The following is a 144,179-nucleotide window of genomic DNA, read 5'->3' as shown; positions in this document are numbered from 1 at the left end:
AAACACTTATTTCTGATGCTATTTCGTGATCAATAAGTATGTTGGCATAGATCGGCAAGACATCCACTAAGAAAGGAGGAAAGTGCCGATAAAAAGCGTGACAGAGGATGTGATTGGGGACTGCAGCACTGAGTTATGCGGCTAAATGTCGGATGGGTTAAAATAATATTTTTTAATTCAGTTTCAAATATTAAGCACACAATTTTCAATCTTCGGAATCTTCCTAGAGTGTCGACCCTCCAACATCTTGAAGGTGAATCCGGTACCAGACGCTAGAACGTGACCCAGCTCGACCAGCGAAAGCGCGGATCTCGATATTACTGAGGATGGAAGGCAAATGGGAAGGAGCAAACGATTGTACTGAAAGACAGATGTAAATGACTTATGTGATCTGTTGCACACTTTAACTTCCTTCTCACATCAACAAACAGCACAGCTGACTGGCACTCAATTGAACAAAGATTTAAATATTTGAGCAGAAATGCATATAATGATAAACGTAATTTAAAAATTTCAAGAAAATAAATTCTGAACTCAAAGAATATTAAATGTCAACGCATAAGCGCACTTCAATCCGTTATACAGTTGATAACAAGTGCATGCCACTTCGCACAAACATTAGCAATGATTAACGCACAGACTAATTACTCACAACGGGGTTCACTTAGACCACACCCATTGCAGATTTAGTAACGTACATAACACAGGTATTACAAAGTTACTATGAATTAGTAGACACATTTGAGGCCGCTAACTCTTAATTGATGTTCATTAACATTAGCGGCAGTAGTGTCACAACTAAGGCAGTAGCCGTTTGTCGTAGGATGTCACTTAGACTTACGGGACAGTAACCAACTGAAACTTCTTATTGTTGACTTATATTTATCATTTCAAACACTGACCTACAGAATTCTCCCTGCCAAAAACAACTCAAACTTAACCTATTCATTTATTACTCACAATATACAAGCCCAACACAATCTGACTGCTATACAGTGACAACGTGGCTTCAAATAATTAACACAAAAGAATTGCCCTGAACTGGAAGAAATCGTAACAATAACCCATATTTTTTATAAGTCACTTACCCCACAGAAAATCTTCATAACATGAACTACAGCAATTACAGCAAGCAGCAACTACAGCCAGATCCATAATAGGATTCTAACTACTGTAGACTCTAACTACGCCGGCCGGTGTGGCCATGCGGTTCTAGGCGCTTGAGTCTGGAACCGCGCGACCGCTACGGTCGCAGGTTCGAATCCTGTCTCGGGCATGGATGTGTGTGATGTCCTTAGGTTAGTTAGGTTTAAGCAGTTCTAAGTTCTAGGGGACTGATGACCTCAGAAGTTAAGTCCCATAGTGCTCAGAGCCATTTGAACCATTTGAACTCAAACTACTAGGAGGCATATTGTTAGGAAAAGAAAGATTTTGTTGAAGAGCAAACAATGTATTTAGCAGATTTTACCTTATTCACGTGACATCCATTTCCAGAAATTGTATAGTTGTCAATAATTCCACTACCTAAACATTACCAGCTACATTCATCCTCATTTTACAATGCATGTCCTACCAACATTAAGCCTCCATGAAGGACACAAGTCCAAGCCATCCGCTCGCTAACTGCTAGTCCGTCCAACCACAGAGTCACTTACCGAGAGCGCAGAGCGCTGTCAGCGATATTAATAGAAGTCTTCAGCGCTGCCACAATGCAAACATATAAACAGGCTACTTACACAACTTATGCTACACGACACTACACATTGCTTATCTACGTTTCCAGTAAACAGTGGTGAATAACCCCTTTATATCGACACGGGCTTTAATCTGGCCAATACTAACAACAAAACAGAAGTATAAGGGAACAGCGTTGCTAGTAGTCAACACATTAACGCTGATTTGTCACGGGTAGAATTAGAACGACTCTCGCTGTAGGGTTTTACTGTTAACAGCTCAGGATAGTTGCTTAAGATTCCACACAGTACATAACAGAAACTTTTTGGTCGTTTCCTCCCGATGACGTGTAAAATTCATTTCAGCATCAATAAACTCACTGATCGAGTCATAAAATTACTGATATATGAAACCAGTACAGGACTTGAATCAGACTACACAAACTCAAAGATCTAAACTGATCGAAAGCACCAAACAGATAAACTACTGTCGACTCATCCGCCACCAGTTCCCATACAAAACTGAAGTGTCCCACATCACCATCCACACGTCGTTGTGGAAAACTCGCAAAGCAATCCAGAACCAGTTTCTCTAGAGGGTGATACCATAATCAACAAGGAAGACATACGCAAACGAAGTTCACAGCAAAGCCACTCTGAGCTCAAATCGTCGATGCCTGCAACAGAAAGCAAACACTAGACCACAGCTGGACGAGCATGACCGACGCTAGACGATGGTTTCACAGTTCACCAGTTTGTGGCCAAGCCATCCGACATTGAAGATGCTTGGCTCCAAGAATGGGTTTCCTCCAACCGAGACTCAAATAATCTAACCAAGGGTCCGAGCCAACGCCCTGTCGGATTTGAGCTACCAAGGAGAGCCTGGACATAACTCAATCGGTTCCGAACAGGGGATGGAAACTGTCACTAGTGGATGCATAAATGGGGCGTGGTTGATAGATCTGACTGCGACTATGGACACAACGAACAGACACAACAGCACATCGCCACTGAATGCCCTTTAAGGAAATTCCAAGGCACCTTCTAGGACCTTCATTTGCTGAAGGGAGAAGCTACCGCCTGGCTGAAAGGACTGGACATCCATCCTTGAGCAGTGCAGAAATGCAAAATACATGGTCAGCTTATGGAATTATACATCACTTGTTATTTTATTCTATGTGACTTGATATTATATACATTTGCCGTTATCAGTATTTTATTTTATAACCAGTGTGTACTCTACATATATCTTTCATCTCAAAATGTACCAGATGTAATCTGATGTTGTTTTACTGATGTAATCTGATGCTGCGTGTAAAGTCATGCGAAATAATAGTAACAATACAATCTGACAGCGGAGTGAAACAACTCAAAACACTTCCATTTCCAGGAGAATACTACTCTAAACGGCGGGTCTATGGGAATATGTCACATCAGACACCCCCGCAGTTCAAGGAAGAAAACTCCTATCGAAAGCCTAGACCACTTGTCTCAGCAGAAACTATCAACATAGATAACTTAAGTGAAAAAAAAAGAGTTCCAGAGGACTCTTCGGGTAAGATTTGAACAGTCAACAGAAGAAAAATTGGCGGAAACGACAATGAAAACTATAAAAAAATAACTAAGGGGACAAGTGGAAGTTACTAAACAAACAGCGAGGTTAAGGGCTGATACCAGGACCATACTGTTAGAGAGAGGAGAGATGGAAATTAAAACAACTGGCAGACTATTCAAAACTCTGTAAGCCTATAACAAAGTAAAGAAAAGCGTATATAAAATTGCCATAAAATTAGCACTAGAGAATAAAGGGAGCTGTAAGAAAGTTACGAAAGAGGTTTTGATTGGTGAAAATGGAAGTAACAGCGACTGATGCATAACAGATAAGGAAGAAAAACAAGAAAATATAAGGTATTTCTACAGCAAACTCTATGAAAGAACCCACGAGTCACTGTGAACATTCATACAACTAAAAATTACGAAGTCCCAGAAATCCATCCTAAAGAAATAAGGAAAGTTACAAATGAAGCGCAGGTCGACAAGACAAGTACCATGATGGTCTGGCTATTTATGTACTTTATTGGTCAAGGAACAGAAAAACATTTGGCTAAATCTTTACTGCTTGTACACAAAAAAGTATCATCCCTGCATCCTGGGACAATTCAAAGACAATTCTTCTACATAAAAAGGAAGTAATCACGATTTGAAGAATTACCGTCTCATCTGTTTACTGCCAGTGATCTCAAAGTTTTCAATAAAGTCTTGACAAATAGCATCCATGATATTTCGGAAAACGCCCAATACTTAGAACGAGCTGGATTCCGCAGTGGTTACAGCACGACTAGCTATATAGACGCCGTGTGTGAAGTAATTAGTTGGGTCAAAGAATATGAAATGCCACTATATGTAGCTTTTATAGGTTTTGAAAATTCTTTCGATTCTGTCAGCCACACTCCAGTTCTACTGTGTAGGCACTACTAACCGAACAAGCACATAAACTCATTACCTAACAACTATGACACCTCGACAGCTTATGTCAGTATAGGAAAACATACGAGGGAATTTTCCATTGGAAGACGAGAAAAGCAGGATGACTCCTTATTCGTCAAACTGCGTATAGCAGTCTTTACGCCCAAAATGTTTTGGGAAGATACCAAATTAAAACAAATGGGAAGGACTCGCTAACTTTAGATTTTCAGACGAAATGGCAGTGGCTGTGGAAATCTCTACGCTTGTCTGCACATAGCAAGGATAGCAGTGTATATGATGGTGAAATCTGATCAGCGAGTTGAGCATCACAGATATAACAAACACAGACATTCATAACAGGTTCCAGCTGAGCTGTCCTGAGAAATACTTGCGGGATAAAATCACTGTAGTCAGTAATCGAAAATTAAGTGTTTGTACAAATTTCTTCTTCAGGTCAAGAGGGAAGAGCTTTTTATATTATTATGGGACTCACTCCTAGTTAGATTTTCATCTGTTACTACTCGTAGACACTTTCTGAGGGAGGGAAATTGCTATTTGTCCTATTTGGGGTTGAAGGTGATAAGGATTCCCGATATTTCGGGCTAATGGGCCTAGAATGACCAACCAGTACCGCTCGATTGGTTCATCTCGAACCCTATATACTGTGCCCATATCGATAGTGCACACAGGCTGGTGCTGAGATTCTCGACAGTGTCTTCAAGTTTGTTGGTTTTGCCCTTAGGTACAACTAGAGGTCATCAGCATACAAGCAGCATTTCGAGTAGGACAAAGCTGATGACACATAATTCACATACAATCAAGAGGGGGACCTAATACCTAACCCGGGGGTGCCTGATACTACCTGCCTCTGATGCGACTTTATGGTGCCAGACTAGACGCAATGCTGGCTAGACGTCAGGTACAAGCGAAACCATTGAGCTGCAGTTTGCAAGAAATTTAGGCTAAGTTTGGCAAGTAAAATGTCAGAGGCTTTGCTGAAGTCTAAGAACCATATGACAGTCGCTACTTGTGCTTCCATGGCAAACGTCAAGCCTTCCTTCATTAAGGCAGATATTGTGCTGCGATATTTATGGAAACCTAATGGATAGTCGTCAACTAGGTTTTTTGTAGCTAGGTATTTTGCTAGCTGGTCGTGAACTGTGTATTCTAAGACCACAGACAGCGCAGCAAGACTGCAGTAGGTCAGTAATCAGAGGATGCTATGGTAACGTCCTTCTTATGAAATGGCTTAACTGGTCCCTGTTTCCAGATCTCAGGGAATTCACTCGTGGTTGAAGAATGGTTGACAGTAGTGGGTAAGCAATAAGCATCATCATTTGGACTGTGATGCTAACATGTCTATTAGATGCTGATCTGATAAGCATGATGGGTTTTACGACGGTATTACAAGTAACAAGGTTTAGACAGAATTTTTCGTGGCTACACTCGTTTAGTCCCATGAAGCTTAGTTGGAATAAATAGGAGGGAAGTTATACCATAAGCTGAAAAAAGTTATCTGCTCTGTTAACCCTACCAAAATACATAAAATATATCTCACAAAAATAATTGGGTACGATAATTTTCGTCAAGAAGAAACCTGGCTGTCGATGTGGATTTCCTCCTTGACCAAAATTATCGTACACAGCTATTTTTGTAAGAAATTTTTTACACACTATGGTGGGCTTGAAAGAGCAAATTATTTTGGTTCAAATTATGGTATATCTCTCCTGCCGCTTTTGTCAGCTGTGCTTCATAATGGTCACTGAAGTATGTTCCACCTAATTGAAGGCAGTTTGTTTATTGCCATACGCGTTTTGCTTCTTTCATTTGTGAATCATCTTCAGTGACCTGTAATACTTGTTTCTTTTCACACTTATAGTAAATGTAGTAAATGTGATAGTTACAATATCTTACTGCGTTACATTTTGTCATGTTGTTCTCTTGTTTTTAGGGTAGAATCCACTTTTGTAGCACAAATTTCGTGATGTGAAACTATCGTTCGGTGTTACGATTTTTGCATGCTCCAGTTAGCCGATTTCCGGCGTTCTTTCACCCTCATTTGATTCAACACATCGCATGCATCACTTGCACTTTACATTTTGTGTTCAACATGTATGTGTTTTCAGTGTGTAGTGTTGCCAACTGCCTGTGTGTTTATCTATGGTCTTTTGTTTGTGTCGTGCGTGTGGTTTGATATTTTCATTTGTTTTCTGTGTGTGCGCTTGTGTGTGTGTGTGTGTGTGTGTGTGTGTGAGTGTGTGTTTTTGTGTATTGTGTGTGCACACGGGTATCTGTTTTGTTGTGTGTTAATGTGTAGTTCTTAGTGAGAGTGTGGTTTTTATTTTTTTATTTCTTTTTTAAATTAAATGGATATTGTATGTATGTGTGTGTATGTGTGTGTTTGTGTGTGTGTGTGTGTGTGTGTGTGTGTGTGTGTGTGTGAGAGAGAGAGAGAGAGAGAGAGAGAGAGAGAGAGAAAGAAACACACACACACACACACACACACACATGCACACACAAAACAGATGAAAATGTCAAACCACACACACGACACAAACAAAAGACGAGAAATAAACACACAGAGACAGTTGGCAACACTACACACTGAAAACACACAAATGTTGAAAGCAAAATATAAAGTGCAATGATGTATGCGAAGTGTTGAATCAAACGTGGGTAAAAGAAGGCCGTAAATCGGCCAACTGGGGCATGGAGACTAATGAACACATCTTCAGGGCCACACAAATCGGCTGACAACGTTGTAAATCTTAAGTAACACTGAACGATAAATTCACATCACGAAATTTGTGCTACAGAAGTTGATTCTAAACTAAAAAACAAGAGGAAATCGTAATATAATGTAATATAATAACATACTGTAACTACCACATAGTACATTTACCATATGTATGAAAAGAAACATGTATTACAGGCCACTGAAGATGCTTCACAAATAAAAGAAGCGAAACGCGTATTGCAATAAACCAGCTGCATTCAATTAGTTGCATAGATGGAACATACCTCCACGAATTTAGAAGCAGCTAAGGAACGACGGAAAAGAGAATAAACATTGATAATGGTCATTGAGCGAAACCAGTAGTGAATTGTGCAAAATAAATGACAGCTGAAGATTTTACCATGAATTTTAACAATTATTTGCCGGTTGAATATCCCCATCCGCAAACATACTCAGTTAACTAAGGTGCAGGTTTTCTTCTTTCTTTTCCTGTCTTTTGGGGAGAATATTTGTCATACATTTGAGTAAGTTTCTTAGTAAATGCATAAAGTTTTTTGTTCATGTCCGATAAGAGAAAAGACGACGTCCCCCAAACTATTTCTTGCACCTCAGTTGCAAGTTCAGATAAACTCATGCATTTGAAGTCTCGGTACGTGGTCAGTTTTGGTTTCTTTCTGGGATATTCTAGCTAGTACGTCATGAAAATTATGTAATGTGCAGACATGCCAGGTGCAGATATTTGAGAAATATGAATTACTCTGTTTGGCGAATTCGTTGTATACATTACAGATTAAGTACTGTTTGTATGATGAGCAAGAGCAAGCTGAAGTAGCGACATGTTTGAAGACGAAGTATCTGCATCAATTTCGCACTGAGGGGAATTTTATGCAGAAAATTTGTTATAATTATATATTCGTATGTCGATTAGAGGCTTGAAAGAGAGTTTAGAAGGAGGTAAACCTATCTACTTTAGGTGTTTGTAGAGGAGAGGTTTGTAGAGGAGACATATGAGGCACTATCTCTTAAACTGGATGTGACCTCTATGAACACATATTTCGTTTGTTTGCATTCATTGTTTTTGGACTGTGTAGCACAGTAGGTGATAAATCAGACTGTATGTAAGCTAATAATCAACCCTCTCATCTGTTACATGTGTCTTGTCTCAGAAAGATGTAGCCGCCTAGATTTACCGAACTTGTGGGATTGCTTGGTTTGAACCAGGTCTCTGACGGAAGCAATACATGGACGTGTTTCTATGTCTTGATATATTTGACGGAAAATGTGGAGATGAGCTGGCAGAGACTAGACATTGGCATTTGCAACCAAGAGATTGGTGTGTTCAAGCGGCGAGTGTGCGAGGATGACGCTGCTGGACACTTGCGACTCTGGGTCAACACTGTCATGGGAAAAAAGCATAACGAAAAGCGCTGAGGTGGGGGAGGTGCAGGTTCTCGGAAGTGAAAGCGGCAGATATCTGTAGGTAGGAGGCAGGTTTTGTGACCAAGGCCAGTGGAGTCTGCAGAAATCGTTAAGGGGACACGTTCATGAAGTTGACAGAAAATGTCAATTTTCAGTTTCCTTTTTATTAGTATAACTCACGAACAGTAAGTTCCCAAAGTTTCAGTGACGGAATCGCATCTGAAGTGCCTGAAAGAATATTAAATGTGTGACGTTACCTTCCTGTCATACCAACTTTCTGAATCAACCCTTCAGTACTAGCTCGGTGAACAACGATTCCGTGGATTACCCGCAGGTAAGCTTGCGTAGGGATATGTATACAGCCGCCTAGATTTACCGAACTTGTGGGAAGCCGGCCGTTGTGGACGAGCGGTTCTACGCGCTTCAGTCTATTCTGGATATACATACTTTTTGGTTTTATAGATCATCAGTGACTTCGTTCCGTATCTGAGAAACAATGGCAAAACAGCAGCTTTGTTTATAAAGAAGCAGTTCTTGTTTTGCCAAAGTTTAAATGCTAGAGTCGTCAGAATTGCGACTTATCATGCAGTTATTGTAATTAATGGTGGGAACGCAGAGTAGATGAAAGTATTACAAATAATGGGCCTTAAGGTAGGAAATTTCATTGAAGGCCTCTTGAGACAAATAGATTTACAGCGCCTCTCTGCAGCTGAAAAGTCAGTTGAAGACATGCTAAAGGAAAGAAAGCACAAAGAAAGAAACCGGAAGAGAAGCCTTGAAGGGAAAGAGGATCCTGAGTACAAGTCTGGGGCCCTCTGAAGAGGTGACAAGAAAAACGTTAGGTGGAACTTTAAATAATTTATAGCTCCACCTAACCTTTTGTCTTATGTCACCTTCTCAGTAGGCCCCAGATTTGTACTCAGGGTCTTCTTTCCTCTCGAGGCTTCTATGTAAAAATTGAGTTTTCTGGAAATTATGTTTCTTACAGTTCATATATTTTTTCTCAGGACCTATGAAGGCCAGAATTATGAAATGTTGAAAACTTATTTATATAGATGCAGTAAATGTTGTTGCAAGGTCAAAATTTGAAATTCTGAGTGTAGGCTGATATATAGGACGAAATACTTGGAATTTTGCATTAATTTTATATTATATTCCCAGAATTATAAAATTAAAAAAGTATAAAAAATTCTCTTACTCGATATATTAAAAAAAAACCTCATGAGAGAAGCTTATTATGTGCAAAGAGATTAAACAGAGAAAATTTTATAGAAAGCTCTTGAATAATTTCTGAGAAAAGGTGCATATATTTTTTTTCGAAAATATATTTTTAAATTGCACAAAAAATTTAAATATACATTTACATCTACATTTATACTCTGCAAGCCACCCAACGATGTGTGGCGGAGGGCACTTTACGTGCCACTGTCATTGCCTCCCTTTACTGTTCCAGTCGCGTATGGTTCGCGGGAAGAACGACTGCCGGAAAGCCTCCGTGCGCGCTCGAATCTCTCTAATTTTACATTCGTGATCTCCTCGGAAGGTATAAGTAAGGGGAAGCAATATATTCGATACCTCATCCAGAAACGCACCCTCTCGAAACCTGGACAGCAAGCTACTCCCCGATGCACAGCGCCTCTCTTGCAGAGTCTGCCACTGGAGTTTGCTAAACATCTCCGTAACGCTATCACGCTTACCAAATAACCATGTGACGAAACGCGCCGCTCTTCTTTGGATCTTCTCTATCTCCTCCGTCAACCCGACCTGGTACGGATCCCACACTGATGATCAACACTCAAGTATAGGTCGAAAGAGTGTTTTGTAAGCCACCTCCTTTGTTGATGGACTACATTTTCTAAGGACTCTCCCAATGAGTCTCAACCTGGCACCCGCCTTACCAACAATTAATTTTATATGATCATTCCACTTCATATCGTTCCGTACGCATAATCCCAGATATTTTACAGAAGTAACGGCTACCAGTGTTTGCTTCGCCAGCATATAATCATACAATAAAGGATCCTTCTTTCTATGTATTCGCAATACATTACATTTGTCTATGTTAAGGGTCAGTTGCCACTCCCTGCACCAAGTGCCTATCCGCTGCAGATCTTCCTGCATTTCGCTACAATTTTCTAATGCTGCAACTTCTCTGTATACAACAGCATCATCCGCGAAAAGCCGCATGGAACTTCCGACACCATCTACTAGGTCATTTATGTATATTGTGAAAAGCAATGGCCCCATAACACTCCCCTGTGGCACGCCAGAGGTTACTTTAACGTCTGTAGACGTCTCTCCATTGAGAGGTCCAAGGAACTCAACAGTAGATATATTAATTTAATGTGAAGCATGGCACACAGTTTCGTCGCTGCATCTTCAGAATTGAGGATTTGGTGCATATTTTAAATAGTGTTTGTTTTTCACGAACGCACCCCCTCCCCCCCCCCCCCCCCGAATTGTGACAGGAAAAGAAAGTCTCTAAACAGAACTAGAGTAATCTGTGTGCAATACTACTGAGAGCAAGATAAATGGAATAGAAAGAGAATGTACTAGTTGTTGTTGTTGTTGTGGTTTTCAGTCCTGAGACTGGTTTGATGCAGCTATCCATGCTACTCTATCCTGTGCAAGCTTCTTCATCTCCCAGTACCTACTGCAACCTACATCCTTCTGAATCTGCTTAGTGTATTCATCTCTTGGTCTCCCTCTACGATTTTTACCCTCCACGCTGCCCTCCAATGCTAAATTTGTGATCCCTTGATGCCTCAAAACATGTCCTACCAACCGATCCCTTCTTCTAGTCAAGTTGTGCCACAAACTTCTCTTCTCCCCAGTCCTATTCAATACCTCCTCATTAGTTACGTGATCTACCCACCTTATCCTCAGCATTATTCTGTAGCATCACATTTCGAAAGCTTCTATTCTCTTCTTGTCCAAACTAGTTATTGTCCATGTTTCACTTCCATACATGGCTACACTCCATACAAATACTTTCAGAAACGACTTCCTGACACTTAAATCTATACTCGATGTTAACAAATTTCTCTTCTTCAGAAACGATTTCCTTGCCATTGCCAGTCTACAGTTTATATCCTCTCTACTTCGACCATCATCAGTTATGTTACTCCCTAAATAGCAAAACTCCTTTACTACTTTAAGTGTCTCATTTCCTAATCTAATTCCCTCAGCATCACCCGATTTAATTTGACTACATTCCATTATCCTTGTTTTGCTTTTGTTGATGTTCATCTTATATCCTCCTTTCAAGACACTGTCCATTCCGTTCAACTGCTCTTCCAAGTCCTTTGCTGTCTCTGACAGAATTAAAATGTCATCGGCGACACCTCAAAGTTTTTACTTCTTCTCCATGAATTTTAATACCTACTCCGAATTTTTCTTTTGTTTCCTTTACTGCTTGCTCAATATACAGATTGAATAACATTGGGGAAAAGCTACAACCCTGTCTCACTCCTTTCCCAACCACTGCTTCCCTTTCATGCCCCTCGACTCTTATAACTGCCATCTGGTTTCTGTACAAATTGTAAATAGCCTTTCGCTCCCTGTATTTTACCCCTGCCACCTTCAGAATTTGAAAGAGAGTATGCCAGTTAACATTGTCAAAAGCTTTCTCTAAGTCTACAAATGCTAGAAACGTAGGTTTGCCTTTTCTTAATCTTTCTTCTAAGATAAGTCGTAAGGTCAGTATTGCCTCACGTGTTCCAACATTTCTACGGAATCCAAACTGATCTTCCCCGAGGTCGGCTTCTACCAGTTTTTCCATTCGTCTGTAAAGAATTCGCGTTAGTATTTTGCAGCTGTGGCTTATTAAACTGATAGTTCGGTAATTTTCACATCTGTCAACATCTGCTTTCTTTGGGATTGGAATTATTATATTCTTCTTGAAGTCTGAGAGTATTTCGCCTGTCTCATACATCGTGCTCACCAGATGGTAGAGTTTTGTCATGACTGGCTCTCCCGAGGCCATCAGTAGTTCTAATGGAATGTTGTCTACTCCCGGGGCCTTGTTTCGACTCAGGTGTTTCAGTGCTCTGTCAAACTCTTCATGCAGTATCTTATCTCCCATTTCGTCTTCATCTACATCCTCTTCCATTTCCATAATATTGTCCTCAAGTACATCGCCCTTGTATAAACCCTCTATATACTCCTTCCACCTTTCTGCCTTCCCTTCTTTGCTTAGAACTGGGTTGCCCTCTGAGCTCTTGATATTCATACAAGTGGTTCTCTTCTCTCCAAAGGTCTCTTTAATTTTCCTGTAGGCAGTATCTATCTTACCTCTAGTGAGACAAGCCTCTACATCCCTACATTTGTCCTCTAGCCATCCCTGCTTAGCCATTTTGCACTTCCTGTCGATATCATTTTTGAGACGTTTGTATTCCTTTTTGCCTGCTTCATTTACTGCATTTTTATATTTTCTCCTTTCATCAATTAAATCCAATATTTCTTCTGTTACCCAAGGATTTCTATTAGCCCTCGTCTTTTTACCTACTTGATCCTCTGCTGCCTTCACTACTTCATCCCTCAGAGCTACCCATTCTTCTTCTACTGTATTTCTTTCGCCCATTCCTGCCAATTGTTCCCTTATGCTGTCCCTGAAACTCTCTACAACCTCTGGTTCTTTCAGTTTATACAGGTCCCATCTCTTTCAATTCCCACCTTTTTGCAGTTTCTTCAGTTTCAATCTGCAGTTCATAACCAAGAGATTGTGGTCAGAATCCATATCTGCCCCTGGAAATGTCTTACAATTTAAAACCTGGTTCCTAAATCTCTGTCTTACCATTATATAATCTATCTGATACCTTTTAGTATCTCCAGGATTCTTCCAGGTATACAACCTTCTTTTATGCTCTGTGCAAAATTCTACAAGGCGGCTTCCTCTTTCATTTCTTCCCCCCCCAATCCATATTCACCTACTACGTTTCGTTCTCTCCCTTTTCCTACTGACGAATTCCAGTCACCCATGACTATTAAATTTTCGTCTCCCTTCACTACCAGAATAATTTCTTTTATCTCGTCGTACATTTCATCTATTTCTTCATCATCTGCAGAGCTAGTTGGCATATAAACTTGTACTACTGTAGTAGGCATGGGCTTTGTGTCTATCTTGGCCACAATAATGCGTTCACTATGCTGTTTGTAGTAGCTAACGCGCACTCCTATTTTCTTATTGATTATTAAACCTACTCCTGCATTACCCCTATTTGATTTTGTATTTATAACCCTGTAATCACCTGACCAAAAGTATTGTTCCTCCTACCACCGAACTTCATTAATTCCCACTATATCTAACTTTAGCCCATCCATTTCCCTTTTTAAATTTTCTAACCTACCTGCCCGATTAAGGGATCTGACATTCCACGCTCCGATCCATAGAACAACAGTTTTCTTTCTCCTGATAACGACGTCCTCTTGAGTAGTCCCCGCCCGGAGATCCGAATGGGGGATTGTTTTACCTCCGGAATATTTTACCCAAGAGGACGCCATTGTCATTTAATCATACAGTAAAGCTGCATTTCCTCGGGAAAAATTACGGCTGTAGTTTCCCCTTGCTTTCAGCCGTTCGCAGTACCAGCACAGCAAGGCCGTTTTGGTTAATGTTACAAGGCCAGATCAGTCAATCATCCAGACTGTTGCCCCTGCAACTACTGAAAAGGCTGCTGCCCCTCTTCAGGAACCACATGTTTGTCTGGCCTCTCAACAGATACGCCTCCGTTGTGGTTGCACCTACGGTACGGCCATCTGTATCGCTGAGGCACGCAAGCCTCCCCACCAACGGCAAGGTCCATGGTTCAAGGGGGGAATGTACTAGTAATGGTGCTAATGATGAGGAATAACAATAATATTATTATAAAATTTTCGAGAACAAAATCTGCTGTTATGTTACTGGTTCAATAAATGTGGACAATTAGCCACACACCTGTGCAGTTTTTTACACCTATTCAGAGAACTATCAGACGTTACATGTGTGAGGAGTAATAACAAGTCTTGAGACCCTAGGCACTTGTACCACGGTATGTTGGACCCGGAATGAGGCCGCAGCGTAGATGGATTAACGTGTGATTACCAAGCCACAATAAACTTCTGAATGCTTCGTAGACCCTTTCCTCAGTATCAGTACACACACAAGGCGGCTTTGACGAGAAAAATTGTTTCGATAAATGTTTTCCCTAGCGATTATGCTCTGACAGATTTTGTGTTATCGAGGTAGCAGACAGCAGATGCTGGGCGCCCCCATTTGACATTTCTTGCCTTCCATTACATTCCTGTCGTCTGCAGCCTTCTCGCATAAGAAAGAGGTTATGTCTGCAGAAGCAAGCAAAATGCACGCGGAAATCTCCCTATAAGGCAGTAGTACGAAATAGGAGTGTCAGTTCGAAAAGCATACGTGTCCTGTTCTTTTTGGCTTCGTCCCTGCTGTCAGCTGCAGGTTGTTCCCTCCCACACTGCTCGCTATTCTTCAGCTTTCTGCTCTCCAGGTGCGGGCGACGCTAGATAGCAAATACGTAATAATAAGAAAAATTTATTTTCCTTAACATTGATGCACAGCGAATCAAAATATTTCTGTGCCCCATAATACTGACACTTCCCGTTACATAACCGCCGATTTCCTATCAGAGAGGTCACAGTTCGTAGTAATTAACGGAAAGTCATCGAGTAAAATAGAAGTGATTTCAGGCGTTGCCCAAGGTAGTGTTATAGGCCCTTTGGTGTTTCTTATCTACATTAACGATCTGGGAAACAATCTGTGCAGCCATCTTAGGTTGTTCGCAGATGACGCTGTCGTTTATCGACTAATAAAGTTATCAGAAGATCAAAACAAACTGCAAAACGACTTAGAAATAATATCTGAATGGTGCGAAAAGTGGCAGTTGACCCTAAATAACGAAAAGTGTGAGGTCATCCACATGAGTGCGAAAAGAAATTCGTTAAACTTCGGTTAAACGATAAATCAGTCTAATCTAAAAGCCGTAAATTCAGCTAAATACCTAGGTATTACGATTACGAACCTCTTAAATTGGAAAGAACACATAGAAAATGTTGTGGGGAAGGCTAACCAAAGGCCGCGTTTTATTGGCAAGACACTTAGAAAATGTAACAGACGTACTAAGGAGACTGCCTTCACTACGCTTGTCCGTCCTCTTTTAGAATACTGCTGCGCGGTGTGGGATCCTTATCAGATAGGACTGACGGAGTACATCGAAAAAGTTCAAAGAAAGGCAGCACGTTTTGTATTATCACGATATATGGGAGAGAGTGTCACAGAAATGATGCAGGATTTGGGCTGGAAATCATTAAAAGAAAGGCGTCCTAATGCGAAAATATTTTGTTGACACCGATCTACATAGGGCGGAACGATCACCACGATAAAATAAGGGAAATCAGAGCTCGTGCGGAAAGATATAGGTGTTCATTCTTTCCGCGCGCTATACGAGAGTGGAATAAATAGAAAATTGTGAAGGTGGTTCGATGAACCATCTGCCAGGCACTTAAATGTGATTTGCAGAGTATCCATGTAGGTGTAGATGTAGATGCAGAATTCCACTGCTTTCATGCGTTCGGTACATTGCTGCTTACCACGGAACCTAATCGAAAATCACGAGGGTCATTCCGAGAATAAAGCCTCGTAATTTTTGTGTTGACCGCATCACACTGAAGCAGTAATAATTCTTTTAAACCTTCCGCTGATGTGTCGTATGTTTCGTTTTTCTGCGCCACATCTACATATCCAGAAGTACTCCACAAGGTCCAGTATGGTGCGTGGCGGAGGGTATCTTGTACTATTACTAGTCATTCCGTTTCCTGTTACGCTCGCAGATGGAAAAAGGGAGGAACGACTTTTTCTGTATGCCCCCGCTGGAGCTCTAATTTCTCTTGTGCTGTCTTCGTGCTGGCTCGACTTTATGAGACTAATAAAATAACGAGTGACAGAGCACTCAAGGCTCTCGACCATTGCATCATCAAACAAGTAGTTTCCAAATTAATTTAAGTGGTCAGAAATTAATTGTACATTGCAATTAAAGTAGGACAAGTGAGGTTTGTCGCTTTACAAAATGAAAACAAGTTTGACGTACAATGGTCAAATTATTATAGGGAAAAATATACCTCGAGTATACTTCCATCCCTATTATGCCTATGCCAGAACAAGAAGAAAGGAAAAACACCTTGTGTCACATCTTTCTGATATAGAACAATTATAATTATCCGAGAACAAAGACTAATATAATATTAGTGTGTTAAAATATTAATTTTTTCCAAGACTTTGCTTTTTCCTAAACTAAAACTAAACTCCTCCCGAACAGGCCATGCAGGCCCAACGGTACCGACCGCCGCCGTGTCATCCTCAGCCCATTTTCGTCACTGGATGCGGGTATGGAGGGGCATGTGGTCAGCACACCGCTCTCCCGGCCGTATGTCAGTTTCCGACATCGGAGCCGCTACTTTTCAATCAAGTAGCTCCTCAGTTTGCCGCACAAGGGCTGAGTGCACCCCGCTTGCCAACAGTGCTCCTTAGACTGGATGGTCACCCATCCCAGTACTAGCCCAGACCGATAGCGCTTAACTTCGGTGATCTGACGGGAACCGGTGTTACCACTGCGGCAAGGCTGTTGGGTTGCTTTTTCTTAACTAAACTCAAAATAAATAGTTTTACTGTTCATTCAATGTAAATGGCCGAATAACGATACAATTTTAACTGAAATAATATTAGAAGTTGACATGTGACAATCCACAAGCGGAAATATCACTTGTTGTTATTGTGTTGTCCCTCAAGGACCACTTAGTCAGCCATAAAAGTTCACCTCTGCGTCTTATCAAAAGGTATGTTATAAAAGACAGCAGAGGGTCGATTTCAGAGATTACTCTGCAGTCATCAAGAAGTAGGAAGTATCTGAGGCTACATCCACATATCCACATATCAGCTTTCATTAATCCGTAGCCATTTATGCCGCTGCGCCATAAGAAAACTAAGCTACTTTCCTAACGTCATATTACACTGTATTATACAGTTCATATCCCCCCCCCCCCATCCCAGGTGGTAACTAACTTTATTACAGAGGCCACTAATTACTGTTGCAGCCTAGCAGATTTCAGTCACTGTCACAGCTTTGTATTCAGTCTAGATAACATAGAGCTGTTAACATTAAAGGTTATGAAAGGTAAACCATCACTTTTAATTAAAACTCTGCTCTACCATTTACAGAAGTTTTGATTGTTGTTGTTGTGGTGGTCTTCAGTCCAGAGACTGGTTTGATGCAGCTCTCCATGCTACTCTATCCTGTGCAAGCTTCTTCATCTCCCAGTACCTATTGCAGCCTACATCCTTCTGAATCTGCTTAGTGTATTCATCTCTTGGTCTCCCTCTACGATTTTTACCCTGCACGCTGCCCTCCAGTACTAAACTGGTGATCCCTTGATGCCTCAGAACATGTCCTACCAACCGATCTCTTCTTCTAGTCAAATTGTACCACAAACTCCTCTTCTGCCCAATTCTATTCAATACCCCCTCATTAGTTATGTGATCTACCCATCTAATCTTCAGCATTCTTCTGTAGCACCACATTTCAAAAGCTTCTATTCTCTTCTTATCCAAACTATTTATCGTCCACGTTTCACTCCATACAAATACATTCAGAAACGACTTCCTGACACTTAAATCTATACTCGATGTTAACAAATTTTTCTTCTTCAGAAACGCTTTCCTTGCCATTGCCAGTCTACATTTTATATCCTCTCTACTTCGACCATCATCAGTTATTTTGCTCCCCAAATAGCAAAACTCCTTTACTACTTTAAGTGTCTCATTTCTTAATCTAATTCCCTCAGCATCACCCGACTTAATTCGACTACATTCCATTATCCTCGTTTTGCTTTTGTTGATATTCATCTTATATCCTCCTTTCAAGACACTGTCCATTCCGTTCAACTGCTCTTCCAAGTCCTTTGCTCTGTCTGACAGAATTCAATGTCATCGGCGAACTTCAAAGTTCTTATTTCTTCTCCATGGATTTTAATACCTACTCCGAACTTTCCTTTTGTTTCCTTTACTGCTTGCTCAATATATAGATTGAATGGCATCGGGGAGAGGCTACAACCCTGTCTCACTCCCTTCCCAACCACTGCTTCTCTTTCATGTCCCTCGGCTCTTATCACGGCCATCTGGTTTCTGTACAAATTGTAAATAGCCTTTCACTCCCTGTATTTTACCCCTGCCACCTTTAGAATTTGAAAGAGAGTATTCCAGTCAACATTGTCAAAAGCTTGATTAGTTTGTAAAAAAGATTAAAGATGATTTTAATTCACTAGAACTTACGAGTGTAGAATAGTATGTTTTCATACTGTTGTTAAACAGAACAGTAGATGTCATTCAGCCGACAGCTACATTCTATTGTGTCTTCGTGCAGTAGTTGTATTGTTAAGCAAAGCTCTAAAGATTTAATCAGTATTACAAATCATTTAACTCCAGCAGTGGTTCACATCACTAAATGCTTGTATCCTACACAGTAATTAACATTTGGTTACTACGATCAGTTTGAACTTTTGTTATACTGAACTGCTAATTCATGTCATCAAAAGTCCCGTATTCTGTCACTCTGCGCATAAGCATTCTGTAAAGCACATTTGAGATTCTTACTCCCACATCTACTTTTTGTACCTAAGAGTTGACTGGCAGCAGTTGTTATTAGAGCAGTACCTGTAACATTTGTGTATTTATATTAATGCGCGTTTCATGGTATTCGTTGTTTTGTAAGTGTTATTGTGAGTGTGTCTAGGCCACACCGACCATTTCAGTAAAAACTAGCTGGCAGATTTTTTCGTAAGTACTTTCATTCAGACCAGGATGTGGCGCCTCAGGTTACAGTTACAGGGACACCACACGGCAATAGGATTTTTGTAGTTTTTTTGTATATTTATGGTACGTGAGGTTGACCTCAAATATATCTATCACAAAGCAGCTCTGTGCATCTCTCAGAAACTCTAAAGAATATGTACTTTGAGATTCTACAGCCATGTTTAATATGTTAAAAGGAGACACATATTTTCTGTGGTAGAGTGCTTGCTCTCTGTGTCCGGCGCATGCGTTCGACTCCAGTTGGAATGAAATTTTTAAACAAAAGTGCATGTTCTAAGAGCATTTCCGCAAAGCGTTAAAAACAAAGCACATGAGACTGGTAACTGCTGGATCGAGTCTCGTTTTTGTCATTCTTTTCCATTTTTCCATTTAGTTTGAATATCTACGTCATTTAAATACAAAATTCATCGAATATTTGCTAGTTAAAATATTTCAGATTTTTATGAAAAGTTTATGATTTTTATTTCTAATTAATATTGCATACAAAAATCCTGTTTTCATTGAAAACAAAGATTCTTAATTAAACTGGTTCGCTACCAATATCAAAGATACCGAGGTCGTGTCTCTAAGCGACGGTTTCGTCGTGGTCTCGCTAGATGGCAGCTGAGTCGTGCTATGAGGCTATAAACCGCCGTACGCGGACAGGCTAATGGTCTTTTCACCTCAAGAGAATGAGAGCTGTGAGACAGCGGGAACTAGTTGACATTTGGAACATCCTGTTACCTTGGACGGAGGTTCGGTGAAACCATTTAAGATATATGTTAGCAGTGTCACCTTAAAGAAAAGTGGAGTTTCAGTTTAAGTCTAAACCCTACATTTGTGTGAAAGTGTTATACTACTTATTGGGCCAACTAGTTTCCCTTCGAGATTACGTGCTGTTTGTGCACTGCTGAATGTACTGTCTGTCTGATCTAAAAACAATTTCAGCATGTTTCATGTGCTAATTCGGCCGTATTCTGTCTTATTGCTTGTGGAGTTTCATGCATGAAAGAAGAAAGAGTACAAACCAATAAACGATAAGATCTACAGTTCAATACGCGAAAACTGTCAGCTTCTGGTATTAATGTATGACACTGATTTACTTTGTTTTATACTTTTATGGTGTTTGAGAGCGTTTATGTTAAAGTTGTACACTGCAAATGTATACTACGTTGGCACACTCTTCACTGATCTCTTTGGTATTTAACTTTTTCTGAGTGCTGTTGAGCATTTTGATTACTCTGGTGGTTATTGACACAGTGTTTTTAAATATTTTATATCGGGAACGGTTTCTTATTTTTTATCTCTAGTATTTTGGCCAAGTATTTGTAAAATCTTTGTTATTTAAGCCAGACTGAGGAGTTAAATTTTTATTGATTAAGGTCCCTATGATTTAATATTTGTTCTAACACTTAATTTGTCTTCGAATTACATTATCAAAAATGTTTCACTGTCTTTTATCAAGTGCATTTTCTGTAGGGTTTCCTTTATTTGATAATGTTATAGGTTTTAATTGCTTATTCTGCATTAAGACATTTATTATGATGGCTTTTATGAACGTTTTATATGACTAAAGAGCGTGAGCCCCCCTGTATAACAACTTAACTGTTTGAGAAAGGAACGCCTTCGGAATACTGGACATAGAAGCTACTCTGTAACAGATGCAGGAAAACGTTGCATCCATTAAGGAATTGTTGTCTAATTACATGTTTAAAAAAAATAACGGTATTCAGTTACGATGGCCAGATTTCCAAGTTGATAGTTTGCCTTGGAGTTACTTGGCGAAATAAAATTCTGTAAAGTTGTACATCTTTATTTATATGCACTCTTGTTACCTTCCACTACAGAATTCCGTGTACTTTCTTGAGGTAATTTTAGATAACTCATTAATTACTGATTTTTATAAGAAATTGTTAATAAAGGATGTAGAATTTAAAAATCACAAATGAATTTGTTCCATCTTCTTGTATTTTACCCTTCAGCTAAATTCTCATAGAACATGCACCTTTGTTTAAGTTTCTGATTACCCCAAGATTCGAACCCTAGCCTCCATCCATCAAACAAATACTCTGCCATGTAGCCACAATGCCAGTCGGAAACACCACCACCTCGGTTTAGGATATTAAAAATGGTCAGCAAGCTTCAAAGTCTTTCCTATTTTTCAGAGTTGCATCGAACTGCTTTGCAAGATTGGTATTTGAGTACTGACTTTACGTCCATAAACATAGAGAATGTTACAAAAATCTTATTGTCGTGTGGTCGCCTTGCCAGTCATCAAGTTTCTGTGGTGGACACATTGAATACCGAGTCGTTACCTATTTACGACGACATAATACACTCCTGCTATCAGAATTTAAATATTTGGAGTTGGAAGAACATTGATTTTGCTCATACTTCTTAATTACAGACGGAGCTATTGTAGAGCACGCCAAATCATTACAACCTCCACAAATTTCACAAACCTACCTAAACCTTTCTAACTAGAGTCAAGGTAGTTAATCAATCAAAAGACAGGGAAGTTAGGACCGTTTTCAGGCCGATAAAAGATGTTTATGAATGAAAGGAAATTTGCGATTAGTGTACAAAACGAAGAAAGGAAGGTCATTACCAAGGGATTTTAGTCAATTTGTTGGTTTCTCACGTTACACAGTAGAATTACCTGTTAGTTGGTATTATTTACACACCAGTAAAGTGCAAATATACCTAGCTTTTCTCACAAATTCGTATGGTCTCCTTCACTCTTCTACTAGACCGAGTGCATGGAAGCTGGATATTCACAGAGGAGACCAACAAAACATGGTACACGTAACAGTTATTGTCTGGGAAGAAGTACTTTGAGGATAAGAAACACCTAGCACCCATGGGGGTCGCTGTGACAGAAGATGGACAGTGATAGCGAGGAGGAGGAGATGGACAAACAGAGGGAGGGAGGGGGGGGGGAGAGGAGCAGATAAATGTAAGAGGATGATGGTGAGAGGTAAAGGAGAAGCATGTGAGGTGGAGACTGAAGAGAGAGAGAGCAACGATGCAAGATGGAAGAAGATGGTGTGAGGAGGGAGGAAAAGCAGGTGATAATACTGATAAACAGGTTTCAGAGTCACTAGGGTAATCTCTAATAGTACTGATAAAGTTTCACATCTAGTGTTGGGACTGTGATGGGGGTATAGGGAAAGACAGTGACATATCTCCATAATGCCTGATGTAATTTTTATGAAACCTGTCGTATGTAGCACTTGCTGTCTGGAAAAAATTACTGCGCCTGAAAATTAGGTGGACTTATCAGCTAAGGAATGAGGAGGTTCTCTCCATAATCAGGGAGGAAAGGAATATGTGGGAAACACCGTCAAGAAGAAGGGACAGGACGATAGGACATCTGTTAAGACATCAGACATCCATGGTACTAGAGGGAGCTGTAGAGGGTGAAAACTACAAGGGAGACAGAGATTGGGATACACCCAACAAATAATTAAGAGTGTAGACGGCAAGTGCTACTCAGGGATGAAAAGGATGACATAGGAGAGGAATTCATGGTGGATCGCATCAAGCCAGTCAGAAGACTGATGACGCAAGAAAGACGACGAACTTCTTGGTAAGGATGAAGGTGCATAAAATCCACACTCAGGAACGTCTAGAGCAATTTCTACCAAACTTTATGTATAATGACATTATTTGTATAAAAATATTATGGCAATAAGAATCCCTTGCTACCCCTAGAGGTGGGTGTGGGGATGACATGTAAAAATGTTCAGAAAGGACCTGTTTTTATTTGTCCCCCGTACTTGCTTGATTTGGAATACTTTAAAAGTACGAACGTCATAGCAGCAGCTGCAGCAGAAAATGTTATAACAGCAGTAGGATTCGTTATGAATAGGAAGGAAGGGCAAATAGTGAGCTATTGCAAACAGTTCAGTGATAGGAATGTTCTCAAAACAATCGGCAGCAGACCAACACAGCACCAATAGTTCTAGTGTACATGACATCGCAAGTGGAAAATGAAGAAACAGACAATGTATATGAGGACATTGAATGGATAATTCAATTCATAGAAGGAGAGGAAACTCTAATAGTCATATGGGATTGGAATGTGGCTGTAGGGGGGGGGGGGCATAAGAAAGGTTAAGGGGAGACTATGGACTTGGTAGTAGGAATGAGAGAGGTGAATGATTGAGTTCTGCAAAACATTTCAGTTACTAATAACGAATACTCTCTTTAAGAGGAGGAGATGTACCTGGAAAAGGCTGGGAGGTATGGAAAGATTCCAGTTGGATTACATCATGGTCAGGCAGACATTCTAGAATCAGATATTAGATTTATGGCATACCCATTGGAAAATATAGACTCAGATCACAATTTGATAATGACGAGGAGTAGGCTAAAGCTTAAGAGACTAGTCAGGAAGAATAAATGCACAAAGGAGGAGGACATGGGAGTATTGAAGAATGAGGTTCTCCAAGGCTATATATAATGTGATAATGAGTAGTTCAGTAGGCATTCCAGTTGAAGAGACAGGACATATCTAAAAAGGGCAATCACAGAAGTTTGAAAAGAAAACAGATACAGGAAGGTAAGTGCAAAGAAAACATAGATAACAGAAGAAAAATTTCAGTTAATCAATGAACGAAGAAAGTACAAAATATTCTGGGAAATTTAGGAATACAGATATACAAATCATTAAGGAATGAAATGAAGTCCAGGGATGATGAAGTGAAATGGCTGCATGAAGAACGTGAAAAAATTGAAACAGAAATGATTCTCGAAATGACCGACTCAGCATATAGAAAAATCAAAATAACCTTTGGTGAAATTAAAATCAAGTGCTGTAACATTAAGCGTGCAATGAGAATTACACTTTTAAATGGAAAGGAGAGAGTGGATAACTGAAAAAAGTACATCAAAGGCCTCTATGAGGAGGAGGAAGACTCGTTTGATGATGTGACAGAAGAAGAAATAAGTCAGTATAGAAGAGATAGGGGATCCAGTATTAGAATCAAAATTTCGAAGAGTTTTTGATGACTTAGGAAGAAATTATGCAGAAGGGATAGATAAAATACAACCAGGATTTCAAAAATCATTGTACGAAGTAGCAACAAAATGACATATGTGAACTGACTGGGAAGTCGAAGAAAGGAAAAGGATAACTGATGTCAGCTGCATCGGGTTATCATGCAGACATGTCTCAAAGAACAGACACTATGCATCCATACAAAATGACTATTCACATTGGTGTCTACAACTGGTGATATACAATCACACTTTCAAAAAAAAACATCCACATAGTTCTCAAGGTAGCAAGACTGACAAATACATGAGTCATAACACAAGCAGCTTAACAACTCATGCACCCAAGCTGCTGAGAAGAATACTATACAGAAGAATGTAAAAGAAAACTGAGGTTCTGTTAAACAACGATCAGATTGGCTTTAGTAAAGGTAAGAGCACCAGAGATGCAATTCTGATGTTGCAGTTGATAATGGAAGCAAGACCGAAGAATATTGAGGTTGATAGGAACTGACACCCTGAAAAAAAAAAGTGTTTGATAATGTAAAATGGATCAAAGTATTCGAAATTCTGAGAAAAACTGTTGATAAGGTATACTGCAAGTCAGGTAATACAATAAGAACCAGGAGGGAACAATAAGAGTGGATGACCAAGAACTAACTGATTGTATTAAAAAGGGTGTAACACAGGGATGTAGTCTTTGGTTCTTTGATGTACAGATTGTGCAGTAGAGGCAAAGATGAAAATGAAAGGAAGGTTCAAGAGTGGGATTAAAATTCTAGGTGAAAGATCAGATTTGCTGATTACTTTGCTACCCGTAGCGGAAGTGAGACAGAATTACAAGATGTGTTGAATGGAATAACCTGTCTAATGAGTACAGAATATAAATTGAGGGTAAATAAAAGAAAGATGAAAGTAATGAGAAGCAGCAGAAATGAGAACAGTGAGGAACTTAACATCTGAACTGAGAATCGCAAAGTTGATATAGTTAAGGAGTTCTGCTACCTAGGCACCAAAACAACCAATGTTTCTGAGAATGTACATTTGGAACATAGCATTGTATGGTAGTGTAACATGGACTGTGGGGAATTCTGAAACAGAAGAGAATCAAAACATTTGATACATGGTGTTACTGAAGAATGTTGAAAATTATTCAGACTGATAAGGTAAGGAAAGAGGTGGTTCTCCACAGAATTGGTGAGGAAAGGAATGTATGGAAAAGATTGACAAGAAGAAAGTACAAGATTACAGGACACCTGTTAAGATATTAGAGAATAGCAATAGTACTACACTGAGCTGTAGATGGTAAAACTGTACAGGAAAACAGACTGGAATATATACAGTAAACAATTGGGGATGTAGGTTGCATCTGCTGCTCTAAGATGAGAAGGCTGGCACAGGAGAGGAATTCATGGCTGTCTGCTTCAGACCACTCAGAAGACTGATGACAAAAAAATTATGTCCCTATGGGCATTATTAAACAATAATGTTCAAGGCAACAGGAATGATCAACTGTCTGTTGCAATTCTGTTTCCTGAACTTCCTCAGTCACAACATGTTATAAGGGGTAGTATACAGTCACTTTATTTCTGTTGCTAGCTATAGGAATGTTTTATATGTAGCTCATATTTCTTAGTTAAACAAAAGACATACATGGAGTGCATTAGAATACATCACATTTTGGAGGACCCCTAAGTTTAATAGTAGGTACAAGATGTCATAAGAACCTTTAAGGTAATGAAGGTGTTTGTTTTAGTTTGCTCAATGGCATGGTTATCAGTGCCCTTGCCAATTATGAATGAATAAATTTAATGAAATGAAGTATTTCCTCTTAAGCCATCTCTTCTGTCAATATTTCCATGGACACTGACGATATTTTAACACTATTCATAAGAGATGTAAGACATTTGATGGTGGTGTGACTTACAGTGAGGAACATATTAAAAATGTGGAGATGAATGAGGTGTGTTAGTTATGCAAGGAAACAGGTCTCAATTTCTTCAACTGTGATGACAACTTTGGAGTTCCATATTATGAAGCTGATATATTCATATATTAACTGTCATAAGCATTAACTTGTAATTGCAGGAATCTCACAAGAAGAAAACTGACTTTAGTTATTTTTCTTACAATTAGTATACTGATTCATTTTTCATTTGTTTGTAAGTAAGTGCCATGTGTGTGTCCACTTCATGCAAATGATGATGATCAGACTAGAAAAGTGGACAAATTTAGTAGTGAATGAAAATATTTTACAATTTTTTCCTTGATGCTGTATTCCTCAGAAAGTAGAACAGGAATTAGTGAATTCTTGCATTCACTGTTTCTTTGCATTTAGAGTTTTTCTGTCATAGGATTTTGCACTTGCAAGTTCACATTTCTAGTCTAGTATTCATTGCCTATAGCTTTATGTACTCTACATTTAGGTAAATAGTATTTCTTTAGTGCCAGTCTGCAAAAACTTCATTTCAGGAGTATAAAGGGTTTTGTTACATAAGAAAGATTTTGTTTTGACAAAATTAGAGGGCAAGTATATTTTCAGGATGAAGAGTATAAAAACATTTGACAATGTAAATTTGTTATAAAATTTAACAATTATCACAGTAAATTACATTTACCATCTGAGAGCATATAATATAAACAAAATGGCAAGGTTAGCGCCATAAAAAATAAAGGCCAATATGAACAGTGAATAGAGGCCATCTGAGTTTTTCTACTTACAATATAAAACCATACATAATATGATATTATATTCATCCTTCCATGTGCCATAATGCTATAAAATAGATATTTACAAACATTAGTACTTTATAACAATTAACTAACCCCAACAGAAATTCAACAATGGAGGCTATTGTGCCCGATACATAAAATAATAACTGCTAACATATTACGCTATTTACACATTTATAAGGGTCTGATACATAATAATGCCCTCTTTTCATTCATGTGAAAACTTGTGTCTTTTTATCTATAGGAAACTCACACCCACACAGAGTGCACATTTTAGAAAGATGGCAAGTACACAGCTGGCAACAACTGATCCGCCTCCAATCACTTTTAATTAACTGCTGGCCTGAAGAAACTTTAATTAATACTGTGTGACGTCTGCTCTACAGACGTCTTTGGAAGCACTGACTTTTCCCACCATATGCATTTCTGCGTCATTATCACAGCGTGGAACTTCAATGAACCATCAGCAATGACTCATCTACTGCTTCTTGTAGCCATAGGAATTAACAGCTGAAACAAACGATATAATAATGTAACTCTTTTGGTCAGAAAGAGAACACAAAAATTATGGAAACATATTACAAAGTGTTCTATCAATGAGGTATTTTACTGGCGAATTACACTTACTAAGTTTAGGACAAACCTTTTTCATTTGTGAGTTGATTTAATAATAGTTAAATACTCTAACTGCTGGTTTTCTGGTAGTACTAGGCCATTAAGATAGACAGACTGTAATTTGCAACTGTTATATTCTTTGACAAAGCAAACGAAGCTGAATTGCTAAAGACGAATCATTGGAAGGATAGGATATGGATCCATTTTAGTGTGCATCACACATGGAGTAAAAGTTTCAATTACTGCTTAGAAAAAATTAAGTTTTGTAATTAATTTTTTGTTTCTAGGTACACACAGTGAAATCCCGCATCACAGTACCATAGCACACCAGCAAAGGTGCCAGAACTCAATAGCAGATTCGATTGATGAAGAGAAAGACAAGTTGCACCATTTTATTTTAGATCTTATAATGCTGAGCTATGGTACTATAGTGTGATATTTCTATGTTGACCGGAACTGTAGAAGTCTATCTACAAATTTATTACCTAACTTTATTTTTTCGAGTTGATGACTAAAAATTTATAACTTACCCTTATATGATAGCACAGAAATATGGCGGTCAATATTATGGCTTAAAATGCATTTTATAGGTCTAGCGTAATATAGTTCTTAGAAAATGAGAGATTACCTCGACCGAACTAAGAAGGTTCGTGCTCTTTTCTTTCTTCTATAAAATATGTTGTAAACTTAAGCAGGGTGGAGAAAGGTTATTTACTTTAGAAGTATCTTGCATTTTTTCAAACAAAAAATATACGGTCATAGAAACCCTAACAAAAGTGTTTCGAAAAATGCATGCTCGATACATCACCAGTAAGTTACTATACACGGGACACATTTAAAATTCTTGTAGAATAAAAGAGATAAGACAATACTGGAGCAACACTTGGCTCGAACAAAACTTCTTCGATTATTTCGTAATGTAAGGTCAACAATCAGATTTCTTTTTTTTTAAATGGCACTACAGCTGAAACTTCCTGGTAGATTAAAACTGTGTGCCAGACTGATACTCTAACTTGGAACCTTTTCCTTTTACGGGCATATATCTACAGACTGAACTATCCAAGCACAACTCATGCCCTGCCCTCACAGCTTTACTTCCACCAGTACATCCGATGCAGTGTGGAAACTTCATTCTAGTTAATAGAGCTGATTCAACCCGAGTACTGGTTCACTCAAAACTATTTAAGTGCGTCCGATTTCGATCAGTCTCACATGATTAAGGCTGCCACATCTGTATGGGAAGCAAACGTTCTTCAAACGCTTGTTATACTAGGGGAGTTAGTATTTTAATGACACACACAATCACAGTTCCTAAGTTTCATCTGCTACAATATTTCCCTCTAATTTCATTCCTGTCAGCTACATTAAGAGAGAATTAACGTCAACATAAAATTTTGTTACTGCAAAACAAATACCCAGAAGTCGAAGACCTGTATGTGACAAATTTGATACTCAGGACAAACACAGTCAAAAATTTAATTATGATAAAATCCGAAAAGACTGTTTTATTACCGATTTGTGTAACTAGCGATGATTATACAAACTCACTAAAACACTGTCCAACAATTTTGGTTTTGACTAGTGGATCAATGCTTCGTGCAAGAGTACATGTGGTAAAGATCACTTGCACAATGAACATATAGCAGCAATATTCAGAGGACGTTTACAAAGTAGGCAGTTACAGGTATCAAAGCAAGATAATGCTTTGTTATTAAGTGTAGCTCAATTGTGTATGGAATATTTCTATAATTACAATAATATTGTGCGTCACAGAAATCAAGTCACTGTTATAGCTATTTGCATTATTATTGAGATGTTAATTTTGTATAAACCCTTATTCTTAGCACTTGATACAGCTGTGAATCCAAAAGTGACATTTATTAAGTACACACATGTATACGTCTTTTACCATTAAACTACTAAGCAGTTTAGACAGTGGGAATATTTTTAGACATGAGCTATGATACAAACTGTTATTCTGCTCATACTTCCTTTAACGTTCAAGAATATAGTGTATAATTACAGTAGTGTACGAGGTGTGTGAGGAAGAATAATAAGACTGATTTTTATCGACAAAAATTTTCATTTTTTTTTTTCAAACCACAACTTTGTCTATTTTAAAATGGTTTCCTTCAGCAGGTGTACAAAGGAGGAGTCGTTGGTCCTAGTCTTGTTAGCAGTGCTGAAAGTCTTCAGGTGGTATGGCCTTTAATGTATCTGTCACATTCTTTTGAATGTTCTCCAGAGTCTCAGGACGACGACTTTTTACTGCATTTTTCAATTTTGGCAAAAAAATTGAAAAGAATCAGATCAGGTGAATGGGTGGACCGTGGAACAGGAACGCCTTTTGAGGTAAACAAATTCTGAGATGGAAGTGGCAGCGTGACATGTGGCATTGTCCTGATGGAACATCCTCTTCTTTTCAGTGTCCAGTGTCTCGATTCACCATTTTCATGAGCCTTTCAAGGAGACATCTTTGTAAACTATCGGCTGACAGTTTGTGTTTTATGCACGTTGCTCCTACTGTCAAAAATGCAAATCAGCATTGTTTTAGCATCGCACTCAAAAATCCAGGATTCATCACCTGTGACCACTCCACTGAACCATTCATGGTCACTGACAATTCTCTCAGGAAGATCAACGCACACGTTTCTTCGATTGTTGTCCTGCTCAGTTGTGAGGTTTCTCGGCATTATTTTGGGACAAACCTTTCGTATATGGAAAACTTCGCTCAAAATGTGATACTCTGTGAAAGTTTTTTAACAGGTCACCCATCATCCTTATTGTTAAACGTGGATCTGATCTCTGAAGGGCACACAGCGTTTTCGTCGGTTTTTGAATGTGAAGGTCTCCTTGAATGAGGTTCATCTTCAACGTGACCTTGGCCTTCCAAAAACGATTTGTGCCTGCAGCAAACTTGTGCTCCAGATAAGGAATGTTTCCAATAGACTTGTTTCAGCAGGCTGCGCTCTGGTGTCACACGATCCAGAGAGAATATGCGCAAATGGGGCCTCTCAAATGGACCGGCGCTGTGAGACTGTGGGCACACTCAAACCACCATCCACCTCACGCAGTGTGTGCTGTGCCCGAGCACCTGCACCACGAAGGATTTGATGAATGCCACCCCGGAAGCGCTGGACGTGGCTAGGTTCTGGTCCAAGACTTCATAAAATAAAAAACTACTTGACCCTGCTTATATATCTGTATACTTTTATTCTCTTTTTGTATTTGTTATATACTTGATATGTATGTGTTAATCATTCTGATTTTATGTACGATGCTTCTGACACGATTAAATACATAAACCTTTCCAATGGTCACACTCTAAGATTACCCAAGTTTGACACAAAATTTGATGGTTTAACTTTGCTGTAAATTCCGCTCTCATATTTTCGTAACGCACAACAAAAACAACTTTACCAAAGGCGTTCTCAAAAATCACTTAGCAATAGGAGCTAAAACTCTGACTGAACATCTGGAAGGGATGAACACAAGTAAAACAACACAGTGTTGGCAGATCGATCACAGTCTTGTTAGTCTCATTGCTCTTTCCCCCCACACACCTCCTAATCCTAACTAGTCTACCACAATACTAGATGTCAGAGACAAAGGCGTTACATCACGTCTCAAACATCAACTGTGGAATGCACAAAATTAAATTTTAATGGCGTCAAATGTGGAAAAATTTATTGTTGCTGATAATCCAGTCGTAAAAAAATTATTCTTGACAAATATCGAATGATCTATTCCCAAACGTCTGATAGCGACTTTCGCTTTCTTTTTAAATCTGTGCATTACCGGAGATTAGTATGTGGTTGTTCGACCGTTTTGTAATTGCTGCATACCTACCACTTTCTACCAATTTACACTGATTTGAGATTCTCCCTGATGAGAACTACCGCAAAATATCTCTAGAAACTGTCAGAACCGCGTTAAAGTGAAAGGAGTCGCAGGTGCAGTGGCCAGCAGCCTTACCCTCGTAGACGGGGTCGTAGTGGATGAGCAGCTTGTACCACTCGGCTCCGGTCACCCTGTCGATGTCGAGGGTGCCGCCGTAGCAGTCCGGCAGCACCTTGGGGCTGATGTAGTTGTGCAGGGAGTCGCGGTCCGTGCCGTGGAACACGATCTGCAACACAGGCGCCGCCACACGTCACAGCCTAGGCACAGTCGAGTATTACTGGTCGCCGCCAAAATATTAACATTAGGAATTACTGACAAATGCAGTGGAAGCACTCAGGTATGAGCCAATCGCTAAAGCTGGCGTAATAATTCAACACATTTGGGAAAGCGAAAAAATCCTAAGTGGATAGATTTCTATTGGAATTCGTCTACGACACAAGAAACTGGGGAGAACAATTGTGAACAACTACCGTGGCATCTGTCTCCTGCCATCAACTTACGAGGTCCTCTCTAAAACTCTAGAAGTGGAGGGATCAACAAGTTGATCAACAATTGGGAGACTATCAACGCTGAGCAGATTATGAATCTCATTTCCATCTTTTCGTTTCTGAAGCTCAACGACAGGGAATTAGCGGTGACATGCGACCACTTCAGGAAGGCGTACAACTAAATTGACCGAACCACCCTACTGCAAATCCTTGAAAAATTTGGCTTGGATATGAAGACAAAAGTGATAATTGGGACAACCTTCACCACCACCTCCAAAGTGAACTACAGAGGAAATTGGGCTACCGCCTCTGCTCTTCAATTTTATTTTAGAAAAGGTCATCCGAGGGTGGTGCAAAGAAACAACAATTCAGGGGCCTAAACTGGGTTAAGGCTAGGATTCAGGTATATTGATTTTACAATCGACTGTATGGCCTCTGCAGACCTAGTAATCTTTTAAGATGTCTTAGATACGGCAGCAAAATAACCAACTGAAGAGACAGGCGTCGTAGACTGGGATCCAAACCGTCTTTGAGAAGACGCACTTTATGACAAACATAAAAGCTATGCCCACAGAGCTGGGTGTCTGACTGGGAAAAATTAAGCAGACAGAAATATTTATTTATCTGTGTGAAGAGAGAGCCTAATGTGTCAGAGAAAGAAGTCTTCGTGTTTTGCAGTAACAAAATGGAAATTGCCTATAAGCTAACTAAAGGCATATACCGTAAGATCGATACCCTCCAACGCCAAAATTAGATACTACTGCACTCTCATTCGGCAGGAGACATTGCTGGTGGCAGAGACTCTTACAGTTAACAAGGAAAGTCAAACGGAGAAACTTGACTCCAGAGAAAGAGAGAAAGAAAGATTCCATGAAAACTCCTGGGCCTCGTCAAAGAAACCAGCGAGCGCTGAAGGCGTCACAGCCACCTATATGAGCACATGGATAGGGAAAGTCACCCGATTCGAAAAAGGATTGCCTTTTATGGCCACGTGAAACGAATCATTGGTTCAAATGGCTCTGAGCACTATGGGACTGACATCTGAGGTCATCAGTCCCCTAGAACTTAGAACTACTTAAACCTAACTAACCCAAGGACATCACACACATCCATGCCCGAGGCAGGATTCGAACCTGGGACCGTAGCGGTCGCTCCGTTCCAGAGATTTTTTTTTTTTTTTTTTTTTTTTTTTTTTTTTTTTTTTTTTTGAGGACTGCATCAGTGATTTCAAATATAAAACAACACGTTGTGCTTGTCTACTTTAAGCTCCAATTAATTTGATCGTTACTGGCTGAATATAATGCATTGAGTCTGACGAACTATAACTCATATCTCTGCTAGTACCTCGCACTTACATGCTCCGCAGAGGCCCGCGTACTTAACCGGCTGGTCTAGAGCTTCCTGTAGAAAGAATGTGGAATGTGGTGAAAATTGCCTTATCCCCAATCTACAATATATTTTCAGAATGAGTCAGTATTCAAAATCGGCCAGGTTTGTAAGTGACTGCTATTCTAGTGAGGAAACGTAATCGGAAGGACGAATTGCATGTGTGACAAGAAACTTGACCCTTTGAATACCAGTGGTTTGTGCCTGAAACTACCGTTTCTTTTACTTCTTTTACCAGTACCTTTCACGCGAAACCACCAACGCCATTGCAAGACAGAGAAATCTACTGGTACACTAACGTACTTCTACGAATGTGCTGCATTGCAGCAATCGGAGCGTTCGAACAACAGTCGGCGTGTAGAGCATGCTACGTGACTAAAGAAGGCTGACTTTATGTAGTGGTCACATTGAGGAGAGCATTGATAGCTCAACTAAATACATCTCAAGTTAGTTTTGACGTAAATTTTACTTTGTAGTACTGCTTTTATGAGTGGTTTTGAAATGAAATCACTGGAGCAGTATGTACTGTTGATATAAATTTATTACACTGTACGCCTACTTTTGCTTGTTATTTACGACTATAATTTATTTTAGGCATTATGAGTTCAAGGTAGTATTTAGAAGTGGGATTGCGTCTTGGAAAAATGCAAAATTGCTTTTAAATGTATATTGTGAAATGATGGGTGGTTGAAAACAATGTCACAGAGATTCAAAGTGAAACCAGTTTGAAAACAATTGGTTATGTATATTTTATCAATTTCTTCTCGTATGCGTTGCTTAGTATGATGATGAAGGTCAATTTTGTGGAAAAATTTATTTTATGTTTGTAAGTGGAACTCAAATGGTTAAGTGAGAAGTGTCCTGTTTAAATGAACTGATGAAAAATACGCCCCGATGATTTAATTTTCGTCACTGTCTTATCACCAGGCTATCTTTTGCGAAGTCTGAGCTGCATACAAAACGCAGAGATGTATCTGCTGCGACAAAATACTCTAGTAACTTACTATATTGCGACGTAATTGCTTGTGTATCTTCTTCTTAGTGGTGTAGGGCCACGAAATTTCTATTAGCTTTGTACCTACGAAAAGTGCAATGAATATTAGATTAGCTACGAGGCACTTCGTTTAACTAATATGAGCATTTTAATGGCAATGTTATTTCAAAGAAAACTGCATTTTAAGAAGAGAAGTGGTTGTGTTGTTTCTTGAAACTAGAGAAAGGAAGAAATTGCCCAGACGGAGTAATAATGAGAGGCGAATCTAACACTAACAAGTTAGACGTAGGATTCGCGCCAAGAAAAGTTGTGACGTTAGGGTCTTTTACAACCTCTTGTAGCGTGTCTGTAATGCAGTGTATCTGTAAAGACTTCCCATTATCCCTTGGAATGACATTTCTACCAAGCAGCTGGGCGCAGTGGTCTTTCTGGCACTCCACACTCGCAGACTCAGCGCTTATGCCGCATTATAGGAGACTCCGATGATTCATACACCGTTAAGGGTTCGCCGCGTTGCCTAACTGTTACTGTTCGGACTTCCCAGACGTAAAGACCCCAGCGAGCGCAACTTCACGGCGTAGGAAGATGACGCAAGCAGTGTTATTATGTATTATTACCCTCATACTCCGTTAGATAGTATCGCATTTTTTTCTGGACGTAGCTACATGCCCTTCAATCTTATTTCACCTTAGCGGAATCTTCTTGTACCTTGTCATATGTTCCGACGTCAAATCAATGATCGCGTTTGTGGATACTGATGTTGCATTATTTGGTTATACAGAGATACGTATTTTCATTAAAATTAATTTCAGGTATGTCCGGAGCACAGACCACTGTTGTGGACTCAATGCTGGAGCTTCCCTCGTGCTGTTTTCTCTTCGCCGCTTCCATACACTGCTTAGTGAAAACAAACCTATATGCCATTTCCGCCCCCGTTTGAGTCACGATGTGTTGCTAATACAGTGCCGCTACGTTGACACTATGCTCGCGCGCGCTGGAGCGTTAAGTCAACAAGGAAACGCCATGTCTGCAGGAAACCTCTGCAGGTACATGGCAGTAACCCCGCCTATTCCAGCGCCTGTAAACGTTATACTCCGACCATAAGATGTCTGCCTTGAAGAAGTACGGCTCGTTTTGGAGTTATTTCGGGTACAATACGTTCGAAATGTTTTATTTTCAATGTTTTCCATTCGTTCTCTTTGCTACAAAATCGATTATCTGTTGATCCAGAGTCCTTTAAGAGTTCCACCAATTTTTCTCCAAAGCAAAACGCGTTGTAGTGCTGCCATTTTCACCAACCGTGCAGTTATCTACGTCCAGCTGTATGTTAATGATCCCCTAAGAGTATAAATCAAAAATCAATATTTAGGGAACATAAAAGGACATGAGATAAATAGTCTGCACTGTCATAGCAAAAATGGCTCTGAGCACTATGGGACTTAACATCTGAGGTCATCAGTCCCCTAGAATTAGAACTACTTAAACCTAACTAACCTAAGGACATCACACACATCCAGGCCTGAGGCAGGATTCGAACCTGCGACCGTAGCAGTCGCACGGTTCGGGACTGCAGCGCCTAGAACCACGTGGCCACCTCGGTCGGCTACTGTCTAGCACAAACATCCTTAACACACTTACCAGCCGGCCGCGGTGGTCTCGCGGTTCTAGGCGCGCAGTCCGGAACCGTGCGACTGCTACGGTCGCAGGTTAGAATCCTGCCTCGGGCATGGATGTGTGTGATGTCCTTAGCTTGGTTAGGTTTGAGTAGTTCTAAGTTCTAGGGGACTGATGACCTCAGAAGTTAAGTCGCATAGTGCTCAGAGCCAGCCACACTTACCCCAGTCCACTCCACGCTGCTCCTGGCAAAATCGAAAATGCACTACAGGGCAACTAGGTACATACTGTTGACTTTATTTCTCGTTAATATTGGATAGCTGAGTTATTGCCTCGGTTGTCGTCGTATAGTGTTTCAGTCTTAGACTTCGCGAACCTGTTATTCTTCTAAATTTCTTTAAATAACATTACAATAAAAACTCAAGAAACTCCATGAGCTCTCTTAAGTATGTGTATTTAGGGCAATGCAGGAAAGAGTTTATTTGTATTTCTTCACTTTCACTGTTACCAGCAATACGGAAAAATGAGAAGAAATCTGATGCAATATGCTGTGAGATGTTCATTCAACATACTTTTGTCGGCAAGGTTGTGACGGCATTGCTCTCCTCTCAGACGTCACTTGCTCTAATAGATAGTCTGCTGTGCTGTCCTTCAATTCTAATCATCCTAATCATCCTCATCATCATGATCATCATCATCATATCTAAAGCATGTCCAAATGTAACTTGTGAGAAGTCATTATCTATAAACCAGTGAACACTTTAGTAATTCCAGTGAAAATTTACTCTGGTAGAATCTCCCAGAACTGTGACAAGTTAAAGCAACGTCGCTGAGAGGAAAAGACATATGATTTCAATTGTCTTTGCATTTTCATTTTGTCTTACCTTGATGGTATCTTGTACAGAAGAGATTTATGTTAAGTGTAATTTTGCTGGCTTAATAATTATCTATCTCACCACAACTAACTGGTTTTATTATTTCAAAAGGACAACCATCATATCTCCTTATCATTTAATTAAATTTATACTGTATCTTTTAAATGTATTTCTTTCAAAAAGTAGGGGCTCTCAGCAGATTTTTCGTAGGCGGCCGACCGAACGCTTTTCGTGACGAAACTTCCTGGCAGATTAGAACTATGTGCCGGACCGAGACTCGAACTCGTGACCTTTGCCTTTCGCGGGCAAGTGCTCTACCACCTGAGCTACCCAAGCACGACTCACGCCCCGTCCTCACAGCTTTACTTCTGCCAGTATCTCATCTCCTACCTTCCAAACCTTACAGAAGCTCTCCCGCGAACCTTGCAGAACTAGCACTCCTGAAAGAAAGGATATTGCGGAGACATGGCTTAGCCACATCCTAGGGGATGTTTCCAGAATGAGATTTTCACTCCGCTGCAGAATGAAAATCTCATTCTGGACTATTCGTGGTCTTTGGTTAACTGCCTTACAATAGAAAGTCAGAATCCCTTGAGATATTTTATGCTATCATTTCCCTTTCCGTGTGTGACATTTTATTATGAATATCGCGTGAGTCTCATCCGTTATCGCTTTCGAACTATGAAGCCGGACAGCCTCCTCACCGGCCGGCTGCAGTCCCAATTAAAATGAAACGTCCAATAATGGACCAGGAAGCGTTCCTGTTAAAGCAACAGAATTTTTAATGAGTCGCACTGCACAGCGCGATTTAAAGAGCCTGTCAATCATTAGTGCGGGCTGCCTCCACTACGCGACTGTTGAGTATGAAAAACGACGTCTCTTCTCAGCTTCTAATTAAGGTCGTCCTTTGAGAAACCTTCCCAGTGAATATCTCTTTGAGAGACATAAGGTAACCCCACAGTTCAACTGCTGCGAAAGACAGATCTACCAATTTCTACAAAGAATCCAGTAACCCTACGTACACATAAACTACGTGTGAGCCATTGGCTATGAATAGTTTAAATGGTTCAAATGGCTCTGAGCACTATGGGGCTTAACATCTGAGGTCATCTGTCCCCTAGAATTAGAACTACTTAAACCTAACTAACCTAAGGACATCACACACATCCATGCCCGTGGCAGGATTCGAACCTGGGACCGTAACAGCAGCGCGGTTCCGGACTGTGGCGCCTAGAACTGCTCGGCCACAACGGCTGGCTATGAATGGTTCCGTAGTTTCGGTGGACACTTTGATCTATCAGTAACTAAAACAATTGCGTTAAGTCGTCACCTGAACAGTTGCAGATAATGCTGACGAAGTTGACGATCAAAGTAGGCTTAATTGGAAACTGAAATTCCTGTAAGAAGTATAGCGTCCCCGGTGAAATAATACGAAAAGACTTAAAAAACGGTATTTATAAAGAAGAGGCATTTAAAACCTGAATAATATAGATTTTTTTATCATGTAGCCGTATTATAATAATTTCTCTGTGTAAGTTTCGAGTGCAAAGAAATATAACAAAATGTTCTAAAGAGACGACAAGATACGCTCTTCTATTAATTTTTTAGTCGTCTTCACTTCTTCTCTTGTCTTGGTTGCGTGTAGACGGACATCTTGCGAGTGCTGGCAAATGTAAGCATATTTGTACTAATTAAGCACATAATATATTGATTTAATATCATTGTTCACTTTTAACTTGTAAGAGGTGATACCGATTTCATGTCCACCTTCCTTTGAATTAACCTGCGATCGAGTAATTTACAGTTCAACAATCGCAGCGGCCGATGCAGCCAGCGACGCCATTACGTGGCGATATTAACTTATAAAAAATTAGCGGAAGCGAAAAACTCGCCCGCTATTAACATAATATACACTTTTCTCCACAGCCGCCCGACGTTGCAGAAAATACGTAGCTTTAAGATTCTTATTTTCAGTACAACAGCCGAGAGCCAGAGCCAGGACTCCGACTACAATGCAATGGTTAACGGAGGTAAGAAAAAGTACTCTCGCGCGTGTGTGGGCCGTATGCAATTAATAACTAAAGATTTTTTGCTTTAAAGTGAAGTGACTAGCCGAGGTATTAATATGAAAAGTTTATTCCATTGTTCAACTTATATGCCCATGTTTTAAGATTCTGCGAGTCTAACATTCATTAACGTAACAAATAATTTAAGATTAATGTTGTTAAAAAGGAGAACTTCACGAAAGCATTTAATTGTAAATCAAAATTGAATGACATATTTTGATTAAGGCCCCCCACGTAAGTCGGCAACAATCAAAATAATAATATATTAAATTAGGACCGCCGACGGACGCGAGATAAGCTATAAAAGTACTTTCTGCATCCTGCTCATTTGAGAAGAGTCATGGTCTGTTTCAGCAATGTGAAATTTTGATTGATGAAAATGTTGCTTACTTTCTCACCCTCTTTCAAGATTGGCCCCATTGCAGTTGAAGCAGTTTCGGATGCTTAGGCCTAATAATCGCAATGTGGAGTTTTTTCGGCGTTTGCAAGCTTTATGAAGAACATTGCGGATTACGCTCCAGGTGTGTGAATTCACTGCCCCATTCGTTTCTCACGTTTTATTCTAAGGAGAGAATTGTGTAACATGAAGAGGGTGGAAGGCGTTCTGAAATGTTACTGACACTCTTTGGTGTTGAAGGTGTCGCTGAAATTTTGTAAACTTAACAAAATCCTGTACTACCGGTGCTACAACCATACAGGCTACAGAAGTTGACCCAGCAAGAAAAATAGTAAGTGCACCATTTTACGTCTACGGAATCGGCAGCCTACACGACTACTATTTCTGACAAGAAAGAATCGGGTTATTCACGTTCCGGGTCTGAAGACAGTCACTTGGCCCCTGCTAGCTTTTGTTTCCCTCAGTGTCGACCTGAAATCTTCCGTCAGCCATCAATATCTCAGCCCAGTGATGAACAGCATGAAGTCAGGCTAAAAAAGGCAAAGATTTCGCGGCACCAAAAGCCTCACTTACATTCAGTACGTTGAAAAACATCTACTGTTACATATGAAAACGATTATCCACGTAACCTTTACATAATTAGAAACAAAAACATCGAAGAACGTCAAACACCTATGAGCTAAACTTAAATGCAAAAATCAGTGAAACAAATGTTTAGAAAACAAATTGAGTATTTTCATGAGGTTCGAGACCAGGAGAACTAATAATGAAATTTAACAAGCACAGTTGCAACGCAACCGGATTACTCGCTAAATATACTCACCCTACTGCGCAGTTTCTCCCTGAGGAACGGCTTGAAGAGCGCGAAGACCATGTTGAAGATGTAGGGCTGGTTGACCACGTGGAAGCCCTTGACTCGTATGGGCACCGCGTCCTGTCAACAGAGGGCAACGTGTCACCCCACCCGCCAGTCATCGAGACTCCAGCACGGGGTCACCGAACGCGCGTCACAGTGGTGTCGGCCGTTTGCATACAATAACGTCATCTGCATAGCCACTTGCCTGGGAATGCAGGCTCAACTGGGACTGCACGTACATAAGACCACAGCCGCCTGATAACTCTCCCTTACATGAGATCGACGAAAGAAGGAAGCACAAAAATGTCGAGGGAGATTCGGGAATACAGAAATACAAGTCATTTAGGAAGGAAATAAACAGAAAGTGCAGGGAACCTAAGACAAAATGGCCACATGAAAAAGTGAGGAAATCGAGTAAGAAGTGACTGCTGGTACGTCTGACTCAGCATATAGGAAAGTGAAAACAGCCTTCCGTGAAATTAAAAGCAATGGCGGTAACATTAAGAGTGCAACGGGAATTCCACTGCTGAATGCAGAGGAGAGAGCGGATAAGTGGAAAGCGTACACTGAAGGCCTCTACGAGCAGGAGAACTTGGCTTATGACATGATGGAAGAATAAACGGAAGCCGATAGGGGAGAGAAGGGATCCAGCATTAGAATCGGAATTTAGAAGAGCCTTTGACGATTTATGATGAAGTAAGGCAGAAGGATAGATAACGTTTCATCGGAATTTCTAAAATCTTTGGGAAGATGTGTCAACGAAACTATTATTTATGTTGGTGTGTAGAACGTATGAGACTGGCGATATACCATCAGATTTTGGGGAAAGTATCGTACACACTATTCCGAAGGTAGCAAAAGCCGACAAGTGCGAGAATTATCGCACAATCAGATTAACAGCTCACGCATCTAAACAACATGACAAGAATGATATACAGAAGACTGGAAAAGAAAAATGAGTATCTGTAAGATGACGATCATTTTGGCTTTATGACAGGTAAAGGCGCCAGAGAGGCAGTTCTCACGGTGCACTTGATAGTGGAAGCAAGACAGAAGAAAAATAAAGACACGTTCAAAGGATTTGTCGACCTGGAAAAAGCGTTCGACAATGTAAAATGGTGCAAGATGTTCGAAATTCTGAGAAAAACAGCAGTAAGCTGTAGGAAAAGATGGGTAATCAATATATATTATAAAAGTATACAATGTGCGTGCCGCTAAAACTCAGAAACGAATCCCGATACGATCAAGGGAGTTATATGGTGCGGCAGCCCTCTATTCCCCATCCATGAAGCAGGCTTTTCACGATATGAGGGCTGGGAAGTTTCGCCCTCTAGAACATTCGACAATGATCCGGGATGTTCAGGAATGTTTGGAAACTCTCTTGAATATTTAGGAAGATTCCAGAATGTTCCGGAACATCCCACATCATTGTGGAACATTCCAGAACGCTCTCGAATGTTGTGGAATGTTCATGAACAACGTGGACCATTCGAAGCGTTTTTGGTATGTTCTGGAAATCGCCACTATGGGGCTACCTATTGGTAGCAGTATATAAAGTAAGACCCGTCGTGGGTTCGAATGTCAGTTTCTTATCAGTGATGAAAGGAGCAACAGAAAAAGTAGTGCAGTATGAGAATAAAAACAAACGGTGAAGTGTGAGTAGTCGAAGTTATACACTGCCTGAATATAAATTGGAAATAAAGTGTGGAAAGTGCGTAAAGCGTACTTAGTGTATTTGTTAATAACAAGCTGACCTAAAAGAGGAGGAATCTCGACAGTTCTGAAGCAAAATGGCGAGAAGAAACAGCGAAAAAAGCAAAACACATGGTATCCACATATGCCGCTCAGTGTACCTATAAAATTATATCGTTGTATGAATTTCAGAACATATGACGTCATATAGATTAATCACTAGGCTAGATGCTGTGTGGTACAGGCGTGGAAGAGCAGCTGTAAATAAATACCTTGGCAACGCCGGGTTTCTCCGAAAGTATACGATATGTACAAGAACCAAAAGAAAACAATGAGACTGGAAGACCAAGAACGAATTGCTCTGCTTAAAAAGGGTGTAAAGTGATGTCTTTTGCCCCCTACTTTTCAATTTACTCATCGAAGAAGCAATGACGGAAATAAAAAGAAAGGTTCAACAGTGGAATTACAATTCAATGTGAAAGGATATCAAGCAAGAAAGAAAGAAAGAAAGATAGGAAAGACACACACACACACACACACACACACACACACACACACACACACACACACAAGTACATATTTCTTCTGATTCTGTTCAACACTGGCTGTTGTCTGGGCTGCATCACTCAAAAAACACACATCACCTACCTGTAATCTGTGAAGATACTCTGTATGATTACGCCTTTGTTACCAATCGACAATATGGTACAGTATTTGACTACTTTCTGAAATCATCCCTATTCGAAGTTTATACCAGTAATACTAAACAAATTTCTGATGCTACTACTGTATCCACTGTTGCTATGAACCAACAGTTGCAGATTGTCCTTCGAACGGAATACAAAACAAATTTTAAACAATGTAGATACTGTCTCAGTAATTCTGCACATAACAGTAGCGAAAAATGTATTATGGGTCAGAAGTTCGGAAAATGAGAAAGAGAGGTAAAGATCATCTGTTATCCAAGAAGGGAACATAATGGAAGCGATTGAAAAGGAAGAGAATAATATTTTATGACCGCTTAGAATGAAACGATAACTGTGCCAAAGGAGGAACTGGTGTTATATACCTAGACAGGAAAAAGAGAATGAAGTCACCTAAAAGATGGATGACTTGTGAAGGAAGCTTTGAACTGCATGGAGCTCAAAGAGGGGAAACAGGCGGGAGAACGGTTTATTGTTATTACCGAGATGAAGGAAGAATTTGTTACAGAATTATTACAACAACAACAACAACAACAAACTAGTACCACCACCACCACCACCACCACCACCACCACCACCACCACCAGACTAATCTTTGCTGGTGAATTTTCACCAAGATAACGATCTATGCAGTGCCACTGGTTGGTGTCACCATCACAAAATTCTGTTCATGAAACATATTTGGACAGTTTAAGTTTATCATGCATTAATAAGGAGAAGTGAGAATGAATGAAAGAAAGAAAGAAGCAAGAAAGAGAAAGAAAGAATAGACAAAGAAGGAAAGAAAGAAGCGAGAAAGAAAGGAAGAAAGAAGGAAGTGAGAAAGAAAGAAGGAAGTGAGAAAGAAAGAAGGAAGTGAGAAAGAAAGAAGGAAGTGAGAAAGAAAGAAGGAAGTGAGAAAGAAAGAAGGAAGTGAGAAAGAAAGAAGGAAGTGAGAAAGAAAGAAGGAAGTGAGAAAGAAAGAAAGAAGTGAGAAAGAAAGAAAGAAAGAAAGAAAGAAAGAAGTGAGAAAGAAAGAAGTGAGAAAGAAAGAAAGAAAGAAAGAAAGAAAGAAGTGAGAAAGAAAGAAAGAAGTGAGAAAGAAAGAAAGAAAGAAAGAAAGAAGTGAGAAAGAAAGAAAGAAAGAAAGAAAGAAAGAAGTGAGAAAGAAGTGAGAAAGAAAGAAAGAAAGAAAGAAGTGAGAAAGAAAGAAAGAAAGAAAGAAGCGAGAAAGAAAGAAAGAAAGAAAGAAGCGAGAAAGAAAGAAAGAAAGAAAGAAGCGAGAAAGAAAGAAAGAAAGAAAGAAGCGAGAAAGAAAGAAAGAAAGAAAGAAGCGAGAAAGAAAGAAAGAAAGAAGCGAGAAAGAAAGAAAGAAAGAAAGAAGCGAGAAAGAAAGAAAGAAAGAAAGAAAGAAAGAAAGAAGCGAGAAAGACAGGAAGAAAGAAAGAAAGAAGCGAGAAAGACAGGAAGAAAGAAAGAAAGAAGCGAGAAAGACAGGAAGAAAGAAAGAAGCGAGAAAGACAGGAAGAAAGAAAGAAGCGAGAAAGGAAGAATGAAAGAAGCGAGAAAGGAAGAATGAAAGAAGCGAGAAAGGAAGAATGAAAGAAGCGAGAAAGGAAGAATGAAAGAAGCGAGAAAGGAAGAATGAAAGAAGCGAGAAAGGAAGAATGAAAGAAAATAAGCTAGCAAGGGAAGAAAATAAGCCAGGAAAAACCAAACAAGGTTAGACTTCACGTACAATAGGAGAGTTCATTTGTTACACAGCCCAAGGTCAGGCGGGAAATACGTGGAAGAAAATCGGCCACGTCCTTTCGAAAGAACTACCCCATTATTTGCCATAAGCAATGTAGGGAAAGCACAGTAAAACTGAAACTGGAAAGTGAACTGCCGTCCTTTCGTATAAGAGTGTAGTCCTACGGCGCCCACTCATTCGGTAATTAAAGCAGTTGAGCGCCAAGTCTTGAGACGTAGCAGGCTCGGTTGTTACTGACCTGCAGCCAGTCTATGATGCGCTTGGCGAAAGACGGCGTGAACTGCGAGACCTGCTGCAGCGAGAGGCCGTCCATGTCGAAGATGACGACGCCGCCGGCGACCTGCGTCTCTGGCTCCCAGAGTGCCGCCTCCAGGTACAGCACGGCGCCCTTGAACACCTCCTCCAGGCTCACCTTCTTGTGCTTCCACTTCTCTGAAACCACCAACAGGCACGCGGTCAGCGGCCGGTGGCAGGGTACTCAAGCTGAGTGCTTCGTGGTCCGCTTTTGTTTTGTTAGGGAAATAGGGAGGGCTGAGCAAACTATACTTGCGTTTGACATTCCTGATAATCCACAATGCTGCATACAGTGTCCAGTTAGTTCGAACAGTCACGTGATATTTGACTCGTGCGGTGCGAATAGAAGGGGTTCGCCGGAAACTACGAACTAGTCACAACAATAAGCTATGGCTCTGCTTAAAATTTGACAGTTTCGTGGAACACTAGAGAAAATAGCATTAAATGATACCACTGCGCGAACTCCTGTTGTATTTAAACAAAATTACGAGTTCTCATACGGTAATGGTATGTGTGGATGAATACGCATTTATGCCCATTTTTAAGCAAAAGAAACAGGCAAAGACGAAAATGTCCACCAAAAAATGTTACTTAACTGAACTCTCTATAATATTTTATTTGTTAACGAGATACAGTAATGATTTACCAAATAGGTTGCAGACGAGCAATTCAATACCTGTTCACGTATCAGAATAACAGACATAAACATTACCACATTTTAATCAGTTTCAGAGCTGAAACATTCATATGAAACAATCAAGACAGTCAATCAAGAATTAAATGCCGAACACACAAAATTGATCGTAATAGAGTGACTGTAATTTTTATCGCGAAAATGAATTATAGCTCCAAGACTCAATAGATCGCGCGACGAGCGAAAGCTCGAGAACAGGAGAGAATCATGATTGCAATTTTTTTATTTATTATTTCCCATTGTAGCGTATAACCTATGCCCCAGAAATAATTTCGGTCCGTGTTTCAGTTATTTTTATCATTAAAAACCATAGCGCGCTAAAATCGCTAAGACAAGTCGTGATAGTATCAACAAAAGTCACTAGAGCAAAGGCCATTCGTAAGATCGACCGGAACCCGAGATTTCCCGAACTGTTACGTAACATGTACGAACAGCTCGAGTCGTGTTCAAACACAGCCCTAGAAATACGCACCTGTTTTATGCTAGCAAGCCGTTTTAGGTAATGCTAGCAAGCCGTTTTAGGTACTACTCGCAAACATAATGCATGTAATACAGGAATGTACAAGTACTTAATGAAGCAAAACGTTCGTCTCAGCTTTATCAAACTGCGTTTCTAAGAAGTTCCTCCACTGTCAATAAACTTAGATATACCTGGTATTTCCTTATGTTTTCGACCTAACACACACTCTATTGAAGGATAGTTCGAAAAAGCGTATAATGTTATCCTCGGTGACCTGTCAGGCGGTCTCCAAACAAAGCAACTGTTGAGCATTTGTTAACATAGACTGTAAGTGGCCGTTGAAACAAATCTCAGTGGGTAAGTAACATAGGAGCAGAAACGTGACAGTGAACTAATATTTCAGGGAAACATATCATTAAAAATATAGAAAAATTAACTGTACAACTAAGAATTTCAGTTTGGGTGGTAGTAATGTCTTTTATACCAATCGCAGAAATAGCTGACAAACTGAACGTCCTATCAAAGAAGAAAAGGCCTGATCGACTAACGAGTGAAGACATAATACAAACTCGACAGATTTAAGCCACTGACCGTAGAACAAATTACAAAAAAGAATTTCAACACTTCTTTAACTTGGACTTCTAAGAAAAAGAAAAATTAAAGACAACGATAACAGTGAGTGGTTGTAGATGCCAGAGACACATTGTGTGCAATAATTAAGACAATCAAGTCACGACGCTGACAAGATCGAAATTATAATTCATTCAACATGGGCATTAATTTATTACAATGATTTTTTACTATCAACAACAGTCTTGATCACAATTTATTTATTACGGTGACCGGTTTCGACCACTACTGTGGTCATATTCAGAGCAACGAGTAAGAACCTCCTTCAGCTGGGGAATCACTACGCAGTGTAATAAATAAATTGTGATCAAGACTGTTTTTGATAGTAAATATTTGTAACACGTTGATCACTGCTCAATCCCATAATGTATTCAAAAGTAATATTACAATGATACCTAACGTACTGTCTACTGATAAATTTTCTTGAGTTTATACTGAATGGTTAGGCAGAACTAGCCTGTAATTTTCAGTGTCTCATTTTTGAGAACGTGCAAGACTTTCGTTCACGTATTAGTCGCCTTTTCAGGCTGGAAAATATCTGTACGCCTGCGACAGCATGCGTTAGCTAATTTGTTCCGAAAAGCTGCGCATATAAACGGGACTTTCCCGGATCTTATCCCTTGGGTTCTATTGGTGATATAACGGTAGGGTGAAGTGCCTTCGATATCCCTTGGGGTAGGTCTATTTCTGTTCGTATCAGAAGAATCGGCTTTGTGTCATTACCCTGCAGCACAGGTAAACTATGAGTGTTAAAAACTTCTCCCATCTTAGGCAAATGGAGCAAATTGGTTTTTGCCTTATATGTGTATTATGGCGCGCCTTAAGGAACTTACGGAGACACCATTTAGTTCATGGGCGATTACTGAAAAAACCGAGCCCCACATTCCTAAGGGCTAAGCACAGCAAATCACTGTATTTTTTACGATATTTTTCAAAAATCCCTATCTCGAATAACTTTGCATATTTTTTGGGTTCTTTTTAGTTTCCGAGATACAAATGTTCAAACTTACCCTGCCTGCACACATCAAATACGCACGGAATATCCGATGTGAGGCAAAAACGTAGTCCATAAAGTGACGTAACACGAAGAAACATGCTGTAAAGTGTCTCCGTGATCATCAAAGGGTTTTTGAAACCCCTATGTTGTAGTAATAAAACTCATGCAGTATTTTTATGCACGTAAAATGCGATCCGTAATTTTACGTTATTTCATTTTAACATAAGTAAACCATTAAAATTTTACTGACCCATAGAGTTCTTCTCACATGAGTTATATGCTCTGCTATTGCAAGGAAAATGCACAAAAAAGGCTAATACGCTCGTGTTTGAAAAGACAGACTGAAAAGTGGGACACCAGTTTCCTTAATCAACCTTCCTCTACACCTTTCAAAGTTCTCCCAAAGGTTTTGGCATGCCAACATGTTCATACATTTTTTTTTTATTTTGTGAGAGAAGGATACAGTGGCAGTGGGAAAGACACGGAAAAGTAACAAATACTGGCAGATGGCAGACGGTGGTTGTGGTATAAAAAGAGCGAAGGAGACAATGGTAGTGTGAGAAAAGAGAGAGACACACAGCGACAGTTGAACATCGATGACATTTACAGAACAGTGCTAGGAGAAGAGTCGAGGAGACAGTGCCAGCGGGAGAGAAACAAGGAGAAACAAAGTGGAAATGGGTGAGAGGCATTGATAGTGGAAGAGTCTGACAACGACAAAGAGGGACGGAGAGGGAGGGGGGGAGAGAGGGAGAGAGAGAAGGGGGGGGGGCAAGTGGGACTGAATGTGCACGAGCGACCTACAGCGATGAACTAGTGTGTGTGAGCGAGCTACTATTAGAGAATGAGACGCGACTTACGAGTTAAAAAGAGAGCAAATGTGTTCGCAAGCCAGATTTTTTTAGGAAAATTTCTAAAGCTTCTGAGAAAGGCAGAATGAGGCAGCCGGTACCTCACTTTTCAGTCTGAATCTTTTAAAACAGAAGCAAATTTGTCTTTCTTTGTCAGATAGGAGTATTTTTTCGCTGTAAGAGGATACTAAAACCGGCATCCGAAGGTTACCCGATGAGGGGAGTAAGAAAACAACCTACAAGAAAAAACTTTCGTTACTGTTAGACCCAATATGTATTATGTTACTATATATATATATAACTCATTCTTTGCGCTGGTTGTTAGAAATGTCAAGCGATATGTTCTTAAGACAGACTGTCAAATGGAACATTTGGACCGTCGTACACGATACGGCATCCCAGGAGCCTAGTGCACATCTTTTACAGCTGCGAAATTCTATGTAGGAGCCTACTGAACTATAGTAAACTGAGTACATTGTCAGACTATCTACAGTGTCTGTCCATGTCATTGGATAACTTTCAATACCGTACGTCGCTTGAAAAGTATGTTGGCTCCCTCTTGTGTAGAAAGCACGTAATTTCGAATATTAGTGACATATCATCCAGGAGATACGAAATGTCACATTCAAACAGCATCTTGTAGTGTGTGTGTGTGTGTGTGTGTGTGTGTGTGTGTGTGTGTGTGTACTTCTGAAAGCAGTCAGTTCATAGTCATTCAGCGTGTGCGTTCTTAAGACACAGCACTGATATTGTAGCCATAGCGGTGACCCATGGCAAAACCGAGGCAGAAAACTGAACGAAAATCTTAACAAAGTCCAACTATTGCCTTTTAAACAGCGGTTTCACTTCGCCAGTGTACATCATCTCACACCGCAACAGCACGAGGGCTACAGCTGTTCTCGAAGGACAGTGAAAACAACATATGTACGTATGTTATTTCAAAGTGATGTCCTACACAACAGCGATCACCGAAATTAACGTGTAAGCGTTACTGCCGTGTTGACATTTTAACGGAGATACTCTCAATAATGACTGAAGCCATGAGAAATCTGTGTTTGAAAATGTACATTGGAGAAACAGCGTTGAAAAGACAGATGGATTTCGTATTAAATTATTAATAAGTAATCGATAGTGTAACAGAGTATCCGACTCTGGGAGCTAGTGTCCCTGTGTCAGAGTACGGGTTTGGAATTCTTCAAGCATAACAAATTAATTTTGTTTCAAGCTTAACGTCAGTACCACATACTTATTGTACCAGTCATTTCTCCATTTTTGTGTTTCTGTCGTTAACGCTTCATTGTATCGGTAGTGGACACCACTTCGTGTATAAGACTGTGGCGCTGCAGGACTATAATTCGCACGTACCACGACTACAGAAGTGAGAAATCCCACATTGTAGGTACGTTTGAAAAGTAGAACACCTTAAACTTTGAAATGGAATTTAGTTATCTAAACGCTTCTTTCTTAGGGCATTAAAATAATTTTGTGGCAGTTTGCATTAGAAAGGTTTATTTCCTATTAGAATTAACTTTATGAAGACGCAGTTGTGGACATTCCCCATAAATTCCATAATGGATGGAGGCAAATTCAGTGTTTAAAACGACACAGTCGAGTAGCGTTAACACTTAATTCTGTACTCATGTTTTATTAAATTCCTGAACACATGACGTATTATCCAGTTCATCCATATCAGCGTGATACTAGTACATATTTTCTTCCTTTTTTTCACTTGCCTCAGTTTCGGAGAGCTTTTTGTATGTGATAACGTCCAAGTCGCGTGATTCTGTTCACACTTTTAACTTCACGTCGCCGTATAACTGCCTAGTGGTGTCCTATCACGTGTCTAACGAACGCATGTTTGTTTGTCATAACCAATAAGATCAAGCCAGTGAAGCTTTGCGGTCTTCACACCAATTTCGAGTTAAAGTCAGGTTTACCAGACTCACAGAATCAAATATAAGATCCTCTTGAGATTTGAACTTTCTCAACAGTTCATAGCAGTTTTTTTCAACAGATGGAACAATTGTAACGTAGTTTCTTATATAACCACAATCAGTTATAGCTATGGAGGTAAAAAATAGAGGGGAGGTGACATTAAGTCAAAACTTAAGCAGATTCCGCCATCTTAACTAGCACAAAACATCAGGTTCACCGCGATGACACTTCCCCATGACGTCACTGACTGTGTTATACTACTAGAGCATTCAAGAAAGGAGATCGTTCGAAATTGCCTTCCTGATTCTATGTTATTCATGTAAGCTCTATAACTGCGTGCACACGACAGAAATAATGAACAAGAAGCATTCGTAAACAGTAGTCTTTTAATGTTTTGGTCTACATGAACCGACGCCCACTCCGGTGTCAAAACAACGTTCAGCGTTTAGTCTGTAGTGCCACCTCACTTCTTTTTTTTACCTCCAAGATTATAACACAATGTTATCGTTGACCTGAGATACTCACTGCCCAACTCAATGACGAGAATACGACGGCCATGTTGGTCCCTCCTGGGCAGCACCTGCATGATGTCATGGTCGAACAGGTTCTTCTCCTTCGAAGGTATCAAGCCGTTGTATAGCTCTGCGTTTTTCACCTTGAACTCGTAGTACCGCTTCACCTGAAAGTAGAAATAACCTCTCAGAAGGCCTGTCGATGCACCAAACATTACACGATGCTTTTCATTAGCCACTTTCTTTTATTTATCAAAGAAGTAAGTGTTTCTAGTCCAACCTAACAACGGAGAGAAGTACCGTCGGCGGCTGACACACGTCAGACAAAGTAACTGTGTCTGCAGCTGGCTGTTCCACTGATCGTATTACTGGCCAACATATGACCCAGAAGAGAGTAATCGTCGTGCACAGTAGAAGCAGTCATTAGTGCACAGTGTGTGACAACTTTAATAAAAACCGTAAGAGACTTTGCATTCAAGTGGCGTCAAATAGGAAAATAACATGAGCTCTTGTGTCAGGCGAGTAAATAAAAAGCTCCCCGACTGGTCATGTAAAATATCGCTGACGTCAGACATAAGGGTCATGAACGAGATACTGCTTAAAAACTGATAATGAGGGTTTCCTTGCACGTCTTCCAGTGACCTTCGTAATATTCATGCTGTTAGTTTAAATTAGTATTTTCATAGACTATACTCTCCAGTTACAAGCGCGTGCCCGTTTTCAAGTCCATACATGGATGTGGAGGACGTCGTCCTCTTGAGCATATGGTCGTGGAAAACAGCCTGATAATATCGGAGTAGAGTAAGGAACATAGAATCTAACAAAATTTGCACATCACCAAAGCAGCAATATGGAGCTACGTCCACAGAACGACAAAATCTCAACGAAGATCGCGCTGAAGTTTGTAGGCGTCTGTGGCAGATCCATTTTGTCCGGCTAAACTACTACTGTTTATGCTGTGGCTTTTCTGCTCCACCCTGTTACAGTATTTCGATCATTTGCTGTAAAAAATATAATTCGAGAAAAAAAAAAGTTTTATTTTTCACCATTGTCTCATTTCACACTTACTGATGTAATGTTTGTACTTGATGGAACAAAATAATTCATTTTCTCTGTACACTAGCAAAAATTGAAACAGAGGCCATTAGATTTTATTATTGACAACGTTTCAACCAAAAAGCACCGCATGTTTAACATCTTACTGCAGTGCCGTTTCTGCACTACTGCTAATCATCATAACAGACTAAAGGCGTTAAGGTACTTTCAGCGTAGTTGATTTAATAGCGACGTTTCACTCTAGATATCACAGGAAACTTGCGTCTAACTCAACCAAGCATGGACAGGTATTTCAAATTTTTCCAGCTTTCCTTGTACATTGGAACCATTCTCTTGAGCTAATTTAATCAATAGCTGCGCTCTTTAACGCAACTGATGTTATCTGGAGCAAGGCAGTTTGAATGTACAAACTCCCGCTGCTCGTCATTGGTTGATTGTCGTTTCATGACTATAGCTCCATCTAACGGTACCTTCCCTTCCACATCACTATTTTTTTCTTAAATCTTTTAATTATAGCCTTCGTAAGACAAGAGCAGTGTATCATAAAGCTCAAGACTAGCAAATTTATGCTGTTAAATTCTTCTAAAATGCAGGAGCGGATAGATACGAAAATAACGGCACAATCAATGCATCACATGCGTTAAAAGTACGAGTGCTTTATCGAAGTCAGTTTCATTTTAGAAGAAGCAGTGACATTCAAGCAGCAATTTTAGGACTGTGCCTAAGAATAGAGGTAGATTTATGAAAAACAACGATACAGAGAATGAATTTGTAGGTTTTGAGAAGAACGGAATTTCGCGCTTTACATTCTTAGGCAGCGTAGCGCTGTAGAGATCGATCGATTACCATTATGTGGAGTAGCTTGGAATAGTCAGAAATTACTGAATATTACAAGAGGGGACGGAAAAGGTCAGGTATCATCACTGATATTTGAATCGTCTATTGAAGAGACAGCCAGGGGAGTACAGACCCATCAATGTCTAAGGTTGTCAGTGAGAATATAGGATGATATGGCCCGCTGATGACGCAGCAGTGGTCACAAAGTGGACAGAAATGGAGTCGGGTCCCTGCTAAAACAGAACATTATCTATCTGTCGGATGTACTATGCACAAACTGAAAGACAACTGGGATCGTGACCTGCTCATCATATGGACATGGTGGGTGGCTAAATGGTGACTTTGGAAAAGAAATGGATGAATTCTTATGCGTTAAAGGTAGAAAGTATACAGAGAGAAAATTCAGGCAAGGGATAGTAGCATGAATTGCACAGAATGAATTGAGGACGAGGTCTTTCGCGTAGTCTAAAACATTCTCGGACAACCTGCCGCGCCAGTCGGTCAGTCCATCCGCATAGTATCCGACCGCTGCGCAGAACACTAACGGCATATTAAAAATCGAGAAGTAGGGAAATTCGCAGCTGCTGAGCACAGCCTCACAAAATACTGTTTGACGAACGAATGTTTTGTCTCAGGCTGCTACATACCGGGATTCCATAATTAAAAAGGCTGTAGAAATAAGAATGTGAGAGAGAATGTTCGACCGTGACAGCTGATATAATCTTGGTGGTGCATGGAGGCGAGCTCTCGATGCAGAAAAGAGCCAGAGATACTCATCGCCGTGTTTACGCTACGATGGGAGCGGGGCTGCTACTGGCACAGACGTTGATACAACCTGCGACAGCATTATGCAATACCGACCAATCGGAAGCCTTCTTTGGCCTGTATAAGGCCACTAGAGCAGCAGTTCTTACAGTCAGTCGCTACTGTCGAAGACGATGGGGGGAAAGCTCGAGGTTTTACTCTGAACTGACGCGGCGAGAAGTCAGAGAATGTTTTGTACGGAACGAAGTGCTTTCTGTAAAAACCAACAGCTGCTATCATCATATGATGTTGGATATGTAGATGTTAGAGACAGAGTTGGCAATGAAGCAACGAGTGAACGAGAAGGAATGTCTGCAGGATAATGATAAATAGAGCATTGAGAATGTTGGGTGCATATTAATACGTGAGCTCCTACTGAAAAATGTATTTTTATGGATGATGAAAGAATCGCAGTGGCATACCTAGCTATGACTATGTAAGACAGATCGTCTGTGATCCAGGACGCAACAACGAAATAATAGCGATAGGCGCCAAGTGATTGTACTGTAGAACTGCGCAAGGTGATCGTGCCTTTAAATAACGCTCAGCAGTCACTCACAGCCGTAAGATCCCCCCGGATTCGAGAATTTCCTTATCTGTAGATAATTTCTTATCAGTTTGTAAAAGGAAGGGAGGATGGAAGTAAGCTTAGGGCTTAACGTCTCAACAACTGTGTCTCCACAAACAGAACGTAAGTGCGCATAGAAAACATTGGAATAGATCTATTACTTTTCAAAGACACCATACTAGGATTTGTCTCAATAGGCTTAGAAAAAGAAAGGGCAGCTGTATCGGGGCGGCCGGACGAATACTAACCCCGCTCCCTCTGAATTGCCGATACCACTACTCTTACAGTGTCATTTGTTTTAGGAACTTCCAACGAAAAAAAAGCGACTGTCACGTCAACAAATAGAACTGTGCTGCGGCACTTTTTAAGGAGTTACATCATCAGAGAATTTGTAGTGTCAATGTGTTACTTGTTACGAAGACATGGCGATAATTCTTCTCCTTTCAAAATGCTATGCCTTGTCTCTACACTCCAGATTCCTCTCCTTAGCTGTCTAATTAGGGGTCTAAAGAGTTTTGTCTCACGCTAGATAATAGGTTTCAGTAATTCTTTCTTCACTCTTAAAACCACATTAGTCTTTCTTTCAGCCCAGCTACTTCTTGCAATTCTCCTCGGGAACCACCTTTCGCAGTTTCGAGGCGAGTTTTCTCCTTTTCAAGCGTCCAGGTTTCACATCCATACGGCAGGGCACTCCACACGACGGTCTTTACAAATCTTTCTTGTTGAGGAAGCTGATGTACTTGTTAAGAGCTAGATTCATTTTCAACAGACAAGAGCTCTTAGCCAGTCCCATTCTTCCCTTTTTTCTTCCTTAGACGCGTATTATTTTCCTTCACAATGCTACCGGGATGGTTAAATCCGGTTACTTCCTGCCTTATTTCTATGTCAGTCTTTCCTTCACCTCCTTTCTTGTCTGTAACCATGACTACAGCCTTCACGGTATTTATTTTTAGTTGTAGTTTTGTTATCTCTTGACCTTAATTATTTTATTTCCTTCTCTGGCTTTGTGACTATTACAACGTCATCGACAAATCAGTTGGGGATTTCAAAAATCATACCATTAATTTTGATCCCAGTCGTTTTTTCGTCATTGTTGTTATTGCCTCCTCTATGAGCAAATTAAATAAGTAACGTGTCACACTTCCCTTCTGATTTTTGCTTCTTTCTTGCTACCATTAATATCCAATTCTGTAATGTCGTATATAATCAAAATTAGTTTCCTACTCTTCCAGAGAAGTCGTACTTCGCGCCCTGCTTCAAGTAATAATTTGTAATCAACCGTATCAAATGCCTTTTCTAAGTAAATAAAAGTTTTATTATGTTGTTCCGTGTATTGCTAATTTTCTTTCCAAAACGTGACCTAGTTTCAGTCTTGCTTCCCTCGGTCATTTCCCTCATATGAAGCCAAACTGATGTTTGGGTGAATTCTAATACATTTGTTGTAATGCTTTGTTTAATTATTGACAGCAGTACTTCTGACTCATGCGCCAAACAGGATAGTTTTGTGGAGTTCTATGCATTTGCCCTCTTGGGGTTGATATACGTGGAGGCACCTGTTTTTTCACGAAGCTCGAAATCGCTAAATTTTTACGAAAGTTTACGCAAAACTCTATCACTTTTAAGCAAAATTTCGAAATAATCGACGAAAATGTGTGGAATTACATCACTTGAACTTACAGGAGAAATTCGATTCGAGTTATGGAAATGAAATCAGAATATCTATGACATTCGATTTCACTTCCCTTTGATACATATCGATTTAAATCGTATCGAGTATTACTAACTTCAGGTTCCTGCACAGGGAAGTAAGGCATTCAACGAAGTCCGGCGCGTTCTTTGGTCTTGCGGTGCATTGCGTGATGGAAACTGTTGCTTGATCGCCGGTGTATTCAGCTTTATACAGTACTGGGCATTAAAATTGCTACACCAAGGAGAAATACAGATGATAAATGGGTATTCATTGGACAAATATATTATACTAGAACTGACATGTGATTACATTTTCACGCAATTTTGGTACATAGATCCTGAGAAATCAGTGACCACAACAATCACCTCTGGCCGTAATAACGGCCTTGATACGCCTGGACATTGAGTCAAGCAGAGCTTGGATGGTGTGTACAGGTACAGCTGACCATGCAGCTTCAACACGATACCACAGTTCATCAAGAGTAGTGACTGGCATATTGTGACGACCCAGTTGCTCGGCCACCATTGACCAGACGTTTTCAATTGGTGAGAGATCTGGAGAATGTGCTGGCCAGGGCAGCAGTCTAACATTTTCTGTATCCAGAAAGACCCGTACAGGACCAGCAACATGCGGTCGTGCATTATCCTGCTGAAATGTAGGGTTTCGCAGGGGTCGACTGAAGGCTAGAGCCACGGGTCGTAACAATCTGAAATGTAACGTCCACTGTTCAAAGTGCCGCAATGCGAACAAGAGGTGACCGAGACGTGTAAACAATGGCACCCCATACCATCACGCCGAGTGATACGCCAGTATGGCGATGACGAATACACGCTTCCAATGTGCGTTCTCCGCGATGTCGCCAAACACGAATGCGTCCATCATGATGCTGTGAACAGAAGCTGGATTGATCCGAAAAAATGACGTTTTGCCATTCGTGCACCCAGGTTCGTCGTTGAGTACACGAACGCAGGCGCTCCTGTCTGTGATGCAGCGTCAAGGGTACCGCAACCACGGTCTCCGAGCTGATAGTCCATGCTGCTGCAAACGTCGTCGAATTGTTCGTGTAGATGATTGTTGTCTTGCAAACGTCCCCATCTGCTGACTCAGGGACCGAGACGTGGCTGCACTACCGGTTAGAGCCATGCGGATAAGATGGCTGTCATCTCGACTGCTAGTGATACGAGGCCGTTGGGATCCAGTACGGCGTTCCGTATTACCCTCCTGAATCCACAGATTCCATATTCTGCTAACAGCCATTGGATCTAGACCAACGCGAGCAGCAATGTGGCGATACGATAAACCGCAATTGCGATAGGCTACAATCCGACCGTTATCAAAGTCGGAAACGTGATGGTACGCATTTCTCCTCCTTACACGAGGCATCACAACGACGTTTCACCAGGCAGCGCCGGTCAACTGCTGTTTGTGTATGAGAAATCGGTTGGAAACTTTCCTCATGTCAGCACGTTGTAGGTGTCGGCACCGGCGCCAACCTTGTGTGAATGCTGTGAAAAGCTAATCATTTGCATGTCACAGCTTTTTCTTCCTGTCGGTTAAATTTCGCGTCTGGAGCACATCATCTTCGTGGTGTAGCTATTTTTAATGGCCAGTAGTGTATTTTGTGATTTGCTCTTGTCTTGCATGTGTTAGTGAATTTTTTGCTCGAGAAAAATTATTTCATCAAAAGGATTTTACATGTTTGACAAAACTAGAAAGATACTTACGCACAAATACTACAACGTGCGAATTGGTTGGCAGAGACAGGAGACGTGCCTGAAACATTCACTGAGACGGGAGAAAAAAACCCAACACCAAGAAAGATTTGTGCGACATAAACTGAAGTTGGTATGGGTGTTTCTACGTCTGAAAGATTATGTCTGTTCAAATTTCCTGCCAGTCGCAAGAGTGAGCCGCTAGAAGAGCCACTATAGGATGCAGATCAGGTTTGCTTTAAATACGCGCCGTAACGGTCGTGAGCGTTGGTTAGCATTGAGATTCACCATGGTGAGTTGATGTTAGTCAAGAATGCGTTTAAGGTGGCAAAGACGCCACTATTAACTCTTAACTGTTTTTGAACGATCTCGTTTAATAGTGCTACGAGATGCTGGTGTTCTTTCTACCATACTGTACAAAGACTTGGCAGGAATGTACGGCTGCACATGGTTGCGGGTAGCCGTGGTTATGAGAATGTACGGTGGCAAAAATACTAGGCTCCGGACGGCCACGTGGCACTACCGAGGGGGAAGACCATCGTGTTCGCCGTATTGCTCTGCCGGATCATACTGTATCTGCAGCAGTGATTTGAACTGCACTTGTCACCAGTGACACAGTGAACTGTTACAAATCTTTTACTTCAAAGAATTCTCCGAACCAGACGTCCTGCAGCGTGCATTCCACTGGCAGGAAACCACCGCCAGTTGCGACTTCAGCTATGTCAAGCGAGAGTTTATTGGATGATGATGATGATGATGATCGACTGGTTTGTGGGGCGCTCAACTGCGCGGTGATCAGCGCCCGTACAAAATCCCAACCTTTGATCAGTCCAATCTCGCCACTTTCGTGAAATGATGAAGAGTTCATTGGAGGACAGGGTGAAGGTCTGTTGTGTTTTGTGATGAAAGATGGTTCTGCCTCGGTGCTACAATGGGCGTGTGTTGGTTATAAGGCCGGCTGAGGCTCTGAAGCCAACCGACCTGCGTGCTGGACACTCAGGACCTGCACCTGTTGCTATGATCTGTGGTGAGATTTCGTATTATATCAAGAGCACTCTCGTGGTTACCCCACGCACCCTGACTGCAAATTTGAGCGTTAATCTGACGATTCGACCTCTTGTGCTGTCATTCGTGAATAGTATTCCAGGGGGTGTTTCCAACAGGATAACATTCGCTCACATACGCTGTTGTAACCCAACATGCTCTACAGAGGGTCGATATGTTGGCTTGGCCTGCTCGATAACCACATCTGACTCCAGTCGAGCACTTATTGGACATCATTGGATGAAAACTCCAGCGTCATCCGAAAACTGCAGCAAGTGTCCATGTATTGGCCGACCAAAGGCAACGGGCATGGAACTGCATCCACAAACTAGCATGCGGCACGTGTTGCTTGCAGTCAACATTCTGGCGGTTACACCGGTTATTAGTGTAGAAACATTTCGCATTTGCAATTGACCTGTGATCGTGAAATGTTAATCACTTAAATATGTAGACAAACGTACCCCAGAAATTTCACTGCTCTACATTATGTTTTGTTCTGCGATTTTTTTAAAATTATTGTTTTGATAGCACTTCTTCCTTTAAGAAGAAGAATGCGCTAACGACAACAGGTGTCTAAAGACAAGCTACTCCCCCAGACGTCAAGGTAGAGGGATTTAGTTGCTAGTTCTTTTAGAGGAGGTAAAGATGTTTATGTGATCGCTATTATTGTTTTCCTGAAATCGAAGTACTAAAATTTTGTGGAAGTTACAGTGAAGGCTTTGTGGATCCTACTCAGTAATGTTGATAGTGAGAGGTCATTTTCAAGATATTACAATATGTCTGACAGGAGAAAAGCTCTGACTCCCAGTCTCATGGAAGTCATGGTATCCCTGTTTTTCTCAGACTTATTTGTACATTGTTTACATAGGCTAGAACTTACTTATTAAAGTCGTGGGATAAATATTTTCGAAACATGCATGCTTTGATGTATGCGTTTTCGTTAGGTGCGCCATTTTCATTATATAAAAACAAAAAACTGTTTCACTGCTAATATGCTATCAAACATGTTTGCTTTAGCTTTTATTATTAAAGAAGTGGAAATGTAATTTAGCGAAATTATTGATGAAACGATGTAAATACGCCGAAAAATGTAACGGAATAGGTTTCTAAAAGTTACAAAATGAAGCAAAAATTTTCAGTACAAACAGGCGCCTCTGAATTTAAGTTCTAGACACTGAACCAGGGCTAAAGTATATCGGTCTTTACACTGTTTCAGGGGACCACACATTGGTTCAGGTCGAAAAAAATCCATTTTCGGTTTTCATCATATTTCGACAGATTAAGGTTTTATTTAAGTACACTGAAAAGGATTTTCCTGAAAAAAATTTTTTCGATCATTTAAAGAACATTTTCTTGCCACGTGTGTTTACGTACCACGCCAACTTTTCTGTCACCCACTTTTCTGCATATATTTTAGATCTTTATATCCCCTACATCGCACGTTAGGGATTTTTTTTTTTACTCCAGAGTGTGTTGGCTATCCTTGGAACGCAACGGTAGGTATTCTTGTTTCTGCTGTTTGTAAACAACACGCTTTCAAATACGCGGTTACTTTTGTTCAAGTGTGACTGCGAGTAGTTGTTATAGAAAGCTTGCAGGTATACTATGGACAGCCAATGAGGAGAAATAAAATCTGGGGCAATGGAGAGAGATGTTTGGGCCATATTCTTCCATAAGTCCTCTACTGATGATTGTGTCCATCAGGAGAATATACGTGGTGAAAATGCAATAGGGCTCAGGCAACTGGAGAATCTTATTCTCACCAGCATTCTCTTCCTCCTGCTGTTATTACAGCAATTAAACATATTTTCAGAGACTTTGCTCATGCTGACATAAGGAAATGTCTGCATGGGCAGACACAGAACCTAAATGAATGTTTCAACAGCATAATTTGGAACCGCCTTCCTAAAACGGTATCTGTAGGCATGCATACAATGAAACTAGGAGTTCATGATGCTGTTATTACATTCAGTTGTGGTAATATTGGAGAGTGTTGGGTACTGAAAAATCTGGGAATTAATCCTGGTGAAAATATCATCACTGGGCTGCAACACTGCAATAAAATGAGGATAGTCGATGCAGACAGGTCTGCATCTAATATGGCCAAGAAGTCAAGACAAACATCCAGGGAGGTGAAAAAGAAGCTGGAAGACCTGCTAGAGGCCAAAGGAGGGCCATCATATGCAGCAGGACAGTTTTAATTAACTGTAAGTAACAAATTTCAAAAGTTTTTTCTGTAAAGTCAATTTCTCGCAAACTAAAATTTTCATTACATATGCCCCATTATATCAGAAACTATCATAGATAAATGAATGAAATTTTCAGAGACTCTGCATAACATAAAAAGCCACCTCTGGTACTACATTCATTAAAATTCCCCCATTAGGAAGTTCACAAAAAATATTTTCTGCAGAAAAACCTTAAACTTTTCGGTAAAAAAATTGAAAAAGTATTTTTTGAAAACTATAAAATGGATAAAGTAGATTTTAGTGCAGTTGACTATTAGCATCATATAATATACGGTAAAAATATTAAGGTCCTGCATCAAATTGGTTTTTGAGAAATGAGTCAAATACTTGCCTAAATTAACATGTTGTAGGGAAGCAGCATACTCACGCCTTATAAAATTCACATCAGTCTTTCCATTGTGTGCCAGCCTAGTCCGCTGTAACTAGCTCTGACGTCATAAAGATTGTGCAATACTTTAAAATGAAGTAAATAACCTGAAACGTTTCTAGCATTTCAGGAGTAATACAAAATCAATATGTGTTGGATATCAGTTCAATAACTTTAACCATTTTCGAAATTTGGATGTTTTTCTGTAAAAATCATTGGCGCAACAGAAAAGAGCTAGAGGCTTAAAAATTTATATTTAGATTCCTTTTGCAAAATAATTTAGTAGAAACAGTATTCTGGATCTCACAAATTAAAATTTTAGTTGAAATTCATGATTTTCTGGTTTTTGTCTTAAAAATTAAGGAAGCAAGATAGATTAAGTAGGCGAATAAATAAAGCTAGGAAGTTTAAATTTAAGTAGAAGGGAGATACGCTATAATCATAAAGATGTGAGAAGTTTCAACTGAATAACTATAAAACTATAGCGATAGCGTATCTCCAAAGGGCAAGTTCAGAGCTCGTCTACTGTGTGTAGTGTAATTAAATTAATTATCTCGCACAAAATATTTGACTTAGCCACGTCAGACTTTTATTATGATTACTTACCTGTGTGCTGACTGCACATTTAAATTGAGAGCTTCATCAGCCATCAGCAAAGGAAGCAATGATTTATTCGATAGCGCAGTGGTGCATTACTAGCCCAGCGGCTAGTCGGGAGAGCAGATTTGATCAGGCGTTCCCTTAGCCATCCGCACCGCGGCTTTATATTTAAGAACGCTGCGTGAGAGAAGGAAGGCCCCAGTTCTCTCCAGACGCTGATTAGCGCACCACCTGTGCCGGGAGTCGCGTCTCGTCGGTATCGTTGATATAAACAGCCTCGGATGCAGTAATAAGTTACTCGGGATACGCGTAACCATGAAATCGTTTTCGAGTGAAGTGTTAATTTTGGGATGACGTTAATGATCTATCTTTAGTTTGTGTATGTCGTATTTTCACGTGCCGCCGCAGGACAGACATTCTACCATTATTTAGCGTGGCGAGCATTCACTTAAACATTTAATTTGAACAGTTATAGTTGCATCAGCGCAATAAACTCTGAACTGCTCTGGTAGTTGGATTGTGTGGATTCTTTTTGGTCTGTGACTTTCAGAATATAGTGAACATTTTAGAGAGAATGTTTTTTGATTATGAGTCCCAGACAATCTCCTAATTCCTCAGAGCTATAAGCTGTAGCTATAAATGTATTTCTCAGATGAAGTGGGCACTAGGAATTCTAATTATAGGCTTCACGTTTTGCTAATCACTTTCTGATTGCCAATATTGTAGCTAGAGAGCCAGTGTTGAGAACGGCAAACAACAGCATAAATACAAAACATTTATTCTATTATTCCACCTGCCGCCCCACAATGTGTTAGATAGGCAGGGTGTGGTTCCCTTAGGGATATCTTGACTACATGAAAGTGTAGTCTTTGCATTTGTTTTACATTAGAGTTGGTGACGGTGGTTAATAAAATCTTTACAAATAGTGTGAACAAGAAATAACAAAAAATGTTGTGTCTCGTTGTGAATTTTTCCAGAGCTCGTCTTACTTGCTGAAGGTCAAATGAAATCACATCGTGTGTGGACGGAGGGAGGCGAACACGTGCGCACTCACCAGTGCTGCTGCGGACTCCGGATAGTACTTGCAGGGCCTGAGGAAGCGGATGCACCAGGCGTCGTCGTCCAGGGGCAGCTTGAAGTCGGTCTCCTCTGGAAAGGAAAAACACGGCGTTAGCGCCGGCTCAGCGTTCCGGCTACGTGGCCTTGCTACGCAATGCGTGACGCACCCGCGCCGCAGTGCACTGCACGACTACGTGCTGCCGTAAACTTCAAGTTCCCGCCCACTTCTTTTTAAAACACTTCAAAGTTTAGCATGGACACACAATGATATGACAGCTACGTGATTCATTGTCTATACAAATATACACAAAGTGAAAGAATTGACTGACTGTCTAGGATGGAAGACAAACTGTTATTGCTAGTAATGAGACTGACAGCACTGTCTTGTTCTACTTGTGTTGACCGGCGTCTTCGTCCCTTCCAGATGCCCAGACCGAGTTTCAGCTCCGTACAGCCATACCGTGACTTTTGAGAGCGCCATCAGTGAAGCTGTGTTTTTGTAGTGTGTCACGAAAAAGGAACAGCGAAATTTAAAGCAAGTTATGCCAACAAGTTTTGTGTTACGCTTGGAGAACCAGCCAGTATGAACTTTGAAAACCCTGTAACCTCCCAACAGAATATATATATATATATATATATTCAGCATAACCTACCAACAGTTTACTTCCGTAACCTTGGAATAATAAAACGTGACTGACCTCTCAATAAAATTTTGGCTTACTTATAACCTTTCAATAATTAACTGACTGTCAATCTTAACTCGTAAATTTGGACGTCAGCAGTGCTGCATCATGGCCCTGAAAGTTCATACTGAATAAACTGAAAATTGTTACCTCAATGAAGTCGCCGGATAACGCGTATATATCTGCTCCTATAAGAATTTTTTTTTCTGGCACAGCCCAGTGCAATGCTGGGCGATAGATTCGTCATGCATAAAACAAACAACTGATTTTTTTTACAATAATCGGGATGACCATGGATTGGAGAAATTAATAAATTCTTTAAATTGAGATGAATGCTTGTCAAAAGTTAATTTTTATATGAAAGATTATTATTAAGAGATTTTTAAAACATTTACATGGGACTTGATATAACAACAGCTGCTTTTACCTTATACTACATTCCTCAGGCACCGCCATCGCTCCCCACGACCGGCCCAGCCAACTCGATACACACGAGACTGACAGCTACTTCTTACTCCTACTGCTACACAGTTCCTACTGCAGTAAACAGTGCTCTCTGGTCTGAGATTCTCTTATAGCTTACGTATCGCAGGCAGCGCGTGAGCAATCCATCGAAATTACATCTGCTCGAGTGCGCTAGCAAAAAATTCCTTAGTCATGGACCTCTTACCAGCTGCAATAGGCCAGTGGGCAACATTTCTTATACAGAGCACAAGTTTCTTGCTGGCAGGAATCGTTTTTGGAAAGCAGAGAACACGTTGAAGATGAACTTCAATCACGGAGACCTTCAACTTCAAAAACCGACGGAAACGTCGAACGTATGCGTGCTTTTGTGAGATAAGACCGACGTTTAACAAAAAGGATGATACACGACCTGTTAAGCACTTACACTGTACATCACATTTTGAGCAACTCTGCACAGGCCAAAATAGTGCTGAGAAACCTCACAACTGAGCAGGAGGCCAATCGAAAAAACATGTGTGTTGATCTTGAGAGGGTTGCCAACGCCCATGAACGGTTTACTCGTGTGATCACAGGTGAGGAATTCTGGATTTTTTTACTACGATCCTGAGGCAAAGCGGAGTAGCCAGAAGTGGCACACTGCGACATCTCCTCGACAGAAAAAAGCTCAAACGAGTTGATCGAAGATAAAAACAATGCTCTTTTGGCAGTAGCGGTATCGTGCATAAAGAATTATTGCTCCAGGACATACTGGCAACCAAGTGCTTTACAAGGATATCCTTGGAAGACTCAGGTAAAGGGTGAATTCAGTGAGACCAGACATTGCAGACAATTGGATTCTGCATGATGACAACGGCCAATGTCACACGGCCCCTTCCACAGGAATTTCTCTCTTCAAAAGGCATTCCTGCAGCCCACCTATTCACCTGATCTGAATGGCTCTGAGCACTATGGTACTTAACATCTGAGGTCGTCAGTGCCCTGGAACTTAGAACTACTTACACCTAACTAACCTAAGGACATCACACACATCCATGCCCTAGGCAGGATTCGAACCAGCGACCGTAGCGGTCGCGCGGTTCCGGACCGAAGGGCCTAGACCCGCTCGACCACGGCGGCCGGCCCTGATCTGAATCCTTGTAACGTTTTTATTTTCCCGAAATTGTTAAATTCGTAAAAGGACGTCATTTTGGGACTCTGGAAAACATTCAAACGAATTTGACTGACATGTCAAAGGCCATACCAGTTGGAGCCTTTCAGTGCGGCTGCCAAGACTGAACAACGACTCCGCTGCCGATGAGAACTACTTTAAAACTGGCAATACTGTTTCAAAAGAATAAAAACTTTGGTATATGAAAGAACAGTCTCATTAGTTTTATCACACACCTAGTATATCACACGGACACGTTCACGTAGGTTACGTCATGACAACGAGCCTACGCTGCTTCCAAAAGGAACATTTAAACGATCGTTAAAATGGTGTTTTGCTTATCCCACCACTTTGTTCGACCAAAAGTGAGGCGTGAAACACATTGCAGAGCTCATTTCTTCTCTTGCAACATCTATGACAAAAGAGTTTCAAGACACAGTTACCGGTTTCGATCAGCCATTATGTGCTGCAAGAGGTGACGTAATGTGGCTCTTGGGTCGTCAGCATACTTAGGTTGACGCTACAAGAAAAGGAAGCAAGAAAATATAAGGCAATAGTCAGTCATCTACTGTCCAACGAAAATGTATTTTTCTAGTTCTTGCAAAACTTGTTAAAAAGTCCCATACGAAACAAACTCAGTACGGTCTTTAGCTTTGTCTCACCACGAGTTTCCCACGTAGCCTGCAATACTGCATCTTAGCAGCAGACGACACTTGCTATGAGGGAAGCATGGGAAAGACCACTGTGTAAGCAATTCTCAGTTAGAAAAGTGGTGACTGCAGGAGTTCTTTCTGTGGGGCCTGTCATTAAAGCCATGCAGTTCTATACATAACATGCTGAAACGTGTCTCTCACAGTTGCAACTTTCAAATTTCATTTTTCTTTTGCGCATTCTAAACCGCAGGCACTCTGCAGAGATGTTTCTGTGTCGAGAAATCTATCTCTGAAGACAAACTCTTTAGGAGTGTAAATAATTTGAGCGATTTCATAAATTAATTCTAGCTACATTAACTGGCAATTTTCCACAAAACTCAACACTCCTCTAGAGAAACAACGAAAAGCTTTGTACTCCTGCAGATGCACTTCGGATTTCTGCCACGAATGCGGGGCAGTGAACAGTTAAGTAAGATGGCGAGAGCTGCCGAGAAACGCATTCACATCAGTCTGCCGTAATAGTACAACAGAACGAAGTTTAACAAAGATCCACAAACTGCCAACTCCATTCGGCCATGATTGCGCAGTTTAAACCTTCAGATTGGATTTGTAAGGAAAAATCATCGGGTCGATCTGCGGTTAGTGAAGAAACCGTTGACCGCGAGTTTCAAACGTAGTCCGCAGAAATCTACAAACAGAGCAAGCAGATAGCTGAACACACCACAACGGACCATTTGCAAGATCTTAAGGAAACGACTGAAGCTGAAACCTTCCCACTAGCAATTCCTACAAGCCCTGACTTCCGATGACAAAGTCAGATGCTTTGAGTTTTAGGCACAGTTGCAAAAATTTATCGAAGACATAGCAAACATTAAACCGTGAGACTGCACAGAACGGTAGAGCGTTGGTTCTGCGATAAACTCATCTTCAGTGATGAAGCAACCGCCAAGCTGTCGTGGAATACATTAGAGACTCACCACAGGTTAATCTGTTCTATGCAGTCTCACGGTTTAAAGTTTGCTATGCCTTTTTCTTTTGCGAAAAGATCGTTAGAGGAAACGTGTATTTGGACATGCTGGAAAGCACAAAACTGGAGACCGACAGTTTGGGCTTTACCTTCCTTCAGGATGGTGCCCCGCCCCACTTCTATCATGATGTTCGTGAAGTCTTAAACAGGAAATTGAGAAACTCCTGGCTCGGTCGTCGTGGGGATGATGATCAGCCGGCCGTTGTGGCCGAGCGGTTCTAGGCGCTTCAGTCTGGAACCGCGCGACCGCTACGGTCGCAGGTTCGAATCCTGCCTCGGGCATGGATGTGTGTGATGTCCTTACGTTAGTTAGGTTTGAAGTAGTTCTAAGTTCTAGGGGACTGATGACCTCAGATGTTAAGTCCCATAATGCTCAGAGCCATTTTGATGCTGACCAACAATTCATGTCATGGCTTCCAAGCTCTTCCGACCTAGCCCAATAGGACTTTTGTGTGTCTAATGTGACAGGTTCAGTGTATATGCATCCTCTATCGGTAAACCTACCAGAACTGCGAGCTCGCATCAACAGTGCTTTTGAACAGATTGATGTGGACTTGCTCCGCCGAATGTGGGAAGAACTTTACCATGATGAGCAGTTACGGCCGCCAGTCAGGGACCAGCGTGCTGCGTCCTGTGGTAAACTTTTAGTTTAAACTCACGAACGGAGTACTAGTTCGACGCTGTTTGTCCTGGGATTCCGTGCCGCCTATGTCCGTGAGCAGAGACCAGAGACGCTACTGTCCAAGCCAGTCTCTGTTTTTTCCATTTTGAGATCTCATGTTACGAATGTTTCCCGAAGTTCTGACTTTTATTGCAACGCTTGGAGTACTATTTACAGCCCAGAGCTTTAACGAGCACTTTATATTCAAACAATAAGTTCGCTTCAGATGATGGTCAGTTATCGAAGCAAGGAACGATTGTGTTCACATTAGTCCATCCGAATACTAGGGCCGTTGAATTTATCACGCTCTTCCTTAGTGAGATTTTTTTTAAACACTATCTAATGCATATGGATTATGGATTTCTTTCGGTTTAAATCTTTCGTTTGTGGTGATTTCTTGTAGCATGAGTTCCACGTACAGATGTCTCATGCATCATTCTGCCCGTAATTATGCTTTAAACGCAGTTAGCCTGCCGGAGTGGCCGAGCGGTTCTAGGCACTACACTCTGGAACCGCGCGACCGCTACGGTCGGAGGTTCGAATCCTGCCTCGGGCATGGATGTGTGTGATGTCCTTAGGTTAGTTAGGTTCAAGTAGTTCTAAGTTCTAGGGAACTGATGACCTCAGCAGTTAAGTCCCATAGTGCTCAGAGCCATTTGATCCATTTAAACGCAGTTATATTTTCTTGATCAGAGATTCTGGCGTTTATTGGCTACGTTAAGATTCTAACATCTATACTACTGAGAATGCAGTTTGTAATTGTCATCTTCCTATGTCACAATGTTTCAGATTTTATGCCTGCAGGAGAGATACCAGTTTAGCTGCGCAATTATCATAACCAGATTTGCTTTTTTCAAACCTGCAGTCAACAGTACCCTCCGTCTATCTCTTTGCATGTTTTCCACGCCAGAAGCTAAGACAGCAAATGGAGCTGTAGCGAGAGTTGGCAGTTCATCACTCTACATACAACGTTACTGCTTTGCGCCTTTAAATTTCGTATTTCTAAATAGAAAATCTAGGTCCTTTCGTTGCTGTGGACATATGTGCCCGTCCTCACACGCCATGCTGCTCAGATGCTGTAGACGTGTATACGCGTGCCGCTTGCGTATTCGTACAGAGCTGCCGACCTCTCAATGCTGCTCGGCGAATAAAAACGGTTTCGAGTATTCATCACATAACACATGTGCCTCATTGCATGTTATCATTTACAGAAAAACACTCGTTTCGTTATCTTGAATTGTTTAGGATGTATGACGATTGTTATGACCACACGATTATCGTTGCGCAAGGGCTTGAACGAACAAGTCACGCCCGATCGTCCGTCGGATGCAAAACCCAATACCTTGAAAACGCAATGAGATATCGTTCTGCTCTCAATTTTAAATAAGATTCATTACCTTTTCTACATTTTATTCATTGCAATGTATGAGCTAAAATTGCTTACACAATGCGTTTTTACGTCTGCAAACGCTTTAAAATTTCATGCAGGTTTTATTTAATTTGATGCAGTGTAATAAGTATGAATTCAGTTCTTTGTCGAGTGAAGACATCAAACTGTAAGATGTGCAAAAAATCAGATTTTTCATCTAAGGGTTTTCGAAAAATCCCATGGTAAGTATGTCAGCACAGCCACCAGCATTTGGCGAGCAGTACAGCCATAGTAAAAGCCGCCCCCAGCATGGAATGCAGAGAACAAGTCTGTACCGGCAATAGGGTTAATAAGATAGAGCCAAGCATATTCACTGCACATAGCTTCGCAGTAAGCTCGGTTACTTACACATTACTGATGCCAGGACACGAGCTTATTGCAACTTAGTACGTTCATATATTCAGTAAGTCTTTATTTATGCTCATTACTATTATGTTTCGAAAAGTAAGGTACTTCAGTTCTTGTTATGTTCCCTTAAGAAACAGCAGTCAGCGTTGTCACATGATCTCTACTAAAAATGTTCAAATGTGTGTGAAATCTTATGGGACTTAACTGCTAAGGTCATCAGTCCCTAAGCTTACACACTACTTAACCTAAATTATCCTTAGGACAAACACACACACCCATGCCCGAGGGAGGACTCGAATCTCCGCCGGGACCAGCCGCACAGTCCATGACTGCAGCGTCCTGTGACCGCTCGGCTAATCGCGCGCGGCTGATGTTTACTGTCCTGCTTGACACAGTCAAGTCGTTGAAATGTGTGAGCTAACGTTGCAAAGCGATATGAGGTGGAACGACCATATGAGAACAGTGGTAGGGAAGGCAAATTGTCGACTTATGTTTATTGGGAGAGTTTTAGGAAAGAGTGGTTCACACGTAAAGGAGACCGCATAAAGGGCGCTGGTGCTGCTCGAGTGTTCTGGATCCGTACCATATGTCGGACTGAAGAAAGACATCGAAGCAATTCAGAGGCGGGCTGCTAGATTTTTTACCTGTATGTTCAAACAACAGGTGTTACGGAGATGCTTCGGCTACTCAAATGGAAATCCCTGGAGGGAAGGGGAAAAATTTAGATGATCGGGATTTGAAGGTGACGGCCGAACGATTATATTGCCGCCAACATACATTATGCCTAAGGATAACGAAGATCAGAGAAACTGAGGGGTACAGACAGTCGTTTTTCACTCGCTCTGTTTTGCGAGTCCACCGGGATGGGAAATGACAAGTTGTGGTACAGGGTACCCTCCACCAGGCACCCATGGTGGCTTGCGGGGTGTCTATGCAGATGTAGATGTAGCTGTAGATGTAGATGGCCAACAGCCTTGACACAGTGGTAACACCGGTTCCCGTCAGATCACCGAAGTTAAGCGCTGTCGGGCTGGGCTAGCAGGTGGATGGGTGACCATCCGGTCTGCAGAGCGCTTTTGGCAAGCGGGGTGCACTCAGCCCTTGTGCGGCAAACTGAGGAGCTACTTGATTGAGAAGTAGCGGCTCCGGTCTCGGAAACTGACATACTGCTGGGAGTTCGGTGTGCTGACCACTTGCCCCTCCATATCCGCATCCAGTGACGAAAATGGGCTGAGGATGACACGGCGGCCGGTCGGTACCGTTGGGCCTTCATGGCCTGTTCAGGAGGAGTTTAATTTTTTTAGATGTAGATTGGCGTAAACCGTGTACAGAAAAGGGTATTTTATTGAGGGAAGGTTTCAGGATACATATTTGTATGTAATCTGAACATAAAAAGAAGCAGGCTTAAAAGGCGAATATACTTTTCTAGCATATGTTAAACTCTCCCTACGGGCATTGCCATCAGACCATGGTCTCTTTCATAGTAGAAAGTACCCCCCTTCGATCTTGATAGCACAGATTACGCGACCTGCCACCAACAAGGACGGAACGAGCTTCCACGTAGACCGGTCCTGCGACTTAGACAACCTGAGACGGCTAAGCAACCTTCGCAATGTCGCAAGGGCAGCCGCGCTTGCCCTTCACGTCCGCGAAACTTAGCAGGTTGCACAGTTGCCGACCTCCAGTACACCAAAGTTTAGGTTGTTTTCGCCGGGAAAGGAGTGTACTTCCCGTCTCTGAAGTACAACTAGCAGTACCTTCGCTGATGTACGGCGACGACAGCTACACTACTGGAAACAAATGGATGCTGTTTACGTCTAGATTCGACGTCCTAGCACGTCCATACTCTGATGTCGTCACGCGAATCACGACAGCAGGAATGCGAGCAATGGTCTGCGTCGAGTTTAATCTCACATTCATTATCCCTACAGAGTGACGTTCAAGGAGTTGTTGAATATTATTTCATTATTCACGAAACGACTTTTATCACCTGAAGAGGATTTTAGTGTGATAATAAGCGCCTTCCCGTTTTAACTTTTCCAGTGTTCGTATATCACACTCACTGAATATCTTTGACCATATGCCCCACCGATGTCTATTTTCGGCGCCGCCTCTTAGTACCAAATGGGTTTGTTTTCCACACATTCAGACAGTGGTACTGATCCTTGGGAACTAATTTTTTTTTTTTGTCTAGACGTGCAGATAGACGATACTGTGGTGAACATGTTTGCACATCACTAGTTTCAGAGTCTTACTTCCGACTTCAAGCAGCACCTAACCTTGTTTTACACAGTTAGTTACTATTAAAGTGTTATTGCTACCACTTTCGATTTTACTAAGTCATCGGATACAAGACGATTTTTCAATTATAGCATCTTTGTGGATGTATACAAGATGTTTGATCTCACTCTGCATAACGTCAAAAACATGACTTGGGCACTAGTTATCAACGCGTACACGAATCAGACGATTCAGCGTCAATATAATAGCACTCTGCATTCAAAATCAGATTGCTACTAGATTAATGAGACGTCGTCCAGATGGTATTCGAACATTTTGTACGTCTATTTCTGCAGTGTACTATAACATTAATGAAGCACTGCATCGCTGAAGAATGTTTGAAATCTGTGTACTGAATCTCTTAACCAGTTCTTGGCTTTGGCGTTGTGCACCTTGAGATGGAACGCAATGTAGGTATCAAAACAGATACAGCAATTTGAAAACGACTTCTGCTTAATGATCACTACTCGAAAATAAAATAATACAGCAAAAATGTTTTAGATTAATTTTCACTACTGTTTCGCTCACTGAACACACTCAAATGACAGGTGCCTATGACCTCGTGAAGTGCCTTGGTACACACGAAAACAGTTCCCGTAGCATGCTGTTTTGTGCCACTTCTTATGACAGCACAGTAACAAGTGCAAACGTTACTTCACCGTAACGAGGATGTGCCAAGCTGAAGTGAGCCATCTGTGCATCTTTGCTGTCCACAAACAACGACAAAAAACACTTCGTGTTCGTGTACGTAGCGAAAAACTCCGTTACATACACGGAGACTAACTTCTCTCACTTGTCACACGCCAATGAAACCGGTTTCATGTACGGCAAAGCACTCTACAACCTCCTTTGAATTTCTAGTGGAAATTAAAGCATTAAGAACAACTAAAGTGGTGTTTTACATACAGGGTATTCCAGAGCTATGAACGTTCCAACTCAAGTACATAACTGGCAACCATGTACCAAACGTTACGCATCTTTAGCATAGCATAGCATAGCTTCTATGTTACACATGGTGGCGATCAAGTCTAGACGAGTAGGTAAATCACAAATCGCATAAATTTAGTTCATTGAAACACACCTTTAATAGCCAGCAACGTACCTAGAATTTCAGTGGTAACATATTTCTAAATCACACTGTACACTATAAAGTATTACTAGCTGTGACAGCACAATACAGACATTGCATACAATTATGTCCTTACTGCAGGGCTTCACAGCAAGCGTGCTCCGCAAGTGGCAGTAAATGCTACAAGCAACGACAAGCTAAGGAACCCTCTGGAGACTTACTAGAAGTGGAAAGCAATTCTGACAGATATTCTTGAATAAATATAAACTACGTTCCGTATCGCACTGCAAGCTGCAGATCATCGCGATTTGGGTACTGGAAGCTCTCATTTTCAGTTGCGCTAGGAATCCTGATTCATTTCCCAACATACTCCGACTGTAGACGCATGAACTACTAAATTCCAAGACAGATCTACATTTTTTACACTTTCTTGTATGCTGCTAAGAATGTCACATCCAACTGCGTCCCTACACTTTCATCGAGCGGTAAAGAATATGCAACGAACTCTTTACACAGATTATGCAATGTAGCTGTGAACGTCGTCTGTTATAACCTATGTGCAATGCGTGATTGTCATGTTTGATAACATCACTACGCGACAGTGTTCACCCTGAAGTGGAAGCAAATGGCCGGCCGGTGTGGCTGAGCGGTTCTAGGCGCTACAGTCTGGAACCGCGTGACCGCTACGGTCGCAGGTTCGAATCCTGCCTCGGGCATGGATGTGTGTGGTGTCCTTAGGTTAGTTAGGTTTAAGTAGTTCTGAGTTCTAGGGGACTGATGACCTTAGAAGTTGAGTCCCATAGTGCTCAGTGCCATTTGAACCATTTTTTTTTTTTTTTGGACGCAAATGTTCAGCTGCGGCTACCGAGTATCCTTTAATTAAATCAACACCCATGCTAAAAGTATTGCAATTTAGTAACTGTGCATGAAGATCTGCAGCGGATAGGCACTTGGTGCAGGGACACAAACGCTGGTAGCAGTAACTGTAAAATATCTGTGAGTATGCGTACGGAACGATTTATTTGAAGTCAAATGATCATATAAAATTAATTGTTGGTAAGGTGGGTGCCAGGTTGAGATTCATTCGGAGAGTTCTCAGAAAATGTAGTGCATCGAAAAAGGAGGTGGCTTACAAAACACTCGTTCGACCTTTTCTTGAGTATTGCTCATCATTGTGGGATCCGTACCAGGTCAGGTTGATAGAGAAGATCCAAAGAAGAGCGGCGCGTTTCGTCACAGGGTTATTTGGTAAGCGTGATAGCGTTACGGAGATGTTTAGCAAACTCAAGTGGCAGACTCTGCAATAGAGGCGCTCTGCATCGCCGTGAAGCTTGCTGTCCAGGTTTCGAGAGGGTGCGTTTCTGGATGAGGTATCGAATATGTTGCTTCCCCCTACTTATACCTCCCGAGGAGATCGCGAATGTAAAATCAGAGAGATTCGAGCGCGCACGGAGGCTTTCCGGCAGTCGTTCTTCCCGGGAACAATACGCGACTGGAACAGGAAAGGGAGGTAATGACAGTGGCACGTAAAGTGCCCTCCGCCACACACCGTTGGGTGGCATGCGGAGTATAAATGTAGATGTATATGTTCCGAACAGCGTACTCACATGATTTTTCCTCCTCTCCTCCACCCTCTTCAGTGACCTGCTTCTAAGTTTTGAAACCTCTTTTACAAGCTTAATTCTTTCACATTTTCGGTTTCTGTATTATTTGACGTGTTAAGACTTAGTGCCCTCGTAAACTGATCTTCCTGAAAGTGCTGAGTGTATTATGATACACTAAAGATTTTTCGAACTCATCTTTCCTCGCACTGTGGATTGAAATGCAAAGACATTGCCGGTGCTTCACAATGTCTACACTAATGATACTATTAGATGGTACCGCTGTCAAAACTGGCCCTCCCTTATTTCAGAGTTGGCGCTTCTCACGTGTATTCGCGACCACATGGTGCACATCCATTATCCTCACTCCATACCACACCGCACATTGGGCTAGCTCGCTTGAAAACCTGGACAAAACAGGAAAATCTTTTGAGTTTGCACTTTTGTATACGTGCGCAATGCGCAGTGTCATTCTAGTCTCAAGTCGGTACGATATGTGCCGTGAGACTTGACGGTAAACAGTGAATCGGGCAATGACATATTTTTCAGATATTGTGTGTGTGTGTGTGTGTGTGTGTGTGTGTGTGTGTGTGTGTGTGTGGCGATTAATTGACAGAATAAAATAAGACTAGTAGCACTCCAGAAGGAGGGTTTGTGAAATTTTCAACCCGCATAATGACGTGTATCGACTTTAATACTACCGGTATTACTCGAAACCGGTTAGGTGCAAAATTTCGGCTGCGTGGCTCCACTTTTGTAAGCAGCTCTCATACTAAGTTGACAGTATACTTAACGAGTTCGAAAGTATTTGACTGGAGATAATTGCACATTTTCAGTGAAAGGTCATTTTTCTGCCACACGGTAAAAATGGGTCCCTCATTATTGAACTTCTCGAACTATTATCTGAACAAAAAGTATCATTAGGGTTTTCTGTAGAATTGTTGGAGAGCTGTTCGGAATTTTCTACGTCTACATGGATACTCTGCAAATCACATTTAAGTGCCTGGCACAGGGTTCATCGAACCACCTTCACAATTCTGTATTACTGAAATCTCGTATAGTGCGCGGAAAGAAACGAACACCTATACCTTTCCGTACGACCTCTGATTTCTCTTATTTTATCGTGGTGATCGTTCCTCCCTCTGTAGGTCGGTGTCAACAAAATATTTTCGCATTCGGAGGAGAAAGCTGGTGATCGGAATTACGTGAGAACATTCCTTCGCAACGAAAAACATCTTTCTTTTAATGATGTCTAGCCCAAATCGTGTATCATTTCCGTGACACTCTCTCCCATATTTCGCGAAAATACGAAATGTGCTGCCTTTCTTTGATCTTTTTGAATTGCAAAACCTAGGTATTTAGTTGAATTTGCGGCATTTAGATTAGACTGATTTATCGTGTAACCGAAGTTGTCGAGTTCCTTTTAGCACTCATGTGGATGCCCTCACACTTTTCGCTATTTAGGGTCAACTGCCAGTTTCCGCACCATTCAGATATCTTTTCTAAATCCTTTTGCTGTTTGTTTTGACCTTCTGATGACTTTATTAGTCGATAAACGACAGCGTCAACTGCAAACAACCGAAGACGGCTGCTCAGATTGTCTCCCAAATCGTTAATATAGATAAGGAACAGCAAAGGGCCTATAACGTTACCTTTTGATCATAGTTTTTTTCTCAAATTGGCGAATAACTTTTTCCTTTTTTTGCGAAATCCTGGAGAACTATTCAAACTTTTTGCAGAGCAGTCTAAAACTAAAACATACCTATCAAGAGCTCTGAAAAAATGCACGTTTCTCGAAAGTCGGGCGCCAGTTTCAGCGGACTGCCAATATTTGCAACAATGTCCGATGCTGACATCAGTTCGCGTCGTTTTGATGCAAGGATATGGCATAATCGAAACTGCTCCGTTGCCGACTGGTCGGCTATCTGAAGTTGAAGGAAGATAAAGATGAAAGAAGCTCGGAATAAGTATACCGAGAGGAATTTACACGCAAATATTCCAGTAAGATAACGATGCATGTCGTGTTGAATCGGCTTCTGGCGCTTGCGGATTCATCCATCTCGAGATTCCAGAAAATGACAACTGAAGATAAACAGGTCCCATGCGAGGTGAAAGATCTGCTTTTAGAACCATCTTCCAGTGGACAGCCCCACAGCGATCCTTCTGAAGGCAATGATACAAGAGACAAGTGTGACTCATTTCCATTTTATTTGCGCGGCCATCCTTCATAGCATGGCCGAGCGGTTCTAGACGCTTCAGCTTAGAGCTGCGCTGCTGCAACGGTCGCAGGTTCGAAAAATGGTTCAAATGGCTCTGAGCACTATGGGACTTAACTGCTAAGGTCATCAGTCCCCTAGAACGTAAAACTACTTAAACCTAACTAACCTAAGTCCATCACACACATCCATGACTGAGGCAGGATTCGAACCTGCGACCGTAGCGGTCGTGCGGTTCCAGACTGGAGCGCCTAGAACCGCTCGTCCACTCCGGCCGGCTCGCAGGTTCGAATCCTGCCTCGGGCACGGATGTGTGTGATGTCTTTAGTTCAGTTAGGTTTAAGTAGTTCTAAGTCTAGGGGACTGATGACCTCAGATGTTAAGTCTCATAGTGCTTAGAGTCATTTGCACCTCCGCAGCAAACACAGAAATATTTTTTGTCAATAAAAAACAGGTCCTTTTGCTGCAGTGTATTTTATTTGTCCCAGACGCTTTTCGCCTTTTTTCCACTTTAAATCAGTGGGATGAAGTCAAAGTGAAAAAGGCGAAACGCGTGCGGGAGTTATAAAATACATTGCAGCAAGAGGAGGCGTTTTTACTGACAAAAATGAGACTGATTTAGATTTGAAAATTTAAAATATCGAATAAAACTTTTCAGTACGGCGATTCCGACTTAATTCGTTATCAGAACTCTCTTATTCCTTTATACCCCATGCCTTACTCGATTTTTGATCTACATTATTGGGTCCGCCGTTCTGAATATTCTAATTCCAACATCAGATTCCCATTTACCATCCCAAAGAACATACTTTTGTAGAATTTTATATCCGTTTTTCTATTACGTGCAGGTTTTGAGGCCCGTTGGCCCATTCTGTGCCGCACCTGCTCTGCTCGCAGGCAAGAGCGTAAGAAGGCGCGAGTGTTCACTCGCGAAATACGCCAGTTTTACAGCCCTGCCTCACTGAGAGTACGCGGAATTTCTTTCAGCAAAATTGACGGCGGCGGCCCGTGCAGCTTTGTGTCGATGGCCCTGCGGCCGCTACTCACCCCTGAGGATGTCCCGGAAGGCGGCGAGTGACTCCCGAATCTGGTCCGGGTTCTCCCGCAGCTCGGTGCGGGCCACCTCCTGGATCTGCGGCGACAGCTCCTGGCTGAACTCGAGGCCCACCGCGAAGGAGCCGCGCATCACCGTGGGGTGTGGCTCCTTGACTAGCTTCAGCATCTTGTCCTCCTGGCCTGCGGAATAAATACTGAAGTCAGTGAACACTGTACACAGAACGGCTTCCCTACCGCCCCCAGGTAGCTTGTACGCGTAAAATCCAGTGTGAGGCGAAAACGTAGTACATAAAGTGAAGTACCACGGAGAAATATACTACTGCCTTCGTTATCATTAGAATGGTTCTGGGAACCCTATGTTTTACTGAAACAAATTAAAGTTTTTTGTGTACATAATATCCGGCCTGAGGTGTAAACTTAATTTTACGTTATTTCAGTTTGACGTAACTGCATTATAACAACTATACTGACCCGTAAAGTTCTTTTGATGTGAGTGACACGTTCTACTGTGGCAAGAAAAAGGGAGCCAACGGGAAAAACTGATTTGATGCAGCTCTGCATGCTACTCTAACCTGTGAAAGCCTCCATCTCCTTGTAACTACTGCAACCTACTTCCTTTTGAACTTGCTTAGTGTATTCAGAACTGTCTCCCTCTACAAATTTTACCCTCCACGCCTCTCTCCATTACCGAATTGGTATGTTGCCTCAGATCGTGGCCTACCAACCGATCCCTTGTTCAGAGCACAAAAAAGGTGAATATGCTCCTGTTTAAACACACTGACGTAATGGTGGGATATGAGCTGCCTCTTTCTCCCTTCCTCAGCAAATTCAAAAATTTTCACAAAAATTTAGCCATGCGAACAAATTCTGGCTTTTTACGCAGAGAGGAGAGAGCGGCAGTGGACAAGAGACGGAAAATGATGAACACAGTGGCAGGGGAACGTAGTTGACAGTGACAGAGCAGTGCCAGGAAAATAGGGAAGGAGACAGTGCTAATTGAAGAGGAATAAAAACAAATAAAGGGAGAAAGTGGAAGTGGGTAAGAGCCAGTGATAATGAGAGACAGAGTCTGTGACAAGGAGAACGAGGAAAGAGAAAGAGAGAGAGAGAGAGAGAGAGAGAGAGAGAGAGAAAGTGTTAGTGGCGATGAATGAATGAGAGTGCAAGAGCGAGACAGTGAAGTGAGAGGAGACTGTAGTAGTAGGAAAGAATGGAAGAGACTCTGGCTGTGACACAGGAGATAGTAACGGAGAGATAAAGATAATGAGAATGAGTTGTGCTGAATGTGTGCGTAAGAAAAACTGGAAATTTGAGGTAAGGGCTATGGGATCAAACTACTGAGGTCTTCGGTCCCTAGGCTTACGCACAACTTAATCTAACTTAAACTAACTTACATTAAGGACAACATACACGCCCATGCCCGAGGGAGGACTCTGACCTCCGATGGGGGGGGAGCCGCGCGAACCGTGACATGACGGCTACACCGCATGGCTACCCCGCGCAGCAAGTGCATGAGAATTGGCAAGTGGGAGTAGATGTGGATATGAGTAACTTACGACGATGGACTAGTGGGCGTGAGCGAATTACAATTAGAGTGCGAATATGTTCACCCCCCAAAATTTTTGGGAAAAAATTTGAAGGTTCTGAGGAAGGTAGAATGAGGCAGTTGGTATCTTAGTTTTCAGTCTCATAAAACAGGAGCATATTACCCTGGTGCTACGAGAGTAGTATTTTTCTGCTGGTTTATGTTACTTTTGAGAAGTGAAGATATGCACCGAGTAAAGCGGAGAACTGCCAGTGCAAATGTTCGATGCAATATAGCAGTAAAGAGAAGCAGTTCTCAGTCAACGATTGGTGTTGAATTGAGCTACGTTTAGAATGCCGCATTTTAATGCATTACGTTCTGAAGTCTAGAGTTAAAATTAAAATGAGCTGAGTAAAAATATGAACGTGTGGGACATCACGCGATATGATGCTAGCATGTAAACGAAAAGATTTTCTTAAATCACGTACATTGTCACCATTCAGCTCCGACCGTTAATAATTTCAGTGACTCCGCGGTAAGAACTCACGGCAACACTGTGTTCGTAGGGAGTGCTGTGTTTGTGTGCTCGAGACAAGGATAAGTGGTGGAGTGAGAATTAGGAGTGGCGCAGCGCCAGCACAGCCTCATAGTCAAAGTCATGATTAATGGAGACCCTGTCCGTGATATCAAATTCTCACTTCTCGTCCTTCAGGTTTTTGAGTTGTCGGATCTGGTATTTATTTTTCTCGTTCTTCTGGAGGTTAAAATATATTGTGACAGGGACAAGTCGACTATTGTGCAATTCATAACCAAGTTATGCCTCTAGGTTGGTTGGTTTGTGGGATTGAAGGGACCAGACTGCTATGGTCATCGGTGCCTTGCCTCCAGGGATCACTTAAGGAGGGAATGCAAGAAGCATCATACGTGTTTCTGAACATCGTAGAAGTGTTGTCAGCTTAACGTGTTCCCCGTTTCTGGTGTCGTTGGAGCTTGAAGGACATATTACAATATGTTCCATTAACCAAAAGCATAGATTAACCGACGGAACTTATTTCCTTAACCTATACCTTACTTCCCGTCATGAAACTAAACACTGTTCGGCGCTTTCACTTGATAAGTTACATCCGCCACCAGGTCTCTAGCCGTCTACTACGCACTGGCGTGTACCCTTGGCTTATATATCACTAAGGGAAAACAAGGAATTCAAAGTCGAGGTACAGAATACTGTTCGACATTATATTAACGGCTACTCTCCGTGTCTTCCTGACTGGTGTTTTGATTATGTATGCAGAGACTTATGGAAGTCGTTCTGTTCGCCCCCAATGAAACTCCTTTTTGGGAAAACTGGTTTTACATCCAGTATTGAGCCTTTTGATTGACTTACTGCACGACTTCTGAAGATAACTAGACGAATGTTGAAGACGTTCCTTTAACGACGATAAGAATCCATTTCCTGAACGTCTTTCCTTTTCTCACTAGTGGACATTCAGACATGTCGGGCCAAGGGATCTAGTTGAAAATCGGTTGCCTGAAACGAAGTCGCGGGATCGAATCCCGGAAAATTTTTAACCTATCTTTAAGCCGGCCTTCACCTTTCAACGATGTGATAAGTCGCCAGGAACGACACATGGTTTACATTCCACCTTAAAGTGTAGTTCCCCTTTTCCCAGTTAGGTAAATGGGGTTAATTAGGGGCACTCAAGTCGCCGAAGTGGCGTCCAATCTAAAGACTTGCACCAGGTTCCTGACCAACATGAAAATAATACTATTATTATGTTCATAAATTACTGAAGCCTACAAGAGCTTCCGAGAATGGAATATGCGCCAGTTAAAATACTCTGAAGAAGCAATACTTACCATTGAATTATTCTGATAACTTATGGCTTTGAAGGAAAATGGACAGAAAGGAGCAAGAATTAAAATTCCTTTTTATATTAAATTTTAAGTGATCTAAGATCTGATTAAGTATACCATTAGTACCCGGCAATGGTCGAAAGAATTATTTGAAAATAAGGGACAAACAATTCTAGCTGCGTTCGTAACAGAAATTTCACTTCGCACGTAACTTTCAAAATGACAACGCTTCGATGTATGATCACGTAGAGCTGAGGACTTGTTATGGAGCTTTTGCTTAATAATAATAATAATAATAATAATAATAATAATATACGAAAATAATTGTTGATGTCAGGACAGAGGTCCTTAACAATGTAGTGCAAATATAACATTGAACTGAGACGATCACTAAGGTACTTTACGTTATCTTTAGTAATCCAGTACGAAATCGATATTCAGTAGCGATCACGTATATTACATGAAATGTTAAAAAAACTGTTACCATCACTTTCGTGATTAAATTACACGTTCCTTGCTAATGAGTTCTACTCGCCCTTAGTAAAGTATAAGGAGCAGAGTTTCACGGAGTATAACAGCCAGAAGATGAGTAAACTGGTTTGTCGAGAAGTCACCGCTAGAGTAATGTTTATTCCCGCTACTGGCGAACGCGTAGGGCAATTTACACGTTTTGTAGTTCTCTCTGTCTTAATATCTTCGCTTTCATCACGCAACGGTAAATTTTCATGCAAAAAAAAAAAGTCAGTGATATATAATTGCTTTCAACAAACGTAGTCTAACATGGTTTTTATCTATTTCATCTCTGATGGCTATCTATAAGTGCTTTGACGTAGCGTAACAAGAAACTTCTTGCTCTTCTAGGCTAGATTACCTGTTTGCACGTAAACTGAAGTAAGATTTTTAATCATCGCATCAAATATTTTCTCGTCTCACTTTTTTTACAGCGTATGTATTTCGCCCACTTTTGTTGAATCTATATTAAAGCTTACATCCCTACTTCACCGACTTTTTAGTAACTGTTATAACGAAAATGTTATAACGAAAATACGAGTATTTCCAAACCGAGCAGTCCACTTGACGTAACAGGGTAAGACACAAATTGTGGTTTTACGTCAGTGGTTATCCACTTTCATGTTTAAGGGAATTTCGTAAATTGCATTTACGTGCATCTGCCTTGCGAAAACACCATGTCAGCTGATCTGGAGTAGGACGGTTTTCGTAGGTCTACTCTGCCGCTGCTAGCGGCCAACTTGTTAGGTGCGGAGAAGGAAGCGTTGCGATGTCGAGAACACACACTACTAGTTTAATAAACATTTGTTAGCCCCCATAGTGTACCGAGAGTATTTATGTTTAATCTGAACTTATCACAGCGTTCTCGCCTAAGGATTTACGGTTACTCTCTTATACGTTGAACTGTTGACTTGGTTCGAAAGTAAGTATTATGTGACGTACGAAGTATTACGCTCAAAATACGTATTTTTGAAGTGCTTATCAAATGCAGTCGTCTAAATAACACTTTGTGAAATTCAGACTGATGTTATGAACCGCTGCAACCATCGGCACTGACGAGTTTTTAATTCCTTACACTCTCGCGTGGCCGCTAGAGCTGCGAACACGAAGCTTTTACCAGCAACATTTTCTCAACGGCTTTTAACCGTCGCAGTTGTGGAATTTCGTAGTATGACATTGAGTCTATTAAAGAGCGAAAGCTGTGTATTAAACCGTTACAGAAGTACAGACAAACGCAATTCCTAAATATATTTTGGTGAAAGGAAAGGCATTAGTGGCTCACGGTAAGGGTAGGAGAGGTAGGTCTGAAAACTGTAAATTATTGACCAACGACAATACCCTTAAAGGTGCAAAAGGCACTACTGAAGTGCCATCCGTTCTGAATAACATCCATTTACAACTGCAAGAAGATAACATAGCTACAATTTTTAGTCACCAGTCTGATGATTGCCGTGAAGAGACCCACTGCAACTTCTCCATCTGAGACCATCACTTCTACTCAACGTCCTCAAAAATAATTTGTTGAATATATTCCAAACTCTCTTACTCCACATTTTTGCCCTAAGTACCATGAAGTAACTCCGGATATCTCAACACATTTCCTACTATCCTGTCCTCCTCCTCCTCGATGTTTTTCACACATACTCACCGCTTCTGCGGACAGTCATAATATTTCTTGTCTTATCAGTGCACTTAATTTTCATCATGCCTTTGGGCACCAATGATCTTCCCATTTCCTCACAGCCCAGATTTCCTTCCCATATGATGCTGTGCTGTGCTCTAGACGGAACTCAGAATCCTCATATTACGACATACATTTGATACCAGTTCTTTTAACGAGGAATGTAGTCTTTGCCACTAGTGGTCTGCTCCGTGTATCTTTGCTTCGTCCATCATACGCAATTTTGCTTCCGTGGTAACCGATCTCCTCTTTGTGGTCCTTAAATTTGGTGTTAAGTTACATATCTCTTTTCAGCTACTAGTCACTCCGATTTACTGTCAACTCCTTTCCGTTGAATAGGTCCTGAAATTCTTCACTTTCACAGGAGTTAGCAATGTCATCGGCGAATTTTATCATCGATATCATTTCGCTCCGAATTTCAACCCTTATCCCCAGTCTTTATTTTATTTGCGTCGTTGCTTCTTATACACTTGTTCAACAGTAGGAGATGAAGATGGCCTCCCAAATTTACGTCTTTTTTCTCTCGGTCTTCCACTGTTAATACCATCGTCAAAAGTCTGCCGCTACAATGCTGACATGACCTCGTAATTAAGCACTGACTCATACTTGACCCCACAGCAACGCAGGCCGAAACGATGCGAGCGGCTCCCATGGTCAACGACTGGAGAAAGTAGCCCGCCCAAGGGGACAAGGACTCATGTGTTCCAGTCTTCTCGTTGTAGGGCGTCTTGTCATTACTGTGAGATCTACAGTTCTTAGAACATTGTGTCAGACATTAACGATGGCATCGGCTATCAGAGTTTCAAAGAATGCATTTAGGCAACTGAAATTTTGCCTCACATAGTGATGCGTATGACAAAGCTTGTTGAATTTGCTTATTTTCATTTATGGGTGTAGTGTAAAACTCTGAACTGGCGGAGCTTCATACACGCCAAATACCCGCCCTCCCCCCCCCCCCCCCCCCAAAAAAAGGTCCTATTACATAGTTTAAAGGACCAGTATTAAGTGGGGACTTTAGGAATGTACTACGGCCTCCTACTTATCGCTTCCTTAAGGACTGTGAAACCAATTTTGGACTAATTACACCATACACAGACGCATTTAAGCAGTTGCTATTGACCCGTGCGCACTATAGATTCCTCATCGATAGCGCGAGACTACATCTTCAGCGGTTGCTAAGCAACTTTCTTCCTTACATCTCGCAAGAGGACGCGCGCACGACCACCTTGGTGTAACTTCACACCGAACTGCTTTGGCTCTTGGTAAATTCCATCTTGCCGGTAGCTGGAGAAGGAAGTTACTAAGCAGCCATAATTGGTCGTTCCGAGGGGTTGGCTGTAAACAACGGAGCATCTCTCGCCATTGTGTTGTCTTGTAAGCTGGTCCTCGATTGCTAAGCTCACTTCTTTGAGAAACACAAGGCACTAGTTCCAACAAGGCATTGGTCCACATCTTCCGCTTGGTCCGTGGGTGTAAGGACAGAGCGGAGCAGTGGACGCATAAATATTTTGATGAGCGTCTTGCTAGGTCCTGTAGCGTGCTTGTGGAGGTGGACTGGTAGCGGTGTTATTGGTTCAAAATGGCTCTGAGCACTATGGGACTTAACATCTATGGTCATCAGTCCCCTAGAACTTAGAACTACTTAAACCTAACTAACCTAAGGACAGCACACAACACCCAGCCATCACGAGGCAGAGAAAATCCCTGACCCCGCCAGGAATCGAACCCGGGAACCCGGGCGTGGGAAGCGAGAACGCTACCGCACGACCACGGTGTTATTGGTACTCTGTCGACGTGCAACGTGCTATGTGCAACACTTTCCTTTTGGGGCGTATGTGTTTAACAAGTGTGTCGCATTGTTTAGTGCATGGCAAGCTCAAGTTTCCGATTTTTTTTTTATTTTTGAGCCCGCTGAAATGGTCTGTGTTGGTCATATTTAAGCGTGCTGACAAAGTGAAGTAGTTTTGTTAAGCATGATCCAGTTGTGTTTTTCATGCTGTAAGGCATTGATGCCTTTTTTTTAAAAAAAAAGTCTTTTGTACATAGTTTAAACTGAAAAAGCACACTCTTGAGCGTAAATTTTATTTCCCCAATAATTTCAATTTTAAAAATTTTGTTTGGTGTAATATGGGCATTTGCTTGACGTTTATCATTATTGGAAAGATATTCTTGAATGTGTAGTGTGGACTTACTTTGAAGTTCAGTATTTTGAGCACACGTGGTTCTTGCAGCATCTGGGGCTCCATTCTGTTAATCGTACTTACAAGTTGTACTGTGACCACTTGGTCTTCTGGTTATTTGTTATGACGGTCCACTGGTTAGTCTGAGACAACTCTTAATCATTTTTGATTGCTGATTCCCATCAATATGTCTAATGCAATTTTGTTTCTCTATTTTAGTATTGTTTGAACCAGGGAAAGTGAAGACGACTAATTAAATTTCACCTTTACATACCTCCTGTCATTATATTTTGTGTTCTGCATTACGGCAGGTCTTGTCATGGGCAAAGCCTCGTCAGAGAGGTCCACCGCATGAGCGTCTAGCGAAGTGATTCCAGTGGAGGTTTCCCGTGGCCTTCCACTGATGATGATGAAATCACAATGAGGACAACACAACACCCAGTCCCTGAGCGGAGAAAATCTCCGACTCAGCCGGGAATCGAACCCGGGCCCCTTGGCGTGACAGACCGCCGCGCTGACCACTCAGCTATCGGGGCGGACCCTGTCATTATGGCCTTGATATTTAAATTTTTTAAAATTGTTATTTGCTTAAATACTGTTTCAATAGAGATGTCTTCTTGCTAAATTATTATTAGTCACTATCATTATCAATCTTTCAGGCTTTTTTATTGTTTGAGCTGTAAGAGTCATTCATCCTGCTGCCGTAAGCAAGCCTTTTGTAATATGAAACGAAGTTGTACATCTGAATTTTTATGTTAAGTAATTTTAACTTACGTCTTCAGATAAATATCTTTTCTGGTGCACATGCCAATTTTTACTTCCTGCACGTTACCGCTTCCAGATCCCCACTGGCTGCCCCTTTTCAACTATTCCCACAACCCAGACCCGAGGGAATCCTTATACTAGTATACGGTTCTGTGCGAAGTACCTTGTAGCATGAAATTCATCGTAGTTTAGGAGTGTACAAGAGGAAGTAGTTACCCTTAGGTTGCAACTTATTGGATACGTGCTACGTCTTTCACGTCATTCTACACTATTGGAAAAAAAAAGGTATTAGTGCACCTGGAAAGAAGACGTCGATTTTAATTCTATGACGGCATACGCCACCGGGGGGACAGTACGTGTACTGATAATAGTTTCAACGTCGTCTGCCAACAGATAGCATAGTGGCATAGCTACCAGAGCGCCGTCTGTGTCGTTCGTTTATTGGGGAATGCTCACAGCCAGAAGGCTCAGCGTGGTGCAAACCTGTGATGCATGCCTCCGAGACGCCCTCGTGCTTCCTATAGCCAACTGAGCGAGTTTGAAAGGAGTCAAACTGTGGCTTTCCTAGTGGTTGGACGGTCCTTTCGGAGAATTTCCATACACGTTGGCCTTGCTGTCGTCGTATTGTTAGGGCAGCAGTGGCAGATCGCACAACTGCCACAGGACAGATAAAAGGGCTTGTATTCCCAGACATGTCAACACGAACTGCCTATTGTCTGAGGTGCGATAAGCTACAACCCTGGTTCACCTTCCGTGTCTCTGGAGGGGACGCTAACCAGCAATCGGTGTGTGCAGAAACTTGTTAGACCCGTTCCTTTGCCGTTCTTGCTACAGAAGGTGATGTATTGTTCCAACTCTACGTGCAGCAACTTCCCCTGGCCAGCATGATCTCCCGACGTTTCTCCTATGAAGCACGTGTGGGATATGATTAGACGAGAAGTGAGTAGTGTGACTGGTCAGCCAAAAACTCTTACAGGACTACGTGAGCAGGTCGAGCAGGCGTGGCATGACGTATCCCAGGACAGTATTGTCCTCTATACGACTGACTGGATGTCAGAGGCACCGCGTGCATTGCTGTCTGTGGAGGCTACACCAAATACTAATGTGGGTGTTTAAGCATGGGTCGTTATGTGGTACCACAGAATCACTTGTGCTATTGATATGTAAATGTAATCGTTTTACGTACTCCATATCCGCTGTTGCAACAATGAATTTTGAGTGACCTGGAAGCCTGTAAAAGGGTGTAATAATTTTTTCGGGCAGTGTATAACGAAGAAAATTCTATGGGCACTAGTCGGCTGCTGGGTGCACATGCATCATTCCTTGGTAAGAACGTGTCCCCCCCGGCAAGTCGAAACTGCCGCTGGAGACGGCAACCTCTGGCAGGAGCGGCTGCCCCATGGGCACGCGCGGCTCGAGAGCGGTCGCGCCGCTCCTCAAGGTGCTGGCCAGCCAGCTACCTCGCAGCCGTGGCCCGCGCACTCTCCCAACCCGAACACGTGCCGGGCGGCCGCGCCAGCGTGAGGCAACTCGCCTCGTGTCTCCGCAGCAGCATTGCAGATTAGCGTCGCAACAACCTCTGCAGGGCTCCAGAGTGCAGTCGACAACTCTACCCATTACCGTCCACTCATCGTAAAAAAAAAAAAACTGTGGATCATACTTGACATACGTTTATGACTCCTCGATTTTCTGACTGGTCTATTGCGACCTGCCACAAATTCCTCTCCTGCGGCAACCTTTTCATCTCACAGTAGGAATTAGAACCTATTTCCTCAATTATTTGCTGGATGTATTCCGGTATCTGCCTTCCTCTGCAGTTCTTATCCTGTACAGCTTCCTCTTCTACCATGGAAGTTATTCCCTGATCTACATCTACATACTCCACAATCCATCATACGGTGCGTGGCGGAGGGTACCTCGTACCACAACTAACATCTTCTCTCCCTGTTCCACTCCCAAACAGAACGAGGGAAAAAATGACTGCCTATATGCATCTGTACGAGCCCTAATCTCTCTTATCTTTGTGGTATTTCCGCGAAATATAAGTTGGTGGCAGCAAAATTTTACTGCAGTCAGCCTCAAATGCTGGTTCTCTAAATTTACTCAGTAGCGATTCACGAAAAGAACGCCTCCTTTCCTCTAGAGACTCCCAACCGAGTTCCTGAACACTCGCGTGATGATCAAACCTACCAGTAACAAATCTAGCAGCCCGCCTCTGAATTGCTTCTATGTCCTCCCTCAATCCGACCTGATAGGGATTCCAAACGCTCGAGCAGTACTCAAGAATAGGTCGCACCAGCGTTCTATAAGCGGTCTTCTTTACAGATGAACCACATCTTCCCAAAATTCCACCAATGAACCGAAGACCACTGTCCGCCTTCCCCACAACTGGCATTACATGCTTGTCCGACTTCATATCGCTCTGCAATGTTACACCCAAATATTTAATCGACGTGACTGTGTAGAGCGCTACACTACGAATGGAGTATTCAAACATTACGGGATTCTTTTTCCTATTCATCTGCACTAATTTACATTTATCTACATTTAGAGTTAGCTGCCATTCTTTACACCAATCATAAATCCTGCCCAAGTCATCTTGTATCCTCCTACAGTCACTTAACGACGACACCTTCCCGTACACCACAGCATCATCAGCAAACAGCCGCACATTGCTAACCATCCTATCCAAAAGATCATTTATGTAGATAGAAAATAACAGCGGTCCTACGACACTTTCCTAGGGCACTCCAGATGACACCCTCATCTCCGATGAACACTCACCATCGAGGACAACGTACTGGGTTCTATTACTTAAGAAGTCTTCGAGCCACTCACATATTTGGGAACCAATCCCATATGCTCGTACCGTAGTTAGGACTCTGCAGTGGGGCACCGAGTCAAATGCTTTCCGGAAGTCAAGGAATATGGCATCCGTCTGATTCCCTTCATCCATGCTTCGCAAGATATCATGTGAAAAAAGGGCGAGTTGCGTTTCGCAGGAGCGATGCTTTCTAAAGCCGTGCTGATGCATGGACAGCAGCTTCTCTGTCTCAAGTAAATTCATTATATTCGAACTGAGAATATGTTCGAGAATCCTGCAACAAACCGATGTTAAGGATATTAGTCTGTAATTTTGAGGATCCGTCCTTCTACCCTTCTTATATACAGGTGTCACCTGCGCTTTTTTCCAGTCGCTCGGGACTTTACGTTGGGCAAGAGATTCGCGATAAATGCAAGCTAAGTAAGGAGCAAATGCAGTAGAGTACTCTCTGTAAAACCGAATTGGAATCCCATCAGGACCTGGCGATTTATTTGTTTTCAACCCATTCAGCTGCTTCACAACTCCAGGGATGTCTATCACTATGTCCTCCATACGGAATATCTTAAGAGATGTCCCATCATCCTGTCCCTTCTTGTTGTCAGTGTTTTCCATATATTCCTTTCCTCTACGATTCTGCAGAGAATCATCTCACTCCTTATCAGTCTGCCTAACTTTCAACATTCTTATGCAACATCATTTTTAAACCCTCGTCGCCAGTTTTGTAATGGCCTCGTCGCTACTGCTGTGGAGGCCGAGTTGCCACTGTACTTAGGATAGACCGTGTTCCTTAGTTCGTGAAACCGCTTCTGGTGCAGTACACCTCACCATTATTACACAGCTTTGCCCCAAGGTCAAGTAGCAGGATAGGACGACGAACGTTTTACAACATTCCAACAAATTAGCAACAAACTCACACAAATGACTTAGAAAGGTTTACTTATCTTTGTGACTTGTTGAATCGTGAGTCTGCAACGCTGTTTGTAATATAACACAAAAAAGGCCCGCAATGGCTAACCGAAATAATCGTAGGTAAACAAGTTACATAACAAATGCAATTTACAACTGTGTTCCCTTCTAAGTCAGCCCTGGACGATTATCTATAACGAAATGGGCGAGAGCTGCTGTTCTATCTTCCGAGTAGGCTCCTGTCCGTTGTCCGGTAATCAACGGATTGTACTCGGCCGGAAATTGGCCGAGCCGAAGTCGATATCTTCATCCCCAGCGCCGCCCTTGGCGCTGGTGGAACTCGCGCAAGTGGAGAGTCTTTATGGCGCCGTCACCACCTCTCATCTTTGGGCCTTTGGGTTCTTTTGCCCTGGACGACACAGCATATCTCATCTCAAATGCTCAGATTCCCTTGTACACCGCTTTTCACACAGGCCATGTATCACTAACGCACGCTGCTGTGCTCCAAACGTATTCTCAGAAATTTTTTCCTTAAATGGTCTGTGTGTGATACTAGGAGACTTCTCTCGGCCAGAAATGTTCTTTTTGCCAGTTCTGATCTGCTTTTTTCGTGCTCCTTCCTCCCTGCAACACAGGTTATTTTGCTACCTACGTAGCAGAATTCTGGAACTGCGTCTACTTCGTGATACACTATTCTGATGGTAAATGTCTCGCTGTTCTCATTTCTGCTACTTCTCATCACTTTCGTCTTGCTTTGGTTTATTCTCAAGCCATATTCTGTACTCATTTGACGTTTCCTGTAATTTACGTATCTACAGAATGCTGCAGGTAAAAAATAGATCCGAAATTTGTTTTATAATTGATGTAAATGGCTATAGCTCCGTCATAAGTTCAATTAAGAAGTATCTTTTTTTTCTTCATGGTGACTAGTTTCGGACAGCTATGGCCATTTTCAAACCATCCCTGTCGTGTGACAACGCAGGCGAAAGCCTATGTTCAAAACCTGCGGCCGCTTTGATCGTCGTTGCAGGGGCAGCTTTTATACATAGGCTTTCACCTGTATTCTCACACGATACGGATGGTTTGAAAATGGACTTAGGTGTCCGAAACTAGTCACCGTGAAGAAATAAGAGACATCAGCACTCCGTCTTCAGGCCTCAAGTGGCCCATCGGGACCATCCGACCGCCGTGTCATCCTCAGATGAGGATGCGGATAGGAGGGGCGTGTGGTCAGCACACAGCTCTCCCGGTCGTTATGGTGGTTTTATTTGACCGGAGGTGCTACTATTCGGTCGAGTAGCTCCTCAATTGGCATCGAGAGGCTGTGTGCACCCCGAAAATAGCAACAGCGCATGGCGGCCCGGATGGACACCCATCCAAGTGCCGGCCACGCCCGACAGCGCTCTACTTCGGTGATGTGACAGGAACCGGCGTATCCACTGCGGCAAGGCCGTTGCTAAGAAATAAAAGAGCTAGTTCTTAAATGAACTTACGACGGAGCTACAACCACTTATTTCGATTCTGTGTATCTTCACCTTAAGTGAGGACAGCAATGTTGTTAACAAATCTTATCATTGATATGCTTTCACTTGAATTTTAATCCCTCACTTTAAATTTTCTTTTATTTGTGGCGTTTGTTCTTCGATGTACAGACTGAAGGGGAGAAAGAATGTAGGCCTGTCTTACACCATTTTTAATAAGATCATTTCTTTCTTGGTCAGAACTGTCTCTCTGATGCCTTTACTTATCCTAAAGCTCGCGCGTCGTTCGCTAAAACGGCCGATAACTCACACGGCAAACATAGATGACGTAAGTAGTTAAAAAAATGGCATTCCGTCAGCAAATGTCGGACCGTCAAAGGTTGAGCGCAATGAGCACAAAGTGGTGGGGGAGCACCACTTAACAAGCAGCGACGGCTAAAAAGACTGTGTGCAATACTCAACCTAGCTAAAATGGTCTCGCGGCGAGAGGGCAGAGAGGAGGTAGTCCAAGCCGCTGGGAGAGGCTCAATTCCCCGCAGCTGTTCCCATGAACGGAGGACCAGTGGTGATGCCAAAGTGACACCACCTTCTGACACACGGCAACACAGAGATCATCGGGGAGAATGTAAGAACTAGCGGGCCGAGATACGAGGACTGCAGCCTTGGCAGCAGCGTCAGCGGCCTAGTTTTCCCACTAGACCGACGTGACCAGGAACGTACATAAACACAGTGGCACCATCAAGAGCGAGCAAGTGAAACCTTTCCTTGACCCTTTGCACTAAGGAATGGACGGTGCACAGCACACAGACGCTCTGAAGGGCATTGAGGGAATCGGAGCAGATGACGCAATTGAAAAGCTTGTCTCCGGACGTACTGCGTGACCTGGTACAGGGAGAATAGCTCTGCCGTAAATAACGAGCAGCGTTCCGAAAGCCGATGCGGAAAATCGTCGGTGCGAATGACGAAGTCACAAGCGATACGACGGTCAGTCCGAGAGCCATCATTATACACAAATGTACTATCGGCAAGTTGTGTGCGAAGATTGTGAAACGTACGGCGATAGAGAGGGGCTGGAGTAGTGTCTTAAGAAAGCGAATGAAGGCCACACGAAGCCAAGGTAGTAAAAGGTTCACACTCAATGAGAAAGGCGTCGTGTTGTCTCCTGGGATTTCCGTAATATTCTCGAATCTACCCTTTACAAATCAAGCAGCATGGCCCCAAAGTGTTTTAATGTCTTCCTTTAAACCAGGTGGGGGTCCGAAACCCTCGAGCAATACCCAAGACGAATCGCGCAAGTGTTCCGTGAGCCGCGTCTTTTGCAGTTGACCACTTTTCTAGAATTCTCCCAATAAGCCGAAGTCAGACATTCGCCTCCCCTTCAGTTGACATTATGTGCTTGTACCATTTCATGTTTTAGAAAAGTTACGCCTCAGTATTTAATGGCTGTGACTGTGTCGAGCAGAAGACCACTAATGTGGTACTGTGATCCCTTATAGGAATTTTCCTGCTGATTTGCAATACTTCACATTTTTTCACATTAGAAGCAAGTTGTCGCTCTCAGCACCCAACATTCTGGATAATGTGTTGTATATATTTCAATCTCTACCTTCCCTGTAGTTTTCAACACGTGCCGTGAAAGTTTTCCCTGTTGTCTCGAAACATATCCCATCAGCCTGCTCCTTCTACCGTTATCGACATACTCCGGTCCTCTACGATTCTGCGAAGGATCTACGCTGTCTAATCATATTAATGTGACCACTACCCATGTTCGACGGCAACTTACAATAACCACGCACAGACGGTAGGTGGCAGCACTAGCACCGGAGGGTATATGAAGCGTGCCGGGGATGCAAAAAACCGGGCAGTCGTTGCCTCAATGCTGCACTTCCTGCACTATAGTGACTTATCTGACGTCTAGACGGGCTTGGCTTTTGGGCCAAGGGTCTAAGCATTTCCTAAAGGGCTAAGTTTGTGAACTGTGCGTGTCGCCGTGGCTATTCTGTGCATAGCAAAATGGCGCTATCCAAATCTGCGCCGAGGCAAGTGTGGACACCAAGAGCCATAGATGACAGGGTGAACGACGGAAGGGGAGACGTGTACGGGTGAATAAACGCGCAACTGTTGAGCAACTGACCGTCCAGATGAACCAAGGGGCAACGAACGTTGCTGCGTTTAGGCCTCCGTAGCAGGAGCCTGTTTCATGCACCCATGGCGATTGATAGCCGTTGGCGACGAAGGCTGGAATCTGCATGCCAATACCGTCAACTGGACGTCCACTGAGTGGCGACAGGTGGCATTTTCAGGTGAATCACATTTTATGCTCAATTGGACAGATGGCCGTTGGCTTGCACGACATGACACGTCTGAAAGCAAACACGCTGCAAGAAACGTCGGAAGGGTCCAGGTCGGAAGAGAAAGAGTTATGGTCTGGGTTGGTTGGTTGGTTGGTTGTTTGAGGTTAAAGGGACCAAACAGCAAGGTCATCAGTCCCTTGTTTCAAATAGACTCCATTCTGCTAACGGGACATCTCAGTATAGTCAGAAAAATAAAACGGATAAAGGGGAAACGTAAAAGGGCAGTCACGTTGTCATTAGTAAAAACAAATGAGGGAAGTTGGCAAGAGAACGAACCCAACACTATGCTGAAACAGCATAGGCAAGACCACCTGTGACTTAAAAGGTACAACTGCTATAATGCAGAAAGTACGTATGGGAATAGAAAAACTAACCAAGCCTTAAAAAGAAGGGGTAAAAACAGAGTAAAAGGGAAAGAAAAGAGGATTCCGGTCAGGGAGGTGAATCGGGAATCTCTGAACACTGCCTACAGTGGGAGACACCCAAACACTCACCGCCCTGCCCCAACACCAGAGGGAGATTAAAAACTTTAAAACTGAGAATAAAAACCACTCTCCCGGAGGAAACCTAGAACCAGAGAGACCATCCGGGAATCGTCAGCCAACATCAAAGGTAAAGTGTGGGGGAGTCTGTACTTAGCACGCAGAGCCAAAAGAAGGGGGCATTCAACCAAAATGTGGGCCACTGACTGGAAGGCTCCACAACCACATAGCGGGGGTGGCTCATCACGCAAAAGGAAACCATGGGTCAGCCTGGTATGGCCAATGCGGAGACGACACAGTGTGGTCGAGTCCTTGCGGGAGAGGCTAAAGGAAGAACGCCATGGGCCTGTATTCACCTTAATGGCACGAAGTTTATTAGACAGTGGAGTAGCCTCCCAAGAATTGGCCCATGACTGTGCAAAGTGGGATTTGATGTGAAGCCGTAAATCCGCTGCAGGAGGGGTTACAGAAAACGGGGGGTAAGTAACTGCTCCCCCAGCCAAACGATCAGCGAGCTCATTACCCGGGATACCCACATGGCCCGGGACCCATAAGAAGTCAATGGAACAAGCAGCACGGTGAAGATCAGCGAGATGGTCATGGATGGCAGAGACCAAGGGATGGCGCGAAAAACACCGGTCAATAGCAAGAAGGCCACTCATCGAGTCCGTACATAACAAAACGCGGTTGTGTTGGGATTGTTTAATAAAGGTAAGGGCCCGGGAAATTGCCATCAATTCCGCAGTAAACACCCCACATGAGGGTGGCAGTAGATGATTTTCCGTTCCAACAAAGGACGTGAAGGCATACCCAACATGATCAGCAGATTTAGAGCCATCAGTGTAAAAAACAACAGCATCCCGAAACTCCCATAAAATTTGGCGGAAAAAGGAACGGAACACCACCGGGGGGATGGAATCTTTCGGACCGCGGCGGAGATCCATCCGAATTCGAGGCCGAGGAACTAACCAAGGAGGGGTGGAGGGGAGGGAGCGAGGAAGACAGGACAAAGAAGGAAGCCGAAAATCACGGGTAAGAGACGCAAGGCGCAGCCCAACCGGTAAACCCGCCAGAGGGCGGGAGTCAGGCGGGCGACGTCCATGGTCTGGGAATAGGATAGAATAGGAAGGATGAGCGGGAGAAGAACGGATAGTAAGGGCATAAGACACCAGAAGCTGGGACCGCCGAACAGAAAGGGGGGGGATCCCAGCTTCAACCAGGAGACTATCAACAGGGCTAGTAGGGAAGGCACCAGTGGCCAAACGGATACCACGATGGTGGACTGGATCCAGCACGTGCAGCGTGGAAGGAGCAGCTGAACCATAAACTTGACAACCATAGTCCAAACGTGACAGAACTAGAGCACGATAAAGACGGAGGAGGAGGGAACGGTCCGCACCCCAGGAGGAGTGGGCAAGGAAGCGAAGGACATTGAGTTTACGGAAACATCCTACCTTCAGGAGTCTGATATGGGGCAGCCAAGTGAGCTTGTTGTCGAAAAGAAGACCTAGGAAACGAAACTGTGGAACCACAGGCAATCTTTGTGCAGCGAGATAGAGCTCTGGATCAGGGTGGACCGTAGTACGGCGACAGAAGTGGACCACCCGCGATTTTAAAGGAGAGAATTGAAACCCGTGGGAGAGGGTCCATGCAGAGGCACGCCGTATAGCCACCTGGAGCTGCCGTTCTGCAGATGGCATCGAGGAGGAACTAACCCAAATGCAGAAATCATCCACATACAGGGCAGGGGCGACCAAGGGACCGACAGAGGCCACAAGTCCATCGATAGCAATGAGGAAAAGAAGGACACTCAAGACAGAACCCTGTGGGATGCCCGTCTCCTGGGTCCGTGGAGAACTAAAAGCAGTACCAACTCGAACTCTGAATGACCGATGGATCAGGAACTGGCGGATAAAAATCGGGAGGGGGCCCCGAAGATCCCACTGATGAAGGGTTAGTAAGATGTGATGGCGCCAGGCCGTGTCATAGGCCTTGCGAAGGTCAAAAAACACTGCAACCAAATGGCGGCGCTGGGAAAAAGCCTGCCGAACTGCGGATTCCAAGCGAAGCAAATGATCGATTGGAGATCGTCCCTCTCGAAAGCCACACTGGTAAGGGGACAATAGATCCCGAGATTCGAGGACCCAAGTGAGCCGACGGGCTACCAGCCGTTCAAGTAACTTACAACCAACATTGGTCAAACTAATTGGCCGATAGCTGTCAACAGATAGGGGGTTCTGACCAGGCTTAAGGACAGGAACCACAATGCTATCCCTCCACTGAGAAGGGAAGTCACCCTGGAGCCAGATACGGTTAAACACCCGAAGAAGATGGTGCCGTTGTGGAGCACTAAGATGTTGAAGCAGCTGGTTATGAATGGAATCTGGGCCAGGAGCCGTATCATGAGAAGCAGATAGAGCAGAAAGAAATTCCCATTCAGTGAAAAGGTTCGTTGTAAGATTCTGACTCACAAGTGGTGAAACATAAGGTGACAGCTTCAGCCTGCTGTTTTTGATGAAGGAAAGCAGCTGGATAGGAGGCCGACGCTGATGCCACTGCAAAATGGGTCGCAAGATGTTCTGCAAGAACTAATGGGTCCGTACAAATGCCATCTGGGAGGTGAAGGCCTGGGAGGGTGGACTGCCGATGGCAACCTTGCAGAGAGCGAAGTGTAGCCCATACCCGTGACAGAGGGACAGTGGAACCAAGGGAAGAAACGAATCGTTCCCAACATATCCGCTTGCTCTGTTTGATTAAATAACGGGCTTTAGCGCGAAGGCGCTTAAAGGTAGAAAGGCTGGCTACAGATGGGTGCCTCTTAAAGTGTTGCAAAGCTCGACGGCGATCACGGATGGCAATGGCAATGGCCGTACTCCACCACGGGACTTGCCGACGACGAAATTGTCCAGATGAGCGCGGGACAGCAAGGTTAGCAGCGCGAACAATCGCGTCAGACACGTCACGTAGGACGTCATCAATACAACCCGACAAAGAGGGAGAAAACTCGACCTGTGCAGTATATAGAGGCCAATCGGCGCGGTGGAAAGACCAACGAGGTAACCTGTCCATCGGGGAGCAGGAAGGGAGCGTTATAATCAACGGGAAATGGTCACTATCACAAAGGTCGTCGTGTGGCGACCAGTGTAATGAAGGGAGGAGAGAGGGAGAAGAAAGAGAAAGATCAACGGCAGAAAAGGTACCATGACCAGCACTGAAATGAGTAGGGGAGCCATCATTAAGAAGGCACAGGTCGTGGTCTGCAATAAATTGGTCGATAAGAAGACCTCGTCTAGATGGAAAGGCACTGCCCCACAAAGGATGATGAGCATTAAAATCCCCAAGGAGGAGGAAGGGAGGAGGAAGTTGCTGAAGAAGGGTGGTTAAGGCAGCAGGTGTAAGAGTCCTGTCAGGAGGGAGATAAAGATTGCATACTGTGACTGCAGAGTCTAAGTGGACCCTAACAGCAACTGCTTCCAATGTAGTTTGGAGAGGAATCCACGTGCTAGCAATGTCTGTACGGACCAACGTACAAACGCCACCAGAAGCCCGCAAGGGTCCGACCCGATTTCGACAGAAAACACGGAACCCACGGAGGGTCGGTGAGTGAGCATCAGTAAAATGAGATTCCTGGAGAACCACACAAGCTGCTGAGTAGGACGAAAGAAGGGATTTCAATTCCGGAAGGTGACGATAGTAGCCATTACAATTCCATTGGAGAACCACAGAACGATGGTTTAAATGAGGGCTGAACACGCTAAATCCAGTCATACCGCCGGGTCCCCACCCGTCACCGACAAGGAGGGGGCGACATCCATAAACGACAGGTCAGAATCCGGTTGTGAAGCCGGGGAAGGGACCTCCGGTGACACCAGAGGCTCTTTGTCCCGGGACTTATGTTTCTTCTTCTTTTCAGGCTGAGATCGAGGAGGGCTGTGTGGCATAATGGAGCCAGCTGCAGCAAGATCAGGAACAGAAAGAGACCGGGCGACCTGGGGGCCGATAGACCGCGGCTCTCGCGGTCGCCGCGCTGCAGCAGACCTTTGACCTGGAAGGTGCCGGGAAGGGGCATCCCGGGAGAGGCGCCCTTGACCGGCAGACGCCGAAGGAGTGGGACACTTCTCCGGCTGGGGAGGGGGAGCGGCGCCCAGAGGAGAAGGTGTGGGAGCCGCAGGGGAGGGGGGAAGGAGAGGGGTCCGGGACGGGGGTAAGGAAGGGGGAGGAAGGGATGAAGATGTAACCAAGGCGTAACTAGATGTCATGGACACAGGGTGCAATCGTGCATCTTTCTTACGGGCCTCTGTGTAGCTTAAACGATCAAGAGACTTATACTCCTGTATCTTTTTTTCTTTCTTATAGACTGGGCAATCTGCTGAACGTGGAGAATGACTACCATGACAATTTACACATACAGGAGGGGGAACACAGGGACTCCCCTCATGGAGTGGACGTCCACAGTCACCACAGAGAGGGTCCTGGGTACAGCGAGAAGACATGTGGCCAAAACGCAAGCACTTAAAACACCGCATAGGAGGTGGGATGTACGGCTTCACATCACAGCGATAGACCATAATCTTAACTTTCTCAGGAAGGGTATCCCCTTCAAAGGCCAGGATAAAGGCACCAGTATCAATACGATTATCTTTAGGACCCTTCTGAACACGCCGAACAAAGTGAACACCCCGCCGTCCGAGATTGTCCCGAAGTTCCTCATCAGTTTGAAGGATGAGGTCTCTGTGAAAAATCACACCTTGTACCATATTTAGAGACTGGTGAGGGGTAATGGACACAGGAATTGTGCCAAGATGGGTACAGGCACGAAGGGCCGCAGATTGGGCAGCCGAAGCAGTTTTTATCAGTAACGAACCCGACCGCATCTTGCTCAGGGAGTCCACTTCGCCGAACTTGTCTTCAATGTGTTCCACAAAGAATAAAGGTTTGACACTGGTGAAAGTATCTCCATCAGTCCTGGTGCAAACTAGATAACGGGGGAAAGGTTTTGCCCCTAGACGACGGGCCTGACCCTCCTCCCAGGGGGTAGCCACGGAAGGGAAGGCCGAAGGGGCAAGAGAAGCAGCACTTGAGGAATCAGTACCACGCAGAGAGACGGCCGCAGAAGAGCGGCCAGGGGTTTGGACCCTTATGCGTTTCATCTGCATAGCGTCCGCCCTGATACCACCCACTCCGATCAGGGGCTCTCCTCACGGGCGCCACCCAGCCACAGCAAGGGCCGTCTGGCACGGCGGCCATTGCCGGGAGTTCCGATGCTCCAGGATGACGAGCAACCACTCCAAGGCATGCATGAGGAGGTCACAGCTCAGGTATCAGAAGTGTGATCCCTGTGTGTTCAGGGGGCTCAACCAAAAGGGTACATAGCGACCCCACCACACGGGCTGGCTACCGTGCTGGCTATGCACCCTAGCATCAGACAACGACGTAGAAGAAAAGGTGGAATATACTAGGAGGGCACACGTCGGAGACACTAGGTAAGGTGCTCTTCCCCAAATGGCTCACACTACGGAAGAGAAATTTTGGAATGGAGGTCAAACCCCAGAGGGGGACCAAAGAATGCCAAAAGGAGGAGATGATTACGCAACAAAGCCAGAGTGTAAAACCAACAGAACCAGGAGGATAGCGGGGGCCAACATAAGCAAGGACACCAATAGAGGGAGAGGAGAGGGCGAGGGGAAAGGGGTATGGAGGGGAAAGGAGGGGAAGGGAAAGGAAATGCAGCCCGGGAGAGAAAGAAGGCTGCAATGGCTCGGGGCCCCGTGCTCGCCACGCACGTATCCACGAAAGAGTTGTGGACCCCCTGGGGGGTATGGTCTGGGGAACATTTTCATGGCAATTCGTGGGTGATCTCGTGTTGTGGAAGGTACGTGGATAAACACAAGCAAGCATCTATCCTTGAGGACCATGTTTTCCCAACATGCATTCCACTTTTCCTCAGCATTTATTTATTCAATCGTATGGCTAGGGCCCCTCCGTCGGGCAGACCATTTGCTGGGTCTTTCAATTTGACGTCACTTCGCCGACCTGCAATCGATGAGGATGATAGGGTGATAACGAGGACAGCACAAAACCCAGTCCCTGGGCGGAGAAAATTCCCCCACCCAGCCAGGAAACGAACCCGGGCCCAGTGGATTGACAATCCGTCACGCTGACCATTCAGCTACCGGGGCGGACATTTCTCAGCATGATGGCATCTAACAACAGGACAATGCAACGTATGTCACAACTCGCAGCGTACGCGCATTGTTTGAAGGACACGGTGGTTAGTGTACTGTACTCCTCTGGCCACTGCACTCCCCGGATTTGAACCCAATCGAGAAGCTATGAGACCACCCCGATCTTGCTGTACGCGCTACGAATCTTCAACCGAGAAACCTGGCGCATCTGGCCAGGGCACTGAAGTCGGCATGGTTCCACATCCCTGTCGATATATTACAGAAATCGCTCAAAAGAGGAAAGGCCGCTGGACCTGATGTGATACCAGTTCGATTTTACACAGAGTACGCGAAGGAACTTGCCCCCCTTAGGTCTCTAGAAGAGCGTAGCGTTCCAAAGGATTGGAAAAGGGCACAGGTCATCCCCGTTTTCAAGAAGGGACGTCGAACAGATGTGCAGAACTATAGACCTATATCTCTAACGTCGATCAGTTGTAGAATTTTTGAACACATATTATGTTCAAGTGTAATGACTTTTCTGCAGACTAGAAATCTACTCTGTAGGAATCAGCATGGGTTTCGAAAAAGACGATCGTGTGAAACCCAGCTCTCGCTGTTCGTCCACGAGACTCAGAGGGCCATAGACACGGGTTCACTGGTAGATGCTGTGTTTCTTGACTTCCGCAAGGTGTTCGATACAGTTACCCACAGTCCTTTAATGAACAAAGTAAGAGCATATGGACTATCACACCAATTGTGTGATTGGATTGAAGAGTTCCTAGATAACAGGACGCAGCATGTCATTCTGAATGGAGAGAAGTCTTCCGAAGTAAGAGTGATTTCAGGTGTGCCGCAGGGGAGTGGCGTAGGACCGTTGCTATTCACAATATACGTAAATGACCTTATGGATGACATCGGAAGTTGACTGAGGCTGCCGGCCGAAGTGGCCGTGCGGTTAAAGGCGCTGCAGTCTGGAACCGCAAGACCGCTACGGTCGGAGGTTCGAATCCTGCGTCGGGCATGAATGTTTGTGATGTCCTTAGGTTAGTTAGGTTTAAGTAGTTCTAAGATCTAGGGGACTAATGACCTCAGCAGTTGAGTCCCATAGTGCTCAGAGCCATTTGAACCATTTTTGACTGAGGCTTTTTGCGGATGATGCGGTGGTATATCGAGAGGTTGTAACAATGGAAAATTGTACTGAAATGCAGGAAGATCTGAAGCGAATTGACGCATGGTGCAGGGAATGACAATTGAATCTCAATGTAGACAAGTGTAATGTGCTGTGAATACATAGAAAGATCCTTAATCATTTAGCTACAATATAGCAGGTCAGCAACTGGAAGCAGTTAATTCCGTAAATTATCTGGGAGTAGGCATTAGGAGTGATTTAAAATGGAATGATCATATAAAGTTGATCGTTGGTAAAGCAGAAGCCAGACTGAGATTCATTGGAAGAGTCCTAAGGAAATGCAATCCGAAAACAAAGGAAGTAGGTTACAGTACACTTGTTCGCCCGCTGCTTGAATACTGCTCACTGGTGTGGGATCCGTACCAGATAGGGTTGACAGAGGAGAGAGAGAGAAGATCCAACGAAGAGCAGCGCGCTTCGTTACAGGATCATTTAGTAATCGCGAAAGCGTTACGGAGATGATAGATAAACTCCAGTGGAAGACTCTGCAGGAGAGACGCTCAGTAGCTCGGTACAGGCTTTTGTTGAAGTTTCGAGAACATACCTTCGCCGAGGAGTCAAGCAGTATATTGTTCCCTCCTACGTATATCTCGCGAAGAGACCGTCAGGATAAAATCAGAGAGATTAGAGCCCACACAGAGGCATACCGACAATCCTTTCCACGAACAATACGAGACTGGAATAGAAGGGAGAACCGATAGAGGTACTCAAGGTACCCTCCGTCACACACCGTCAGGTGGCTTGCGGAGTATGGATGTAGATGTAGAACCTAATGGACTGTCTTTCTGCACGACTCGCAGCGGTCAGCGCTGCGAACGTTGGTTCTTCAGGCTTTTGGCAAGTGGTCAAATTAAGGCGACTGGAAAATGCAGTTCCTTATCAGTCCACTTAACTGATAGCAAACGAAAACCAACTACAAATCTTGTGGTAGGTGTCGGCACCAGTAGATGGCTCCTTTACTTCATCTAGAGCGCTGCTGGTGGTGGTGACCTGTAGATCGGCTGGTCTCCAGACGGCCGCCTAGGCAGGTGTAGGGAGGAGCGGCTGCGGCGCGACCTCGACACAGTGAGGGCAGTGCGGCGCTGGCCCCGTGGCCGACACTTTCTCTTTCGCCGGCGTCCTCCGTGGCTCAGCCGCCACGTGACCACCAGCTGCTGTGATGCGAGTCGCCGCGTCTGGCCACTGCGGGCGTGACAGCCCACCACGTGTGGCGCAGCTGGGCCGGGGCTCCGGGACTCCTCTGCCGTGACGGCCGCTCACCACTACCAGTGAGGCAGGGTGGGTCTACAGGGGGGGGCGTTTCTCACAAGGGAACCTCCCCGTCGCATCCCCCTCAGATTTAGTTATAAGCTGGCACAGTGGATGGCCCTTGAAAAACTGAACACAGATCAATCGAGAAGACAGGAAGAAGTTGGGTGGGACTATGAAAAAAATAAGCAAAATATACAAACTGAGTAGTCTATGCGCAAGATAGGCAATATCAAGGATGGTGTGAGCTCATGAGCGCGGTGGTCCCGTGAGCAGCTGTGGAACGAGGTATCCTTGGTTCAAGTCTTCCCTAGAGTGAAAAGTTTACTTTCTTTATTTTCGCAAAATTATGATCTGTCCGTTCGTTCATTGACGTCTCTGTTCACCGTAATAAGTTTAGTGTCTGTGTTTTGCGACCGCACCGCAAAACCGTGCGATTGGTAGACGAAAGGACGTGCCTCTCCAATGGGAACCGAAAACATTTGATCGCAAGGCCATAGGTCAATCTATTGCTCCACAGGAAAACACGTCTGATATATTCTATACGACACTGGTGACGGCATGTACGTCACATGACAGGAATATGTTGTCGACCCACATAACTTGTACACTTGGCGAATGGGTAAAAAGATTCTTCTACCTTGCCCGATTTAGGTTTTCTTGTGGATGTGATAATCACTCCCAAAAAAGTGATGAAAACATAAGAGTTTTCACATAAACTGCAACAAATGAATGGAACAGTTTCACAGTCGCACAGTATTCCCTGTGCTCTGTCAAAACATGTTTTTAACGTTTTCAAATTTTTCCGTGTGTAGACCGTCAAATCCTGCATATGTCCAAGCAAATCTGAACATGTCCTAGAATTTTGGAGAGCGAAGTTGATTATGTGTGAGTGCCTGAACTTTGATAATTGACACACGATCACGTAAACAATGCTGCTCTGTGTACCTGTGCAGCTTCGCAAAACAATTGTCTGAAAATAAAAAATTAAACTTTTCACTCGAGGGAAGACTTGAACCAAGGACCTCTCGTTCAGCAGCTGCTCATGCTAAACACGGGACCACGGCGCTCCTGAACTCGCACTATCCTTGATATTGCCTATCTTGCACATGGACTACTCAGTTTGTATATTTTGCTTATTTTTTTTTCATAGTTCCACACAACTTCTTCCTGTTTTCTCGAGTGATCTGTGTTCAGTTTTTCAAGGCCTGTCCACTGTGCCAACTTATAACTAAATCTGAGGGGGGGTGTGATGGGGAGGTTCCCTTGTCAGTACGTCAGAGAGCCCTTTATCGAACCACAACAACATTAGGGGATATCTGGCATTCTGACATAAAACACTATCTGATCCATCGTATCCGGACAGCTACTATAGGGTCTTAATAGGGGGCATGTCCACATTTCGTCTTTATGAGGGCTTGATCTCTGCTGGTGATACTGTCAATGTGGTATCTGAAGTCTGTGGAGGGAAGGTAGTTCCTTATTCCTCGACAGCAGAAAGCAGATTAGGCAGTGATGCTGAGCGCTGAGGTTTGGGGCGAACTCGTCGTTCTACCTCATCCCGAAGATTTTCCATTGGGTTCTGGTCGAGACTGGGCAAGCCACTCCATTTTAAGAATTTCAGAACAAAATTGACTAATCAACTGCAGATTTATTGTCATTTCACTTTACCACTTTCCATAAAGTTTCCTCTTCAAAGGCATAGTACTGCTTAAGTGCGCTTAAGTATTTTCTTCATGGAAGCACAACGGCATGATATCCGAGAAACATGAACGTATTGTACGCGATCATTGTAAACACAGACTGACAGACTGATAATTTACAGTAACTGAATCACATCCATGCACACATCAAGCAGCTGTGCCAGCAGCAAGGAATATATCGGGGCGTTATGCTTCTGTGAAGAGGATACTGACATATGATAAACCAACACTAAGCTTCTGAATATGACAAATTAATTTGTCGAAAATTGTAAAGCTTAATAAGAATACATTTACAACTGACGACTGAATTTTATCCTGAAATATGTGCTACAGTTGCTGGAAAATAACAACTATGAATGAAAAACCATTTCTAGAATATTATTGTCCACAAAGCATTGCGTTTTAGATGCTCCTTTGACAGGGTGCATCGTCATGCTGATACAATCAACGTCTTGGAACTGTTCCTCCACTGCATACAGTATTCAATGCTGTAAAATCGGATCATATTGCCCGGACTAAAAATGGTGTAAGACATGGAGTAGTTTTCCGCCCCTACTGTTAAATCTGTACATCGAAGAAGCAATTACGGAAACAAAAGAAAGGTTCAAGAGTGGAATTAAAATTTAAGGTGAAACGATATCAATGATTAGATTCGCTGGCGACATTGCTTTCGTCGGCGAAGTGAACAACAATTCCAGGACTGGTGGACGGAATGAACAGCGATGCCCAGTGATTCAGGGCAACGTCAAATGGTGTTTGAACGTCCACTTCCTCCGATGAGATCATCAAGCGAGCCCTGGTCCAAACTGTGCCATTCTTCAATGTCGATTATGCGTAAGTCGGACAGAGTGCGTGGTCGTTGTCAATGTCTAAGTCCAAAAACAGCTCGTTTCAGTCTACACCACACATGCTGGAATGGGCTCACGACCAGGGAACAGGCATCCCACTCCATTCTGGTGGTCCTAGCATGATGGACGAACGAGTTTAGTAGAACAGCACGACGAGCACATGAGTTATCAGCCATCAAAATGAAATTGTCACCAGAATGTCGGCGGTACGGTCCCACTATTGTTTGTAGACACTGATGGCTGTGCCGTAAGGCAGTGAGAATTGCTCATCAACCACGAGAGACCCCTTATAACGCCACCCCAGAGCATCAACCCATCACTACTTCCACCTTGTTGCACTTAAGGGACACAGTGTTGGACGCTTCTGAAATTATAAGGTTGCCTCCAAGCGCATTGGGTTGGGTTGTTTGGAGGATGATACCAGACAGCTAGGTCATCGGTCTCATTGGATTAGGGAAGGTCGGGGAAGGAAGTCGGCCGTGCTCTTTCAAAGGACCCATCCCGGCATTTACCTGGAGCGATTTAGGGAAACCACGGAAAACCTAAATCAGTATGGCCGGACGCGGGATTGAACCGTCATCCTCCCGAATGCGATTCCTGTGTGCTAACCATGCGCCACCTCGCTCGGTCACAAGCACATTGTCTGCAATTATCAGCGTACAAAGAGCTGTAACATAGTCCATAATGGTGGTGGGTACGCCGTGATGCTCGCCATGGTCGTCGAGAATGGAGATTAGCATCATGTAATCGTCTCCTAACCGTTTGCTGCGGTACACGACGTCCTGTAGCCTCTTCGCAAGCCGAAATCGTTTCTGGAGCCTGCAGCCCACAGTTGCTTTGACTCAAAAGTCGCAGATATCGATCAATCTGTGCAGCTGTCTGACGTGGTTGGCCTGTCCGGTTAATTCCTCGACACTACCTGTCAACAGGAATCGATTCCATGTCCGCATCATGTCACTTTGGATTTAGTACATTCGTCGAACACCTCCGATTGACAAACCTCTTGTGCGTAGCGTGGTGATGTGTCGAGATTTTCCTTCGTGACATGTTGGATGTTAACTCTCCTGTTCCGCCGAAGAGTCTAATGCTTTACTTTCAACTGAAATTCTGGAGTCTATACAAGTCTGGTGCCTTACCCACAGGTAACACTCGTTTTAATTGTGTGTATGTTTATAAACAGCGTCAGGGATGACTTTCCGATCAGTACGGGAATAGTTGCGATATCAGTACACCTGCACCTGCATGACATATCGGGTCGGTGAAAACTGTTGATGTCTGTTGCTACGGAATTAGTGTCGGGTGATTTGATGGGCCAGTCGAAGTGCCAAGCCAAGATGTTCGTCAAACGAGAAACGTATGCGTTTTAGGAGTGTCCACAGCATATGATGTAGACGGAAGGAAGGACAATACTCAGACTCCAAAAATGCTGAAAAACATCTTGGTTCATTTTCGAAAGACAGTGAGAAAGATCTTGCTTCATCACATGTCATACTTTTAAAATTTTCCGACTTCTACGAGGTGTGTTCAGAAAGTATTGCGAATTTTCATTTTTTTAAAACAATTTTCTTTATTCGTCTATCTTAATGTTACCTCTTTCAGAGTTTTCCCCATTCGATAATTTACACTTATGCCAGCACTTCTTCCAATTCCCGAAACACTTCTGGAGCTCTTTGGGGCAGCGCTTAGCTCTTTCAGGTATGTGCTTTTTATCTCTTCTAAGTTTGTAAAGCGATGGATCTTTCAGGTTCTTTTTATTTTGGAAACAGAAAAAAGGTCACAGAGACTGCGTTATCATTATAGCGTTGTTTTTCGCCAAAAATTAACGAAAGAGCAATGAAGTGTGAGCAAGTGGTGAACAGCTATGGACTCTTTCGCTACAAATCGGGCGTTTTTTGCTTTCCGAAAGGGGAAGAACTTTTAGGCAGTACTCACTGACAGATTGAACTTTTTTCAAGAACTCATAATGCATTACTCCATTAAAATCGAATAAAACAGCGGGGAGAGCCTTCACATCGTTTTTGCCGACCTTTTTTCGGTTTTGGCGATCCAGACTGCCTCTACTAGGACGACCGAACCTTTGTTTTAACGTCAGCGCCACACACTTGTGCTTCTTCATCTGTTACGACACGTTCCAGTAGGTCTGCATCGTTGTTTACTTCATTTAACTACTCCTGAGCAATTTCCATTCGCCGCTGTTTTTGCCCGAAATTCATCAACTTCGGCACAAATTTTGCTGTCACACGTTTTTCATACCAAAAACATCCGAAAAGATTTCATGGCATGAGCCAATTGATATGCCAGCATCATCAACTTCTTCAATTGTGCTTCGGCGATGGTTCATGAACATTTCCCTCGCGTTTTCATCGCTTGTTTATGTGCTGGGACGTGAACGTTCGTTATCTTCAACTGTTTCATAGCCACCTTGGAAACGCTTACAACACTCGTAATCCATTGTTTTGCTCACAGCAGACTCACCAAAAGCACTATTCAACATTTCTAAATCATAATTACATTTTATTCCATTTTTGTAGCAAAATGTAGTGAAAATTCTCTGATCCATTTTTAAAAACAAATTATTAATCGTAAACTAATATGTAACCTTCTTGACAGCTGACGACAGAGTAAATATCCAATATGGCTACCATATACGTTTCAGACATTTTTACCAACATAACAATGAAAAATCGCGCGAATTGACTAATACACCACGTGAAAATTACAGAATTCCCGATACTTTTTGAACACACCTCGTATACATGCTTCGTCAAAGCTAAGTCTTACATGTATGTATGTCGCAAGATTTATGAAGTCTGACATGTGCTTAAGCAAAATCTCTTGCAGTACCACATGATTAAGTCCCAAAGACCGGCACACAAAAAAGTGAAATACGTAATTTTTCCACAGTCAACGGTGACCATGATGTCTCTCAAAAAATTGTGTGTGACTGAACTCGAGTATGAGAAATTAATATCTTGGTTGATGTTCGCTTGATTGAGTTGACCCCGGTGTTAGGAAAAGTACCCTGAAACCGTCCCAGAACTACCTGCAGCCGGTTAAACGCCGGAGCTCTTTACCTCTTGCAGCATTTAAAAACTTAGAACCACGACTTGTCAGACTGAACTGTACGCTTCCAGGCATCTACTGTCCAGGCCTGTCTCTGACTCACTGGAGACCTGCTGCTTTATGTGCTGACGAGAGCAAAGACAGTTTGCAAGGTGTCCGACTCCATATGTCCAATGCATGCAGGTCACTTCGCAATGTTCGCATGTTCGCTCGAAACTGCTTGAAGTTGACCCTTATTCTCTGACAACAGCCGTTCCTGTCTGGTTTGAAAGCGACTGTCACGGGCTAGACGTGAGACCCGTTTGCGGCCAATGTCGCCTTGGATTGTCTTACGCCCACTGTTCTTGTGCACTGCTTGCAGACACGTTGGCCAGCCCGCGCTGATCAACATTATAGGCTGTTTGATTCTCCGTGTCGTGGACACGTCCGAACACAGTAGCTTCTTTCTGCCATTATGTGGCGTCTACAGGGCAAAATGTCTTACTGCAGTGATTCCATACACCAAGGTACTTTGAAGAAACAGACAGTTTGATTGCAGGGATGTCTTCATTATTTACTTACCAATGACGCGTCCGATGCAGGCATCTTCACACTGGCTGGATATCAGATTTTTTCAGGTACATAGGGTACCGAGCATACAGAACGTCTCAGCAACTAATTTGTCCCGTCAAATACTTGGAAACATTGCGCTGTGTCTTTGTTGAGGCATGCGGCGTTGTCCAACGAGTACAGAAAAGGATCAGGCCTACATAAAATGGTTCAAATGGCTCTGAGAACTATGGGACTTAACTTCTGAGGTCATCAGTCCCCTAGAACCTAGAACTACTTAAACCTAACTAACATAAGGGCATCAAACACATCCATGCCCAAGGCAGGATTCGAACCTGCGACCGTAGCGGTCGCGCGGTTCCAGACTGAAGCGCCTAGAACCGCTCGGCCACCACAGCCGGCTCAGGCCTACATAGACTTGTAATCATACAGCCATGTCGGAGGTGTAGTTGCCCATATCCGTGATATGCACTTAGCGCTGGACAGGGGAAGACAACGAGGAGTGAGCCGAGTGTATGACGACAGATCTACGTAGGCTTGACCGTGTTTCGCATTCGTTGGACTACGTCGCATGCCTCAACAAGCAGACCGAGCTATCAAAATATTTGACGAGGACATTTATACGCTGGGACGTTCTGTATGCTCGCTATCCCATGTCCCTAACATCATCTAATATCCAGCCACTCTGAAAATGCCTGAACCAGACGAAAACCGTCAATGGTAAACAAATAATTAACACACCCCTGCAGCCACGACTACCTGTTTCTTTCTTCATCGTATATTACTGATTGCTGTACCACCCTGCCATGTGTTGGAAAACATTTTCCCTTCGTACTTGTTCAACACTATCTGTGGCGCTGCAAAGCGATAACTGTGCTATTTTAAAGGAGGGAGAGGCAATATTTTGTTTATATGTGCGCTGTGAACATTCTGTTACATCCTCTTCCCCTCACCCTCCAGCCATTCAATGCAAATTTGTCTCATTTAGATAAGAACTCGAATCCAAAGAAGGTTGCTTTCGGGCTACATTAGCCACAAGCCTTTTACCGTCAGAACTTCATGGTAACAGGATTCTACGAGGGGCGTTCAGAAAGTAAGCTCCGATCGGTCGCGAAATGGAAACGACTATGAAAATCCGATAAAGCTTTGCACAGATGTGTTGGGTAGTGTCTCTAGTATAACCCCAGTTAGCATCACGTCGCTCTTCTCATTTCTGAGCTCGCAGTGAGTGCGTAAAGATGTCTAGAAAATAGTGTCTGCCGCCAAGTACGAGGGCCTGGTGAGAAATTTCGCCTGAAGCTATGCAGCTAACATTACATAACTGTCGTGCTGTTTCTTCTTCAAGACAATTCTCAGCCGCATTCTGCAGGGGCAATGAAGATGCTCCTGCATCGTTTTCAAATGGAAATGTGAGATTACCCACAATACAGTCCGCAATTGTCTCCCCCTGAGTTTCATCTCTGGTCACGTGAACCGCTGTCTTTGACGACAACATTTTGACACAGACAACGAGGTGTAGGCCAGCGTGGAGAATTGGCGGAAAGCACTGGCGGCTGCCTTCTATGATGAGGCTATTGAAAAGTTGGTACAACGCTATGACAAAAGTCTAAGTCAGAACGGCGACTACGTAGAGAAGTAGCTGAAAGGTGTAGCTAATTGTTACAAGTAAAACATTTCTGATGTTCACTGTGGTTTCAATTTGGCAATCAATCGGAGCTTACTTTCTGAACAGACCTCGTAATTTTAAGTTTGAGAACCGCATCTTATACATAAATCTTGACAAACGCCGCATCAGTCACCAGAAAAGACAAATAGGCTGCCACCCGAAGCAGAAATAAGTTGGCAGTCCGTTGTGTCAAAAATACGTGAAACACGAATTCGCAACTCATTTGTTTTACGACCTAAATAGAATAAATTTATCGATGAAGTTGTTCCAGTCCAGGATCGTTAATGTATTGCACATATCGAATGGTTAATGACAAACAAACATTAACCGAGATGGCTTTGTAGTTGTCATTCAGTTTCTTTAACTTCTTTCGCACATCTTACTTCACTGTTTCTTGCTGCCGCTGATGTTCTCGGAAGCACACACTAACAGAAAAACGCAACGCTTTCCGCTACCAGCTTCTCAGAATAATAAGTACAGGTAACATGTTTGCTTGTCTCACAGGAACACGGTCTGTCGTGTGCTTGCAGAATATTTGAGTGCATAGGCATATAGCACCAGGTAATTTGCACACAAGAGAAACTCGTATTCATGCACCCACAGCCAGATACAGGAATGACTTTCCCTCGTGAGAAACATTTTGTGAAACAAAATTTGACAGGCTTTAACGTCGCGACATCGGTGGTCAGATAGTTACAGAAGTATTGTTGTTTTAAGTTTGTAGATACAAAGTTTGGGATACTTATATTATTGGGTTATGCATTATGTATACATGAATGAAAAAACAACTCACTGTATTAACTTCTAAAGAGCGTGAACGAAATGGTGCGTGAACCTGCTTATTGGAAAACCCTATTATTACATAAGACTTAGGGGTGGTTCGCATATGCGACGAGAATGCTCATATACAAGACGCAATACTACATCTACGAGAATCAATCACCAGATGTTATCTAAAATAAAGAAACTGTTCCGCTGTAGTGCTTGTGTAAATATAGTTCTTCCGTGAAAGGAACGGCATTCAAAACATTCGTACGCTTCATTGTTGAATATTAGTCGAATTAATGGAACCGTTATAGAAGAGCAATGGTCTATAAAGAAAGCGACTTCAAACGTACAACACTCGATCCTTGATTCAACTAAATGATATGTACAAGAATTCCAGTTAAATGGGATTCTTCAAGAGAAAGTGTCATACAAGAAGCTGCTAGAAAAGAAAAGTCGGTGATAGTTTCGCTGCTACAGCGATACTTCAAATTTTCATTTGATGATCTAGTGTTCCACTGGGAACATGGCCTCTACTTTTTACACGCGGTCACCTACTGCAATGTATGAAGAATCTGGTGCTACCCCAGTAACATAAAACAAGGAACATATCGTACGAATCCATGCAGATGATGAAAAATCTCACAAATTGGTATCTTGTGTACGTCCTCAACGCAGATACACTTCAAAGTAATTTACTGCAGAATGGGCTACTCTTGTTTCATTTCATAATAAAAACAACAGGCATGCATTCATCAAGACGATCGAATTCGATACTCCGCAACGCTGGAACCACAGTTTTCAGGTTAGAAATACCCCAGTGAAACCCAATTAGCTTGTCATGCTGCCCACATATATGCCTTTTTCACTGTACCCAGCATATGACACGCTTCGCTGAGGGTTAGATATTGCATAACGCAATAGAGTTTCGCTTCGTATAGCGCAGGCTGCTGTTTCGGAGTTCTACGACCCCAGACCTCGACCCCGTCAACTTGAGTACAGCGTGCTGCACGCCACACACACTACCTTTGGCGCAAGCTGCCGGTCTCCGTGATAGGTTCCACAGCCGTCAAGGGCTGTGTCACGAATTCTTCCAACAGCACAGTTTCATGGCTCAGACGACCGCAACTCCAGTTGCGGCTTGCCGGTGATAATTTACGACGGCCATGGGCGTATCCAGCGAGAAAAAAAGACTTATAAATTCGATATATATTTTGAAGGATTATTATTAGGGATATTGACGATAAGCAAGTACACTCAGAGCTATTTGTCGTGAAACCTCCAAACTAATTTGTCATTCGCTGTGAAAATTAATTGAATTAAATATGAACTGCCGAATCAAAACATCTTTCAGTCATCTACGTTTCCAGTTATCTTGTTTAAGCAAACCCGTTTCGGCGCTGCATTAGGCCATCTTCAGGGGCCCTGACCGAAGTGTAGGAAGAATCCCACGTCTGGTCTGGTCAAAACAGAGGCCGGCATTCAGTGCCCAGTATCCGTAGATTTTTGACACAGCCATCCGTCGATCATTACTTATTCTACCATATTTTGCGTAGTTAAGAGTGTTTAAAGAAATCGCCGACGCAGCTGCCAGCAAACTGACAACAGCAGAACGCTACCCAAGTTGCCAGAGTAAACTTACAGGTGCCACTTGAACGAACAATTTCCGTATAGTCATTTATTACGTCAAAGATGGCTTAAAAATTATAATATTCACATTATCAGTTTCAGCATTCGATTGTCATCTTCTTGTATGATTAATATGCTAACTGCTTCGCCAAAAAATAATTGCAGTTAAACATTCTGAACATCATGAAGTCACTAGATCTGTCAATGAATACATCATATAGTCACGTATTAAAATAAACTTAATTGTAACGATATGATGTATTCATTTAGATACCTTATAATGATTTTATGATGCTGAGAATGCTTAGCTGGAACTGTAATGTCTTGAAGAAGCTGTTGGCAGATTCATCTCTTCTGAAGATGAGAGGCAGGTGCTGAAACCCTAATGTGAACAGCGTAATTTTAAAGCAATACTGGACGTAAGAAACTATGTTAACATTTATAAGGTCGCAAACTACTATTATGGCAATATGTAAGACTTTAAAGAACCATTTTGATCTGTGCGGCGCTACACTTATCTATTCTTCCTCGTGGCAGCTTCCGGCAACACTATTACAAGGCGCAGTCTCTACCGCCTGTTTGTTCCGCTCTCACTGTTGTGCGCTGATTGCCGAGCTGATACGGTAGTTAGTCGTCACTGAGAGGACGCAATTTTGAAAGGGCATGTGGGTAACACTCCACTACTCCAGTCCCCCATTCTGACCATCCGGCCATGGATTCTGGACAGTTAACCAAGGTCCTACGTGCAAACATATTTCCAGTCAAGTTCTAGCCTTGAAAGTTTCTTCCTTCGTCGAGTTCATTATAGATGAAGCACGTGCTGAGATTTCATGACAGTAAATGAGCCATTGTAATTCTGAAATAACAATCCTGGCACTCGCCCAAAACCATTTGTTATCGGAAACTCTTTAATAACAATCATGTTACGTGTATTTGAATAATACCTCTCTCGAATAAGAATATAGTTTCTTTACCATTACGCCACCTCGTCACCAAGTTCATAAACAGATTGCCAACGCCAAGTGTATCATTAAAAAAAAATTTCATAACAGCATATACGGCAATTTTCGTGCTTGGAGTATGTAAAATAAGTTAAATAGGAAACTCTTGCGTCAAGTGATCTGCGGTTATGAGGTGGGAAATAATGCTCATAAGCCGAGGACTAAACTTACTGAATCTTTGCTTCGGATATAATATAACAATATCCTTCCGTGTGCAAATCATGAAGATCTTGCTACTCAGCTGCACCAACAGAAAAGGAACATTTTGTCGACACAGATGTGGTGTCACCGCCAGACACCACACTTGCTAGGTGGTAGCCTTTAAATCTGCCGCGGTCCGTTAGTATACGTCGGACCCGCGTGTCGCCACTATCAGTGATTGCAGACCGAGCGCCGCCACACGGCAGGTCTAGAAAGACTTCCTAGCACTCGCCCCAGTTGTACAACCGACTTTGCTAGCGATGGTTCACTGACAAAATACGCTCTCATTTGCCGAGACGATAGTTAGCATAGCCTTCAGCTACGTCATTTGCTACGACCTAGCAAGGCGCCATTATCAGTTGCTATGGATATTGTAAACAATGTACAGACAAGAGCTACGTTCAACATTAATGGATTAAAGTTAAGTATTCCACCAAGTACCACCTTTTATCTGAAGTCTAAATACCTTGTCATGTTCCAGACCTCACGCCAGCCTGCGTGAGCTTAAACGCGTGCCTTTCGGCTTCTCCAAACCCCGTGGGTTGGCTCCTGCCAATCCATAACACAGTATTACACTTAAGGTGATTTATTGTAGCTGTAACCAGCAGACTTGAAAGGAGCGTTATCACAATAAAAAGGATATCCCTCTAACCACGTGTCAATATCTGAACCACAGTCATGGCAACAGCTCAACGTTGCCGGACTGTGCCTACACACTGTTAAGGCGGTAACATTCTCAGCACGGTAATCCAAGATAAAGCGTAAGGCGCGCTCCCATGTCTATCATTCACACGAAAGAAAAAATTAACTGTTTTTTCCTGAATTATATCATGTACTTGTTTTACAGGAAGTTTTCATAGTTTTCTTCAACGGCGCCAGTAGAGAGCAATTTGTATTTTAAAGACAGGTCGTTATGGCTAAATGCTTTTGCCTCACGTGCTGTCGTTAAGGCTACCACAGCGAAGATGCTTTATCTCTTCCCGGATGTGGTACCTTGTGCCCGCAGCTCCAACTGTCGTCCCGTGCATGTCCGCTACTGGTTTGTTTTACGTACTGTGTCCAGCAATGGTTCTCATTGGCTTGTACCTCGTGTCACCCACATATCTATTTTTTTCCACGTAGCATGTAAAGCACTTTCGACAAGAAAATTTATAAAGTTTGTTATACAATACTCTTCTTCCATGACGCAATCATCATGTTCGTGTAATACTTTTGATGATGCCCATATTGTTGCAACCGATATTCATTCTAAGTCACAGAGGCATTTTATGAGATTTTAGGGTCTCGAGAAGAGAGGGAAAAAAATGAATAAGGAAAACAGTACAATGTTGTCTCAGTGTCGGAGGCTGTTAACTTAAGTAATTGCGCTTATATTTCTCTTCGTAAAGGATCCTCTTACTGAAGCTACGACTACGTACTTTATTTACCTGTTTAGGGCATCGGCTTCCCTATTCTGAGAAACGTTCATAAAGAGACGCTGTATTTTTTAGCACTTTGTGTCTTGAACGTGACAGATTGGGATGTAGATACGGATGGAACTGATATGGCATTACACCTACCTATGTCTCTTCCTCAGATCTCAGTGTTAGAAAGACAGATGATTATTTTCAAAGACATCTCTAAACTGCTCAAATCTTTCATATTCCCTCCTCTATTCGGAAAGTGACCCATACATTTCGGTTGGTTTTGTTTAAGTAAATAGTCATTATCAATTGACAACGCGTGTCTTTAGGCTTTTATCTCCGAAGCATGCGGCTTTCAAATGGCTCTAAGCACTATGGGACTTAACATCTGAGGTCATCAGTCCCCTAGAACTTAGAACTACTTAAACCCAACTAACCTAAGGACATCACACACATCCATGCGCGAGGCGGGATTCGAACCTGCGACCGTAGCAGCCGCGTAGTTCCGGACTGAAGCTCCTAGAGCCAGTCGGTCACAGCGGCCCGCTGCGGCTTTCACATTTTCATTTGTATAACTGCTTGCGTACATTTTCCCTGCTTGCCTTTAGTGTAGCTGTGGGACTGTATTTACCGGGTATGTATTTACGTTTGGTCACACAAAAACTTACAATCAAATTACCGAAAGTACGGTTACTGTGAAGATGACAGATGAAATTTTGCTACGATATGAGGTCCCTATCGTATGGATTAATTGCATATTGCAGTGTTGACTATGAGCCGTGTGTGCGGCATGAAATTACAAGCGCCGACACTGGTGAAAGAAACTATCCACCCTCGACTAGCAAAAGCTATTTCCTAAACGTGTATGGTGGAGCCTTCTGTTCCCGAATATAAATCCAATGCCTCAACCACTACGCCACGACCCATCGTAAAGGATGACGGTAATCTGAATAGGCCTGTATGTGGGAACCTGTCTTCCTCGTAACCGCGACAGCTATGTGTGGTTTACATAGCCACTCTGAAACAAAGCATCTATTTGTTGAGACAACATAAAATGTTGGCTGTAAGTGCGGAAACATTGAAAACCCATTCGGGGCAACAACATACTTGGTGATAAAAGCATTCTCCATCAGTATGAAGACGCAAGAACAGTTCTGATTTCTTTCCCTTATTGTGGCTCTCCACATCTCGGAAACTGTTTCAAGCTACTATGCTATTCCTCCTTCCGTTACGTACAAAAATGGCTCCAAGCACTATGGGACTTAACGTCTGAGGTCATCAGTCCCCTACAACTCAGAACTACTTGAACCTTAGTAACTTAAGGACATCACACACATCCATGTCCGAGGCAGGATTCGAACCTGCGACCCTAGCGGTTCCAGACTGAAGCGCCAAGAACCGCTCGGCCACACAGCGGCCGGCCGTTACGTACAATGATAACCATCCATAAGACCATTCGATTTCGTATCAGATATTGTTTAGATATTGCATAGAAGCCTACTGTGTTCAATTCATGCTACGGTGAAATCCCTCTGACCGTAGACCTCTTTTATGATCATATTACTCCATTTCTCTCAGTTTTCTACGATACGAACTGACATTTTGTTGTATTTTTTCTCAAATCTGATCATTTACTCAAATCCTGAAGACTAGCTACTTCACCACGGTCCTTTTCTTCTGTTAACGGAACCACTAGTCTAGTCTCTGAACAAAACTCGGCCGGCGTTAATTCAGAGAAAATGCACCGTCTTGGGCAACCCAGGGGCACGGTAGCAGTGTTAACACTGAAGAAATTTATGCGTTCTGTAATTAACTAGTTTGTCATTAGTTGACTCTTCAATTTACGACTGTTCGGCCCGTAATTGACGGTGACATGCCCTGTGTTTTGCAAGAAATGATGTTGTCACAGCCAGAGCTGTCTTGTTTTGAAACTTGTCGGTAATTGGGAAAGTTACAACTCTTCCGGGTTCATTCATCCAGCGAACTGCAGTAACCAAGAATCAGACCAGAAATGTTAGTAGACCCTCAGAGATTTTACCGACTGTTAAGCATCAGTCACAAATACACTGATGCAAAAGTTGCAACACCAAAAAATAATTAATGTAGAGTAATAAAATTTCGGGAAAATATTTATCTAGGTAACTATTTAAGTGGTTGACATTCAAGACCCCCAAGTTAATGTAAGCGAGAGATAAAAATTGCAGATGTGAAATGCTGGTACATCAGTAACGAGTGTAGCCTCCAGAATGTTGAATGCAAACGTGTATGCATTGCGTTGTACAGCTGCCGGATGTCACTTTGTGGGACGGAGCTCCAAACCTGTTGCACTTGGTCGGTCAATACATGGACGGTTAGTGTTGTTTGTGGATGACGCTGGAGCTGTCGTCCGATGATATTCCATATGTGCTCCATTGGAGTCAAATCTGGTGATAGAGCAGGCGAACACAACACGCCGATACAATGCAGATGATGATCGGATACAACAGAGTTATGTGGGCGAGCGTTATTCTGGTTGAAAACACCCCATGGAATGCTGTTCATGAATGGCAGTACAACATGTAGAATCACCAGACTATCTATCTATATCCGGATCCCGCCCCAGCTACTGCCGCGTCTGGGTGCTAACGATTCCTCTCCATTTGGCTCGGTCCTCCCACCACTATTCTTCCTCCACTTCCTACCAGCTCACGCCTCTCCTTTCCACAGGCATTCTCACTCCCATTTTCCATCGTGTTCTAGGGCGCCCTCTAGGTCTTTTTCCATCCATCTTTAGTTCTTCCATAATTCTGCGAGTCTCTGCCCATGCATCCTCTTAACATGCCCGTACCATATTAATCTCTTTTTCAATTTATTCTCTCTTACTTGCTTGTTTAAGGTCCTTTCTAATCTCTACATTCCTTACTCTGTCCATTCTTGTTTTTCCCTTAACTGCTCTGAGAAATTTCATTTCCCCTGCTTGCAGTCTGCTCCAGCCCCTTTCTGTCATTGTCCATGTTTCCCCACCATATGTGACAATAGGCAAGTAATAATTCTTATACATAAAGAGTTTTGCTTATTCCAAATCAGGTGTTTTATTGTATGGTAGAAATTGCCACCTTTCTGTAACCTATTAATTTCGTTGGTTATTCTTCCATCCCTAGATATTGCACTCCCTAAATAAGTGAAACTTTGTTGTGTTGGCAGAAGAGCCAACACCGTGTTACTAGAGGAGGCCGAAATGCACGCGTTTTAGCTCACGCAGGCTGGCGTGAGGAGGGAAGGACTATACTGACGTGAGGTCTGGAACATGACAAGGAATTAGAATTCAGAAAGCGGACGTAATTAGTTTGATACTTTAATCCATTAATAATGAACGTCGCTCTTGACGGTACATGGTTCACAATATTATCTATTCAGAAGACATATAGTAACTGAATATGGCGCCTTGCTAGGTCGTAGCAAATGACGTAGCTGAAGGCTATGCTAAACTGTCGTCTCTGCAAATGAGAGCGTATGTAGACAGTGAACCATCGCTAGCAAAGTCGGCTGTCCAACTGGGGCGAGTGCTAGGGAGTCTCTCTAGACTAGGCCTACCGTGTGGTGGCGCTCGGTCTGCAATCACTGATAGTTGCAACACGCGGGTCAGACGTATACTAACGGACCGCGGCCGATTTAAAGGCTACCACCTAGCAAGTGTGGTGTCTGGCGGTGACACCACACTTTCTACCACTTTGAGGGGTTCTCCATTCAAGGTAATATTTCCATTGATCCCTTTCTCTCTTCCAAATACCATTACTTCACTCTTATCTTTATTTATTTTTAATCCATACCTTTCCATTATGTCCTTCCACGCATCAAGCTGTAACTGTACATCTACCTCTATCGCTCCATATTACCATATCATCTGCAAAAATCGTCTTTTTGTCTTTTTCTTTTACTATATCTTTAACTGACCTATTCATTCTCTCCATCACAACATTAAAAGGTGCAGGATATAGAATACTTCCTTGCTTAAGTCCTTGTCTTATTTCAAAGTATTCAGAGTTCCCCAATGGTGTTCTAATTCTACAATTGTGTCCTCTGTACATTGTCTTTATTACATTAATGTATCCACCTTCTATATCTATCTTCTTCATTTCTTCCTAGAGTCTTTCCCTGTTAACTGAGTCATATGCCTTTTCTATGTCTATAAAAACCATAATCACCCTTTTGTTATACACCCAACTTTTTTTCATCAGTTGACGGATGGAAAATATCAGGTCGAACGTGCTTCTTGCTTTCCTAAACCCATGCTGTTCTTTACTCATCTCCTTTTCTATTTTTTCACTTATTCGATTCAGTAAAATTCTTTCAAAAATCTAAGCTGTATGAATCATGAGGCTTATTCCTTTGCAGTTTTTACAAAGTCTTTTATTGCCTTTTTTGAAGATGGGGACAATGTCTCCTTCTCTACAATCGTCAGGTATTCTACTATTTCTCCACACACTTGATAGTACTCTATACAGCCACTTCATTCCCACTGGACCTGCTGCTCTTATGTCCACTGATACTTCATCGGGTCCTGGGGCATTCACCACATTCATCTTCTTCACAGCTATTTCCATTTCTCCCAGTGTAATTTGTCCTAATTCTGCTTCCCAACTTCTCTCAATTTCTTCATTATTTGTTGATGAACATTTTTGCAGTCAGGTTGCATGAGAACCACGAGAGTGCCCCTTCTGTGATAAGAAATCGCACCCTGGACCGTAATTGCAGGTTGCTGTTGTTGTGGTCTTCAGTCCTGAGACTGGTTTGATGCAGCTCTCCATGCTACTCTATCCTGTGCAAGCTTCTTCATCTCCCAGTACCTACTGCAACCTACATCCTTCTGAATCTGCTTAGTGTATTCATCTCTTGGTCTCCCTCTACGATTTTTACCCTCCACACTGCCCTCCAGTACTAAAATGGTGATCCCTTGATGCCTCAGAACATGTCCTACCAACCGATCCCTTCTTCTAGTCAAGTTGTGCCACAAACTTCTCTTCTCCCCAATCCTGTTCAATACCTCCTCATTAGTTATGTGATCTACCCACCTTATCTTCAGCATTCTTCTGTAGCACCACATTTCGAAAACTTCTATTCTCTTCTTGTCCAAGCTAGTTATCGTCCATGTTTCACTTCCATACATGGCTACACTCCATACAAATACTTTCAGAAACGACTTCCTGACACTTAAATCTATACTCGATGTTAACAAATTTCTCTTCTTCAGAAACGCTTTCCTTGCCATTGCCAGTCTACATTTTATATCATCTCTGCTTCGACCATCATCAGTTATTTTGCTCCCCAAATAGCAAAACTCCTTCACTACTTTAAGTGTCTCATTTCCTAATCTAATTCCCTCAGCATCACCCGACTTAATTCGAGTACATTCCATTATCCTCTTTTTGCTTTTGTTGATGTTCATCTTATATCCTCCTTCCAAGACACTGTCCATTCCGTTCAACTGCTCTTCCAAGTCTGTCTCTGACAGAATTGCAGGTACTGGTCCAATTTGATTAGCATGCAGACAGTTTGGTTGCAGGTCCTCCAGTGGCCTCCTTCCAAACGACGCACAACCATCGCTGGCACCGTGGCAGGACCAATATTCATTAAAAACACAACAGACCTCCACCATGCCCATGAGGTCTCGCCTGATGTCACTTTAGTTGCAAATGGTGGTAGTTTTGTGGTCAGTGGAATGTATACGCGTCTGGCTCTGAGCTGTCCTTGAAGTAACTGATTTGTAACAGTTCGTTGTGTCACTGTGGTGACAACTGCTGCTCAAATACCTGCTGCAGATGCAGCACGATGCTCCGGAGCTTTACGCCCAACTCTATGGTCTACCCTCTCGGTAGTGCCACGTAACCGACCGGAGTTCGGTCGCCACTAGCGCCATTGCTATGCGACTGGCGCAAAATTTGAACTGACGCCTGTCAAATTTAGAAATACGCCTACTAACTTTCATTGAAGTCGCAGAACTCCTGTTTGGTCTTGTAATGTTTGCCTGTCTGTGTATACCATAGTGAAATGAGTATCTTTAGACACGCACTTCCCCGAATTCATACAGCTGCAGTTTCAATGCACGAAGTCTACCGCACTCAGTGTTTTTCCAGATATGAATTACGAATGGTTTAAATAAAATCCGGTGGCAGGTAAGGGAGATAACTCATGTCGATAATATTGCATGGTTCACTAATAAAGGAAAAGTTCCAGGTGAAATGTTGCGATTTTCATGACCCAAGGCCTCAATACGGGAGTCATGAACGGGACAGAGGTGAGTACTTAAGGTAACGGAATGATTTATACTAGACACTACACATCAATTGAATACGTGTATCGCTTCTTTGCGTGTTTTTCACTACGTAGCGCAGTATGTATTTTCGCCTGCAGTGAAGAACAGGGCGAAGATTTTTTTTAAAATTTCGGTAGCTTATGCGTTTCCAGGTGTCTACATAATCTGACTTTTCTATTTGCATACGTGGCACCACGACGTCTCGCTTTTTCTTTTTACTAGATGCTGCTAGTGATGGGCTTAGGTGCATCCGCACAACCTTTTCGGTCGAAGCAGCGACCATGAATGCAAGACTAATGTTCGCAGAACCTGGCATACCAGTAAACGCTGATTCTTTACAGGAATTCTCATATTTAAAACAGATTCAAACGTCCGATTACTTTTCAAATCAGTTGATTTGTTAAACATTTGACATTATGCACGTAAACAAGAAAAGTTTACGAAGTATATGAAATTATGCTTAAAGTTTGTTGGAAGTCGGTAAGTGCTCTCATTCTCATATACTGGATTAATTTAATCCTGGTATTTGTGAGCCATCAAATTACGCTGCCTCAAGACGAAAGCATACTCTCTAACTGTAATATCTGTCTTTTTGTGTTAAGCGTTAATATAAGATTGTACCTCTTAATGAGTAGATTATGACAGCCTGTTAAATTTTTAAATTCGATAAATAATTACCCGAAATATGGTAAACCAAACTCTTGTTGCCTCTGAAAGCCGTTAGATAGGCAACCAACAAGTGGTATGGGGTTCTGGGATAACGATTTAGTGGAGGAGGATATTGGTGTCTAACGTCCCGTCGACAACGAGGTCATTAGAGACGGAGCACAAGCTCGGATTAGGGAAGGATGGGGAAGGAAGTCGGCCGTGCCCTTTCAAAGGAACCATCCCGGCATTTGCCTGGAGTGATTCCAGCAGCGGCGGAAAAAAGACTTACGGCAGAAGAAGTCACACTTTTTCTGCCCAAGGTTTTGTCAAAGAGCGCGGAGCAGCGGACAGTCTCCCGGGCCCTCTCTTGCCCTTTGGGGTGGGGACGCCACTAAAGGCAATGATCAACGCCATTACAATGCACAAGGCAATAGAAACCACTGCATTAAAGACTCAAAGTTCATCAATAGTACATGTTACCTGTAATGCCAATGAATTCTCCAATTTAAAAAGATTCCGGATTAGTCCCCATTCGGGGACTACCAAGGGGAGGTGACCATGTGAAGAAAATTAATGGCCAACGACGGGATAACATTGTACAAATCGGAGCATGGAATGTCACAAGTATGCTCGCAGTAGCAAAGCTAGAAGACCTGCAAAGGGAAAAGGCTCAGTCTAGATTTAGCAGGAGTCAGTGAAATGAAATGGAAAGAAGGATTATAGGTCAGAATAATGTAGAGTACCACCAAGAGCAGTAGAAAATGGTATAACGGGGGTGGGATTCATTATGAATAGGAAGGTAGGGCAGAGGGTGAACTCCTGTGAATCAGATTCGACGACAAGCCAACGCCTACAACGACAGTTCCAGTATACGAGTATATACCAAAGTCGCAAGCAGCAGTTGAAGTGATAAAGAAAGTAGACGAGGATATTGAACGGGTAATTCAATATTTAAAGGGAGGCGAAAATATGATAACAATGGGGGAGGAATAGAAGAATGGTTATGGAAGAATATGGGCTTGGCAGTAAGAATGACATAGGACAAAGACTGAGTTCTGCAATAAATTTCAGATGGTAATGAATACTCTAAGACTCACAAGAGGAGGAATAGACCTGGTGACACGAAAGTTACCAGCTGTCACACTCAGACAGATTCCGAAATCAGAAACTGGGCTGTAAGGCGTACCCAGGTGCAGATGTAGACTCAATCATGAAGAGTAGACTGAAGTGTAAGAGAATCGCTAGGAAGGATGAGTGCGAAAGAAAGTAGGATACTGAAGTACTGACGAAAGATGAGACATGTTTGAACTTTGCTAAGGATGTAGATACCGCGATAAGGCAGTTCAGCTGCAGATGCCAAGACATCTCTAAAAAGGACAATCAAGTCGAACATAGGTACAAGGAAGATACTGCTAAGAACCTTTGGATGACATGAAATGTTTCAATCGATTGGCGAAAGTAGGAAGTACAAAAATATTTAGGAGAAAAACAGGAATACTGTATTATAAACCCCTTAGGAATGAAATATGTAGGAAGTCCAGAGCAGTCAAGACGAAATGACTGCAGGAAAGATGTGAGAAATCGATGGTCTGGAGGCCTGACTCAGAATATAGGAAAGTCAAAACAGCCCTCGGTGAAATTAAAAGCAAGTGTGGTAATATTACGAATGCAGTGGGAATTCTACTGTAAGAGATGAGTAATTAGGTGGGAAGATAACAGTGAAGGCCTCTGAGGGGGAGAGGACGTGTCTCATAACGTGATGGAAGAACAAATGGGTTCGATAGGGATGACAGAGGACCCAGTAAGGGAGCACTCGAGACTTGACATCAAATGACAAGATGGATACGTAATATTCCATCGGAATTTCTAAAATTATTAGGGGAATTGGGAACCAAACGACTACTCAAGATGGCGTGTAGAATCTGAGAGACTGGCGACGTACCACTCCGCTTTCGGAGAAACATCATCCATACAATTCGGAAGATAGAGACAGGTAAGTGCGAAAACCATCGCACAATCAACTGAACAGTTCACGCATCTAGTTTACTAACAAGAATAGAATGCAGAAGAATGGAACAGAAAATTTAGGATCAGTTAGATTAGGATCCATTTCTAATCATTTTATAAACTTTTAAGCCATTCACGAAATCAACCAGCACCGAAACTAGTAGCAGGGAATTGTGACGTCGTTGGAAACGGTACCATCGGAAAGTTTACGATCTACAAACAAAATGCACTTCTTATTGCATCAGCTGTTCGTAGTTTTGCCAAATGAACTACACAACATTCAGCAACTTTTGACCTCTGCGCGTGGAATTTTTATGGCGGAACTAATGTCGGTGATTTAATTAAAGTGCCGCAAATGTAGAAACTAAGCTACTTTGTGGTTTTATACCACAGTATCAATTACACAATGCTACCACATACCTTACGAAACTCGTCGCTCTTGCAACTGCCATATCCATGAAGATAAGAATTGTCACACGTAGGCTGAGCTTACAGTTATGAAAATAGTGCCTTTGGCTCTATGTACTATGTTACGTGACATCTGTACACGCTTAGGACAACGAATTTCAACATATAATTTTTTTCTATAACCTAATAACCGCTTGTTGCAGATACATTTTACTTCACAACACTTCTTGCATGTATGCACAGACGCAACACTTCCTTGCATCATCAGTATCTTCATTTTTTACTACGTAGCTAAACAGCAGACTTCAGCATATTTAAAAATATACGCCATGCGCACCACACAGCTCCCAGACCGCAAGGTGCTACCTATTACACTGATATAATCACGGCTGTCACAATGCGGTGGGCACACTTGTTTTTTTATTACGTAGAAATCGTAATTTTCGGTGCAAGCGTGAGAATACATCAGGCATTCACGATGCAGATTCTTCACTGGGAATATGTTTGACAAAGCGTGACGCGTATTCATCCCACGCATATATTCCAGTATTTCAACATTTAATAATCCATGAATCTAAATGCAAATGCGCATGTAGGAGGGAAAGAAAAAATTATGGCGGGAAACATGTTATTACCAACCTAACATAATTATGTCACTATTTGATATGGTAAGCGTCTGCTGGGCGTTAAAATTTCGTAAGAAGTGAACATAAAGAGGAAATTTGTCCGAACTTTAACCGTTTTTGGAAAGGGAAAATAAATTACAAATTACGCGTAATACTCTGGCAGGATGGAAACAGATTTTTGAACTGCATTAACAATCTTCGCTGGATATGACATCGAGTCTATTGTGCCAAAAACATCTGTTTGTGACAGATATACCGCCTTTGGTTTAAACTGAATTAGATGTATAGCTTTATGGTAACCATAAGGATTGCAGAGTATTTTCATTTCAGTTATCTGACTGCGCTGTCGTGACAACAGCGTATTTGTTGCGTTTGGTTCAAAAAAAAGTTCAAATGTGTGCGAAATCTTATGGGACTTAACTGCTAAGGTCATCAGTCCCTAAGCTTACACACTACTTAACCTAAATTATCCTAAGGACAAACACACACACACCCATGCCCGAGGGAGGACTCGAACCTCCGCCGGGACTAGCCGCACAGTCCATGACTGCAGCGCCTGAGACCGCTCGGCTAATCCCTCGCGGCTTGCGTTTGGTCTTTTAGGGGGGACATCGAGCGTGGTGACACTTAAGTGACTAACCTGGTGCCGTCGTATCTTGTTACGATACGCAATTACTGCTTAGCGATAGCGCGCGCAAGGTGCCCCAATACTGCCAGCTTTTGTGCAAGAATCGTATAAGATCTTAACTTACCTGTGACCCTGAAACTTAGTGAGGCAATATGAACGAGTCGTCAACACCTGCTCCCAGCCTGCTGATTAACCAGAAAGAGATCGATTAATACATCCTCTCGCACTGCAGTACTGTTTAGTTGCATCCATGTCTTGAGCGAGTCACATTCTGCTCCTCAACGGTCTATATTGACACTGTTCCAGCGTCACGTTTTTTTTTTTTTTTGCTATTTTACACCTTTTTAACCTTAATTTACCTGGTTGATAATGGTGTAATTTAACATATTTCGTCCCAACCTTCTTCCATTCGCCATCAACATCATCCTTTTTCTTCAGTAGCTTTTATCCCAACTAGGCAGCACAATAAGTAACCTCAAAACATTCCAGTTTCGTAGTGACGGAAAAAATCCACTCTGCTACAGCACCGTTGCTCTATTTATGAGGGACATATTACAAGTAGAAATGGATGGTGTCACTCTCTTATGTTGTTGTCAGACATCTTTGACGGTTACTCTGGATAACAGTTGCTGATGTTACTTAAGCTGCTGTAGCTGTGTGGAGTACTTCCGGCATTACCTCATAACACATAAGGGTTCTTCACCCCTGAAGTGCAATCTTCCCACCTCTTTACCGTAAGATATGTGACTCGTAAATGCCAGTGTTGGCGTGTAAGGACAATTGCGACACGAAGAGAGAACTCAGAACGGCACTCCGCTAGGTGCTCCAGCTTGAAGGAACTGGAAACAGACCGTGTCTTCCAGGCACTGCTGCTAGTTCCCAAGTAGGTGTGTCGGAATACTCCACGCGGCAGTTATTCCTATCCTCAGTGCAGATGCCTGCCGGGTCTACGCAAGCACAATAGGTCCATTAAAACAGCAATCACTGTTAGACATCCCTAATGAGCGACGGTTGATGTGACGAAAGCTGACAGCGTGTGCTCCAGGGAGGAAAGGGGGGGGGGGGGGTAGTGTCTTGGGTCTTGGGTCTTGCTGTCAGGAAAACGATCTACACAAATTATGATCCTCGTCTAGTCAGTCATGGTTTTCGTGCCACTATTTGCGAAACTTAGCTTTCCCTAAAGTCGATTAAATTCCGCATTTGAAATTTCTTTCATGATCATGATTTGAGTGAAACCATGTGGTTAGAGAGCTACCTTATCAGAGCGACATACCAACCTCCTCTTTGTGTGAGGGTTGTACGTATGTTACACCCTATTAAATATATGATATACCGACAAAACGTTCCTCCTTTAATGGCACTGCTGAGGCACTGACTTTTCAGTTGCATCAGAAACAGCAAGATGCCCACTGGAGGCTACAGTTAAATTATAAAATAATTTTATGCAGGTTCTGCATTGGCTGCCACACCTATTAATACGCTAAGGAACACATGAAATTTTAAGAAATGCTTTAATTTTCACTCACGTCGCAGTAGTGTTTGTACTTTCTTTCAAAAGGCTTGGCATAAACCACATGCTACTGGAAATGTTTTCATGTCTACCGAATCACTCAACAAGGTCTTCGACATCCGTCATCCGAGGGGGTTCAGTGAACGAAAGCCGTAATAGAAATTAAATCATTTCTTAGTAACAACCCTGGTGGAGTTTTACACATTTCCTGGATTTATTTCAAGCCAGAAATTAGTAATGTTTTTCCTCATGAACTGGGAATAATTTTCCACCTTACGACTTCATTCACACGCGTTGTAAATATACAAAATACCTCGCGAACGTCAGAAATGCAGAACATGGTGTAACTGTAAAGATCAGTCTACTTTGGCATGTCCGCCCCTGGTAGCTGAGTGGTCAATGCGACGGAATGTCATACCTAACGGTCCGGGTTCGATTCCCGGCTGGGTCTGAGATTTTCTCCGCTTAAGGACTGGGTGTTGTGTTGTCCTTATCATTTCATCCCCAACGACACGCAAGTCGCCGAAGTGGCGTCAACTCGAAATACTTGCACCAGCCGAACGGTCTACCCGACGGGAGGCCCTACACACGCGGCATTTCCATTTACTTTGCCATCTACCGAACAACTTTTAATGAGTCTTACACAAGCTTTGCTATTCGTGTTGCACTCAGAACCGGCGTGAATAGTAATAGGCAAGGCTCATCGAAACAGAAGTCTCGATATGTAACTATGAGGGGTGATCGAAAAGATTCCGTTTGAGGACGCTGCTACAGCGTGTATACAACGTAACGTGACTCTCGTGCGTGTATATAAGCATCGACATGTACGCAAGGGATTAGTGTGGCACTCGTGTATTTCCGTAGTGCGTGCGGTAAATGTGGAAACGTGAAATATGGCGACATTATTACCAAATGCGCCCAGACGGGACCAGCGTGCTGTTATTCGTTTCTTGGCCGGGAAAGAACCAGCACAGGTAGACATCCATAGGAGAACGAAGAATTTGTGTGGGGTAGCGTGTCCGACGGAAAACCACCACTGCGGGATGCTTCGTGACAACAGACGTCCCCATATCGCAGAAGTTACGCCAACTTGAGAGGGAGATATTCTAGCACTCGACCTATGTTTCTCATCTCACGCGATTATCGCGCCTTCGGTGTCTTAAAAAGGACCTTGAACCTGGTGCGTCGATGGGATCATTACCTGACTGCTCACTGTTGTTCTGCCTGGTTGGCAAACCGGGTTTGGGCTGTGCGGCCTCCGAAAGCGACATTTTTTAAGGCCGGTTATAACTAAGGAGAAATAAAGAGACTTTTGGGTTTGACTGTACTTATCCAGTTTTTATGACTAGAACGGGTTCTCCAATTCTAAGTTAGACGCACGGATAAATATTGGACGCCCAAAATACGAACATGGCGTTAGAGATAATAGATGTGAAACATGTCAATGTAAATCAGCCAACTGAAAAAAAAATTGGCTTTTTACATTAGCCTGGCTTAGGCGGAATGAGCTAACTCGCGTTGGTGTGCTGTTACCTACACCAGGATAAGAACCAGTTGGTTATAGAGGAAGCCAAACAGGAATCGTGGAATCGCAAGCTTGGTACAACTTGGCATCCCTGGCGTAGTATTTCCCCCAACTTCTCGTCCACAGCCATGATAAAACTTACAGAATACGTTTTTCTTCCATAATTTGTTGTTAAGAATGAAATACCTTAATCCCTGTCATACCTACTATCGGCCAATTTGTACCACTTTGTTACTGTGAAGTATGCCTGTAAGTTTGGCGTCACTGCAAATCACAATGACAGACTGTACATGGCATTAGGATGTTCACTTAATCATGAGGAACTGAAATGGAATAAAGTATCTTACACGTAGTTACCAACAACCTATATACGAAATGTGGGTATTCGTTTTTCACGTGCTCGAAGCATTGCCAGTTGGTGAAATACAGTGCAGGAATAATACGCTAAATTACGTTTCGAACCAAATATTTGCATTTGTTGTCTCATACCCACTGCAGCATCATAAGAACTTCCAACATCGCCTTATCTTTTATAAACAAAATTAATGCCAAATATGTACTGCTATAAAACTTATACCTATGTTGAAAAATCATCGTTTGCACACGGCTATTCTGTCACTTTATTACACAAGCAGTCTCATTCATAAACAGGCGATTCTCCGGTATATTGTGACAGTGAGATGTATGACAATCCATACCTTCTCCGTGGGTTTTTGTGGTAGTGATTATAGGTCGTAATACATCTGATGATGATGCCGCAATATACCTGCAGAAGGTCTGTTAATGACAAATCGTTGTGTAGTAAAGTGACTTACAGCAGTCAGCAAACTACGATTTTTCAAGAATTTCTAGTAACTGCAAATCATAGCCTTAGCGAAACTATACCTTTTGTCTTTCCTTCACGCTCTAAGAGCCACCGCGCCACTTACTGTGGCCGCTCATGTTACAGAAAAAGCTGCCTTAGTTGCTTGATCAAAAGCGATCCTCCTAAATGACAATGTGCACACAAAGTTTTCTCTCAGTCGTTACTTTCATCATGACTTGGACGCTGCGCTCTGACAACGGCATGTACTACTACGAAGTACATTTTGCAATCGCGAGCCACTGCCATCGGGAAGTTCGAGCTCCTGCACATTGTTATACTCCTAGTGTAGCTACTCGCAAAACTGTATTCCTGAAAACTTCCCATAATATCGTCTGAAAACACATCAACGGAAAAACTGGAAAAACTTATTTTCGTTATAAGATTCTAGGCTACGCGTGACGGAAAATGAAACTCAGCGGACTAAAACACAGATCTACCAACTGTCAGCTGAAAGGCTACTTTTACTGTGACCCAATCCAATGATACACAAAATCGGGTTAGCACAGTCATAGTCACGTTTGTAAACACGCGAGAGAATGACCGTGGAAACAGGAACAATGGCTATCGTATGAACAATGGAGGTCCCAGGAGGTCGCGAGCGACCGCATGAAATTGTGGTCCATCACATGCTACTTGCTCGCAATTATGAGCTATACCTTAAGCACTTCGACCATCGAAGCTATTTTGTAAAATTGGTGTCCTTAGTACACCAGTTGTGGGCTGCGTAATGGGACACGTATCGAAATAAGAGAACTTTCTGTTTAACATTGAATTTGTCGCAGTACCTTCACTATGTGCTACGGAGCTTACTCTGCGATTATTGGCCCATCTCTCCTCACTCTTGCCGCATTCGTATGTACGTTCTCAAGACTGATATGCGTCCTATTATCTGTGTTTATTCGAATGACATTTGGTTTGCATTACTGACCCACAAAATGGTGTGTGCCAGGTTCAGTAGCCTAAGCGGGAGTATAACCAGCGATGATGGAATACTCATACGCCTTTTATTTCAGTTTCCGTCCGCTTGTTCCTTCTGTATGTGCTGCATCTTAAAGCCTCTTTTCCTTAAGGTGTTTCGTTACTTTATTAACTCCAAATCTAGTTTGATTGGCAGGGAGATAAGCTAGGAAAGAAATTCACAAGAAACCTAGATACTTTCATTTATTGTCCAAATCAGCTTTCCTGCCGTCATCAGCATCGGTTGTGTAACGGCGAATGAACTGTTATAAAAGTGGTGAGATTTAAATAGACGATACTGTCAGAAGCATCTGCACAGGACCGCCACGTCACTACACTGTCACAAATTACACTTTTCTCCACATTTACCCCAAGTTCAAACAAAGAACGGGACTAGTGCAGCAGGGGATACAACCCGTCGGCTTTGGACATTGACGTCACAAGTCGCCAATCGCGAAGCGATTCTTCTTAGTGTTGTAGCTCCCTTCAGTGGCTGATAAGTGTTTTTTGGCTTTTTAAAAAAAAATCTCACGAGATAGAATAAACAGATCCACTTTATTAAGCAATCAGTAAAAAAAACGAAACTGAAACATAACAGCAAAAGCGAAAATGGTAAACTACTATCTGGCGACTTGTGACGTCATTGTCCAAAGCCGACGGGTTGTATCCCCTGCTGCACTAGACCCACAAAGAACAGCAAATAAGAGCGGATAAAGGTAAACAATACGTTAAATTATGCTCATACGCTATGCGCATTTCTTAAACACCATGACTGTATATTTAATTATGGCTAGAAAAACTTGCAGTCAGCCAAAATGTTTGTTTTTGCCTGTTCCTATCAACGCTCAGCTTCATATGACCCTTTCAGAATGCTTAGTTTTGAAACACTGTGCTCAACTCAAAGCAGTTATGGCAGACTTACGCAATTCTCTTCTGAACATGAATCTGTAGTCACTCTAGCCACGACAATTAACAATTAAATGTTTGGATGCAAATGTAATTGATTAAAACTGAGCTTTTCGAGATTTCCTGTAGCTCAAGTACTATAAATAAATTCGTGAAATGCTTGGTTTTACCTAGCCACCCTTTCAGCCTGATCACATTATTTCGAAGATTTACACCGTTAACTGAACATTTGTTGAAAATTCGTGCACAGGTGTCAAAATGTCGTTCATAGTAACGAACGACGATACGAAGACTGAGCATTCACTATAAATTAAACAGCACTTATGCGACGACGTGAAATCGTTCTGAAAGTGCATTCACCGGCTTTCAAGGTAAGCCGCTCAGTTACTTGGGGGCTTGATGAAATTTACCGTTAATAGCGGATTACTCATTGTTTATACTCAGAGTAAAGCATGGAACGATTCTTTTAGAGGGGAGGAGCAAGATCCCACGTTACCGAAATTAAGACACTAATCATGCTCAAGTCGTACGAGGCTCAGATGATCTGAATGGAGAACGCGGGTGTACAAAATTAAATGAAAGTTGAACATAAGACTTCAATTTTGACAGAACCATTCACAGTCTCCAAAGAGAAGCAGTGAACATGGCTGGGCAGTCAAATTTTCCGAGCGAGCTGCAGAGCTCCAGCTGGTTGTTTACCAGAAGATGGCGGCACCAGTACAACTGCCTAGCAACGCTACCGGTCGGAGCCATTAACTACAGCGCGTGCTGTTCGTTGCAGCACAGGCTATCGAACTATTTACGGCCAGTGGGCGACCACCAGCGAACGCGTGCTAGCGGCATCGGATGCAGTACCTGTCATGGCGGCTGCTACTGCTGCGTCCTCTTGGTACGAGATCCGGCGACAGACTAACCCGCTTGCTGCCGCGGCGCCGCCTATAGAGTGTCTCGGCGCGCAGGCGCCCTGCCCCCGGGGGCAGGAGTGGGGGAACCGGCTGCGGCCGCTGCTCACAGCGGCGGAATTCCCTTCCACCCGCTGACGAACACGAACGTCCCCCGTAAGGCAGGGGGGCCTTTAGGGACGTGACCCTGCGCTGGCCACGTCTCGTCGCGCCACACGCACTTTTCCGCAGCGGAACAGGTGTGACGTATGGCGCTTCTCTTCACGTAAACGTAACACTGACGTAAATTATTTTGTTGTTCATAAATCGGGAGTACCTAGAACAAACCTAAAACTCCAAAATGAGATTTTCACTCTGCAGCGGAGTGTGTGCTGATATGAAACTTCCTGGCAGATTAAAACTGTGTGCCGGACCGAGACTCGAACTCGGGACCTTTGCCTTTCGCGGGCAAGTGCTCTACCAACTGAGCTACCCAAGCACGACTCACAATTTTAATCAGCCAGGAAGTTTCATATCAGCGCACCCTCCGCTGCAGAGTGAAAATCTCAATCTGGAAACATCCCCCAGGCTGTGGCTAAGCCATGTCTCCGCAATATCCTTTCTTTCAGGAGTGCTAGTTCTGCAAGGTTCGCAGGAGAGATTCTGTTAAGTTTGGAAGGTAGGAGACGAGGTACTGGCAGAAGTAAGGCTGTCAGGACAGGGCGTTAGTCGTGCTTGGGTAGCTCAGTTGGTAGAGCACTTGCCCGCGAAAGGCAACGGTCCCGAGTTCGAGTCTCGGTCGGGCACACAGTTTTAATCTTCCAGGAAGTTACAAACCTAAAACTGCGTTTGGATGTAATCTGACTAATATACGAGGGCAGTTCAATAAGTAATGCAACACATTTTTTTCTCGGCCAATTTTGGTTGAAAAAACCGGAAATTTCTTGTGGAATATTTTCAAACATTCCCGCTTCGTCTCGTATAGTTTCATTGACTTCCGACAGGTGGCAGCGCTGTACGGAGCTGTTAAAATGGCGTCTGTAACGGATGTGCGTTGCAAACAACGGGCAGTGATCGAGTTTCTTTTGGCGGAAAACCAGGGCATCTCAGATATTCATAGGCGCTTGCAGAATGTCTACAGTGATCAGGCAGTGGACAAAAGCACGGTGAGTCGTTGGACAAAGCGTGTGTCATCATCGCCGCAAGGTCAAGCAAGACTGTCTGATCTCCCGCGTGCGGGCCGGCCGTGCACAGCTGTGACTCCTGCAATGGCGGAGAGTGCGAACACACTCGTTCGAGATGATCGACGGATCACCATCAAACAACTCAATGCTCAACTTGACATCTCTGTTGGTAGTGCTGTCACAATTGTTCACCAGTTGGGATATTCAAATGTTTGTTCCCGCTGGGTCCCTCATTGTCCAACCGAACACCATAAAGAGCAAAGGAGAACCATCCGTGCGGAATTTCTTGCTCGTCATGTGGCTGAGGGTGACAATTTCTTGTCAAAGATTGCTACAGGCGATGAAACATGGGTTCATCACTTCGAACCTGAAACAAAACGGCAATCAATGGAGTGGCGCCACACCCACTCCCCTACCAAGAAAAAGTTTAAAGCCATACCCTCAGCCGGTAAAGTCATGGTTACAGTCTTCTGGGACGCTGAAGGGGTTATTCTGTTCGATGTCCTTCCCCATGGTCAAACGATCAACTCTGAAGTGTATTGTGCTACTCTTCAGAAATTGAAGAAACGACTTCAGCTTGTTCGTAGGCACAAAAATCTGAACGAACTTCTCCTTCTTCATGACAACGCAAGACCTCACACAAGTCTTCGCACCCGTGAGGAGCTCACAAAACTTCAGTGGACTGTTCTTCCTCATGCACCCTACAGCCCCGATCTCGCACCGTCGGATTTCCATATGTTTGGCCCAATGAAGGACGCAATCCGTGGGAGGCACTACGCGGATGATGAAGAAGTTGTTGATGCAGTACGACGTTGGCTCCGACATCGACCAGTGGAATGGTACCGTGCTGGCATACAGGCCCTCATTTCAAGGTGGCGTAAGGCCGTAGCATTGAATGGAGATTACGTTGAAAAATAGTGTTGTGTAGCTAAAAGATTGGGGAATAACCTGGTGTATTTCAATGCTGAATAAAACAACCCCTGTTTCAGAAAAAAATGTGTTGCATTACTTATTGAACTGCCCTCATATAAAAAAAAAACACTGAAATATATACACATTTTGTATTTCCTGGCATATCAGAACACCGTTAGTCGAACGTGAAACTTTATGTTCTGGCGGAAGTGCTCTGACAGACTGAGCTGCCCATGCACAACTAATGCCCCGCTCTCATAGCTTCACTGTGCTACTTGTTTTAAATGAAATGCTTTTATAATAGCGTAGGCTTTTGCGACCAGATTCAGCTGATATAAAAGTTTTCTGAGCATCGAACTGCATAATGTAAAAAATTATACTACTTGAGAAACCAATGTTTCGTCCACAGTTGCAGCGGGCACTATAAATTTTTATGTTGTAAAATTTAGTAACCTACAAACCTGCGCAAATATTTCTGCAAAATTCAACACGTCCTGCAAATTATTTGCACAAAGCAAGAAATTTAACAAACATATATACTGGGTGATCAAAAAGTCAGTATAAATTTGAAAACTTAATGAAACACGGAATAATGTAGATAGAGAGGTAAAAATTGACACACATGCTTGGAATGACATTGGGTTTTATTAGAACCAAAAAGAAAAACAAAGTTCACAAAATGTCCGACAGGCGCGTGAAAGATCTCTTGCGCGTGTCGTTTGGTGATGATCGTGTGCTCAACCGCCACTTTTCGTCATACTTGGCCTCCCAGTTCTCCAGAGCTCTGTCCGTGCGATTATTGGCTTTGGGGTTACCTGAACTCGCAAGTGTATCGTGATCGACCGACATCTCTAGGGATGCTGAAAGACAACATCCAACGCCAATGCCTCACCATAACTCCGGACATGCTTTACAAATGGTTCAAATGGCTCTGAGCACTATGGGTCTTAACATCTGAGGTCATCAGTCCCCTAGACTAAGAACTACTTAAACCTAACTGACCTAAGGACATCACACACATCCATGCCCGAGGCAGGATTCGAACCTGCGACCGTAGCGGTCGCCTAGAACCGCACGGCCACTCCGGCCGGCCATGCTTTACAGTGCTGGTCACAACAATATTCCTCAACTACAGCTATTGTTCAGGAATGATGGTGGACATATTGAGCATTTCCCGTAAAGAACATCATCTTTGCTTTGTCTTACTTTGTTATGCTAATTATTGCTATTCTGATCAAATGAAGCGCCATCTGTCGGACATTTTTTGAGCTTTTGTATTTTTTTGGTTCTACTAAAACCCCATGTCATTCCAAGCATGTGTGTTAATTTGTACCTCTCTTTCTACATTATTCCGTGATTTATTCCGTTTTCAAATTTATACTGACTTATATATGGTGACAATAACAGTGTACATTTTCATTGCAAAGAATTGTTTTTATATTTTTACTTTTTATTGCAGATCATTTTATCTGTGCCTGTTGATATATTGTTGGAACTAGTTTTAACGACAAATTAGAGCAATTTAAGAGCAGAATTGCAAGGACTACCACAGAATGTATAGTATTTATTCAAATTAAAATTTCACGTCCTTGAAAATAAAGTGAACATACGATATTTATGTTAATGTAATGAATTATTGATACAAATTTCTTGAACATGAAAGTGGTTTGTCCAAATAACAAAATATTACACGTGAAATGCAAAACTCATCTCCTCCTTCGCTTTCACTTGCGATTGCGCACGCGCACACACACATATGTAATTTAAATCTATTTGCTTTGGAATCATACATATTAAAATCGTTCAAATAGCTCTGAGCACTATGGGACTTAACATCTGAGGTCATCAGCCCCATAGACTTAGAACTACTTAAACCTAACTGATCTAAAGACATCACACACATCCATGCCCGAGGCAGGATTCGATCCTGCAACCGTAGCAGCAGTGCGGTTCCAGACTGAAGCGCCTAGAACCGCTCCGCCACAACGGCCGGCCATACATATTATTTTTCATGTCAATATCCCCTTTTCTCAGCACATGCTAATCGTACAGGGATGAATGACGTATCCTTAGAAAGGATTTTAACTGGCTTCTGACACTGCACACCGATTCTGCGCTAAGACCTATTAATTATGGAAAATTTTAACGTAAAGGAGACTCATAATCATAGGCAAGAGGATCATGGCTACCTAGCTTCACACCTGTATCTTGCGAAGCTAAGTTATTAATCATGAATAAGAGACTCCTTTTTCATATTACTGCAAATACCATTTTATTTGTTTTAAAGTACTTATAAACTGGATAATTCGCATACAGAATTGTCGTATATAATAAACATGACCACTACGGTAGTCCATTATCTCTGTTCGTTGTACATGTCGACTTTTCAAAACGAATATGCTTTCCGAAACGACAAACATATTTGTCGTTACCTCTTCTTGAATTGTGATTCACTTATTGCTACTACGACCTAATGTGCTTACTGTAAATGAAAATGTTTGGCGAGCTGAAGTTATGGGTTGTGTGGCCCTTCTGACAGTCCCTGATCTCTACCCGTGGTTCGAACAGGTATAAATATTCCGAATGCAAAACCCATTTTGGGGACATGGAAATGTATATACAAGGGTGTATCATAAATTCATGATAATTATTTCACGTTTTACGTGGTTTCCCCAACTGTCCTCTCCCCAATAAAAAGAAATCGTGGAATTGAAAGGTTGAACTATTAGCATAATAAGGCACTCCCCAGTAACCCTGGTGCTAAAAAACAGACCTAGGTACTCGTGAAGGTGACAAGGATGTTTTTACTATCCAGTACAGGAAATTACGTTCATTCACCTAGATGTTTAGGACAAAACTGTGCCTCCTGTGATGCTAGTAAGTTTCTGACGGTATTGTGGTTACACTGTTGTTATTAAAATACCCCGCTCATTCAGAAGCCAGCACCATCGATTATGAATTTAACGATGAAGTGTGTCAGATAGGTCCAGTACCTCATCTTCGATGTTGTTTAGTTACTTTTGTAAGTTACAAGAATCTGAAGCCAATTGCCCGTTAACTGTAGCTTTTTCGTACGTTCAATGCTGATCTTGAGGTTTGACTATACTACGGCAAACGTCACATCTGTGTCACTGCGTAGCGAAGCTACTGACGGGAAATGACAGTAGGCTGTCAAATACAAGTACTACAAAAGTGTGAAACGTCACAGTGACAAATGTCATTGAGTGTTGGGATTGGCGGTACATCAAGATTTGAAAATAAAGGGTACGTTGTCGGCTCGATAAGATTACAAATTTGTTATAAAAATAGCCTCTTTACAAAACAAGTGATCGAAGAATTAGGGAAATTTCGTTAGTCGGTAAAGAAAAACTTCCTGCCTATTACTTGAAGGGCTTTATGCAACAGTTCAACACTCACAAATCTTCCTTTACATTTTCCTCTCAATGGCAATTCTTGTAGACTGGATCTCAAAAGCCTTTCAAATACGCACTATAGTATCTGCAGCGAATTGTGTCCGTGGGTGGGTACATACTGTCTGTAGTAGGTAGTGTAAGAGTGCAGCTAACGTGAAGGTTATGATAGTGCGGGGTAGTTCGCTGCATGTTCATAGAGGTGTTGCATATATTTCATTATTAATGATAACGCTCATGAATACTGAACAGGTTTGACAGACGTCTAAAAAACGAGTAATTACTCATCGAACTACGTCATGGAAGAGACTGCTGCGTCATTGAAAGCTTGAGCAGGGAACGACGCTTAGTTAAGACATTAGTGTGCGTGACGTGCGAGTATGAGTAAACAAAAAAAAGCGAAGAGACAAATCTCGTTGCTCGTACTTGAAACAGCTCGTAGACGCCTCATGGTCACGCACTGCACAACTTCTTCTTCGATTTCAAGGAAAGTGACCTCCGATCCACTGCAAGGAATTGCTACAAGGAAGCCAAGAAAAACGTCGCAGAAAGTACACTATGTGATAAAATTCATGGAGCCGTACGGTGGAAAATACTCTGTAAGTATGTTCACTGGCTTCATCCCGTTACGAGACTGCATATTCTTTGCCTTAATGACACTCTCCACATCACATCTGTTCCAGTACTTGTGCTACACAAGTCACCGTAAGATCTGCAGCAAACGAAATTTATTGCGTGTATCTTCACAGAAGACGAACTGCACAACAATAGCGAAATAAGTTTCATAAACGCCAAAACCGTTGTCTCCCGATCTCTTCGTTACTGAGCGAGCCTATATATAGGGGGTGGACAAAAATACGATAACACAAGAAACACATTGTCATATGTAGGAAAACCGCTGGCTTTCAAAACAGGATCCAGTCGTCTCGTAATGGATAAATACAGGTCCTACACTGTCAGAGACAGCAAAGGACTTGGAAGAGCAGTTGAACGGAATGGACAGTGTCTTGACAGGAGGGTATAAGATGAACATCAACAAAAGCAAAACGAGGATAATGGAATGTAGTCGAATTAAGTCGGGTGATGCTGAGGGAATTAGATTAGGAAATGAGACACTTAAAGTAGTAAAGGAGTTTTGCTATTTGGGGAGCAAAATAACAGATGATGGTCGGAGTAGAGAGGATATAAAATGTAGACTGGCAATGGCAAGGAAGAAAAATTTGTTAACATCGAGTATAGATTTAAGTGTCAGGAAGTCGTTTCTGAAAGTATTTGTATGGAGTGTAGCCATGTATGGAAGTGAAACGTGGACGATAAATAGCTTAGACAAGACGAGAATAGAAGCTTTCGAAATGTGGTGCTATAGAAGAATGCTGAAGATTAGATGGGTAGATCACATAACTAATGAGGAGGTATTCAATTGAATTGGGGGAAAGAGGAGCTTGTGGCAGAACCTGACTAGAAGAAGGGATCGGTTGGTAGGACATGTTCTGAGACATTGAGGGATCACCAATTTAGTATTGGAGGGCAGCATGGAGGGTAAAAATCGTAGATGGAGACCAAGAGATGAATACACTAAGCAGATTCAGAAGGATGTAGGCTGCAGTAGGTACTGGGAGATGAAGAAGCTTGCACAGGACAGAGTAGCATGGAGAGCTGCATCAAACCAATCTCAGGACTGAAGACCACAACAACAACAACATGGTTTTCAGGTGAGTGTTACACAATTCTTTCTGCAGAATAGTGGCAATTTCACGTAAGGTAACGATGATGGAGACAGCGATCAAGCACCCTTCTCTCCAAAGTAGATAACATAGGCTACTGAGATCCAGTAGCCGTGGAGGCCAGGGAGATGCGACATTTCATCCTTGTGCCAACAAATCAAGTCCTGGACGATGCGAGCTGTGTCAACTGGGGTCCTGTCGTCCTGGAACGCAGCATCACTATTGGGCAACAAACGTTATACCATGGGATGGACCTGATCACCCAAAATGGTCACATATTCCTTGGCAGTAACGCGATGATGCGAGCCATGGGCGCGTGGAATACCACGCTATGGATGAGCAAATCGTCGCCGTACCCCCGCCATGTTTCACTCTTGGGACGGAAACTCGGCCAGAAGTTGGGAACAATGCGGAAGAAGACCCTTCCAATCACATGACTTTCTTCCACAGCTTCACAAAAATCTGCTTAAGTCGCTTCGGCACCTCGTTTCCCTGTTACGGACACATGCATCACTGATGAGCGGTTTTGGAATTCTACATATATACTCCGCTAGCCACCAAGCAGTGTGTGGCGGAGGGCACAATTCGCGCCAAAGTCATATTTCCCCCCTCTGTTCCACTCACGGATCGCGCGAGGGAAAAACGACTGTCTGAACGCCTCAGTACGAGCTCTAATTTTCCTTATCTTTGAATAGTGTCATTGCGCGATTTGGAAGTTGGTGGTAATAATATATTGTAAGACGTGTATATTTCTATTGTCTATTGTCAAATCACAATTTATGAAAGATGTTTATATTTTATTAATAGGATTAAGTAGGAATAATTAATATTTGTCATGTTGGAAATAATTGTGGTAGCAGAAAATGTCTGCACTAAAGTATTGTTGACAAGAGAGGCCGCAAATTGATATAATTTTAAAAAGGGCGGGAGAGACCGCAGTTTAAAATTATATCAATTTGCGGCCTCTCTTGTCAACAATACTTTAGTGCAGACATTCCCTGCTACCACAATTATTTCCAACATGACAAATATTAATTGTTCCTACTTAATCCTATTAATAAAATATAAACATCTTTCATAAATTGTTATTTGACAATAGACTATAGAAATATACACGTCTTACAATATGTTTCACATCCTCGATGAAGATCGGATTTCGGAATTTAGTGAGCAGTCCCTTCTGTTTAGCGCGCCGTCTGTCTGCAAGTGCGTGCCACATCAAACTTTGTATGAGATTTGTAACGCTCTCGCGATGGGTAAATGTACCAGTCACGAATCTTGCCGCTCTTCTTTGGACCTTCTCAGTCTCTTGAATCAGACCCAACTGGTAAGGTCCCATGCAGACGAACAATACTCGAAGACTGGACGAACTAACGTATTGTAAGCTATTCCTTTGTTGAAGGACTGCATCGCTTCAGGATTCTACCAATAAACCGCAATCTAGAGTTCGCCTTATCCGTTACTTCTGTAATCTGATCATTCCATCTGAGATCATTTCGAATAGTTACACCCAGGTACTTGACAGATGTTGCCGCTTCCAAGGACTGATCATTTACTTTGTACTCATACATTAATGGGGATTTTCGCCTTGTTATACGCAGTAGGTTACACTTACTAATATTGAGAAATAACTGCCAGTCATTACACCACGCATTTATTTTCTGCAAATCCTCATTGATTTGTTCACAAATTTCGTGTGATACTACTTTCCTGTAGACTACAGCATCATCGGAAAACAGTCTAAGGCCGCTGTCAATACCATCAACCAGATCGTGTATCTAAATCGTAGAAAGCAGAGCTCCTATTACGCTGCACTGGGGCACACCTGAAGTTACGCTTGTTTCTGTTGAAGTCACCCCGTTCAGGACGACATACTGCTCCCTGCCTGTTAGAAAACTTTCTATCCAACCTCATTCTAGCCCGCCTTGCAACTCCCTGCTTCTGGAGTTCCCTTTCTGTTGTTTTGGCACTGGCAGCGTTCGTGAATGCTACATTCAGTTCTGCGGCCACTTTTACAGCTGCCGCCCTCTTTCTTTTTCTCGTTACAGTCCTCTTCACTGACAGCCCGCCAAGATCACTCAACGTACAGTTTCGTCCGCTTTGTGATTGCCAGAAATTGTTCTGCTTTCCCTGTATGGAGTATAAACCTTTGATACGCTGCCTCTGGGAAAACCAATCACTTCGGCTATCTTGGTTGCAAGGGCACCCACCAAACGACCACCACCAGTTTGCCCTCGTTCGAAGTCACTTAGCTCAGATATAATGCTTTCATAACTACACAGAACACTCTTCTGACCTCGACTGACACTTGAAACATATTGAGGATATTGCACAGGTGCCGTTTGTGGTCAAAAACACCAGCGCAACCTGCAGGCTTGGCTAGCATTTGCATCTGGTATGTTTAAGCCTGAATTTCTCGCGGTGTTTCCACGTGCTCATCCAACACTTGTAAATATCACGGGTAGATAGCAAATTACCTGTCGTTTCCATCACCTCCGAAAGAGATCATTAATGCTTCAGTTATTACGATACACTACTTTTGTAAATATACAGGGCTATTACAAATGATTGAAGCGATTTCATAAATTCACTGTAGCTCCATTCATTGACATATGGTCACGACACACTACAGATACGTAGAAAAACTCATAAAGTTTTGTTCGGCTGAAGGCGCACTTCAGGTTTCTGCCGCCAGAGCGCTCGAGAGCGCAGTGAGACAAAATGGCGACAGGAGCCGAGAAAGCGTATGTAGTGCTTGAAATGCACTCACATCAGTCAGACATAACAGTGCAACGACAGTTCAGGACGAAGTTCAACAAAGATCCCCCACTGCTAACTCCATTCGGCGATGGTATGCGCAGTTTAAAGCTTCTGGATGTCTCTGTAAGTGGAAATCAACGGGTCGGCCTGCAGTGAGCGAAGAAACGGTTGAACGCGTGCGGGCAAGTTTCACGCGTAGCCCGCGGAAGTCGACGAATAAAGCAAGCAGGGAGCTAAACGTACCACAGCTGACGATTTGGAAAATCTTACGGAAAAGGCTAAAGCAGAAGCCTTACCGTTTACAATTGCTACAAGCCCTGACACCCGATGACAAAGTCAAACGCTTTGAATTTTCGGCGCGGTTGCAACAGCTCATGGAAGAGGATGCGTTCAGTGCGAAACTTGTTTTCAGTGATGAAGCAACATTTTTTCATAATGGTGAAGTGAACAGACACAATGTGCGAATCTGGGCGGTAGAGAATCCTAACGCATTCGTGCAGCAAATTCGCAATTCACCAAAAGTTTACGTGTTTTGTGCAATCTCACGGTTTAAAGTTTACGGCCCCTTTTCCTTCTGCGAAAAAAACGTTACAGGACACGTGTATCTGGACATGCTGGAAAATTGGCTCATGCCACAACTGGAGACCGACAGCGCCGACTTCATGTTTCAACTGGATGGTGCTCCATCGCACTTCTATCATGATGTTCGGCATTTCTTAAACAGGAGATTGGAAAATCGATGGATCGGTCGTGGTGGAGATCATGACCAGCAATTCATGTCATGGCCTCCACGCTCTCCTGACTTAACCCCATGCGATTTCTTTCTGTGGGGTTATGTGAAAGATTGTGTTTAAACCTCCTCTACCAAGAAACGTGCCAGAACTGCGAGCTCGCATCAACGATGCTTTCGAACTCATTGATGGGGACATGCTGCGCCGAGTGTGGGAGGAACTTGATTATCGGCTTGATGTCTGCCGAATCACTAAAGGGGCACATATCGAACATTTGTGAATGCCTAAAAAAACTTTTTGAGTTTTTGTATGTGTGTGCAAAGCATTGTGAAAATATCTCAAATAATAAAGTTAGTGTAGAGCTGTGAAATCGCTTCAATCATTTGTAATAACCCTGTATATTTCGGCAGTAATAAGGGCCGACTGGAGTTTGTGTTTGTTTACGAGGACTGCGAATGAGAGCGACCATTGCCGCTGCAGCGTGTCCTCCCTCCAGTGGCATCTACCTGGCTTGAAGGCTAATTGAAATGGTAAACAAATCAATACCCTAAGCTGTCGACAGGCGTTCATATACATCAACGGAGACAGTTGAAAATGTGTGTCCTGACCGGGACTCGAACCCGGGATTTCCTGCTTATATGGCAGACGCTCTATCCATCTGAGCCAACGAGGGCACAGAGGATAGTGCGACTGCAGGGATTTATCCCTTGCACGCTCCCTGTGAGACCCAGATTCCCAACTTAATGTCCACACGCTACATTCGTAGTGCCCCTGCCAATTACACTCATTACTTGCGGCAGACAATTTCACCGAGTCCCGTAAGAGTTCTGGAAATGCATGTGCATCCAGCACAGAGGAAGAAGGTCAATGTCCGGTTAGCCTTAAATATATGATGATGGTATCTGTTCTTCCGGCCATTGACCTTCTTCTTCTGTGCTGGATGCACACGCATTGCCCGAACTTTTACGGGATTCGGTAAGATTGTCTGCCGTGAGTAATGAGTGTAGTGGGCAGGGGCACTACGAATGT

The 144,179-nt window shown here is 42.7% G+C and overlaps 1 protein-coding gene across 1 annotated transcript; it reads right to left on the bottom strand.

Annotated features, from left to right (window-relative positions):
• Positions 1-27,283: 27,283 nt before the first annotated feature.
• On the bottom strand, positions 27,284-132,462 carry LOC124776541 (clavesin-1). Its single transcript, XM_047251571.1, has 8 exons — positions 132,404-132,462; positions 77,177-77,365; positions 62,546-62,640; positions 50,578-50,731; positions 44,430-44,623; positions 40,031-40,141; positions 31,463-31,613; positions 27,284-27,382 (listed from the first exon to the last, which is right to left on the bottom strand). Exons 1-8 carry the CDS (start codon positions 132,408-132,410, stop codon positions 27,351-27,353), a joined length of 933 nt encoding a protein of 310 aa, XP_047107527.1. The 5' UTR covers positions 132,411-132,462; the 3' UTR covers positions 27,284-27,350.
• Between the last annotated feature and the right edge of the window lie 11,717 nt (positions 132,463-144,179).

The sequence above is a fragment of the Schistocerca piceifrons genome, chromosome 2, assembly GCF_021461385.2.
Source record: "Schistocerca piceifrons isolate TAMUIC-IGC-003096 chromosome 2, iqSchPice1.1, whole genome shotgun sequence".
NCBI lineage: Eukaryota > Metazoa > Arthropoda > Insecta > Orthoptera > Acrididae > Schistocerca > Schistocerca piceifrons.
The sequence above is the reverse complement of the archived record's forward strand: the minus strand, read 5'-3'. Positions and strand labels throughout refer to the sequence as shown.

What these genes read in the sequence shown, in the direction of transcription:
- LOC124776541 (XM_047251571.1), bottom strand. An exon ending in CGGAGTCCGCAGCAGCACTG is followed by an intron (nt 50,732 to 62,545) that starts GTGAGTGCGCAC and finishes TTCTACTTTCAG; the next exon opens with GTGAAGCGGTACTACGAGTT. An exon ending in TCTCGTCATTGAGTTGGGCA is followed by an intron (nt 44,624 to 50,577) that starts GTGAGTATCTCA and finishes TGGTGGTTTCAG; the next exon opens with AGAAGTGGAAGCACAAGAAG.